A 127756-nucleotide genomic window follows, 5' to 3' on the forward strand; every position below is an offset into this window, starting at 1 on the left:
ACTGGCGCCACCAGAGGAAGAGCCTCTCTTTCCGTGCCTGAAATAAAGATCTCTCCCAGACTCTTCCGGCCTTGTTCCATTTTAATCCCTCGACTCTTTCGCCACTTCCCTCTCAGCCCTGAACTGTTACCTCTGATGTGTCGTTTGAAGTTTCGACACGGAGACGAGACTGGTGTCAACTGAGGATCAGGACGTTTACTCAAACACTGAACATCAGACCGAAGCTGTGGACGAAACCTGAACTCCAGCTTCGTGTGTTTATCAGCAGCTGTATCGAATCTTGACTTCAGATCCAGACTCATTGTGACATGTGTTACATAAACTTTGCTTTTATCAGATGAAAAAAATCAACTTTTTCAACCAAACATCAACTTTTCATGACCTGCAGTGATACACAGCTTTAATTCAGCCGGTTGAAACTGAATTTCAGAGCATTTTAGTCACGAATCTGGACGATTGGGATTCGATAACTGCAAACGTCATCTGATTCAGATCATGTGATGTGATCAAGCTCCAGAATCTGCTAAATGGACCTGAGATTATTTAAATAGTTTTAATTTCTTTTACCTGTGTTGGAACATTAGAAAACAAATCTTCTATAATCTATATGTCGTTTATGTTTTGTATTTCAGTCTAGATGTTTGTGTGTAATTGTTTGTAATGATGCATGAAGTTATTGAACTCTGCTCGTACTTGCTTTTGAGGCTTTGCTGCATTTCACTGCCTAAACTTTCACTTTTAAGTTCTTTGATGGACTGAAGCTTAAACATAAAATGACTTCCAAAAGTACTTTTCCGATAAAAGTGTGTTTTCTAACACAGTTGTTTTCAGTTTACTTGAAACAGGCTGAAGCATTTTCCACAGGGTGGGAGTAGAGAGAGGTTTTCCTCTGGAGTCTTGAGCAGAGTTTATCTCAGGTGCAGAGTTTGAACTCAGACAATCCTTAACAAAGTATGCAGAAGCAATTTTCTGCTTCCTTGTGATCTATACTGCTGCGACGTCTGCGCAGCGAGCGGGTTAGTGAGGCCAGAGAAAGGCCCGCAGCCGCACGAGTAACGTACAGAACAGAACCCGGACGAGGGAAAAGGTCTAAATCCTGCCTATCTTTGGACATGAGACCGCAGCACTGGTGCGGGACAAGCCACCCATTCCTGTAAATTGCAGTGGGAAGTGAGCGCCGGTGCTCTGTGCACCCAGAGAGGGGCCACGCTGACCCCATTACACAAGCAGATATCTTAAATGTTTGCACATGTGGACTGTGATGCTGTTTGCAGCCGTTGAGCTGCTTAGCAGGCCCCCGAAGCCCTCAGGGACCTTCTTTTTCTTCTCTTCTCTCGCTCTTTCTCCCTCCCCCTCTCCGCTCCATCATTATCGCCCACATGCTTTTCCAGAGACATCCTGAGTGAAACAGCTCGACGTCCTCGATGGCTATCACATGTTCCTGCTGAGGAGGGAGAGACATCTTGAAGAGAATGAAACGGGCCGAACTAGGCCGAGGTTTTTTCTTTTTTCTTTTCTTTTCTTTTCTTTGTGCTTTCTTTCATTACGGACTTTACAAATAGTTTTGTGCAGCAAAGTACGGAAGTTATTAAAACATAATGAGAAACTTCAGGCCTTGACTGAGATTTTTTTCATCCTCTGCATCTCCTCACAAAGTCCTGGGTGGCATCCTCTCTGCCTGGCAGTTTCATTTCTCTCTGAAGATTCTGTATCTGGTTTTCAAAACTGTTGGTGACTTTGTGTTTGGCTCCAAACTGTTTGTTGCTCTGGTTCAAAGTTTCAATAAACCATTTAGAAACTGGAGGAGGGAAGTCGTGAGGTAGGAGAGCTGGTTTTCTCTCAATCTGTGGAGCGTAAATTAATTTGATTGTGATTCAATGAATTTGTTCATGTATTACACAGGACTCCTCTGCACTTTGTTTCTATAGATGAGCTCAAACATAATTTGATGCCATGAAACAATCATATGTGTACATCTTGGTTTACTGTGGATATTCACTAATGGTACGGATCAGGGAGCGGATCATTGTGACGGCGTTTTTCAACATTTTCACAGATTTCTCCAGAGAATAATAAATGGATCTTGATGAAAATATAAAATCTCTCATGTTTCTGAGTGTGTGAAATGTGGTGCAGCTTGATTGGATTAACGGGGACCGCTGGGCCTCGGCGGAGCTTTGAACTGTGTCGCTCTGGTTTGGACTTTTAATTAAGCAGCAGACTCGTGTGGTTTCACTGTTTTCTCTCATTTTATTGGAGGCGGAAGGTAAGACACACGTTTCACTTTAGTTTTCTCACGGACCTGGCCGACCTTCAGTATCTACAAAGTACTTCCTGTTCCTTCTCGAAAAGCAAAGAGCTACATCCATCGTACATGTTAGAAACAGTTATTTAAAAAAAAAACAAAATAGAAATAAAAATGTACAACATACACTTGATATATATAATATAATTTTTGCTCTTTTTTTTTTACAGAGGTAAAAATACTAAGCGTAAAAAAAATGGGTCTAATTCATTACAGGGAGTCGTTTCTTTTAAAGTTTTCAATTTAAATACACAAGGAGATAAAAGAGGATGCGCTCAGGCACTTGTAAATGGCTCTGACATGTGAGAACACACTCAAACATCAGACGAGACAGAGAAATAAGATTTAACGCCGACACACACACACTCACACACACACACACACACACACACACACACACACACACACACACACACACACACACACACACACACACACACACACACACTGTCCAATCTGATTGGCCCCCGTCCCTGATACATCACATCATCGTCAGGTGTTCGCGTGTGATGGCAGATTCAGCTGATCCCAGTAGTTTTGGATCAAGGAGCAGGAGAGGGGAAGTGGATGTGGCATAAACACACAGATTCAAACTGGTACACGGGACAGGATGTATGAAACAGACACAACCAGGGAAGGAAGGAGGACATCCTCCAGCATTCTGAATTTCAACTACAGTAAATAAGTGATGTTTCCTTGGTTAAACAATCAGGGATGGACGCTTGTTTCCGGGATTTCAGCTGTTTTTTGGACTCCCGCTCTTTTCCCGCGGGACCCGACTGATGTCCTGTTTGTTTTTATTTCATTTATTTCCTGTTCGGTGAAACTTATTGTGTTGCCGGTTTCATGATGAAGCCAACAACTCGAGCAGCTGCAGTTAGTAGTTAGTGTGATGTCTGAATAATTGGAAAAACCAGTTCCCTACTGAGAAAGTTTACGTGACAGGTGGAAAAGTTGGCGAGTTGAGGACGTGCACACATTTTAAATCTGCCCGTCACACTTGATCCGTTCTTCTTTACTCTTCGTTATCATGTAAATATCAGAAAGTGGTGTCACGGAGTTGTTTAAAAGCTTTCAACCCACTGCAACACATTTTGTTTTCCTCCATTGAAGCGTTTCATTCTTAATTCATCCGAAATGTTCTCAAACATCTGCCGTCGCTGTTCGTGGGCAGGATGATGAACTGAATCTGACATGGAGGGGAAACACGACTGAGGAGAACAGTGCACGGCACCGGTCACATGAAGCTGTGGTTTCAGTCTCTGGTGTTTATCTTCTATTTACAATAAAATAATTTTGGCCTTTAAGGAACTTGAGAGTTGGATAAGTAGCCAGGAGGAAACTAGCTTAGCTTAGCTTAGCGCTGGAAACTAACCTGTTAAACAAAACCTAAAAAGTAAAAGTAAACCCTTTGTCTACTTGTCTTGTTTGGATATTTCCCAGAACTCATTTCTCAGCTGTTTTCATTCACTGAACCATCAGACGTTGGTGTTCCACATGTGACGGGTGGGTTCTGCTGGAGGACCGGGCTGAACGAGGCGAGCTGATTGTACATCGCAGGCAAACTGGACTCCTTAGTTTACACACTTGTTGAGAACCGTATTAAATTCATTACAAAAATAGTTTCAACCAAGTTTTATAAGAGTGTACGTTGAGGCTAATTGCTCGGAGCCATAACAATTATGGCAGACATCTTCAGGGGGGTGACGTTCGAAGCCAGGCTCCAAATCTTAAGGCAAAACAGGCACCAGTTTAATCGCTTTCTCCGTATGAGTTTTCAGTCCTTGGTGTGACTCGGACTCTGCGGCTGAGGTTCGGCAAAGAACGAGGGAATCAGAGCCTTAAAATCTCACTCAGCTTCAAGGGGACGTTAAAGTAAAAGGGAATTCTAAGATTTGATTCTAAGAGAGTTCCTGGTTCAGGTGACGGTTGAGGCACTGTTTGAAATTTACGTGAAAGGAGCATGGAGACGGACGCTCAAGGCTCCGTCTCTTTCGGTGAGTAAATCGCGTCCCAGCACCTTCGTTGCTGGTAGATCAATTAAGTGAGAAAATAAATAGGATAAGAATGAATCTTTGGGATATTAGAAGAAGATTAAGTTGAGTACCACGTTTGTTTCAGCGAACAAAGAGGATGTCAATGGCGGAGTGCTATGTGGACTACATGAGCTTCACTATAAGCTGCAGTACAAACAACAAAAGGCCACGGCACACATCGTAAGCATGCGTATACACTATCCACACACTCACACAGACACACACACACACACACAGTCGCACACACGTAAAGAGGTGTAGTGTCTGATTTCTCTGGTAGCTGGAGTTGGGCTGAGCGGGCCTGATATTGGAATAGAATATAAACAAAATGGCCACGCGTACATTAAAGAAGAGAAAGAAATAAAGAAGAAACATTTCAAGTTCTTTGACGCCGAGTCAGTGTACAAAGTATAAAGTACCTGCATATGTGATACATGACATATAGGTCAGCTATAAAAAAAAGGCCCCCTGAAAAAGAGTGCTCTCTCACTAGAAACAGAGCATGAAATGGCCACGTGAAGAGGTGAGAGAACTGTCTGCCGTAAGGGGGAGCTTATCTTCCCAGGCCGTATAGAAAATGCACCAATAGTTTTTTTTTTTTGGCTTATTTCAGTGTCTGGAATTTGTAGAGAAACCCAGAGAAACCAAGGCAAGAGAGCGAGCAGCCATGACCACTTGTCCTCTCTGTGTATTTCCCATCCTTCCCTTTCCCTGTGCTTGCGTTGGGTTTAGATTTTCGTCGCTTCCTCCGAGAGGTTTCCAAGTGCAGCAGCTCAGCTTAGGGCCTTGTGTCGGCCTCCGCAGCACCCGCACGTGAGCCCCGCCCGGTGGCAAGCATGGAGAGGCGGATAGAGGCAGAGACAGGGCGCCACCAGAGACAAGCCAAGCAGGGCTAACCAGCGTGTACCGAATCGGCCTCCCCCTCCGCCCTCGCCTCCGTCACAGGAACAGGGGTCTGAGTAGTCCCCCTCTGGGTCGGACATGCAGTGGTAGAGCATGGTGTCTGCCAGCCACATGCAGCTGACCCGCCGGATGCACCCCCGCACGGGGTCCGGAGCATCCTGGCACCGCCCTCTTCGGTTGTCGGACATGTAAAACCCCTCACCGCAGTGCTCGCACTGTGCACGCTCCATCCCATCCTCTTTCCGACCCTTCCCGCCATTGGATGGGGACAAGCTCGGGAGGAAAGAGCGGGGCTGGGTGGAGACAACAGAGGAGAAGCCGTGGCGATATGAGCCACCATGGCCCTTATTGGTCAAGGGTCCGAGTGCGGGGTCAGAGTCTGACGGCGACAGGGCCGGTGCCAGAGGGTAGGTGTAGTCATGCTTCTGCGACTCAGTCTTGGCAAAGTGGACGTAGGACTCAGAGTCGTCCATTTGGATGAACTTGTCACGCACGGTGGCGTGGCGGTAGTCCTCATAGCCCCTAAGCCAGGGCCGGTCTGACTGGCGTCCATGGAGACGCTCTGTGGTTCGCTCCCAGCTGCGCTCCCGAGGGTTGATACGGACGATTTCATCGTCCTCCTGGAAAGTGACGTGGCGGGGAAGCCGGGACAAGGGCTGAGGAGAAAACAGAAAGAAACTTTAACGCAGCTGGGAGTTGAGCTGTCAACAACATCTCAGAATGTTAAACATGACGGTCGTCTCAGAAAAATGTTCAGTGTAAATAAAATGATGAACAAAAGTGTATTTTTCCAAGGTTTGGACTCATTTTGGAGGGAGTGCCTGGTCCTCTACTCTCTGTGCAGCTGTGTATTAGATTTATTTTGTCTCACCTGGTCCAAGAAGTAGTGGTCTGAGAGCCGGTAGGGGTCATGGAGGTCGTGGCGATGTCCCATCACGCACTTGTGTCTCTGCGGAAGGGGCGAGGACTCGAGCGGATGCAGAGAGCTCTCCAGTTTCTGGGAGGAATTGGATGAGCTGTCTGTGGTGTTCTGTGGAGGGAGACAAACAAACACAGGATGCAGGCTGAGCGCCGCTTTCTGATTGGATTCACCAAACAAACAGTTACTGCGAGACGACGCCATGATTGGACAAACAAAAACAGGAAGCATCAGCGCGGCTGTGATCGGGAAAACAGGAAGCGCGAGTTCTGTTTTTCAAGCCACTTGAGCCACATTTGGATCATTGTGTGAGTTTAACTTTTAAAAAAAACAACATCTGCCATAAAACATCAGCAACACTCACGAAACGTGGAAACCACCTGACCCTGAACTTAAATTACACGTTTTTTCAAAAAGCTGATTATCAAATAAATGAAGTATTTATTGTTTGCTGTGTTTGAAACTGTGATGGACCTCATCTGACCCTGCAGCGATATGTAGTCTCCTCGCACCGATGGGGTGGATCCAACTAATATCACAATATCAGTTAACAGACTATCTATAACGGCTTCAACATCACTGAACATTGTGACCTTCATGAAGGATTTACTGAGTGTTGTGTTCGATTGTATTAATGAAATATAAGAGACAACTGTTAATCTTCACATTAGAGGAGATGGAACAAGAGCAAATGGCAACTTCACCTATTAAATCCATTCAGTGCTGAAGGAGAAACAGACGATAACCACAGACGGATTCATGCTGATGTTTCTGTCTGTTCTCCCAGTACAACCTTTTTTTGGCCTCTCCCCTGAGTCTTCTCCCTTTATTCCCCCCAGCAACCTGTCCTCTTCCCCTCAATCTCACTTTCTACACATTCCACCTATCCTGTGTGTGTGTGTGTGTGTGTGTGTGCGTGGATGTGTGAATAGTATCCTGCCCCCCCCCCCCTTCCATTAAAGGCTGCGAGGGCTCCTCTCCAACTCAAACCGTGGCCAGACACTAGACAGTCGGGCCGCTCAGATGGACAGATTTCCGACAGGCACACTGGGGGGTGTGGCATCTGATAGGCAGGTTGGGACGTCTCCTGTCTCTTCGTGTCATCTTGGAAATGTGAGTTTGAGACACCAAAATGGTGCAGGTGTTTCATTTCACAAAGAAAAAAAAATACCACAAACAATTCCACCTGTCGGGCATAAAACAGAAAAGAAACCTAATTCCAGGTATTTGAATGTCCCCAGACAAAAGCAAGTGGCCTCGGGTGGTAGAGCAGATAAGGTTGTTAATGGTTTCCACTTTCATTTATTACAATTAAGTGTCTGACCCACATTTTGTAGCGATCCATTCAACATTCAGAGAACAGACACCTCATAGTGGGCCGACAGAAAGTGTCAGGGGTTCATTTGTGAATGATGAGATGTTTCGGTCTGGAGAAAAGTGGCAGACCAACTATCCACCAGACGGCCCGATTAACCAACTGACCAACCAACTGACCAGCCACCCAAAGAACCAACTTACTGACGGACCGACCAACCAACCAATAGACCAACAGACCCACCAGCCGACCAACCATTACCGGCATCCCTAAAAGGCCTTAGTAATTTAGGAGTAAAATAATCTGCCGAAATAAATGTGATCTAACGGAACAATCTTCATAACAAGGCTCAATAGTCCCATCAAATTCAACCAGGCTGCACCAAACTACACACATGGCTTTAGTTTTTATCATAATCCTGCTGAAGAACCAGTAAACAAACAGTCAGGGGTCAAAGCATAACTAAAAATGGTTGAGTGAGTTATATGATCATCTTCTACTAATTGCTTTGCAAAAGTTCTTCATACGATCGATCCTGATGCTTTTTCTCGTAGCGTAAACACCGGTCAACGTCAGGTGAGGCTTCGCCCCTCGAAATCTTGAGACAACGACAACATCTTCACCGCACATGCAAATATCTGACGCTCCAACAAGCCTTAACCTCATGCTATGAATTATTTGCCAGAGTTATATGACCCAGATCTGGTGTGTGTCTGTCTGTCTCCTGAAGCTATCCCTATTATATCCTACTCCCCACATGGAAACCACCATGCTGAGAATTTCCCCCAGCTTTCTTACAAAGCCCTCAGAGCAGCCGGCCAAAAATAACATAAAATGCTGCCTCGGCTCCTGGCCCCACCCCCCTGGAGAAGACATTACCGGGAGGAGGAGCCGATACGGTTTAAAACCAGTCCGACTCTGGCCTCCACGACTGCAACTAATTCAAAACACAGACCAGACTTTCTGCTGCGAGCTCAAACTGCACGAGGACTCAGGGACAGAGAGGAGTTGAGGGGGAAGAGTTTATATTTCTGGAGATCCTCTCTATAAATTTTGGCCCGAGGCTGGACAGAGGGCATTTCAAGTTATTTTCTGACACAAAACATGTCCCGACTGAAAGCTCGGGAGGATTCATCCTTCAACAGGCCCATCTCGCTCCCCTGGGATGAGCCCAGAATTGCTTCAATAGCTTTCACTCCCCCGGTAGTGAATGAGCCAAAATAGAGGCAGAGAGAGGAGACGTGCTGGAGGGAGGGACAGAGGAAGGGTTGGGTTAAGTTTAGGTTTGGCGAACGAGGAATAATTTAGGGAAGTATGTCCATCCTAGCTGTCCTCCCTCCCGCCATCCTCCCCCGATCCCCCCAAAGGCTGTAAATCTCCTGCAGCATGTCCCTCTGTCCATGGCGGCCAGCCGTGCAGACTATCGCTAACTTTAGGAAAGGTCTTTGAAACACAAGCAGAACTGAATGCATCCATGTAACAAAGTGATTAACCTGTGTTTCATCAAAGTGGTGCAGCTCAAGATATTTTGTCAAGATCTCAATTTCTTCTTTGTTTTCCCCAAAATCAAGAACCACATGACAGATTGTCACCATCAGATGGAACAAGACAGCAGAACTGCCAACACAAAGACAAAATGGACGTATTCCACCAAAAATCCATATTCAGTCAATAACTATAAATGCCTATATTCAGGAAATGAACCCAAAACGGTTCTTAACCCGTGACTGTATTTTATTCAATACAAGTTCACTGTTAGCTTTAGAGGCTAATGCAACACATTTGCTATAAATCGTTCTTCCCACTGGGCTTTGTCAAACATATAATGTTATAAAGATGGACGACATGGGAGCTCCTTAAAAGTGAAACCAAAATATCTTCATTGCCACCTGGTGGCTGGCTGCAGTAGAGGTCATAAACCATGACTCCTCCATGTTAGTGGATTGGACAGGAACCAAAAAAACCCAGCTGAGATTAACGAATGGTCAAATGTGTGCAACAGTGTCACCTCCTAAAATATGTAAATTTCAAACCTTTTTTTTTTTATCATGAGCTTCTGTAGATATTTATCCGGGAAGGAGAATAGCAGTTGAGTCTGATCCGGGGTGAATGTGGCAGCTTTGTGAGCAACACACATTTCCTGGGATTTGTTGAACTGAAAGTTTCAACTTTCCTGAAAACCTGATGCTCCATTTCAGTGATTGCCCCCCCCCCCTCCCTCCACCGACGGGGCCTGAAGCCCCTCTCTCCTCCGCCCCTCCTCATGTGTTTTTATGCGTCTCTGTGGTGGCTGTACACTCCCAGCAGAGCACCTATTAGTCTTGGCCCTTACAGACAGCTCAAGTCAAAGATGAACCATGAGGCACTTCCTCTCATAAATCACCGGCCCTGCACTAAGCTGGGAAACAGCTGCTAGTTTGGTGGCTGCTCTCTTTCTCAACTAGGAGAGTGGAGAGGGTGAGTGAGTGTGTGTGTGTGTGTGTGTGTGTGTGTGTGTGTGTGTGTGTGTGTGTGTGTGTGTGTGTGTGTGTGTGTGTGTGTGTGTGGTGAGGGTCACCAGGAGAGAGGGAGGTGGTGGAATACAGGAAGTGACCTTGTGACCCTGCCTGCTGTTCCTGGTGTCACGTTACAGAGTGGGGGGAGGGGAGCGTCCATGCTAACTTAAGGTAGGGAGGCCCCGACACACAAACAACACACACTTCACGCGCTGTGGCAGGTATATGTGACAGGAAGTGGGTCCCGAGCTGAAATACTTTCTGCTAAGTGGATGAAATGAGGTCAGTTTTGAGATGTGCTGGACGTAGAGGACTCTGGGGACTTTGACTGATTAGTTGTTCAGTGTGAAGTGGAACCACAGCTCACTCCCGGGGCCTGGAACCTCCATTTTACTGATGCAGATTGGACGTGTCGAACAAGTACTCGTATAAACTGGGCCTCGGTCTAACCACACAAGAGGCGACTGCAGCAGTCAGCGTTCATCAGCGTTGGTCGGTTAAGGTAGATGAAATCTGATCCGGGACGTCCAGCTGCAGTAATGTATTTATGTGTTTAAAGGATTATCAGACACCAGAACTGCACAACAGCGTGTGAGACTCACTCACAGGATTTTACAACTTATCATAGCTGCGACTGCATCAACATTGTCTCAACAGTAAACTGTGGAGATACTCTGTGCATGCTGCAGAGGAGCGGACCGGGAATGTGCACCTGGATGATATGAGTGGCCGACACAGCAGCTTAGCAGATGACGTCACATCGCACCGCTGCAGAAATTAAGCACGGTTTATTTTTTACTTTTGTCTGTCTTGGCGTTGGTATATCACAGGGCTTAGACAATTTTTTCAATTCTGCTGTGCACAGATTTTTAGAGAAGAAGTCGTGGTTGGGGGAGAATTTGCTTACGGTGAAGACGTCGTCATCACCCAGCTCGCCCTCGTTCTGGAGTGCTGTAGAGGAAGTGGTGGAGCCTGTGGAGGAGAACGGGAGAAACACTTTAGTCTATGTTTTCAAGCTCGTCCACTGACAGAGAAGAGCAGCACCAGTCCCAGAGGTTATACAGTGATCCAGGAATATCTGGGTGTTCGTACCATCATATCTCAAGTGGAATAAACGTCTGTTAATATTAAAACTTTAATTACACCTGTAACTTTTATAAAACCTCTAACGTCTCTGTCCTGATCTTATTTATTAATTATTTAGGTGTTCTCTTCATGCACAACATGCTGCACCTCTTCATGTGAAACTTCTTTAACATGAGTGGAACACTGTGAAGGACGTGGACAATGTTCTAGTCACAGCTCAGACATCCTGACACTGTCTTATATGTCCCATATGTCTCTCGTCTGCTCCGCTAAGACTTTGCCATCCCTGACAGATCTGTGACATCATGTTCATCTTTTTCTACAGACAGTTGGACTTCAGGCCAGCGCACCTTCTGCCAGGTCCTCGATGGCTTTCCGCACCCCCCTGTCGAAAGCCCTGGCGTCGGCTGGACCCTGGAAGGACAGGCCGCACTTCCTGTCCTCCACCTTCCAATGATGAAATGTGGGCGTTGCTATGGTGTACACCAGATCCTTCCTCAGCGGACAGTCCAGGATAACCTGTTTGTTCGACACATATCGTCTTAACACAAGACACATCTTCCACCTCTAAAATGAGCTGTGTTTGTTGTGTGTTTTACCTGTTTGTCCCGTAGCCGCTCACCACGGATGAGGAACTGGGAGCTGCTGGAGGCCGGCACGGGGGCCAACTCCTGCGGCAGGAGGCGGCACACCCCCACCCTGCTCAGAGCTCCCCCGTCCTGGGCCAGCCAGCCGCCACTCGAGTCGTCCCGCGTCATCACCACCGCTTTCACACGCACGATGTAGCTGTCACTGGATAAAGACAGAGAGAATATATTAGAATACCTGAATATTTAAAAAAAAATATGTAATTCATTTCTACGCTTGTTTAAAAGAGAAAATGTGATCTCACAGTTTGTATTTTGAAGCTGTGGTCAAAGAGGAAACTCAGTCACATGACTAGTGAAACCAAAATGTATCTGAAGAGCCACAAGCAGAATTTCCCTTACATTATTTGCAACAAATCAAGTTGGATATCATTTCCACGAAACTCAACTTGAGAATTCTTAGAATCAACCATCTTCTATCACTTATGAAACCACTGACAAAAGACACAGGGGACATCAATCATCATTCAAGAGCAGAACAATCTTGTATGGTTGCAGAAAATTGCCATTTTGCACCACCAGCTTTGACTGCATGCAAACAGTCACATCAAATCTGTAGTTAAACTTACAGAAGAACTGAAGTGATATTAAAAACACATCCAGGATCTAAGGTCTTTACCAGATTCTTCTTTCTTTTTTTTACAGTTCGACTTGTATTAGGTAAGATACAGAGAGGCAACCACTTCCTTCCACAGTTTAACAGAACAAACAAACAGAAATAACTGAGTGAGATAATGTCGCTCTGTGGTGTCAATTCTCGATGTTGATACCGACATTTTGTAAGAACAAATGTGGTTTGACGAATGTGTGAAAAGCAAACGAGTATTAAAGGATAAGCTACCGTTTCATTCTGCCTTCAACTTCCAGTGAACTCAAACTTTAGCTTTAATTTCTCCGACAGAAGTCTGAGGGTTGTGTTAATGCCACAGCAGTTTATTATAGAGCTGGATTCACACACGGGCAGAATGTTTGAGGGCGTCTCAAGTCACGACTCTGCCCGCTGCTCGCTGTGCCGAGGTGGGAGGTGTCGCACCGGGACGAGTCAGCACGAACACACCAGTTTTTTTAATGTAAATGAAGCTTTGTGTTGTTTTCTCTTCTCCGGTTGTTAAAAAACCTCCGTGAGGGAAGAATTTCAACATGAGATGATGCTTTGGTTAATCAATAGCTTGACCAGAAGGAGATTAATCAATGACTAATTCTGATAACTGATTCAGGGTTTCCTGTTGTGTTTTATAGCACAGGCGGCCGGGCCACCTCACTGACATAGAAACATGAAAATGATTTTGAAAAACATGAGGCATTAACCAGAATAGAATTTCTATTTAAAATAGTAAATTACATGTATTTAATAAACGTGGCTGCTGTTTAAACCATCGTCTACTAAATTAGACGAGATGACTCACTCCCTACATGTGTGACCACCTCAGCCTTCCCTGAGGTAACCCTGTGATTATGCAGAAAGTAGGGCGTTGGGTGACCTGCTGGTTACATGTAATCACAACATCCCTGTTTGATTCCTGTCAGAGATGCAGTTACCTCAGCTGAGGAGGTGACGTTTCCTCTGTGTTTGTTTGTCAGTCTGTCTGAAAAAACTACAGGCCGGACTTAATGAAGGGATGTGGTATGTGTCAGGAAAGTACCCAGTACATTTTGTTTTTGCGGATCCGGATCCATCTTTTGTTCTTCTGTTGCATGTGCCTCCAGATTTTATAAATCCTCACTCGTTCAGGGTAGTTAACTCTCTTTCGCTCATTCACGCCTGGCAGCTGCCCGGTGGAACCGCACTCCAACTTGTTGATCTGTTGCAATATGTCACGCAGTTTGGACCTTTGATTGTACAAAACGAAGAATTTAAAGTTGTACTTTACTATCTGAGAAATGATAATGGTCAGTCCTTTCTAATTATAAGAGCCTGATCAATAATCATCTATATTAACTTGGTGCAGATATACTGGTGTCAATATTTATGTTTATTAACAAGAATCACGGTTCGAACCAATGTCACCACTCTACTGTTTGTCCACCAGAGAGTGGGTATTTAATCTGTCAGTGTGTTCAATGTACTATTACCAAGCTTTATTTACTCATAGAAAATATATCAGTCAGTATCAGCCTAAACAAACCCACTCTCATTTGGTCTATTCTTACATTTTAATCACTTTAACACGAAAATGTAATGAACAGATGGAATGACAAAGGAAATTCTGATGATTTGCAGGACTACTGTAAGAAACAGTGGATCACAGCTGCGACATCTTATACATACTATCAGAGAACAGTTCAGTCTATATAACATAACAAAACAATACATGACAAAAACTCCCTCTGCAGTCAACTGAGTCTTCAGTGTCTTTAAGATGAGACGGAACAATGGAGGCAGGACACGAGACTTTCTCAGGCATTAGCATGACAGCAGCCGTCCCCACAGGGACACAGTGACTGACCTGACAACAACAGGATGTAACTGTGTGTGTGTGTGTGTGTGTGTGTGTGTGTGTGTGTGTGTGTGTGTGTGTGTGTGTGTGTGTGTGTGTGTGTGATGAAAAGAGAAAGAGGAACATAGAAAGAGAGAGGAGGGAGGCAGGCAGAGTGGGAGTGAATGGGAGAGGTGTTGTTATATAATTAGCTTACAGACAGTCCAAAGGATTTCATGTACGCACACACACGCTCACACACACACACACACACACACTGAGGTGGCAGAACCGGTTCCCCAGCTCCTGCCCACACACATTCATAAAACTGACTGAATGACAGACTGACTGGGTGACGGCAGACAAACAGTCCGTACAGAAAAGAACCACAGGTTAACCCACAAGATTTGTGCTGTTCGCTTAAACACACACACACACACACACACACTGACATGTACACACACACACACACACACACACACACACACACACAATCATTCTTTTCCATTCAGATTTTAAAGGCTCTCTGTGTTTAAAGACACGAGCCTGCGTTTCTGAACATATATGATAAAATGCAGACGTATAAAAGACCTAAAAAAAATAACTGGATGAGTAAAAATGTTGTCAGACTGGAGTTCACAGGAAGACGATGGTTTTCTTAGTTGTGCCAAACCACAATAAAAGGAGGTAAAGAGTCTCCTCAGTCACGTGGAAAACCTGAATGGCAGAGTTTGAATGTACAGCTACTGGTGAGAGGAAAGATGAGCTCCCTCACTGTAAGATGTTACTGGTACATTTACTGGAGTTAAAGAAATTAAAAGAGATATAAAGAGGAGACTTGACCTAGTTATGTGCTAACTAATTCATCTGAATGACTAATGTGCTAGGTATGCAAATACATTTTCCTCAAACTGAAAGCAAAGATTATCTTTTGCAGAGTTTTGCTGAATCTTAAGCAGAGCAATAAAAAAATGTCATAGGTTGCGTGCAGGTGAATATAATCTATTTTGAGCTGCATTTCTTGTAGGAAAGATTCTTTACGAAGAAAGTTATTTTGTTTTTAATCTACCATGAGGTTATTTCTGAAACACAACTAGTTTCAAAATCTCCAGTGAAGGTTTTACATCAAAGCACCACAGCGGTTCAACATGACTCAAAACATGCATTGGAAACATTCACGTTCAAAACCACGCATCCAGGCTGCCCACACAGAAATAACACCAAATTCCGAACTACACACACACGTGCTTTAAGATACACAACACCGGCTATCAGCTCTCTGAGATGAACTTGTCACATTTCAGGCTGTCTTGTGACCCATGTTTAGAAGCTCGTCTGCCGACAGGCCCTGTAATCTGTGGCTGGAACACACAGACGGCCACAACCAGCAGCAACAAGCTACTTTAATACACTTGGGAGTGACCGCACATTCTGGCATAAATACACACAGACACACACACACACATACAGTACGTTTGGGAACTGCGAATCTAATTCTGTCTAAACGAATGTTGCATGAGGTACTGATGCTAAAAAGGGGACTGGGACGCCTATTTTGAGAAAAGGCGGTTTATGCTCTATTTATAATTCACTTGCACAATCTTTAATTTTATACACAAACATTACGGTTGACTAATATTTTTTCAAAAAAAGGGATTTCAAATGATCAGGTGCTCAAACTCGTAGCGTGGTTCAGACTGAAAGCCATGTTTCAAAGTTTCTTCTTTGGTTGGACGAGGGTGTAAAGCTGCTTCTGAAGCGAAATGATGACTCAGTTTCAAAGAAAGATTGGGAAACTCAACACCTCACTGATAAGGAAATTCATGTATCACATCCTCTTCTAATTTAATATGACCTGTTTATAACCAGCAGGTGAAGGACCAGGGTGTGTCTGGCCCCTGCTCGTCAAGAGAGGCAATAAACTGTGGTTACCGGCCAACAATTTACTATTACCTGTTTTACATCTTTAATCCACGTGTCTGATTCAAACGCTTCCTCCCACTGAGACCTGGGAGCTTATAAATTTGTGTTCAACAGACTGGTATGAGAACGTACCCTCAGATCCTTTGAGCTTACTGCAGCCTCTATTTTCATTTCACTCTAGATTATAAAACTGTATCTGCATCATCATGGGGGCAGCGGAAACAAGCTATTATCATAACACTGATGCATAACAACCTTGTTAAGGCCAGTGTGTCAGCAAATTTATCTCGTTACACATCCGACAGCCATGAGAGCAGACTTAGCCTTCGTTATGACTCATACTCACTTTCCTTGTCGCTCTGCTTTGTTCTCCGCCACTTCCTGAGCTCAAAGACTTTTGATAAAAGTGATAAATAACTGTGGCTTCATCTTTTGTGATAACGTACTTCAAAAACAGAGTTTTGTTTTGTGAAACTGACATTTTGATATAAAGTTGCTTTAACAGAAGATTATAGATTATAGGAGAAGGGAAATTTACGTTTTTCTCAGGTATTTATTTACCTTGAATGTCACTACAAGGAAAAAGCTACTGTACATTGGAACATGTCACATTAGCTAAAATGTCTATATCTATAATGGTTAAACAGCGAAATTTTAATTACATTAATTACAAGGAATCATTACACAAAAAATGTATATTGGCCAATTTTTTTTGTATCTAATCTATTTTTTTTTTACGCCCTAATATCTGCCCACATAAATCTGTATAGGTCGGACTGTGCTTTTTATTTCTATGCCTCACCACACTCAATGCAAACAAGTCTGTGTCATGATCAGGAAATGAGGTGTGGGTGGAGCACACACACCTGTAGAGTCGCTGCCAAGCCACATTAGTGCTCCATCAATGAACTCTTAAGTTCCATCTGTTCGTTTAGTTTGCCTGTGAGCCATGTCAACATTGATTTTCTGTCTACAAAAAAAAAAAAATAGAAAAAACACCACAGAACTGTAGCTGAAACAAATAGTTTGAACAGTATGAACAGATTAACTGGATCCTGCAAACACCTGATGTGGTGAGTGTGTGTGTGTGTGTGTGTGTGTAACAATATTGCAATAAAACAGTAATGGGGGCTGGGAAGCGTCTGGATATCAGGTCTGGAATCCAGCTCAAGGGTCAGTGAGGGCAGCCCAGCCATGTGTGATAAGGGCGGCTATACTTCCTCTGATAAGGAATGAGTGGCCACACCTCTGCCTGATCAACAAAACCACACAAACACACACACACTCTCACACACACACACTGCACACCGCCTCTCCCTGGAACTCCACACACACACACAGCACATGTCCTGTCAATAGAGATCAGGAAGTGACTTGAGGTGCCTTACACAATTTCAGCCTTGGTTAGTTTGTTGGTTTCTCTTCTGACACATCTCATACTGGGAAAATACACAAAATGTAAATTCATATATATTATCAAACAACCACTTAAGTGCAAACACCAGCTGCTCAAAAACATTCTGGATTATCTCCTAACTTTTAATCTAATATCTCTGTGTAAATATGTGTAAATCTCCACAGCCCATGTGTCCGCACCCTCACAATGGTGTGGCTGCAACGTCATCGGCAGTGCTGATCCCAGGATGCATCTGCATTGCCCTGGTGGATAGTGTTTAGGGGAAGTTTTCTCGGTCGGACATTTGCACGTACTGTAGATTTGCAGATCTCTACGGTGGCAGAAGTGTAGCAAACCTGTTGTTAGTCTGCATTTTGTGCTCTGCAGTAAAAACTTGACCTTGAACTCGAGACCCATCGAGTTACGTACTTCCATCATTTTATTGATATTTTAAGTATTGATTATTTTGGCAACATACAGTTTATTATAATTTTTATACCGATATACCATTGCTATCTTGGCTACGTGGAAAGGAAGGGACAACCTGTGAATTTTCACATTTGCAGAGATGGTTGCATAATTCCCTCAATCAACATCACGTTAAACTGTTGAAACACAAACATTTCAGTCAAATGAGTAAAGAAACCGAGAGATATTTTGTTAGGCAACAGTGGCTTTGTCTCATGTTGCAGCCGTATTTGATTTAAGACAACACCTTGTCCCAATACATGCACTACCCCGGTGAGTATATTGTGTACACATTGTACTACAAGTAAGTTTACCAACTGGAGCACTTCATTGGGGACACATCGTAAGACTTTTCAGTCATCAGTATTACATAATGGATTTGTGTATTTACACATTCTACATGAAAATGTTTTTTACACCAAGGTTTCATGGTAAAAGAAGTCCCATGAAACCTGTCAAATCAAAACAGTGTCACTGCAGTAAATGAATTGTGGAGCAGAGACTTTTCCCTTAAATCTCAAGTAATTAAAAAGTTACAGTAAAGTGAATCAAGTCTAATTAATCATGGATCTAAAATGACTGTGATATGTTAGTTAGTACAAAAATGTTCAGATCCTAATTGTGTTGCATCCCCAACGTGATATCCATCGTGTTTAAGGTGACTCTGCCGCCCCTGCATCTCTGCTGAGGTGGAAACCAAACAGAAAATAAGCTGATTGGTTCTAAACCTCTTACAGTTGAGTGAAAAGCCAAACAAGTCCCACTGTAATGCCTTGTATCCTCTTACACTGTGTAAGACTTAGTGCGCCGGGTCAAATGTAAGCGATGAGGGGCTTTCCAATACTCTCTGTGATCAATGTCCACCACAGCGTCAACCACGCGTGTTTGATCAGGTATCCCTCGATTTATATGAACTGTTGGATGTCAATGGTTCCTGTTGTAATTGCGCAGCCTGTAGTGCGGCTCCAGGGCACCAAACCAACTTAACTGAACATGGTTTGCATAATGAACACTGGGAAGCCTGTTCTTTCAGGGCTTCCCTTGTTTAAACATACTGATGCACAGTATTTACCACTACACATGATGGGCTGCAACGCTTCCTGATGCTGTTTGATAGCCTGTAGCCATGTTGTGATGATTTAAAACATGGAGCAATGGTAGTGGGGAAACGTTTTCCCAAGTATTAACCTCTTTTTGTAACAAACACAAACCAGGACAAGAGAGGACCAGGACATGTAACATGCAGGGATAATATCAGATATTCAGATACTGTGAGCAAAGACAAAACTGAACAAGATGAACTTTCAAATGTGTGCTACATAATTTTAATTTAATATGATGAGGAAAAATTGGCTCTGGTGTAAGAGATGAGCTAAATCATGTAGAAAGTGATAATCAGCTAAATCAACCGAGTACATAATGTACAGTACAGAAGTATTTGTATACATAACAGTCATACAAAGCGTACAATATACGTAGACTTACTATACGATAACCTCAAACTGAGTACAAAACCGAACGTATTACTACTGACGAAGTACAAGTTCACAGAGTTCATTTACTGAAGAGCTGGAGGAGAAAAAAACATCCCAGTGGATTGGTGTGACAAGGGAAAAACACACTGAGTGAAGTGAATGAAAACTCAGGCTATTATAATCTTGGTCATCCAGTCAGCTGATGAGCAGAGATTAGTAAAAAAAACAGGCAAACAATCCGGCTCCATTGTTTGGTCTGCAGATATAAACAGCCCAGGCCATTATATAAAGGCTCCGGATAGCAACCAGTGATGAGCTGCTCTGTAAAACACAGGAAACACTGTGAACAAGGATCTGTTCCACATGATGCGTGTGTGTGTGTGTGTGTGTGTGTGTGTGTGTGTGTGTGTAGGGGGAGTACAGAAGGAGAAAAAAATGCCAAGGGTCTGAAAGGGAAGTTCATCTGTGGACATGGAGTGTGTGTTTATATTATTATTGTGTGTGTGCATGATTACATGTTTGTGTGTGACATGTTGCTAACAGCGTATGTCACCCTAATTATCTGTGGTTCCATATATATCATCATATAGATGTATATATATACTTGCATGTATTTATCCAGATGTATACAACACTGTAACTCTGAAAACATTGAAGAAGCCTCAGCCTATTTTGTAGTTTGCTTGTTATATACGTGTTTTTATATATATTTTTTTAAACTTTGTGCCGTTTTCTCTTTTTTCTTCGGTGTTAGAATTTTGTTATGTGATCATCTGGCCTAAAACAAACTATTTAATGGGTTATTCACAGAGTAAGCCTCCATGAATCTCCTTTCCCATATTATCAAATGGATTATCCAAATTATAGTAGAAATATTACAATACCATTTTTCCCTCCGGATACTGCTTCAAATACTTTGACACATCGGCCATTACATATACAAAAGAAAAAACTTACATTAAAGATGTAGTTTCATAACAACGTCAGAGGAATTCAATGGATTATTACTGTTTTAAGAAACTAGATGCAACCCTAAGAGAGAAAAATGTTTCCTGACCCAAAGAGATGATGTATTGATAACAGAGAAACCTCTTCCGCAGTGTCTCAAATATTTTCTGTTTATTTTGCATCATTTTGACAATGAGCTTTTCCACTGTCCTGCAGGTCCACACCTGTCAGGTTGATTATAGTCTCACTATCAAATGCTCCCAACACAGAAGAATATATGTGCGAGGAACAGAACGCTCCTGCTGGGGGAACATGCAGACCTGCTAACTCCTCACTGCTGTGTGTGCCGGCTGATGAGTGCTCTTTGTTCAGGGATGGATTATGTTTCGTTGCTACGTTGACCTTAGCTGAATGTCACCGGGCATCTCCTGTCCGATACTGACTGTGCACATGCTGACCCTGCAGCACCACTCACCAGATCGATACATCCTCTGCTCGTGTTTGGACTCTGCAGTCAATGTGTGTGTGCGAGAGAGATCCTGTACTTCTATAAAAGGCAATAAATGTCCTCAGAAGGACAAAGAAGCACATCCTTCAGACTGTGGCTGCGTTATATAGCTTTATTTAGGATGTATACTTTAAAAAAAAAGGCCTCACAAACAGAATGGATGTGTGTTTGTCAGTAATTGTGTTGCCTGCTGAGAGCAAACTGACAAATGAAATGTGATTGACCCATTCAGCAGATGAGGCCTTCAAACTGGTGCATGTGCCTCAACCTCCAGAGCATCATACGAGAGGACATAAATGAAAGTCTCTAACCTGTGACACGGTCCACACTAACACATATTCTTCTAAATGTTTTATTTAAAAACTAAAAGGATCTCTGTTCAGACGAGCTCTGCATCAGCAGTAACCTCCGTCCATTCAAACACACCTGAAGATAAACATCACGCAACCATTCACATACACTGCACACGTGTGCGTCTGTGTAAACAGGAAGCAGGTTGTCTTCTCTACAGTTGGTTGCTTAATTACAGACAATACTACCAACACAGAACAACGATGGTGGAAAGTAAGAGCATAAAAATATCTTCTTGCACCGTCGACGAGGTGGAACTGTCGCCGACAGTAACTGTTAGCAGCATTTTGTATTCACCGCTGGTCGTCGAGTCATGACAGATAAAACCCAGTTACCAGTAACAGGTGAGCCGCAAAGTTCTCAAACCAAAACGGAGCCCGCAGCTTTCTCAAACTTATTAAGAGCTTGAAAACGCATGAACGTAGCAAAAGAGTGGATATAGTCACAGGCAACACTGGCATGGCACCGATGACCCATGCAAAGGTCTATGGTTGACCCTTAAGTGGGATTACTTACTCACTTATATCCCAGACTACACAATTTATGTGTACTTTCATATAAATATGTTGAAAACACCCCCCCCCCCATTTGTTCCTGTGAAAACGGTGTGGTTGAAACGCTCGGCCAACCAGATGTGCGAAACACACATCTGCTGAAAACTGAGTTGAAACACAATGAGAGAATGAAAGGAGCAGAATGGAAATAGCTGAATTTATGACCAAAAATAAAATGTGGATAAGGTAAAAAGAAAAATGTGAGGAGCTGTGGCGTGTTGGTTAAATCTAAAGGTGGGTGGTGGTAGTTACACTGCTGCACCTTCTACACGACACAAAGGGTTTTAAGGAGTGTCTCTCATTTCCTGACCCTGTCTTACTTCTATCGTCAGGCTTTTAGTACAAATAAGAAAAACCACAGCACACAAGCTAGCAGATAACACAATGATGACTTCATTCCAGTGATGTATTTAAAACTTAAATAGAAGTGAATACACCGATTTTGCTCATAGCTGTTGGAAGTTTAAGTCTGGGTACTAATGTTTATTAGCCTCTGTGTATTAGCATCAGCTCTCATTAACATTGATTATAAACTGAATATGTGTCAAGAAATCAGTGAAAATCTTCATGTTTTCTTCCAAAGCAGCTGAAATGTGCATTTCCATGTGCTAGCAAAACATCGGCTGGAGGCCTTTAATAGCATGTTTTGCCTTGGACGCGTGAGCTAGCTAAATGAGCTAGCTAAAAAAAAAACATGTCAAGAATGCGAAGGTGTTTGCAACGTGTTTCTGCATCTGCTTGTGTTTCCAATTATCTGGTGCTTTATATAATTTCCCCTTCATGTTCTGTCAAGTAGGTGAAGAGGGTTTCTCCACATACACATTTTAAATAATGTAGAAACACATAGTTAAAGATTTAAATGGGTTTTAAACCTGTAATTTAGCCTCTTAATGAGCTTTATTGTGCACCCCCCCCCCCAGCTTCTTTTTCGGGTATGTCGTGGGCGTGGCCAAAATAGATAGAAAACACACGTTATCACCATGGAAACGCTTCAGAATTCGGGTTTGACGCAGCAGCAGCTTCGGGAACACGTGACTCGGAGGAAAAGAGCAGACAGAAGCGGCGGTGAAAACAGGAAGTGTCTGAAACAAAAGGACCCAGGTCGGTTAGAACATCCAGGCTCCTCCGTGGCGGCAGCTACGGGGCACGAACCCGGGTCTGCGTCGGTCTCAGTCGGCGGGGACTCGGGCCAGACACACGGTCCTCCCCTCCCCCCGAGCTCCGGCCTCTCAGCGGCCGGTGACTCGGGCATGAATGGGGACGCGCTGAAGGTTAGAGGGCTTTTATGAATGAGCCGGCGTCACGCCACCCAGGCACAATCACCTCCCCCCCCCCCCCCCCCTCTCCGGTGCCCTTCGCCCTTCCACCCCCGCCGACAGAGAGCACAGCCCCGTGAAGCCTGACGCTGTTTTTAAACCGCTCCACCATGTCTGCTCTCACGTCTGCACGGGTTTTATTCGCAGCGGCCCAAGGCTCCGCTGCACACTGAAGAACTCGTATAATCTCTCTGTATTTAAAGCTCGGGAACCTGCACGACACGCAACTCGCATGAATCCGCAGCTCCTTGTCCGTAAAGCTAATTTTAAGCCCAGGCCCGTCGGTACCACATGAGCGGGTCTGTGTGGGCCTTGCACGGCTCCGAAACGACCACATTTCACCCAGACGCACCAGCTCGATCCTCTCCCGGATCAGACGCGACCGAACGCGGGTCGTGTCAAAAAGAGAAACACGCGTAAATGTCTTTTCCAGGTCTTCGTCTGTATTTTTTTTTTTATGAATGGAGCTCGGCAGCCTATGCAAATGAGGGCGATTGAGAAAGAGATGGCGGATGAGGCATATCGGATATCTCATATCCTGTGAGACTTCCCCCTTCGGTTGGAAGCAAACACACAGATGTGGCCAAACAACCAGGCCAAGTTGCCTCAGTTAAGTAAACGCCGTCGGCTTGTTGTTTCTGTATTTTCGGGAGCGAACAAGGCACAAACACGAGGTGTGAGAGGCCTCTCCATGTGTGTGTTTAGAAAAGGTGTAACTCCGGGACGGTGCGGAGCAACAGGCCCTGCGCCCTTTGCCGCTGCCTCAGATCCTTTCAGAAAATGTTTCCGATCCACCCACGCTTATTTCCCTCCTCCTCCTCCCACTCCTCTTCATTCTCTCTCTCCTTCTGGAGGTGGGGGCCATACGAGGAAAAAAAAAACCTCTCTTCTAACGCAGCACTGTCAACGCATTGATCCCACAGCAGCGTTAAAACAACCACACACAACAAACACACACCATCGAATGAATCACATTAAAATAAAATATACAAATGCGCAAATTACGCACGAGGAGAAGCAGCAGCTCTGTGAGGGGAGTTTTTTTTTTTTTGGCTGCACATTCCGCCAAGTTGCCACAATCATCTGCAACTTGTAGAAGCGAGGGAGAGAGAAAAGCAGCAGGGAAATCTTTTGTACTTACTCGTTTGGGTGTGTTTCTTCTATCATTTTCTCGTTTCACCTCAGGTAGGGGACCACGGCGGTTGCATACTTTTCGCTCGTCATTCTTTCGCCGCGGCTCCTCCGATTCTGTCTCCAATTCCGCATAAATCCCCCCTGCGCCTTTGTGCGAGTGTCGGCTCTTTGGCTTCGCCTTCGACCGTCTTCTTTCCCACCGTCCTCCTTTTATTTCTTTCTTTCTTCCCCCCTCCGGTGCCACCGAGTCCGGGCCCGGATCGCAAAATGCCCCCTATATTTCTCCCCTTATAACTTTAATAAGCCATCGCCTTCAGAGCCGCCGATACAGACAATTTAGTCGCAGAATCCAGCTCTTCTCCTCGCGCCCCCCCCCCCCTCCCTCCCCAAACACACGGACACACAAGTGTCACGCACAAACACACTCTCCGATTTTAAGTCCTAGGGCGCATGTTTTCGCCGACGACTCCGGTGCCAGTTGTGCGTAAAATAGCGCGTTGTCGCTGCTGCTGCTGTTACCGAGGGGTGGCCCCGCTAGAGCCCCATCTCTCTCTACTCCATGTTGGATTGCAGGCAGGCAGAGTAGCTCCAACGACGCCGGGGGAGGGACGGAGGGAGGGAGGAGGGAGGGAGGGTGAGGAGGAGGAGGAGGAGGGTGGCAGGGCGGAAGCAGTGACGTAGGTCTACATTTTGGCTAAAGGGCCCACAATAGCTGCAAGCCGTAGGGGCCCTAGCTTGATACATGACAGCCCCCACCCCCCATCTCTTTTTTATTTTCCTCCTCCGGATATGTCACCTCTGTTCTCTTATAAAAATCTGACATGTTCCTGTTGGAATAGCTTTTTAAAAAGAGATTCCAGAATGAAGTGCTCACTGTTAACACAACACCCACAAGGTTACTACACACATTATGAATGATGTTACCGGGCTATAGGACAACACTGCACCACAGGCCTGCTGTAATAAAATGATTATGATCATTGTCCCTCTGTGTTTTATTCAAAAGTAAGTATAGAGAGAACAATCACATGCGTTTAAAGTGGTCAACACATAACAAGCTTTTGTTTATTTTGTTCATTTCAGTGTAGTCAAGAAAATAAGACACAGAAATACACTGATACACATTCCAAAGAAGCAGGAAGAAAATCTTATATATTGCACATGTATGATATCGGTAAACAGTAAAACAGTATTGCACGTGTATTGTTATTGATTGATATTGATGGTCACCCCTTTTTTAATTTCCTTTTCTTCCACAAATTACATAACAAATCAATTATTAATGATCAATAACCGATTATAGTTTTAAGGCGACTGCATTTTTAATTTTCAACACATTGAAACAGTCTGTTGTTATGTTCGCCTACATTGATCTTGTTTCAAAGTCATATTGCTCTTTCTGCATTACATACAGATTTACATGTTTCCATCATGTGTGGTGAGTGAAAACAGGATTAAAGATTGTTTGTGGATAATCTTTTTAACTTTTTTAGTCATTCAGGTAATCCACAGCAGCTCTTCTCTTATCGCCTTTCAGAAGTGACTTCAGCTCTTTAACGCCTATTGATCTCCTCAAGAGTGTGGGAGTGAGTGATTTAGATGATTAGCCACTTTTGTTTTGGTTGAGTGTTGCCAGATTTGTGCTCCTGCTCTAACAGTTGCCAGCGTTGTTTTTTAGGTTCATGCTAGGGCGAAAAGAAATCCAACATGTCTGGAATGAAACCCTGGTCATGCAGCGCCATCAGCTGGTGGATACTACATCCTACACAAGTAGAGTTAAGGTTATGACCTTAAGAGTAAAGTACAATAATACTGTAACTGTTCTTTTTCTTCAGTAATCATTATAACCCACTGCAACAAGTGAACCAGTAAATATATCTGTGTTATGGCCATAGCCTACTTATTGATTACATTATAATAAACAGCCCACTATAAGTAAATAAGGAGGTGTTGTAAGTGTTCTCTTATAAACGTTGTGACATTAATACACAGGAGTGATATAGATATGTATATATAATATGAGGTATTAAAGCGACCAGCAGCATCGCATCTTGATCAGAGGAGCATCTGAGTGGATCAGGCTCAGAAAACAACAACTGTTTCCTCACAGCTGGAGTTTGACCTGACATCATTCACAGTGAGCATCATCGATTCATCGCTTATTCAAACCAACGTCTTCACAACTGGTTTTAATGTGTGATTATGATTTGTATTTTATAATTTAATGTGTGAATGTGTGTACTTAACTTTTTTTAGTCATATGCTTTTATTAGTTTTATCTGTTTTTAACCTTTGTAAAGTGTCTTTAAGGAATTATTATTATTATTATTATTAGAAGGTTTTCTCACTAATATTGGATCAGATCCCAAAATCCAAACCGGTCTTCTAAGTCCCAGGGTGTTTGAATATTTTAAATTTTAAGTTTAGTTTTTTAAATAATTGAAGCATCTTTTCAACATAAAACACAAGTGGCTCAACATTCCCACTCATAGCTGCTTTTTCTCTTTATTTTGTTGAATTCTCAGCGAGGAACTTTTCCTAGAATTTGACCATCAACCTACCAATGTGAATTCCTCTGTGTTTTTTTTACAATCTAATATTTAGCAGAAAACAAAATACTTGCACGTGCACACTGTTGGTGCAATGTGCACTTTAGTGAAGTTATATAATGGGGGATTTCGGGGGGTATTTATTGTAGCTGTGTTTTTAGGAGAGGATAAATCGGTGAGTATTTGAGACCCAAACAAACATTTTTGTGTCCAACACTATTTCACATTTTACAGTTGATGGCTTAAACTAATTTATTATTGTCGTCAGAGACATTTGAAGAATCTCCCGCTCTGTCTGAAGATCTGGATGTTGGAGCACAAGGATCTGTATATCAGAGTAATCATTAAACTTGAATACAGATGATTAGCTCCAAAGTCGTTTTTCAAGCCTTCAATCATAACATTGCACATTTTTTAAACAGGGTAGGTGAGTTTATTAACACTGAATTCTTTTTATTAGAGACCAGAAGTTGTACAAATGTGTTATAGAGATATGAAGTACATCGTCAACCCTGGAATATCGACATGTTATTGATATTTTTACCTTTATGGCATCCAAAAAGCACATTGACGAGTGCATTGGTGGTTATATGTGAATGCAGTCATGTGAAAGACTGCCACCATGTGGTCCAGATCTGAAACATTACAGTTAACACTTTATACACTTCCCAAAGAACAGATATACTTGTACACAACAGTTATTTCTCTTCATACGGATATAAATCAGGATTTTTTTATAATTAAAGCTGAAATTAAAACATCAAGATTATATTATCAAGTTAGAGAATTATCCCCGTTTCAACATTAGGTACATATTACCTGGTATATTTGCCAATTTTCTAATTGTGTAAATATAAAAAAAATCGTGACCATAACAAAAATCATATTAATATGAATAAAAACTTTTAGTTATTTATTTCAAGGTGGGAAAAATAAGGAGAATGCGGGTAGAGAATAAAGCAAAGAAAGAACATATATGTAGAGGTCGTTTCTGAGGATAAATAAAAGTAGAGATGAAACTTCTTTGTAAACTTTCTTCATTTAATTCCAAGTTTTATTTCTACTCTATCTCTAAGTTCCACCGCAGGTTCAGTTATGGACAGGAAGTAAATAATAAATGTAGAATTCAGTGGAACCGTCTCCAACTTTCAGCTCAGTTTAATAAAGACGCAGAAAAAAAAAAGTTCCAGGTGAAGTCAGGTGACCTGGTGTTTTTAAGCTCGTGGTGGGAAGACGCTCGTCTTCGGACGCGTTCACGGTCAAATCGCGCGTCGTAGCTTCTCGTGTTCTCTCGCGTGTGAATGGATGAAAGTCACATGTAAGTTTTATCTTTCACGAAGTGTCTCGTTGATAGAAGTTTAACCAGACGGATGCTGATGAACTCTCCTCCATTAGTTAATCTCAAATATATCCCTGCTAAGAGTTAGCTAACAGCTAACTGACCGTTGAAACTCCCGAGGCCGGATCACGCTAAGCTAACAGCCGGCTAGCTTGAGGTGGAAATGAAGGCTAAATGAGCTAATGACCTGCTAGCTTCAGTCTACACCGTCCTCATTGGGTAAGATAGTTCCTACACACACACACACACACATTAGTTGCCAATAATGGCTTCACTAGCTTATTACCCTGACTTTAATCATTATAACTAAGTTATTAGCTCTTAACTTGAACCTAACCCTAGTCTAACCCTCTCCAGGTGGGTTTAGATGTGGGTTCGTAGAGGTGAAGGTTTTTTCTATGGTAACTAACAGGACACTAACATGCAGCTGATGTAATGTGGAGTGGTCTGAGCTGTAATACTTGTTTGGATGTAAGGGGACTGTTGGGCCTCTCCTTGTTGTTAAGGGTTTAATCTACATGCATGATACAGTCTTTGTCAATGGGTGCTGCAGTGCTGGTGGTGAAAAGGATGTGGTGCAACAATTAAACAAAGGACATATATACAATAGGAATGTTGATGTGTTTGAATAACAGATCTTTGGTTTGAAGCTTGACTCTTAAATCCATGTTTGAATACACGTCTCACAACATTTGCTCTGCTCATGTCAGGGGCAGCTCCAGTCACAACAGTAAATACACAGACGCTCTGTGTATTTCCTTTTTTTCTCAGGAGGCGAGTTCGTCTCTAATTCAAACCACACCACGCAGCGCTCCCCTCTCGTGGCGACCCCTCCTGAGTATCACAAAACATTCATCAGTCGTGACTCCGTGACCTCCCTGCATCCCCGGCCCCCCGGCCAATCAGAATCAAACCAGACAGCGTCTCTCTGTCTGTAACTTTTGTACACGTACATAAAAGCCTCCTTTGCCTTCAAGAGTGCTCGCACCCCCCAAAGCCACACACCTCCTTTAAAAAACCAACATGGGCACTGCCCTGTTCACTAATGACCCCTCTCTGCTAACCCCCCTCTTCCACCCCACATCCCCCTGTTGCAACACTCCACATCCAGGTGATAAATGAGGCTGCCCCAGTGTGTGGTATCAGGTCAAAGGTCCACCTAACAGTTCTTGTTGGGATTTGAGGGCAAATGGAAGTCACTGGGACGTGGGTTACAAGTCTGGTTAAACTGCTGCCTCACTATGATACCTCTGTGCCAGTGTCTTCCAGGAGAGGGAGACAGAGACTCATTTACTGCTCGCTCCTTCCTAAACAATGGAGGTGGTTTTTAGACAGTAAACAAAATACTATGATGTACTTATATATAAGTATATATGCTTTTATATTTTAATATTCTCAGTATCATTCATGTTTGCTCTGGTTTGACTTCATGTAGTCAACACATAGTATATTTAATAATAACTTATTTCGCTGAATTGTCTTTTCTTTTTATTATTGTGTTCATTCTATTTTTTACTCCAGGGTCTCCAAAGTCCTTTATCCTCATTCCTCTTCAGGGAGCTAGTGTGTGTGTGTGAGTGAGTTTTTATGTTGGTGTGTGCTGGACACACACAAAATGTTTTGAAGTAACACTTGATTTGTTGATTGAGGGAAAATAAAAGAGTGACTATTTTGATTATTATTTAATTGATGATGTATTTTATAAAAAGCAGAAATGCCCAAAATTCATTGGTTGGAGCTTTTACTGTAAGTTGTTTTTCTCAATGGGGTAAATAATGAAAGATTAATTGATGGTGAAATTAACCGTTAGTAAATGCCCCAAATGTTTCTGGTGCTATACTAGTAAACACAAAATAGTTGCTTCAACCTAGTTGGTCGGAAATGCTTGTATGTGTCTTTTTGGTGTGTGTGTGTGTGTGTGTGTGTGTGTGTGTGTGTGTGTGTGTGTGTGTGTGTGTGTGTGTGTGTGTGTGTGTGAGGTCATAACTGGGGTCATCAGTGTTTAGTCTGTGGGTTTCACCAGGGTGGCGACTCCAGTTTCCTGTCCACATTACCAAGATTTATAGGAAAACCTATTCAGCTTGGATCTTCTTAGTAAACATACGTATACAGTACATACACTCACATTTTCAGATTAATTATAACATACACACAAGCACACCATGAAAATAAATGATGCTGTGTGCGGCATTATAAACAAAGATGTATGCAAAATACATTTTAGCACCTTAGTGTAACTAACTGTCAAGAATTAGATTATTTTGGAAAACTATGTAGAAAAGAACCTGAGGAACTTGTGTAAACCTGATCCAGAGACCAAACCCAAAAGACGCAGAACAATAATATCACAGTCTGTGAAAAGTAAGATTTTAATTTGGTAGATTAAAAACAGTCCCTGCTCTTACTTGTCATGCAACAATAACTTTTATTGAAACAAAAGAGTCAAATTTAATAACGTTTAATAGTTTTTTCAAGAACGCTGTGGATAGAGGTTCCTGCACACACGCACAATCTCATGTCCAGCTTAGCCCCTAACATCACGCAGTACTATCAAAATACACACTTCCACACACAGCTTGGCCTCCATGGCTCCAGCAGGCATAGTAATGGTTCTGGGAGCCAGACTCCGTCTCCTTCGCCAGGGCCCGGCTCCAGCCCCTGCATGTGCGACAGCAATTTCCTAAAGAATCCACAGCAAGCGCAACACTTCTCCTTTTATTTTTACAAAAACACCACTGACCCCCTCTCCCACCACACACACACACACACACACACACACACACACACACACACACACACACATACATACACAAACACTACCACTTCTGAGAAACACAGAGCAGTCACTTGCAATTACAACTCATCCAAGAGTATGATATACAGTCCTGTCAAATAGCCAGCGGGCCCACAAGGGAAGCACAGGGTTCGTTTTTTTTTCCCTCGTTTGACCATACACAGTCCGTCTGTATCTTTGTCTGCAGCAATACTCAGATTGTTTATGAAATTCAAGAGAACAATGAATTGATTTTACCTGAAACATTGATTTTATTGTTACAATCTCATCTGCTGTTGTTCACCATGTTTGGCTCAATATATGCTTTTGTTCACAACTTGCACTAAATCAAATTGCAAAGTTCAGTGGCTTGTGATAACTTCAGTAATGCTTCATTCACTTTGCAGACTCAAAGACGTAAAACTATCCATAATTTTCAAGGGAAAAAAAGCAATAAGAAAAGAGTCTGGAAATTATGGGTTGTGAATAAAGATGGACGATGCGTCTCGACATCCTTCTACTATCCAGAAATGAAGTCAAAATATCCCAGAAGCCAACGCTGTCATCTTGCCCTGGTGTGATCTGCTGCGGTATTGAAGTCTGATATACTCACTCGACCAATCGTGAGTCAGAACCAGCAGTCACTCCTGACGTTTCACTATTTTTTAAAGCTTCAAATTACTAATTGAAACCACACTTCTCAAAAGACTTCAATGAACACCAGTGTGATTAAAAATGACAGAAACCATCTTTGAGAAAAACGTATTTATTGTTTATTGTGAATTCAGTTTGTCCAATGTCCCATCCACTAACACGGAGAAGCCAACCAGTGACCTATACTGCATCCAGCCGCCAGTAGGCTAATTAATTTTTTTTATTTACAAAACAGTTGCAATAGAATATTTAAAATATATGTGTACTTATACAGTATAACCACTACTCTAGTTATAGAGTCTGATATTGAAAAGAAATGTGTTAATGATGCATGTACTCTCTATTTAAAGGGGCACAATGGTGTTAATGGTAATTTTTAAGTCTGATATAGTTTTGTTTATGAGTAAATAGCTCAGTCACGGGGAGGCATCATGTTGCAGACCTCAGAAGGCCCCAAACATTCGCAATTATTCATGACAGTTCTGACATAAACAGCTTATCATGTCTGTCTAAAGCCTGATGTAAACAAATCCACTGGTGATCAACCAACCGCACTTAATCTCCCACTTAGGTTTCCAAACAAAACCCTGTGTGACACACACACACACACACACACACACACACACACACACACACACACACACACACACACACACACACTTGTCCTTAGATCTTAGTGAGGACACACACTGATCTAATGCATTCCCTGGCCCCTTAGCCTAACTATCAAAACTAAATGCATCTGGAATAAAAGAGCAAACTGGGATACAAGTCATTGTTATTTATTTTTTATTTCCTAAGAAATGTATACAGTTTATTTACATATATGATACAGGTCTGGGGAGGGGGAGAAGGGAGGGGAGAGAAGGGGCTATGGGGTAAGGGAGTGGGGGGAGTCAGGATGAGTGGATGGTTGAGGGAGAGGAAGGGTGAGAGAGGTGATTAGGACGAGCTCCGACATTTAAAGAGAAAATTTAAACAATAATAAACTAGAGAATATTATTTCTTTATACAAATTTCCACACACACACACAGTTTACACAGCTATAGACGGTGCATCACTTCCATTATTTGTCGACAGCTTAAACCAAACACAAACTTTAACAGAAGAATGTCAGATGTGATGTTTTGGTTCTGATTAGAACTACTGGTCCCAACAAAATCTGTGTTTATACTGAAAAAAGTCCCAAGGAAGTTCCAATAACATGCACAAAAACACACACAAACGCTTCACAGATCTTAAGTCTGAGTCCGTCAGCAGAGAACAAGCAGAAGTTTATGAGATTAGACGTTTGGCATCAGCTATCAAAGCGAGCAACAGAAATAGTGTTCTTTTAAAACAGATCTGCCTGTGTGTGTGTGTGTGTGTGTGTGTTTGTGTGTGTGTGTGTGTGTGTGTGTGTGTGTGTGTGTGTGTGTGTGTGTGTGTGTGTGGCCCCATCTAAACAAGCCCCAACAGCCGCTTTGTTGGCAAGTTGCTCCAGGAGAGCGTGTTGATGGAACCGCATCGATGTTCGGATTAAGGCACGCCTCTGTGATCAAGTGCTCAAACACTAGATAAGAGTGACAGAAACACCCTTTAATCCTGGATAACCCTTCTGTAAATAGGATAGGATCCAGCTCGCTGGAGGGAGGGGGGGGGGGGCATTAAAGAGCAACTCAAAGTTTACCCCCAATCTGGTGTCGATACGATGATTTATTTGTGTTTAAATGATTGTCAGATATGAAAAATACAAAAGAAGAAGAAATATACTGTAATTTGGGGGAATGTTTTTATTTGCTTTCTTGCTGAGAGTCAAATGAGAGGATTGATTCAACTCTCAAGCCTGTTTCACACGAACTCCTGAGAATTTTAGTAAAACGGTCTCACACGCACACACTTGATTAAAGGTACTGGTGTTTTTTGTCTCCTTCACTGGATGAAAGAAATCACAAAAGAGAAAAAAACCCTCCATCCATTCCCACATTTAGGTCGTTCTCTTTGTCCATTTTCATTTTCACCCCTAGTTTCTCTCAACTGTGGCACAAAACTGTTGAAATTGGATGTTAAAATACCTTTGCTTTAGCAACCTGTCAGCTGCAGGCTGACGTGTGAAAAGGTAATACTAGCCAGGCTTTTACTATCACTGAGGAACCCCCCCCCCCGCCCTTCTTCACTGCATCAATATCTGCACCAAATTCACACCATCCTTTTCCCAAACCACCTGAATCTGGGGAAGACCACAACCCCATCAGAGAGAACATTTCTGCTCCTGTCTTTACCATGATTTGCTTTATTATTTCTGGTTGAATGAATTTATGTTACGAATATTAACTGATTGATTTTATTTTCCATTGCTGTCATGTCTGTTTAAAGGAATTTAAGGATGGCATCTCCATCACTGAGGTTTATGTGACACAAATCACTGACAACAAGCCAATACATTAAAAGTACATATGAAGCAACTGCTATTGGGATACGATGTAATGCAGCGTGATTCAAGACAGTTTGACTCAACACAATGAGGTTTAATGAGAGAGGATGTGATGCAAAAGAATAAGATGCTTTGAAATTCAATTTGGTCCAGACAGATTTTATTTCTTTCATTCTTCTAAAGCAGTTAACTAATTATAAATGAACTAAAATGTGCTGTTTTTACTCCATATATCGGTCTGTTCTTAAACTTAGCATCTTCAGTTCATCTAGTGTACATCTGGAGGGGCTGTATGTGATAATGCAAATGTCCGAGTCCGTCCCCTGGTAAAATGTCTGAGTCAGTCCATTTGAGAAATCAGCTGAAAAATGATCTGAAAAATTCCCAGTGAGCACGCGGACGTGTTGATGACGTTCGTGACACGTGACGGCCTCAGAAGTGGAAGAAGATGAAAAAGATCCATACACGTAGAAGACGCAGGCGAAGATGCCAACTTCCAAAGATGAGTGTTTTGACGATAAGCACAGATGTCGGCGTTGATGTGCTCTGAACCAAAACACGTGTTTTCCACCGTGCAATTTATACGTCATGTTCTGCCTCCTGCGTGCCCTACCCAGGCTCCACCTGAATGTTTGACATGTTTGTGTTGTTCTGACCCAGAGAATCTTCTGCTGCGATCTTCATATGTGAATAACAAACTCCGGTAAATAGCTTAAGCATTTTGAATGTTCACTCGAAACACTCTCGATTGTTTTCAGATACAACTTGTCCTTTCTAAACTTATAGACCTGCGGTACTCGATTAGGATGACATGAGCTGTTGACATTACGAGTCATTACATCTCAAACATGACAACCCCAGAGCGCCCTCACAAACGAGGATTGTTAATTTCTGTGTCTAGATTAAAAACACCTGTTGGTAAACAAGACAATTATTCTGTTGAGTCCGATGGGGAACGATGCGTTAATCATACATGCATCCTCCCGTGTTAAAAAGGCAACCTGATATTCCCCCACAGAATTCTCACTGATTAACTCGATACTCCTGACTGTTTAAAATTCATCCCACCAATGAACGAGAAACTGATCTCCTCTGTGTGTTTGTGTGTGTGTGTGAGTGTGTGTCTGTGTGTGTGTGAGTGTGTGTGAGTGTGCGTGAGAGCATGTGCACACAATTGTGTTCCTTCCACAAGATCCAGGAAAGTGTATGCATAAAATATCCCAGTCCCTGGTGTCAGCACAATTAGCCGTTAAATAAAATGCCTACTCCACAACGCTTTTGCAACATTTTAATTAGACAAACCAGCTGAAGTGAGGGCCCGTTTTAGTAAAATAAACAGCCCTGTTTGCCAAGAAAAAGCTCCCCAGAGGGAAAGGCTCTAAGTGAGGTTGCTCGGGGCAGGAAATGGAGAGAAAGCAGCAGTTTACCCGAGGAGATAAAAGATGTTTTTGTCTTTTGAAAAAGGAGAAAATGTCTAAACATTTCCTGAAGCTGTCAAAATATCTGTTCCATCTTGTGTACTTCAGGATTACTGTGTGGAACTGTGTCAGGTCTGTCAGGGGAGATTCCTGTAAATTCATCATATATCAGGGAAAAGAAGAGAAACTCGTGTTCATGACTGAAGGTCCCCGAGCTGCATTATATTACATCACAAGGCACAGTGCTTAGGAATAGTGAAGTCTCTCATAGTTAAGATGAAATATATCTAATCTGTCACAAAATATCTAGGAATTATTTCAGAAAACTATGTTTTGTGATGTCGAAAGTTATTTTGTCTTTGGCCACAGACACATTTACGCACAACACATACTTCTCAGACCATATCCCAATGTGGTCTGAGAAGTATGTGTTCCATCGAGGATGCATGTAGATGTGTTTACACGTGTACTTAACGTTGTCCACTTGTGACTGAATCACTCAGAGTCTGAATACTTTTTGGTTTTTATGTTTTCACCCCGTTCATTTGTTTCTTCACAAAAACTACTGAACAGATTTCCACTGAACTTGGTGGAAGGATGGGACATGAGCCAAGAAAGAACCAATAACATTTGGTCTGTATCCAGACAAGGGGACGAATCCCGGAATCTTTAAAAAAAAAAAAAAAAAATTTCTTCAATTTCTCAGGAAATAAATCACTGATCTGGCACCAGTGGATAAGTCCAGGTCAATCCATCACACATAGATATTAATGAAATGTGACGAGCTGATTCAGTCATATAAGGAAGCCATTGCACCAACATTGCTTGTGTCTCAGTTGGCAATGAAGCAAGATTTGACCTAATGAAGTTTGTGCTCATTTGGAGGGACTCTGTGATTTGAATTGTCACTGTGAAGTGGTTCTCATATTTTTGTTAAGCTTTTTCCCGGCTCCATATTTGACCTTAACCTTGGCTTTATTCTCATGGTCCCTCCTAATGAAATTTCCCCTCCTTTTTCTTGTCCTCTTCCTCCTTTCTTTCTTTTCCATCCCATAGTCTGACGTACTAGAACACCCCCACTCTCCCTCTTCCTTTAAACTTGTATTTTAGCCAGTTAATGATTCCATTCATACCATTCTTGTTCCTCTTCTCATCTTTTGAACTTCTATTTAAAACACATCAGATCACTGTTCTGCATCTCCTGTCAACGTTTCTCATTCCTCTCCTCCATTGTGTTCCCATCTCTCTCTCTTTTCTCTCCTTTAAGTGACAAGTGGCTCACTGTCATATCTGCAATCATGTTGTCAGGGCCCTTTTCAAACATTGTCAGTTGTTTTGTTCCGCAGAGGCTCCAAGGTGGGAAATATGCTACAGCTGAGTATTCTCAACAGGAGTATAGACGAATGAAAAAAAAAGTATAAACAAATGTATTAAAGTATCTTGGGCATTTTTTACTGAGGTGTGTTTATGTGTATTTGCTATTGGGCTGCTGAAAAACAGTGCAATGCATTAGACACCAGAGATTAGATACTAAATCTACTCGCCCTCGGTGGGTTTGTTTAAACATTTAAATAAATCGAATAGTTGGTTCCTGCATTTTCACTTGGATCGTTAGATCACTTTGAACACAACATTCATTGGCTTTTTTAATGCTTAAGTGCCTTTAAACAAAAACCCTGAACCTGCCCCAGGAGATAGAGGAGCCCCCTGTCCACACGACTTGTAAAATGAGACTGGACACACTCTTATCTACCGACCATGATGCTGATCATCGTCCACTCTGCATGGTAGAGAATTGTGTTGACATTGTGTCCACTGGGGGGCAGTATAGTCCCAGTAGAAAGCCACTGGAGAACCCACAAGGACTCCCCCTGGATGTCCTTAAGTTTAGTGTTTGCCCTCTGAGGGATGAAGAGGAGAATAAAGTCACCCACACCAAGTACTCCAACTTTTATGTTTGTGAAATGAAAATAAAAACTGTCCTCAAATTTTAATTTAAATGAAAATGACATTTTAAATATGTCATCAAACCGTCTGGAAGTTATATGAACTCTTGCATAAGAAAACAAATCGTCATAGGATGAGATGGACAGAACGGACACAAGAAACAGAATCGGATTTTTTAAGCTGTAAAGATGAAAAACTATTTATTTTGTTTATTTCTGTGTCTTTTGAGAAATGCTCAGTCTGGAGTTAAGCTGCAGGAGTAGCCAGTAAAAAAATGTCTTTTTTATTTTCTGCTCTCACTTCTTCACTCTCCACTCTTACTTCCTTAGTGCTCGGTGAGTGTGTCATGTTTCTTTTCTGCAGCTATTTACAGCCACATAATACGAGCTAGATAAACTCTTTTGATGTGCCGCAATCTCAGATCTCTCAGTCTTTGATGGGAATAGGTTTAGACATGGCAATCAAGACGTATTCACGTGAAGGGCATTGATTGATTCGTAGATTATCTTTCAATGCAAAGTTTAGATTTCTCTGCATTTAAAAAAAAAAGGGGGGGGGGGGGGGGGGTTAATTTGAACACGGTCACAATCAGCTGTGTTTTCAATCCAAAAATAGTTTCCACGATGGGAATTAGCCACACAGAGTAAAGTCAGAGGAAAGTGAATCAAATTGTGGAGGTCAGGGCTGCCCCAGAGAAGGTTTGTGTCCCTCTGAGAAATGATTCTTGGCTGGTAGGGACTCTTAAGTGCATTATGATATTCTGTTTTGTTGCTTTTTTAATCTATTATAAGCATTTTTTTGAGAGATTTAGTTTTTTTGGGAGCACTTGAAAGATTACAAGGCAGTTTTGATACTGTACATTTTTACCTCTGCCTAGGAGGTTATGTTTTCATCTGTGTTTGTTTGTCTGTTTGCTGGATTGTGCAAAAACTACTGAGTGATAATCATGTCACTTAGAGGAAGGAGGCAGTATGGGTCAGGGAAGAACTCGGAAAATTTGAGCGTGGATGCGGATCAGGGGATGGAGTTAGGCTTTTTTTAAACTTTAGCATTACTCGGAGAATTATGTGTGAATCTCTGTCATATTTCTGCTAGGATTTAAATGTGTTTTTTAGTGGTGTAAGCATTTTTTCAGCTGCTGTGTGGTAACAAATGGGACTAAAACCTGCAACTACCACCAATTTGTAGCTGAGAATTTGGCCTTTGCTATAATGACTGTTTGTTTGAATTTAACAGGACTTTTGCGCCTTGGCAGAGATATGTGCTCTACTTAGTGGAGCTCTAGTTGTGAAATAGGTTTGGGAACTGATCAAGAACAATTCCTGCGGTGAAAGTTTGTCTTTGGTGGCAGCGATGCAGACATGGAGCACATACTACACTCATTCACACTATATCGATTGTTCATATAGAGACAACAGGATGGTACACCGACGCCAGGAGGGAAGACATATATAACAGACAATGCAGTAGACATATCACGCTGCAAATGTAGGTTCAGCATCCAGTGACAGATATTGTTTTTCAATACCGTGTTCCTGAGAGAGGGTGAGAGAGAGATAGGGGTGTGTGTGATAGTTCGTCAGTCCAAACAGAGTCATAAAGCACTGCATGGTTAAGCCTGATGAATTAATAACAGGGAGGCAGATGGGTCCCAGGGGCACTGTGGGAGAAGAGCAGCATGGAGAGCAGAGAGAACGCACGTCGCACACAGAGACACACACATGCATACAGAACACAGACAGACGCACAAACACGCACTCACTATACCGCCATAATCACTCAAGGTTAAAGTGAAACATTTAATTCTATCCTTTTGGAAATGTCCCACTTTACTTTGTTTACTTGACTTTTGCGTTAATTACAACGACAGCTATTCTTACACGACGAGTGTTGATCATTGCGCGTTGAGCATTATCTGCTGATGCTCCGGCAGATGTAACAAAGGGCCAGCGGAGGTCAAAACATTGACGGGCAAACCCATCAAAAAGCATTGACGCAATGTGAAAGGGGATTTTTCATTTTCATCGTTTTGCCTTTTGCATCAAGTTCCTGCTCAGCGTTTCAGTTTTGTAAACATGCAGATGTAAACGCTTTGTCTTTGTACCTGTTCTGGTTCTTTATGTGTAAGAATGAGTGAGTGTAGGTGGTGCTCAGGTCCAATGATCAGCATGTGAATCATTTTAATTACCAAGTTCAATTAAAGCTGCTTGGGGTTACAATTTATTATTAGGATGCACCAGTCTTAATAAGCTAAATCATAAAATGGGACTAAAACGACGCTCTTATTTTCTCTTTATCTCCTCCTGTCCCGACCTGGAAGCATGCTTGTTTGCCGTGGATCTTATATTCCTGTTGTCTTTAGTTTATGTAGATCATGTAATATGATTTCTGTTGGATTAAGTTTAAATTTTATACATACATCATTTGTGGCCATGTTGTCCTCCTGCTTACATGTGCAGAATCGCCCCCAAGCAGGTTTAACATTACAGAATCCCCAGTTCTCACTTCTGCAGCTGCAAAGACAACAGGAGCTCACTTACAATACAAAACATGGTGTAATACATACAGTGGACACACCAAAGCACTGATGTAGTGTAATGGCGGTTGTGGGCGCAAGCTGATGACACACCAGAATGAGGTGCCAGCGGAGGCTGTGCTGTAATTTATGATGGGCAGACAGGTCAAGGTTGCCATGTAATTTTCTGTCTAATGGAGAGCAGGAAGTGTGTGTGTGTGTGGTAAGAGTAGAAGTAGAAGTACGAATGTGTGTGAATTAGTAAAATAAATTAATATGTTGGACACTAGTGTGAGTTTTAATTTTAAAATTAAAATCTAATATAATTTACTGCTTTTTCCTGGATAGAATTCCCTGCTGCTTTAGGCTGTGTGATCTCTGTCGCTCACTTCTTCTTAAAACATAGTATCAGGACATAAAGTACAATACATAAACTACAGGGATTACTGGGAATGTTGGACAACTCAGTGTTGGCAGGGAAATGCAAAAATGCAGGTCAGGTTTAATTCTAATCAAATGTCCTAATATTTAATTTCATAAGCATTTTGTCAACTTACGAGGAGATGTTTTGGTCAAATCCCTTTCTTCTCAGGCCATGGCAGCATATTTACACTGACTGACCACACTTGATTGAGAGTTTATTAAAAGCTGTAATGAAAACGGACTCATGTATGTTTAAAGACTCATTCTGTCCCACTGAAAACCATTTATTTAGACGTGTTTTATTGGAGTAAGAGAATTATGTAAATGCCATTTGTGCCAGTGTGATTTCTGGCACAATGAAATAAACAAAAGAGCATAACACAAGAGATTTTTTTTCCATAGGCACACGATATATGTATTATTACATTGCACTGCCTGCTTAGTCCAAAACTTTGGTGTTAAAAAGGTCAAACGTAATAATCACTTAGTCAACGTCAGTCTTAAAAACCTCCTAACACTCAAACCCAAGTTTACAGTGTGTGTTTCTGTGTGTTCATTGTCTTCCTTCTATGTTTCTGCTGACTCTGTCCGTCACTCACCAGCTCTCACACAACCTCCATGTTCTCACTTTCCTCTCGCCATTTTACAGGATCAGATCTCAGCCTTCGCCATAGCAACAACTTGGTAATGACAAATTAATCTGCTTGGAAACAAAACAAAATATCTATATTTCATCAGGCGGTAGTGGGGGTTGTTTAGAGTTGTCACAACAAGTTGCACGTTAAAAGGCCCTTGCTCCATCTTTGGCTGCTCAATCCACCAAGTTGAATAATTGAAAATATTTTCACTGACTGTCAGGCCAGGAGATGTGGAGTCTCGCAGCTTTTTGTCTCTTGTTTTCTTAAGCTCTGACATGGCGTTACCGCATGCCTCGACGTTGGCGTGTGGGTGATTTCTCAGTTGGCTTATACATGGCATGAGTGTGGGAATTTACTGAGGCTGCCTAGCTTTGGCTTCGTCAGCCAAATGTCTCCAAACAGCCTTGGATAAATATGGATGGGCAAATAAAATGCATACAAATGAAATACAGTATGATGAAGGCAAAGCAGGCACACGTTCAGTTGGGTTTAAAGAACACCGCCGGCACATGCACACACACACAATCACACAGAGAGAGAGAGAGAGCGCCACAAAGCCTGCATGTTTGTGAGTGTGTGTTTGGGCTGTCAGGGCGATGGCAGTCATGCATGTATGCATTTGTGTGTATTGTTTACGTGCCTGTGCCAGTTTCCGTGTGTGTATGCATTTGCATCTGTGTGTGTTGGCTGCCAAACGTGGAGAGCAGGAAGAGGAAGAGGCTAGATGGTTGGAGGGGGTGTTTATTTATTCATTACCCAGCGGCCTCCGCGGTTTCAGAGGGACATGGCAACACTTGTCCTGGGCCCTTTAGCACTGGTCTGTTCATGGCCTGTTCTGGCCCTGCCAAAGCCTTCAGCTCTCACCTCCTCTGCTCTCCGCTCTACTCTATTCCTTCTGTTCTTTTTTCACTTTGCACTGGATCCAGCTCGGGCTCACTTTTGTTTCTCTTCTTTCTTCATGTGTGAAAAGCAGTGTTTTTACATTTTGGTTTTTGAGCTGATTAAATAAAATGTAACTGAAAGCTTCAGATGTACTGGGAGGTAGATTTTGTTCCTTTTGTACAGATCCTTCTAGCCATTTCCAGTCTTCAAGCTAAGCTAACATGCTGCTGGATGTAGCATATTATCTGGTGGCATTAAGCAGCTAGGTTTGCTGATTCCAATCTTTAAGTTAAGCTAACTGGCTACTGGATGTAGCCTAACATTTACTGGTAACTAACATTTACAAATAGGGTAACTATATTTAAGCAAAGCTAAGGTAACTGTTGCACACATCTGCACTTGCACCCATTATCCAGAACTGATGCCAAAATATCTCTCAACGTGGTTTCCCAGCAAACTGTATTTTTAAGTTTCGTGTATGAACTTGTAGTTGAGATAGATGGCACAGAGACTTGTATTTGTCCTCAGGGAAAATGTGGGCTTGTGTGTGTGGCCCTGCTTATACAATTTCCAGGAAAACCAATAAGCAACTGTACACACATAAGTAATATTTGGAAGGACAAACGCAGATGAGAATGACATATTGGAGACAGACATGTATACAAACATAATAACGCAAGCTCACGCTGCGCTACTCACATGACCTGATGGGCTAATCTCCCCCATGGTGAGAAAACATCGATTCCCATAACAAAAGAACTGAGCCAGGCACACATCTTACTCCTGACCCTTCCCTCCACACTCGGCCCGAGCGCACGTTCAAACCCCAGCCCGATCAATGGCCATAACAGGGGATCAATTTCTCAGGCTTTGGGGTGTCAGATGTGATATGACATCACTTTGGCTGTATGGTGTAAAGAAGCACGGCCCAACCGAGGCTTCAAAGCTTTTGGTTCTCCTCATCAGCAGAACCAGTGAAATCAAGATTCAGATCGGTGCGATGGTGATAAGAGGGATAGAGATGAGAGGCTTGATCCACCTGCCTGCCTTTTTTATTTTGAGAAGCTTTGATTGATTGATTTCTGCTCACAGAGTTTGTTGTCGAGGTGATGATTGTTGAAATATGTTGGTGATTCATGTGCTCTTTATCTTTGTTGTTAAGAGGGCATGTGTCTCAGTTGTACTGTGAATCTGCGATTTTGTCATTCCTGGATTCTCTATTGATATTTGTATGTGTGTGTCTTTACGTAATCATTCATGGTGGTGAGCAGTGCTTATAACAACTGCTCCAAAGAAGCCACTCTTTCTGCTGCACTTCCTGTGTGCAAAGAGTAAACTGTAAGCACTGTTTTTACTATAGTGAGTGTGGGGTACCACTCAGCATCACGTTCATGATATAGTGCTGTGGTCAATGAAACAAGACTAAAGCTACTTTCAGACATGCACTGAAGTTCGGACTTTGGTTTGGAGGGGCAGTGTGAGTAAGTTGCTCTGCACATTTTCTGGAGCCTCTCCTACATTTTCTGGATTTTATGTTTGAAAACTGCTTAATATCCCACTGCCAAGTTAGACCCACCGTGAGTGCTTTGTGCAAAATGCTAATATAGTAACATGCTTTCAATGGCAATGCTAACAATGTTTAGCAAGTATAATCATCTTTGTTGGCATGCTAGCATTTGCACATTAGCACTAAACGCAAAGTCCTGCAGGTATTTAATCATTAAAGTATTTTTTTTACTTTAATTTATTGTTATATTTGATGATGACACCAAACAAAGATTTGAGAAGGGTTGCACAGTAATAAGTGAAGTTAAAGTACATTGGGAAATTTAGAAAACTGTAGTTACTTTGCATCTGTGACGTAACAACCACAAAACCAGAATAACGCTCCAAACTTACTTTGGATTGTTCACTAGTGTTTTAGCTGAAATGTTTTGACATTTTTTCATAATCAAATTCACTCAATGGTGAATGTGGATAAATGATCTTTTCATTCTCTGGTAGATGAACCAAGCTTCCAGTTTGAGACCAAAGCAGAGTTAGCTACCAGCATTTCTTCAAGACAAAGACGGAACAGAAATGGAAACCAGCACACAAGGAAATCAAACGAGAAAAATAGCAACCCTTAAAAGGAGAAAGGGGGGGAGAAACACAAAAGTATAAAAATTTAATTGAAAAATAAAAACGATGTTATCCCATAAAAACATTCTAAATGGGCTTGGTAGGGCTGTGTATGGCGGGAAGCCACATGATGTACCTAAGGCACTGCAAAGTGTTAACATGAAAAACACATCAGAGCAGAGGAAGGAGGGAGGGGCTGGCGGCCTGTGGGGGTGTGCACACAGAAATTCAGGCATGTGGCCGATACATCCCACTTTGCAATTAGCGTGCTTGATATGACGACATGTACAAATGATGTAGGTCACAGTTTTCTACTTCAGGTATTGTGATATTTTTTGATTTAGCAAGAAGAGTTCAGAGAGTTGTTTAAATTATACTTTTGGTAACAAAATGAATGAATGTATTAAGAACTAAACTTAAATCAATGATATAAGTTTATTCCATATGCACATTATATAAAGGATCCTTCTCACTTCAGTCTGTTGTGGTGGTGGGTGATGAATGGGAGATGGGGAACTCGGGTTTCATTCTCTAACAGGAATTTTTTTAATTTATGAATGAAGCCACCTGCATTAGTCACAAACTGCAATTGATCAGACTATTACAGTAAGACAAAATAGATTTATCTTTTTAGCTCAAGTGTAAATAGTTAGAGGAATATCAATTTTATTATCCAGACGAGGGAACAAACCATACATAGATTATAGCCTATTAGACTTAACCTATTTGTTTTAGTTGGAAAACAGCAGTCAGGTAAAATTTTTAATTTCCTGTCTAGTGGTGCAAACAAAGTTTCGACAAGTTTAATTGGGGAGAAGAAATGCCTTGAGCAAAATTTAAACTTAAAAGTGTGTTTGTTTATTAGATGGGGATCTGTCTATGTGCGCGCGCACACACACACACACACACACACACACACACACACACACACACACACACACACACACACACACACACAAATGCACACATTTTTTTGATGATGAGGAAAGAGGGTGTGTTTGTTTTGCGTATCCTAGATTCTTCCGCCACAGAGGATTGATTGAGGCAAAGTGACGAGAGAGATGAGCAAAGAGAAAGAAAAACTGGTGGAGGAATTAGTCAGTTAAATATCTCTGGGAGTTTCCAGAGCTTTGTCTCCTCTGAGTGTTTACATCAAACCTGTCTTCGTATTAAAGTTTGCAGGAAGCCACAAAGGACCCACAGTCATACAGGAACACCGACAGGAATGCCCTACAACTGTTAGTTCTTCTCTCACACTGCCACACTTGCACATAGAGTTTGTGCTCTTTATCTCTCTCTCGCTCTCTCTCTCATAGATTTATACAGAATAATAGCACATAGATAAACACAGGCAGATGTGTGCCCAGATGCATACACTGTAAGTACAAACACATACGAAACCTTTTAAAACTACAGAATGTAGAGTGCAATCCTCCGCCGTTAACAAACAATCCTCACACATGATTGTCTAGTTCTAATTGTAGAAATATAAAAGAATAAAGGAAGAGGCCTGATAAGCTTAATGATTTATTTGTTTAATATGTAGTCCTTAGTGGAAAATTATGATCTGTGCATTATTTTTCCTGAAAGTTGAAAAAATGACCCATGTTGCGATATCAAAGAAAGTTAATGAAAGATTCTTGATTCTGCCTCTAAATCCACATCCTCACCAAAATTGAATGGGTTCTTTCCAAACCCAGGCGTCATCTATCTGCCAAGTTTGGTGGAAATAGAATCAGTAGTTTTTTCATTATAATAACAAATAATAAACCTTGGGAGAAAGCATGACCGTAACAACATTTCCTCCAACATATGTCCTGCTCTCTGTTCCTTAACTAGTGGCCTGTTCCACATTCACTACAGTCAATACATCCATTTTAAGTAAAATATGTCAAACCAATATGAACTCCTGCGACCTCTCGTTAAAAGCTCTGACCGCGGCGGCTCTTTAGTCAACACTGAGGTCAGATGAACCCTCAACCCCCGCATCCAAGCTCAGATTACACCACCTCTTGTTCAACCCATCACTGTTACAAGATCAAATAATATCTGAGGATCTGATCCACAATCTGTAGCTAATAGCCACCTCAGCCCGCTCATAATGGAATGAACAGTGCTGCGGACTTGCTGCTGTTTCGGCCCGAGGCTGTAATCAATTTCCCCCCCTGTGAGGGGCCAGGCCGCAGAGTTCACTGTTTGCAGGGTCTGATAAGAGGAAGCTGAGCAGGGACCTTTAGTTTGGCCTAATGTCAGGTTCACCATCAGATAAACACGCTGATTTGATCTCAGTGCTGCAGGGAGATGGCTGCTGTTGCACTCAGTGGAATTCTTACTATGTGTGTGTGGCATGAACAGTTTGTGCACAAATGTTTCTGTGTATGATAAACTGCATGAGTGGGCATGCATGTGTGCAAAGATGTGTGTAATTCAAAGTAAAAGTACTCTGTATTGTACTATATAGTGATTTTTTGGATGATTCTGTATCTCAGCCTTGGCAAATGCTGTCGTCAACGCTGTCAAATCATTAGACTGTGTTTCCTTAAAACTATCGCTGGAACATTCAACAATTATCCATCAACATTACTTTGACAACGGTTTATCATTTATCAAGCATCATGGCCCAAAAATAAGCGTTTTAAATAGTAGTATTGGCTTTTTTCTGGTTTTAAATCATTGCATTATAAATTTCATATCTTTGAGGTTTTGGCTGTGGATTGAACAATTGCCCACAATTAGAAACACTGCTAATAAGGTTTAGAAATTAATTTGAGTGCTGCTGGTTTTGTGAGTTTTAAAGCAACATGAGACAACAAAGCTCCAAAGAAGCATCTGTACCCAAAGGGGAGCTGTATGGGTAAAATTGTGTCAAGTTAAGGATAGCAGTAAAATCATGTTGAATCAACAAGGACAAAGAGCAACAGTTGCTGTCTTGCCTTCTCCTAAAATTGCCTGAGAGATTCTGACATGACACATTCAGCTTGTAAAATTAAAGGTAGCACCTACTTCTGCATTTCATTTCATCATTAGGAGAAAAGTAAAAACCTTTGACTGATAGTTTATGTTTGTTTATGGTGGCAATTCATCCAAAACACCTTAAAAACACTTACATCTCATATTGAAAATTTCTGATTTAAACAAATAATTGTCCTTTTAGCAAGCACCTCTCTTTATTTTCTAACCTGAAAGCAATGCCTTAGGTTCTTTGATTGCATAGTAAATCTGTTTTTCTGGCTCATTATTACATCTTCTTATTATGAAACCTTTACTGCAGTGCCATGAATGTCTTCAGCTATAAAGAATGGTCCATGTAAACTGTCTGTGTTTTGTCTAATGCTCTCATCCATCTAACCCCACCATCACTTTCCCCTTTTAATGGTCTAAAAACACTTTAACCACTAAACCCTCAACCTGTTCACATTAGATGAGCTCTGTTTGTGCTTTGATAACCTCTCTCTGGCGGCTTCTCAACAGGAAGGCTGATGAGAGGGTATATTAAGGCTGTTAAACAGTTGAGGAGGGCTATGGGCTTCTGGGAGCCCAAAGAGACAAGAACCTTTATTGGAAATGTAATTTTTGTTTGTCTGCAATTACCTCCCCGCTCATTTGTTTTACAGACACTGTTGTTATAGTGAGCAGAGAGTATGGTGGATTCTCCCTAGGATTGCTCTTCTGAGAGGCTGCAGTTTATTACAAATGGGAAAGCTTTCATTGCTGATTGCCCTCAGCGCAAGTGACCCATCTCAGGTGCACAGGGGCTGCCTCTAGCCTCTACAGAGCTGAATTTACTCACAAAGTGCACAAGAGGTCGATAGTGTGTGTGTGTTTGTGTGTGTATTTGTGAGGAAATGTGCAGATTTACACATGAATTCTACATATGAGCATTGTGTTTATAAATTAATAAATAAACTGAGCTGGGTAGTGAATGCTGCTTAGCTGGCATGAGAGTAATGTAAGAAAAGTTTGTTTGTGCAGTTACAATACACCATAGAGTATGAGTATATGGTTATTTATCTATATGGGACAACAGTGTACTTTTTAATGCAGTGGGCTGGTTTATAGTCAGCGTGCTTGAATTTACATTGAACATATCTAAGGCTCTTTTATTTTCAAACAACAAAATTAAAACCACTGTTAAATCTCATAGAGTTAGCCTCCCAGTGAACATAACCATTCCGCAGTTATTGCTCTCAGGGGTCGGTGGCTACCAAAACAGAGCGAAGAGGAGACTTAGTATTAGGCTACTAATCCCTATGGTCAGAAACACAGCAGGACACGAACAACAACGGATCGCGTGCTCGTTTACTAAACCCACTACTTTTTGGCTAATTAAGTAAATAATTCATTAGTAAAGTTGTATGCATTTACTTTATACTGGCACACTGTTATTCCCATAGACATAAGTCGCTACTGTTGAGTAGAATTATGTTCAAATTTAAAAACAACAGACGTAAAAAAATGTTCTAGACATAAAAAACACAGTTAAGGATTAAAGAAACATATCTAGCTTGTAACAGCTAATCACTTTATGATCAACAAACATTTCTTAAATAAGGCCACTGCCCTCTGACCTTTGCCCTTATAAAAGAACAAGCCAGTTGTAACGAAGGCACCATTAGCGCTGGTGACGCTGATGGTGGGTTAGGCTGGAGACGCTGGGGAGGGGTCTGGGGAGTAAGTAATTTGATTGGAGCAAAATTAGGGACTCCTCTGCTCAGGCATTGTGGGAGAGTTTCTAGTGGGTCATTTTAGCTCCACTTCCTCCATATTTTTCAGCTTGATTAAAAATTGATCGGCAGCGGCAGTGTGAATATATTATTGGGGCCATTATTCACCCCTGACAGATAATTGGATAGTACACACAACTCTATTTCTTTGGGGGCAATGCCATCGCTTGTGTGACTCTGGTGTGTGTGTGTGTGTGTGTGTGTGTGTGTGTGTGTGTGTGTGTGTGTGTGTGTGTGTGTGTGTTGTCTGTACATCTGTATGTGAATGAGTGTCTGTGTTAGAGAGAGAAAAAGAGGATTGAAGTAAAGAGAGTGAGTGAGTAGTGGGTGGATAGATGGTTTAACCAAAGCCTTTTTTATTACCAGCTTCGACAGAATGGCGTGTGTGTGTTTGTCATCATGGTAAAAACATGTAGCAGCAACTACCCAAGTGGTAGTTTTGAGTACTTTCCCATGTGTTTTTATATCTTGTACATCGAACCTCTGCAGGAAAGAGTCAGAAAACTTTACAGGTGTGCAGCTGAGGAGCTCTCTAGTCGATAAATCCCTCCCTCCTCTTGTCTTTTAAACCATCCCTCCATCCCAATCCAACCCAACTGTCAGCATTTCTTGCCGTATATGATGAATGTGTTATTGAAACATCATGCAGAGCATATAATCATTTTTCTGGTACTCATTCATAACTCATTCTCATAAAAGTTTGGAATATGGCCATGAAATACATTGTTAGATAAAACCAACATGGATTTGGATTTGCTTTTTTTCATTTGTGCTGATGCTCCCTCTCAAATTCACTTATTACCAAAGATTGAATTTTGCTCTAAAAAGCAGTGGAGCTGTGGAGAATGTCTGTGAATAAGCCGGTCTGATAGCAGTCAGCTAGCATAGCCGCAGGCACAGATGGATATTGGAATGAGCAAAATGCAATGTCTGCTCGGTGGCTAATGCTATTTGCTATTCGCCCAAGGCTTAGCTCGCTGCCATTTTCATGCCTTCTTAATGTCTTAAGCTGCATGAAGAAAGAGACGCTTGCACAACATGGTATGGACCCGTGCACAGTTGTCTGTTGGCCTGCAAATAATGGAGGGTATGTTGTCAGCAGCGTGTTGCCTTCAAGGACTGCGTTTTGCATTGTTGTTTTCTTTGCACATCAAATTCATTTATGAGAGGAAACGTTTACACATATTGTCCCTGAGCTTTTAAAATGTTACAGTTTTGTTGTAATGATGATGATGATCAGTATCAGAATCTTTAGCTACTCCAGGTAAACGCTTATGAGAATAAAGATGCTTTTCAGATATAATATTTAACATTTCTACAGGATGTTTTGTTTTGGTTGACTCCCATGATCCCCTGCTTCTTCAAAACGTCATCAGACTAGATCTATTGTTTTGATTGAGAGAACCCTAATTGCCAAAGTCACATTTTGTACGTTTAGCGAGGATTGAACAATAAAGACCAACAAAGCTTTATTAGCGCACATCTGGATGAATTTGTTTTTGTAGCTGGGCAGAAAGAGCGCGGCTTGTTTGCAGATTATGTTCTAGAGCGAGATAGAAATTCTAAGTTTTGATTGTTCTTCATGTCTAACACCACAACAGTCCTGACTGGCAGCTCCAGCCATTTACCCTAAGTAAATCTTTTTCTACAGAGGCAGTTATACCTCCCCCTTCCCATGAACAAATCAAATTAGTAGCTATGATCTCACTGATGGAAAGGCCTCTCAGGAAATGACATGCATCCGTGCTTGCTCCCACTTTATCCATTCAGTGCTGTTCACTTAACTTCCCATTGTCTCTTTTCCTCTCCCATTATTTCTATTTTACTCGTCCTTACTTCCCCACTCTCTTCCTTTTTATTGTTCTTTCTTTTTCTGGATAGTTCATTCATTTCACCTCTCTCCACACACAACTTCTGTGTAATGGCACTTTTTCAGCAACACTCCCTAATTCTCCTTCTCCTTCCATCTTTCCCACCCTCTTTCGTTCCTTGTGGGGGCAAAAACACTGCTTTCCCCGCACAAAGATGCTTCTCCTGAGTGGAAATTACCGGCGGAGATTAATAACGACATTAGGCAGTAATGATGCTGCACTGAATGAAATATTTATTAAAGATCCCTCTGCTAGCAATTAGCATGGCATGTAATCGTTCAGCATAAGAAATCAAGATGATTGTGCCGCAGTCCCCCAGCCCCATATCGCCCTCCTCTCAGACCCCCTCCTCCGCACACAGTTGAAAACAACCCCCTGCACAGCCGCTACAGCTCACAACACAACCCTCTCCACCCCAGCCCCGTCCCCTACCACCCTAACTACAAACATTTGCAGCCTCTTCCCCTGATGTCTTTTCTGCATGACAACAGTAGCTTTGGGAGGTGGTGTTGTTGTTGGGTTGGTGGTGGTGGTGGTGGTCCTGGGCATCCAGTCTTAATTACAGGCACTCTGCCTTAAGCTGGGGGAGAATACACCACCAGCCAATTACATTGTCAGAGATGCAGACTTCTGGAATCACAGTTGATAGGCTCAGGAGGACGTGGAAGTCAGACCGCAGGCACGTCAAAGTGTGCCGCCGTTTCGTCTTGGTTCCAAATTCCTGCCAAGTTGTCCAGGGCAGGAGCGAAGTGAGAGAAATCCTTATTATTGAATGCCTATCTTGGAGTCCACTTATTTCCACTGCCTAAAGGGACAGACCATCAGAAGTTGTGCATAAGTTTTCCACCCCAGAGCTTCTACTTTTTAAAAAACTTTTTGAAGATGTACAGTGTATATCAAATCTATGCAGCAAGGATATACCAGTTATCTTAACTTAATTCTTATTTTAATATTTTGAAGAGAACATGTCATATAAAAGTATAATTCCATCTGTGTCGTTTGCTTCTCAGAGGTGGTCAAATCCTGCACCAAATAATTTCAAGGATGAACTGTCCTTGAAGACACGTGTCCTTGTTTATGTCCACACAAGCATGACCTCATTTTCAAGCCATCACCTGAGAAGGACAATGGAGCGAAGGAGGCATAAGGGGGGCGATGAGCAGGAAGAGGGGGATGGCGGGAGGGTGGGGTGATGGGTTGTTGTACAAACAAGGTCAGAGGTCAGATAATCAAAAGTGTCCGTTTATTGGCTACATCATCAAACCTCAAGGAGTTCATCAATGCAGTCAGTCAGGCGCACCGCTCTGCTAATCAGCTCTCAAGCCAGTGTTTAGCCATGCCGATGCCATCCAGTATGACAAGAAAGAGACAGAATGAGTGAAAGAAAGACTCGGGGGAGGAAAGAAGAGGGGTGGTGTGGGTGCACGACTCCGGCAGAGGGATAATGTAATAGTAGTTCACTTCACAAACCCTGACAAAAGGTGGCAGGGAGAGACGGATCAATTTGCAATATTCTGGGCCGCGGCCCTGGCAACAAAGGCAGGACATGAAAGCAAGCACATTAAGTGATGCTCTTGTATGAACTCTGCCAATCAATAAACATCAGGGGCGGGTGGAGGGGGATGCAGAGTGTGTGAGAGGGAAGCAAAGGAAGAAGAGAAAGGAAGGAACAACGAATGAAAGAAAGAGGGATGAGAGGGAACAATAGACGGGGACAGAAGACGAGTGATGGTTGCAGATAACGCAGAGTTCTTTGTTTGACAAACTTTGCTGTTCTTCACTCATATTGTTAATTAGATAGTTATCTTTAGCCCTTGGATGGATTAGATAAGCTGTTAATTAATCTTTGAATCTAATTAACTGTCATGCTATTAATAGGTTTGGCCATATTATTGTACCTTTGACTGTCAAAGCACTGAAATGAGAATTCACATCCACAGTTCAAGCGTGAGTGAACCGTTTAAATTCGAACTTAGATGTTGCTGCAAAAAACTTAGGCAACGTTTTTTAAGTAATTTAAGTTTTGTGAGTTTCTTCATATTTGAGTTAGGAAAACTCAATCGTGTAAAGTAACAGTGACACTGGATATTGAAAAATCTATTTTATGTAAGTCAGATTAGGAATTACAGAGGATTTGATTACACTGAGTAACATTATGAGAATTAAAAAAGTTAGCTATATCAACTAAAATACTAGTTTTTGCATTTTAGACTGATTATGTTATCACTTGCATTTGATCCCTGATTGGTTATCAGTCACAACTCAACTGAATTCAAAGTGTTATTAACACTTACTGTCTGTCACAGTTTCAACTCGTCCAGAAAAGAAATCCCTGCTCTTACTTTTCACCATTTCTGTTCCTCATTTGTAGTATGTAACCAAATTCAAATGGACAGAGTGCTTCCTACTTCCTTAAAAACCTTAAAATCACATTATTACCCTATATTGTATTTTAATATCAGTAACACTAACATGTCTTAGGAAGAGTTTAATTCTTGGGCCACTTCATGTGAAACAAGGAAACAACACTGCCAGCAAATCAAGTATCATTGTTTGTGAAAGGTTAATGTAGAAATGTTTGATGCAAGAGCTTTTATCAAGTTTTGTAAACTCTTTATGTTCTAGTCTGAGACAAATAAATGAATAAAAGTAAAATGTATTTATAACTACTGGAGTAATTGGTTGATATTGTGCACTGTTTACATTTTCTATCATTTCTGATGAAATGCTCCTTTATTGCAAGTCGACCTGGTTTTCTGGTGTTTATATTTTTTCTTCCTCTACATGTAATATACACTATAATGATACACTCACAGTAATTACACATTAGTGAATTAATTTAATATGTTAGTAACACGGTTGCATTTAACCACAAAAACATGAGACTTCCTCCCAGCGTAATTTATCACAATGTTTTCACCAAGTGCACATCCCCGTCTGGAAAATTCCATTGTGTATTCTCCCTTTTCCTTTGTTCGGTATTACCCAAAACATATATTTCTGGTTACCATGTGGAGAGGTATATGACTTACAGCATCGCTGCAAAAGTAATTTCCCTTTGGGACAATAAAATCTCCCTCAACCTTGATCTTAAGAATGTGGTTGATACAGGGGGGCTGGAATGGAAGAGGACAAGAAGGAGTTAGATGACAAAGAAAATGTTTTTTACTCTACAGTCCTTATTCAGAGGCGTCCTGCTAAGATGAAGGGTCAGACTAACGAGGGAACATTTTTAATGTGACATTTATTTACAGAGATGCTTGTCTATCATATTTTGTCTTTAAAACCCTTTGTTTCACAAGAGATGACTGCAGCTATGTGTCTTACAGTTTAATTTAATAAATCATTGGCTTCTGAATGGTCTGAATATGCGCAGCAATGTTTATGATTTAACTAATGACTAGTAACGTAATTGATGTCGGTTTTTAAGGAAACTTTGTAGGCTCATGAATGAATCTTTAACTGACACAAATTTGTTTTATAAATGTTCAGCTGTACTGTAATAATTCACACTGTATCATTTGCATGTTTATATGTAATGTTATGAAATTATTATATAAAAGTGAAGCTAATTTGAATACATCATAAAATACATTAAGATTATATGAAAATAATGTGTGCACATTTAGAAAACAAGCAAAAAAGACCTAATTACAAATACAATTTTGATTTCAGACCTTCCTCAAGATAAAGAGGGAGTCCGAAAAAAGGAGGTGGACCTGAACTGAAACATGGAAATGATTAAGACTGACAACAATGAGTAAGTTCATTTGTATTTTTTGATTTTACTGTTATGCAACTTAAACAAGCTCATTTCAAAAGTCATTCACTACCAATACAGAAGCAGGGAGAGAGAAACATACAGGGTCACTATCAGTCCTCACTTCACCTGCATGGCGTCATATCTCAGTCTGCTCCAATGGACCTTTCTGTGTGTATGTGCATGTGTATGACCTGGTCCTGAGTAACATTGTGTTACTGTGACTGAAGCCTTTGCCCATTCTTTGATGCTCCCTCAAGAGCTTTCCAGAATCCTCTGTCGAGGGCCTATTCCACATCACACACACACATACACACACACACACACACACACACACACACACACACACACACACACACACACACACACACACACACACACACACACACACACACAGTATCCCCCTGCTGGGACCAGGGAACTTCATTTGCATTATGATGGCAGGCAGATTAAGTACATTCCACTGCACACTAAAGGGACTTGGAACAACACACACACACACACACACACACACACTTGTCTTTTGGCCAGTAAGACAGGCTTCGAACAAAACTGGTGCCCAGTACAGGGTACCAATCCCATTACTTGCCCCGTCCTCTGTTGTCCCCTCCCTCTCGAGAGAACAAAGGACGGAGACATCGAAAGGATCTAAACCTCACCGAATCGGAGCGGGAGGAGGAAGAGAAGAGCTGCGAGATGGGAGGAGAGAGGAAGAAGATGAGAATAAAGGAGGGTGTCAGGGTGGGGCTGGTGTCGGAGTGGGAGAAATAACTCTGACAGACAGCTAGAGGGACTAAGCTCATTTAGATAAATCGACATCCCCAGCTGAGATAAAACCAATGATGATTTGTACTGTATCTGCGGGGGATAAAAGCCATGCTATTGGATTTCATATGGCTGCGGCATCCTGGGATTTCACAGGCCCCGGCGCAGAGAGCTGGTGTGGTTGTCAGCGTGAAGGGACAGGCCACTGGAGTAGGGAGGAAGGGTGACTCTAGCTGGAAAAGGGGGGAGAAAAATTCCCATCATTACTGGTAAATGTCAAACGCAACACATGCAAAGGTGGAGGAGGGACTGTGAGAGATGATGCCAGGGTTTCTCCGTCTCCTTTTTCTTTCTGCCAGTTCTCTCTCCCAGGAGACATAGTAGTCACTCAGTGTGTAATCTGTTGTAGACGTTGTTTCAGTCCCAGGTAGGAATAAGAGCTTAAAACATTTGTGGAGGCAGTTTTTCTTTGCCTCAGCTCTTTAGGGTTTTTGTACAAGTTGAAACCTTTGCAATAACTGAGCGAGTACCAGCACATGTATGCTGTCATGATAGTGGGTAAGAGGCAAAACACTACTAATGAGAGCTAGTTTCTGGCTAAAAACATAGTCTTTGTTTGCAGGTTGAAGATACAAGTACACAGCTAATATGAGCACAGAATTAAAATAAATAAAAATGTTAACTTAGTTAGATGCATTAAAAACTCAACTCATGATAGAGTCTCTTCTGTGGATGGTTCCTCTGGGTCTATTTGGTTTTGATGGCAGCGTTGCTTTACACATTAATAATTAAGACAGCTTGATAGTTCTCTACATTAAAAACTTCTACATTTAGATTTAGATCCTCCCTCCCAGCCACTCGTAGCCTCAGGTAAAGAGCCCGGGGCCTGAAAAATTTAAGGGTCCGTAAGACCTTCCCTACAAATTAAAAAGTAATCAATGTCTCTACCTTGAATGTACAGTAAAAACCTCACTCTATCCCTGCTGAAAATATGGGTGCTCTGTAAAGTGGTTCTTTCACAACCTTGCATTTAAAGTTTGGAAACTAGCAGCCTCCACCTCACGAGAAAAAAAATCAACTCTATTGCATTAAAGCAATTAGACCATCTTGGCCTAAATAATAAACTTAAAACCCCAGAGTCTGTGTTCAATATTTCATCTTTTATTCAGGTAATGGGAGTGCTTCTATAGTGAATACACTTTCTCCACAGCTTGGCTCTGTAATGCAGGTATTTTTCTTTGGAGGCTTTTAAGGGTAGTTAGGTAAAAGCCATTGGAAAAGCCCGTCCTTGCCCATTCCTGGGGCTGAATAATGAATCTTTTACCTGCGTCCTGCACCAACGTTTCTTAAGCATATGGCTGGTGAAATGGGAAGCAGAGTTAATATTAAAGGTCAGTTTCTCTAAGCAGCAGACTGAAAACTGTGCTGTGAGCACACTAGAGCCTGCTTCACAATGGACAATGTCTTCAGTGGAAAAGGATATTAGAATTCTTTCTTGGGTTAAACAAGCCTACATTTCTTTTTCCACTCCATATCGACAGCGGTGGAAACATGACACCTGAAATCACACATTCAATTTGCCCCTTTTGCAGTGTGATGCTTCATGGAGGCAATGAAGGCTCTTTTGTAACTTCTGCAACTCTTTGTTATCTCAGACACTAATTAGTTTCTTTCCATTCAAGAAGCACTCGAACATCATTCAGTCACAGTTGAGTTGATGCTTTTTATGATGCTGAATGAGATTTTCAGAGGGATGAAAAGGAAACTAAACTTGTCTACTGGTAATCTGAGCCTATTCACTCATACGTTCCCGCCTATGGTCAATTTAGAGCGTGCAATTAACCTCAGATGTTGCTGGAGGACCCAGAGAAAACCTACAGACATGCAAACTTCAGGCCGAACATTAATTCAAACCAAGAACCTTCTTGCTGCGAGGCATATATCAAACTTAATACAAAATTTAAATAAATTTTTTTATCCCGTCTTAGAAATTCTCTCTAATAGTTAGTCCAGATAAAGGATTTGTGCTAGGTATTTAAAAACAATAGAAATGAACAGGAGAGTTGTTAAAACGGAAACTAGCACACCCAGCACAAAACTAACGAGAAGGTCAAGAGGTGAAGAAACGTTGATCTAGTTTAGAAATCTTTTCACAGGAATGGTGACTAAAATAACATGGAGCAGTGAGCGGGGGTTAGTAGTAATTAGCACTGGTGGGTGCCACATTAAATTGAATTTAACGACAACACAGCAGTCTTACTGAGTGAACTAATCCTGGACTCTGGAGCATTATGGTTAATGGGCCCGAAAGAAAATGATGGCCTTTCAAAAGCAAAACCAATTAACACAGAGTAGAGATGTCGAGTGCTGAGCTTTCCAAATCTCATAAGAACTTCTGCCCTCGTATTATATAACTGGATTTCTGTTCATTTTGAATAATGAAGGAGGAACAGAAGCATGACACAATATAGCTATCATAACTCTGAGTCCAGACGAAGAAAAGTGGTATATGTTTCACTGAACAGCAGCAGTGGAGGGCTGACAAAAAAATCTTTCTACTCCTGCAGATGTGCTGCTGCAGCTTCATGTGTGCTTTAGTATTTATTCAGTAAATGATTTTGGAAAAATCAGAAACCCCTTAGAGATTTCATGTCACTTGAAACTATTTTTGACAAATTATCTAAAACATGTTACATTCTAGTTGGTGGAAACCAGACAGAGGCAACAAAGTACGTTTCACTTAAAGAAAAACTGTGTAATTACCTCAGCCAAGGATGTGTGGATATGTTTTGGACCCTGTCTGTTGGTTTGTTTTTTTTTCAGCAAGGTTACACAAGAACTACTGAACACATGTCTGACAAACGTATGCTGGTTTCACAAATGCACTGAACTCCATTTTTCCAAACTTTTCCAGAGGGGCTTTATATGAGATTGCAAATGTTACTGACAGTTGTTCTGGACATTTTCTGGAAGTTTTCCTGACAGCATCCATAGTGAAATGTCAGTTAGTCCATCGGAGAATACAGCAGAAAAAAATAATAATACAAATATCTCAGGATTAAAAAGAGGCGTCAAAAATATAGAACATACAAATAAAGATGTCGACTTGGAAAAAACGAGATTTAATTTGTTTTGACAATAAAGACGTTTGTCTGTATACGTTATGTCCCGCCTCCTGCCTGCTCTCCTCACACGCCATCCCTCGCCTCAACATTTTCCTGTTGTTGTGAACGCGTCTGACCCGGATAATGTCCTTCTGTATTCCTCACATGTGAAAGGAAAACTTCTGTGAGAGTTCATATCAGAGAACGGCTTCAGTGGAAGAATGAGACATGGGCCAAGAAAGAACACATTCAATTTTGACATGGATCCAGAATTTTTTTAAACACTTTCTATTAAGTTTACTTTACAGAAACTATTAACTCACTATGAACTCTTACGGATTTCAACTTGTGTGTTGCTCCAAGTGGACAAGATATTATTTCCTGCCACTATTTGACACCAATGTCCTCTGTTTTGCTAATTCTGAAACCCCCTCGAGGGCCTTTTGGATGTCCTCGAACCCTCAGTTGGATAAAACATAAACTGAAGTAAACTCATGAATAGTAATGAAACAACAACAGTACCTTTTTTCAACTCTGTTCTCACCCAGTCAAATTGCTTTTCCGATTTCACCGAGACTTGGCCTCGATTCCCGATCCGTCCCGAGATTCTCTTTCCCACCTGCTGTGCGGAGAAGCATGCTGGGACTGAAAACTCCATCCACACTTTCAGTGGAGGGATTTAGTGTCTAATGATGGTCTTATTGCTGTTTCAAAGACGCTTTCACTGAAAGAAGAGTCTGGTGCAAATTTGAAATACACTTGAGCTTTTGGTTATGAAACTGTCAAATCTACAAAAAAATGTGATGGAATTTTTAATTTAGTATTGGCACAGTATGAAAGAGCTGGTATTGCCTTGTGATTCTGAGACTTACCTGCTCTCAGGAAATACACTCGTGTGTGTGATAGAGTGTAGGAGACTCAGGTCCAGTAAGACTTGGTGAATTTCCGTGGCATCGAGGCCCATCCCAACCATATATCAACGTAATTAAAGGCTGGTGTAATGACGCAGGGCCTCGGCAGCATGATTTCTGTCTGATCGCCACGCTGCTTCATTAAGACCACTCAAGCTAACGAGCTGTGGCTGTAATAAAGTCCTCCCCCCGGTCTGCCGCAGTGATGAAGGAGCTACCCAGAGTGAGCTGAGCCAAGGCCCTAGATAGAATTAGTGCTGCAAAGGCTTGAGCTGAACTTACTTTGTGACTTCTGGTGGCCTGGTGATGGGGTCAAGGTGCTTCTCATGTAAGACTCTACTGTTACAGTTTTTAAGCTGCTGCAGAAGTGAACTGAGCCAGATACCTGAACTCTTTCATTTTCTCTCAGATATTGTTGAAGTGTACTGGTGTCTGCAGTTTCATTTGTTGATCATGTTACCGTCTTAAATAAGATGCAGATACCGAAGATACCAAAAACAGTGGAGTTGATAATTGAAACAATTTATTAAAGCTTTATTTTGTCAGTTATTGACAGTGAATGTAGCTGTGTCTCATTAGTACGCAACTACAACATACTCTGCAAATTAGCTTGAGTGTAAATCGCAACATTTTGAAAACAACATTTTGAAACACTCTATTATCATATTGAGTCAGTTCAGCATCAGTCCAATGATGACACCATAGTTTGTCCTTTGTGTCCGTACATACTACCAAAAATCAAGTTTGAACGAATTTGACATTACATACGGTTCCTTCGAATACATTTGAAAAACCCTCTAATGCACGCAGTTGTATAAGATTGTTCACTTGCCCCACTCGTCACTCCTCCGCTGCCTCACTTAGGTGGAAAGCTAACATGTGATTCCACAGATTTGTTGTCGTTTAATAGCAGCTGCAGGTGCCTCACCTTTGTTTTTCTTTGTCAGCTGCGGTGTAGAACCCAAAGTACTTCCACACACTGCTTCTTAAATACTTTGGTGTCGTGATTTTCTGCTCAGGACGGCTTTGCTTGCTAGCCTCCTCCATTGTTCACCTGGTCCACACACACTTGCCCAAACCCCTATTCTGCCCAGCCACGTCCAGCTGCTCCTCAGGGTTTCCTGAGGCGTCCCCCATGCTGGCTGAAATAAATCAACCCCCTTCAGCATGTTCTCTATCTGCCCAGAGGTGCATCTACTGTAGTTTGATTTGTTCTGTGTAGGCTGCTGTAGTTGTTCCACTGTGCATTGTATCATTATCAGGCCTAGAAGACAGAGTTTGGTCCTGAAACATCAAAGATATTATAAAGTAGTAGTTTAACCTCCTGTAGTGTATGATTAGTTATAGCTTCAAGTAGTAACGTGGATTCACCACAAGCCTGCATACTTTTTGTGTATTGAATGCATGTTGGAATACACAGCACTTTCCAGCCACATTATGGTAGCTTTGTAATCATTCATTGGAGAGTGTGTGTGTTGTTGGGGGCTTATTTTTCTCGTGTCATCTTCCCCCTGTGGCCACTAGAACAGAGGTAGCTTCCTGTGACTATAAGGTTTTAGATGCACAGTTAAGATCCTCTGCGAACCTCGAAACACATTCTTTTCCACTCGGCACAAAGTATTCTCACGCAGCATCTCCACTTTGTCGCAGCGTCTCATTTCCCCGATTTCCTACTGGTTCATTGAACGGTTTTCTGTGATTAGTCACACAATACGACATTAACCTGTAAATTAAAATTCCTCTTTGCAATTTGATGGGTGAGTTAATTCCAGCGTCGTGCCACCCCTCCCTGCCTCCCAGCCACCCGCCCTCCCTCTGCCCATTTCTGCCTGTCCTCATCCTCCAGACATCTACCCCCACACTCTCTTGTCTCTCTCTCTTTCTCCATTCGCCGTGGGCTAATCCCATTATGAATTCTTTATATAGCCTTTTCCCTTAATGATCAGTGGGGCCTGCTCCAATCCTGATTACTATTGTACACTTAGCACTACATAAAGCAGGGGATTAATATGCCCCGCAAGGATCGTTGCTATGGATCCACTCGTTGCCTTCCAAGAGATGTTGCTGCTGCTTCAATTGGCCATAAATTGCTCTCCCCAGTGGCTTCCCACGTACCAGACGGGGCACGGAAGAATAGAGGGTGAATCTCCATCTCTCGTGTACTCGCTCACTCTCTCTCTCTCCCTGGACCTAGACGAAAGTGATCTGCTCTATAATTCATGACCCAGCGTTTTCTCTTTCTTCTCCTCTCAAATTTTTGCTCTCTTTAACTAAGATGCTGTAGTAACCCTCCTCCTCCGTAGCCTTTGCCCCGTGATTAGGTGCTGTAAGAGCTCGTGGGCGTCATACATGAACACAGACTGTGAGAGAGGGGTTTTGAAGAGATGTAATGTATTCGTAAGAGTTGTGTGATGTCAAACATGGACGATGGAAGCATGGAGGGTGTTCATGAGCTCAGCTGTCTTTCCTGGTTTCAGTGAGGAATTCTAACAAGCTGTTAAGAAGCAATAGCAGGATAAATGTAGAATAAAATTCTTTCTCCTTGAGTTTGTAATTCAGAAATGTCAAAATACCATTAAGGTATGAAGGTGTACAACGGTGTTAATTTCACTTAAAACTATTCATGGCTGTTTTGTCTTGAGACAATGAGATTAAAAATGACCCAAAAAGTGAACTGAAAAATGAGGCCCATGATTAAATGTACCAAATTACTCAAAGAAATGTAATTGAGGCTTGATATTTTCCAGTTTAACCATAAACTGTGTTAAACACTTCTGACTCAGTATTACAACATGAAGGTAGTTTGATCTGAAAAATGTGTTCTGTAGATAAAGGTTGCGAACATGAACTCATGCACCTCAGAGTTGCACTTTCATGTTGGCAGTTACAGTATTTTGTAAAACTATTTTTACCTCTCTGCTGGAGAATGAGTCATTTCGGAGTGAAACTCTTTGCGGGGGAGAAAATGGGAAGAAGTCAAAACACAAATGGGGGAAAACTGAGAAGACTCCCTGAGCCTCCATGGCGTCCTGTTGGCTCCTGTTGCAGTTGAAGATTTCTCTTTTTTATTTGGCGCTAACGTATGCCTCCTCTTTCTTCTCTGGATTGAAGTTAACACTGAAACAAGTGTAGTTTGAGGCAAAGCTCAGCGAGCTCGGGAGACACCTGCCAAGAAACAACCAGAAACACCTCTTTTAGTTTCTTGTTTCTTTGTCTACCTCGTGAGTGTCTTCATCACAGACTGACTGTATCCTGCTGTTCTCGCCTTTCCAGTGAACCCGAGTGGGAACAATTTGCAGACACTGCCCAGCATCGAGCTCTTTTATTGTTCTGTGAAAAAGGATTGTAATTGCATAATATCTTTCTATCGTGGTCCCACCCTCATTATACACTTGCATGACTTTATAACATAGTGAGCGTACAAAGGTATATTATAAAGGTGTAATTTCAGTTAGAGTCATAAAATTCACAAGCTTTGTTTTCGTAAAACTGAACCTGGAAGACAAAACAGTAAGCTGCTCAAGTTTCCAACATATCTGAGCTTCACACATTAAACCAACAAGGTCTGCAGAACTGTGTCAAGTACTTTTCCATGTGCAGATAATAAACTGTAAAAACTTGGTTTATGTGTGATGCAAGAAGGGCCTGGGACTTGGGCTGATTTATAGTTAGCTTAGCACAGATGTACTCACAGACTTGGAGTTTGACTCAGCCTTTGAGTAGAAGAGCGCTAAATAAATACAGACCATTTACCATTTGAGAGATTGTGAGACAAATACCATGCAAATTATTATATTTATCAAGCAGCCCGAGCGGACTAATCACAGTTCTTTATTCCAAAATTGTATTTGTCACAATTTACTGTTGCATTTTCCATGTCTGCAACTTTCTGTTCAATTCGCAGCAGTTTGTGAAACTTTTTTATGCTTCGTGCAAACTTTGGTTTCTTTTTGTTTCTTGCTTCCTTGTGTCCTTGTTTTCCTTCCTCCAGTGGTGAGCAGAGGATTCCCAAAAGGTACATTAGCTTTTGTGTGATGGCCAGAGCAAGCAGCTGTGTGTGACTGTCTGGCTGCCTCACTGTCACCCACTGACACTCCAGGTCACATGTTCCAACAAGATGGAGAATTCCAAAGTGTAACTGCTTTAAATATCATGTGTGTAGTTACACAGGTAAAAATATCAAGAATTACACTTTTGTGCTCAGTGCATATTGGTGAAAAAGTGTAGACAACATGATGAAAGACATGACAGCTCTCAGAAAGAAAGCTAATCTAAATCATGTTGATTACCCCCTGGTGGTTGGCTGCAGTATAGGTGATAAACTACACCTCATCCATGTTAGTGGATTGGACAATGACCAAATCATAAACTGTATCAAAGGTGCAAGATGGTGGCACCCATATTCTGCATATTTTCCATTTTGTAGTGGAGACAAGTCGTTCATCTTTATTTACAATCTATAGGAAAAAGTGTATCATGCTGAATTTCAGAGATTATCAATAGAAAAATACGGTTGGTTAATTTTAACCAGATATTAATTCTCAACATAAAAGTTCAACATGCTCTTCACTTAATAGCTCCTTCCCTCAAAGCTTCCCTGCCTCCATCCATCCATCCCTCGATCCTTGAGCATCGTCTTCATACCTCTCAACCTGATGGTGTCAAGTCTCATTGCCCTCCATGGGTGTGACTTATTGTGGTGACTCCAGAGTTAGACTGTGAGACCCTACAGCTGTGGTTATACAGAATGTGTAATTCCCCATAACACACACACAGGCACAGCCGCACACACACTGTCACGCACAGTCACACATCCTGGCCACGTCCACCACCTGCCCTGGCCTGTGCTGCCTTTCCCTCAGCCAAGGAAGCTCATGCCTGGGCACCCTGGGCAGCCGCCCAGCCTTTCACATCCAGGTCCAGGGCCAAGAGACAGGGGCCAACAGCTGGCGGTGTGCAGAAGGAGCCTGGAGGCTTCCACAGCAGATGAATCACCACGGATTAATATTTAACTCCAGACTCCTGCTTCCCTCCAGCATCTCTCCTTCCTCCCCCTCGCTTCATACCACCTTCATTCCCCCTCTATCCATCACTCCATCCCCCAGACCTGCAGGTAAGTTGGCATATGTTCAACAGACCTATACTGTAAATATGAGCTGGGGCTGCTCAATTTCTGTCCTCATTTTGGATATTATACTGTCGAATAAAATCATCTCAAGCTAGGTTTTATAGCACTTTTAAAAATCTGATGTTTGAAATTATATCAGATCCTAAAATTGTTCATGTTTTGTCACATTAGCCATTTAGAGACATTTAGAAATTGTGGTATACACAACATTGAAACAAGCGTAGGGAATTTACAGACATGATTAGTTTTAATCTTTCAGCTCAGCCTAGGATTGTTGTCTTGATCAGCAGGAATATAAGTTTGAAACTGTCTCATGGCTGTGAGGTGCTAATAATGCTGGATCATGCCTTTAAAACTAACTTAAATGTCCATGTTCTGAAAAATCACTTTCAGTGTTTAAAAGGCAGTTTATCACCGTTGTATAGTTGCAGCACAGGAATCGATGAATGCCCTGATATTAAGCAGGCACAGTTTTCAGCAGGTACTAAAAGCAGGTCATGGCTTAAATGGAAAGCTTCAGTGCATGTGCTGTAAACCCGGTAGCGTTAGCCACAACCAGAGGCAGGCCTGTAATAGTATTCTCAGATGGGATCGGTTATGATGACTGCATGGCTGCCTCGCTCCTTCAGCTCTGATTTTGCGATTAAAGCACCAGACTGCTTTTTCCCCCCTAGTTTTTAACTCCAGACCGTCTCTCTCCTTCTGTCTCTTCCTCTCTCCATCAGAACCTTCTTTCAACCCTCCTCTTTTTCATTCTCTGCATCTTTTTGCTCACTTCCTTGTCTCTCTTTATCCCTGTATTTATATATTTCCCTTTTTCTCTTCCTCACTCTCTCTCCATGTGCATATGTGTTTGTAAAGATATATCGGTCCCCTGTGGTTCCCTCTCATTCGCATGCATGTTCTGTGAGCCTCAGCCATTCGAATGTACATAAAACCCGCTCTTTATGGCTAGACATAAAAGAGAAAGGAGGGAAAGAGAAAAGACATAGATTTTCTTCTGTTCCTTAAAGAAGGGACGCTCTGATCTCGCTTGTAACGGATTAACCTTTGAAGCACCCTCTCTTCGTTTGGCTTTTTGTTTCTCTTTAGCTCATGTAACTTTGGGCACAAAGGCAATTTTGTCCCAACTAAAAAAGGGCAATCTACTGTTATCTGGGTCATGTTGTGACGGTGAATGAAATATGATTTTTTCCCATCTCTCTCCGTCTCGCTCATCACCCCCCTCTCGTCCCTTTATGACTGCGTTCAAGGGGAGCACGGTGGCGCATAGTTGAATATGTAACCAACCAACGGGCCAGTGGAATTGTGGGAATTCATGGGAATCGCTGTGGGGACGGGGGTTCTTGCAGGACCACTTCCTGTCTGTCTGATTCAAGGACACTCAGGGGTGCTTGAGCTTCCCTCCACGCCATCCCTGACGAGGCCTCAGCGGAAAATTTGTGTCTTTGTATGGGACTGGGCTGAATGCGCTCAGAGGGGCCAGCAAACTTCGGAGTCCCCATTGTTTTTCTCACCGACCAGGGTCCAGATATGAATATGCATATTCATAAGGAAGAGTTCAGTTTTCATGGCCCCCACTTCTCCTCACTACCCATCTTTATCCATCTTTTTATAATATGCTTCCACCTCATTTTCAATTCCAAATGAGCCGTTTGGCATATGAAAGTTTATGGTGTCACACCCCTCAAGGTTTTACAGTGGTAGGAAACAGAAAAAAATATAATTACATCCTTTGCCTGTGTGATTCGGTGATTAGTATCAGATGATTATTTCTGGAGATTGAACACGTGTGGGTTGATACTATGAGGTGAGTCTCACTGGGCTTTGGAGAGACAAAAGTACTTAACTGCTCAGTTTTCCATGAGGTCAACATTATATTATTTCCTCTGAACTCCTCTCTGTAGTTAAATTGTGAGAGACCAAATCCCACGCTGTCTGGCACAGGGAGCCCTCACTTTCTTGTCAGCACTCGTACTCGCTGCAATCACAAATGCTCTAATAAGTTCCTGATCCCTCTCACTGAATGTGAAATGTGCCCTTTAAGAAAAAAAACAATCTCTGACATGTATTTAGTTGAGCGTGGAGGATTGGAGCAAGTGTTCGCTACTCGGTGCAAATCAATGGCGCTATTACTAATCATAGTTAGCGTCTTCCCCGCTGAGTGATGAGAAGCTGCTGGGTAGGCCCTCATCGCTCGAAGGTATACGGTTACACATGGAGACAAGGCACGTCAAACTTACACAGCGCAGGGAGTCGTTAGATCTTTTTAACCACGCTGAGCTTGTACTGTCGGTGGATACAAAAGGACAAGGGAACATCCTGTTGAATTTCATTAGAACACTCAAAGTCACTTCAGAACATTTCCTTAAAGATGATTTTAAGAGGTTTCTGCTCCATCGAATCGGGCAGAATGACGAGGACCTTGGTTGGGAGAAGGGGAGGAGACAGTTTATATTCTGGATGGAAAACAACATGGGAAAGTATCTATGTAACTTAGACGGTTGGTATATGAGCTCTAGATACTTTCTGTCCTTGTGTTTCATGTGCGTCTTGGAGCTGTACTGAGTCCATTCATGGATGACTGAACAGGGAACAATTGAATTTCTATACTGAATTGATGGCGGAGACAAAAATCATGGAACCCCCAGAGAATATGTAATGACAAAGACAGGAAGATAAAATGCATAAAAAGTTTAATCTCTGGCACATTTAATCACTTCCTGTCGTTGATCCAACACAACAGTTGCTCTGGGAAATTAACAGTATACGTCTCACAGGAGACTTAATATGTGCCCTTTGCATAAGTGTCTTTAACTGGAAAATAACTCCTGTCTTAGAAAAACTTCAATTAAATAAAATGTGAGATTCACTCACATGTATATGTATATATATAAAATACTTGCAAAGTAAACTGACAAATGTGTTATCTCTGGGAAGTGTAGTTCATAAACTATGTAACTAAGTACTAAATGCTGAAAGGGCAAAGTTTGGGTTCCTCTGCAGTCATCTGCACTTTTTTACTCAAAATGTTTAAATTGAAATCACTAGTCATTCAGCATCCTAACCAACCATTCCCACCCTTTTTTGTTTTCATGCCAAATATTACAATATGTCCCTGACAGAGTGGAAGACCTCTTCGAACAACACGTTGAAATTTAAAAATCTCCTCTAAAAGTCATTGGTCTGTATCTTTGTTCTATGCTCCATCTTTCCATGAAGTCCATCTGGAATCCACCTCGTAGTTGTTGTGGAATCCTGCTGACAAACAATCAAACGGAAGGGGGTGAAAACATAACCTCCTTGGTGGAGGTTATAAAATGACATTAGTGTTGAGAAACTATAAGACGACAAAAACCACATCTGTCATTAGTGAGTTACAAATATCTCCTCGGGATGCTTCACTCATCCTGGATCCTCTTATAAGACGAGAGCCTTCACCTCAGAGTGAAGTCTTTTAGTGACAATGAGAGAAGTTGAATCTGCGTTCGTATTTACACTAACTGATGAGGGAGGAGCCTCCTTGTGTCCGATCCACACACAGTGACAACAACCTGCTCATGTGGGCGGGGCCTGACATCAGTGTGTGACACTGGAAATCTGGACATGATCATTACCGAGGCCTGGAGTCAAGGCCATTAGCTCCACTCCCCCTCCAGTGAATTATGGGTCGTCTGTCACGGGGGGCCCAGTGTCCGAGACCTGTCACGGTGAAAGATGAAGGGGTCCTTGCACTCTCCAATGAGCCGTCCATGGAGATGCCCGCAACAAACGACCCATGAGCGGAGACACACCTTTCATCAGTGAGAGTGATGGGAGCAATGGGAGGACCTTGTGTGCATGTGTGTGTGTGTGTACAGACAGTGTGTGTATTTGACCTGACCCTTTAAATACCCTTCCCCCCTTCTCCTGCAATCCATATTTTTCCTTCTTCTTCAAGGCCTTGGGGTTGCTCGGGACATTTTCGTGCTCCCTGCTGACAAAGAGGTAATCAGACACCTCTGTCTAGTTTAAGAGCACAACATCAGTGATTCATTTAAAGCACGAGTCCTCATTATATCGCCTCTGTACTGTAGGAGCAGAAGACGGATGAAGATAATGAACTGCACTTTTGTCAGATTGTATGCACACAGAAAGCTGAATGTAAACATACACAGGATGGACAGAGTAACAGAGACATATACAAAATATATAAACTCTCAGCCTGAAAAGTCAATACTTGACAATTCTGCATCAGGGAGCTTTAGTTGCGTCTCAGAAGTGCAGTTAATATTGTTATGTTATTAACACAATCACAATCTTTCCGCCCAGTGAACTTCACAACCTGCTCACGCTGCACAGCAAACTTTCTGTTTCTTTGTTCCTTGGCCTGGAAAAGATGCACAGGGGATGAAATGTTACACATTTTGGGATTTTCTGATTTAATTACTTCTGTCTTATCTAACAAAAGAAGGAAAAGAGAAGGATAGGTACGGCATCTAAATATGTCATAAGTCACAATTAAAACTTTTATGATGCCGACACTGTTCAACAGCATGAAGGTTTACTTAACTCGGTCTGGTGCTGTAGAAATAGCAGCTTAGTTTTACAACTTTTTAAATCTTCAGTAATTAGTTTCTTTGCTTAATTAATTTTACAACAGTTTAATTAATACAAATTTCCTTTCACCCTGTAAGTGTGTGAATGCCGTCTCTGCCTGTTATTCCTTGATCTAGGCTCTTGTATTACCGTCTTAATAATGATAATAACTCATGACAAATCCCTGTTCATTTACCATATAAAACATCTTTTTTTCATTCTGGGTAATAACATGCTACTTGTCGTGGCAGCTAATTTGGATTCAGGAAACAAACGACCACAGATGCATAAGAACATGATTCATGAAATTATTTTACACAGTAATTACACCCTGAGTCAAAGCAAACAACAACGAGGGCACATGTACCCCCTGGAGGGCTGCTCCACACATGAATCACCAGAGGGCCTGAATATGTGAACTATCAGTATATTTGCAAACACAGTATATCCTGCATGCACATAAATAAATATGACCTTTTTTTTTATGATTTTTCCGTCTAAATACATGTTCTGTGGTAATAAGTAATAGGCACGTATGGTTCACTGTGGCCACGTGCGATGTAATCATTTGTTTACATATTCCAGGTGTCATTTTTCATCCTGTCAATGGCAGCGGAGTAAAAATATTCCCCGGTGTGGTTTGGGGCTTTTCAGAAAATGCGGCAGGAACTCCCGGCAAGAGGAAGCGGCACCAGCTAATGCGCTTATTTGGAAAAGAGCAGCCAGCATTCCCCCCCCCCTTGTTTGGCAGGAGACTCTGCTGTTGCACTGGTTTCTATTAGGTTTCACTGACGCTCTCCAAACCCTGGTTCTCTGTGTCTCTCATTCTGTCTATCTTTCATTTTCCCCCTCTTTCTGTCACACAGTTTGATTCACATGCCTCTTTTTTATTTTCTGGTACTTTCTGTCATTATCTCATCCTTCTTAATTGCCGCCCCCTTCACAGGGAAAGAAAAAACGGAGGCCGAAACTACCAATCTTCCTTCTCTGGTCATCCTTTTCCTTTCCATCAGTCTTTCCAGTTTCCAACCACTCTCTCCATCTTCCCTCACCCTGCTACCCTCTTCCCAACTTCTCCTCCATCTCCTGTCATTCTTCATCCACCCCTTCTGCTCCTCCTTTCCCTCCTCAGTAGCAGTAGTGTTTAGACGGTGCTGCAGTACACTCCGGGCAGAAAAGTAGGCCAGGATTACTCTTGCTGGCTTGTCCCCAGTGAAGCGTGTGTTCCATGTGTGTGTGTGTGTCTGCCTATGTGTTTGTGTGTGTGTAGGTGTGTGTGTGTGTGTGTGTTCAGGCCTCGGAGAGAGCGGGCTCACAGTCTGGCCAGCCAGCAGTCAGCCAGCAGACTACAGAGCTGGGCATATGGAGCCTCAGTATTGGGCCAGCAGGTATTTTTCAGCGTCTGCTCTCTTCTCCTTTGTTTAATATTTCCCTGATTCTTGGCGTCCTGGCTGCAGAATTGTGTTTGTGCTGCCAGCAGACCTACAGTATAGCAGCTCAGATGGCATATCACTTTTGAGATCATGTTTCAGATGCATGCTCAGAATGTTTAAAAAAAACTCGGCCTACCTTTTCAGCATCAGTTTACAATTGGTTTGGATTGTTTGACAGGAACTGACATTCAGGGAAGTTTCTTAAAGTAGAAATAACCATACAAACTTTAAGTTTAAGAAACCTTTGCCATCTTCCCGACAGCAAAGTAGAGAAGTACTGGAAACTCCCTGTGATGATTTTTCTTTTTAATATTTGCTAACTTTTTAAAATCGTCTTAATATTTGCTAATTTATCATAATAATTAAAAGTATAAGCTTTGTAGTAAATGGATGGAGTAGTTAAAATTAATGAAGTCAAAACTTGTGATATTGAAGTAGGTCTACACTATCTTAAGGAGTAAAAGAATAATAAAAGCAAACAAAATTTAAATCAAACAGTTGAAACAGAAGTACATAAATGATAAATGATGGTGTGTGAACGGTGCCAAACCGATGAGATAAATTAAAAACCAGAAATGTTTTAAGCCTTGATTCAAATGAAGAGAGTTGCAGCAGACTTCCGCTCGAGGGTAATGGGGCAACTGTCAGACAATGTGGCAACAAGCATAAATCTTTTTTTCAGATACTGTATGGTCTCGATGATCACACACACACACACACACACACACACACACACACACACACACACACACACGGAGCAGCCCTCATTTCCAATCTCCATCGCCTCAGACTTAATTGTTCTTTTAATTAGGTTACAGAGCAGTGCTTATGGCTGCAGGGAAGATGTGTATGTACAGCAAGTGTGTGAGTGTGTGTATGTATATCTGTGTGTGTGTGTGTGTGTGTGTGTGTGCGTCTGCATACAAGGATGTGTGTATATGTCTGTATACATGTATTTCTACCACCTCAGTGTATTTCATGGTGTGCCTGGAGGAAGCGCAGCTCTGATCTGTGAGTACCAGCAGCTCCACAGAGAGAGACTCTTGCCAAAACCTAAATTCCCCTGGACGGTCTCATTCTCAGCACCTTCCCCCTCCTCTCTGCTGTAGATAACATCACTCTCTTCTGCCTTGCTCTCAAACTTAAGTTGTGTTCTGTCCACTGTAAAACAATGCTTTTCACTTTCAATACTACAGTGTGACCTTTTGTCTCAACGTGAGAGAAAACGTTTCACTTTTTGCACCCTGAGCCATGCTGCATGCAAGAAAGTTCATATTTGAATACTCTAAAACATGACATGTGACATCCTCAGTCAATCTCTATCTATCAAGTCCATCCTTTGAGCTTTGATAATTTGGGGGTTTTACATTTTGCTTCAGGCTTGGAGGGCCTGTGGCCCCTAGGGTCATGTGGTGGAGTGAGTTTTCAACGATTCACATGGTTGATGGTTCAATCCTCAGGTCCTCTGGTCCATGTGTGTTCACTGAACCTCAAGTTGCTCATGATTGTAGGCAAGCACCTTTCATGGCAGCTCTACTATATAAACCTAAAGTAAAAAGATACAGTCAGTTTACATTGGAAGTTGTGGCCATGGTGAAGGTAACTCAGCAGCAGTGGCAGAAAATGGTTAAATAACATCAGAACTAAATGTGGTAGAAATTAAATATTTTTATTTTTTTCCCCACTTTGCCGATTTTTACCACCGCCCTCTGAGAGCCACCTTACCTCTCCATGAGTCCTTCCCTTACTGGGGTTGACAGGTTTGCATGCCCGTGTGATGCTTGGGGCCGTGTTGCTCGAGGCATCAGCTGTCTCCCGAGGCAAATTCGGTTCCAGGTGAGGAGGCCACACTAAGAGCTTTTCAAAAGGCCTCTATGGGACGATGTATGTGAGAAAGAACTTCACTGAGGGATGAGTCAGGCCTGGGAAGGAAAGTCACAAGACAGCGTCAGGGCCTTTACTGATGATGTCTGATCAGGTGTGGGCCTGCTACTACACAGGCTCTCCCACTTGTAGCGGTCTGGTGCGTTGCAAGTCGGGCGACAGACACACACTTTTCCTCAAGAAAGAGGAATGAAGGAACCTTGGGAACCCGGACGGAGGCCAGGGAGGTGGTCAGCAAGTCTGACTGCAGCAATGTGATGAGCTGAGAGAATCGACCTTGTGTCTCATATTACATTCAACACTGTGCTGTTGATAACACTATAAAACACCTATGAGTGTTTAATGAAGCATAAGAATCAGTCCTCGTGTGTATCCCCCCAATGACTGTGGCATGGATAGTCATTGTCCACAGCAGCCGAATCCCCATAATTACGACGTCCTTTTTTCAGGTCATTATTGTCCCTCGGCATAATTTCTGCCATAACTTCACATGTATGCTGCTTCAGCTGCGGATGTTCATAGTTCCCAGAGGATGAGTCCTAATATTTTTGCTGCCCCACCTGAACTTTTCCTCTGCAGCCGCCATTATTAGGCCACATTTTTCCTCTTCCACTTTCTAAAATCTGACATGGAAATTGCAATCAAACGCACAAAGCACATTTATGGTCCTCGGGGCATAAACCTACTTAATTTTAATGAACCCTTTTGCCATGTAAGACAGAATTGTTGCCACAGAGCAGTTAGAACGGATTATTGGACCAATAGCTTAGTCTGTTGCTCTTTCAGAATTGCCTCTCATCGTCGCCGTCTTCCATATCACTATCGTAAGTCTCTCACAAAGTCACTCCTGCACAATAATTCAGCTCCCTGGTGGAAATATGATTAAACCTGAAATCGGGGCTCCCTCCAGGTGAAAGTGTTTAACGCGGGGTAGCATAGCTGCGCAGGTGAAAGTGTTTAGTGCTGGGTAATGCAACCTCTCATGGCCCCCCCCCCGCCTTTGCAGCTGCGCATAATTATAGTTTTTCTCTCTCCCCCCTCTCTCATTTGATTGCTTCCCCATGTATGTACAGATTATCCAGGAACAGGACATGTTATACAGAATAAAGTACAGTGCACTCGATTAATCCCTTCACTCAAATAACCTCACCACATCCAGCACTGTCTTTTAGCTAATAGCAAATCAAAAATAGTTTATATCATAAGTTATTAATATTAATAATAATTCTCCTTAATGATGGTTGTTATTTATAAGTGCTGGATTGTTCAGTTCTAAATATTATACTACATTATTCTCCACCTATGTTATTTAATTCTCTAGTGTTTAGATGAGTTCTGCTTCCACACTGGTCTCCGTGGATACACAGATCTGTGTGTACAACTGAGGCTGGGATGTTGGGGAGGGGGTGGTTCCATCGACCTCCAGCCTGTAGCTTTCTGCTGGCTAATTAACCATCATTTTACCCAGGGCCTGAGCTGCACTGATGGGGGATTAGCTAGCCTTTGACGGGGTAAGGCAAGCGTGGCAGTTCCTAATCAGGGGGCCTGCAAGTGGGGCGGAAAACACCTGTTCTGGGTACAGGTGTACGCGCCGGCACATGGTTGCACTCTTCTGCCCCAGCTCTCCCTCCCCTCCCCCCGACTCCCTCTCACTCTTCTTCTCCTTTTCAACATTTGCTGACACACATTCCTTCACTCTGTTTGAACCAGTTTTCTTCGCACTCTTCTGCATGTTTAAAATAATATATTTGTTGGTGAATATTAAGGGATAGTTAAATCATTTCGATTTTTTAAATTACGTTTTATAGCGTGAAGATTTAAAAAAAGAGAAATAAGCTGTTTATTAGGTTTTAAAATCAGTAGTACACTAACGGATACTAATTACTGCGCTCTGCGGATTTAACCATATTTCAGTGCAGTCAACAAGGTCACAGCTGCAGTCATTGACATTGCCAAATATTCACAAATGAGCAGGTGCGGCTGTTGCATCTCTCTGCTCCCACTGATTCCAGCGCCTTTGATTGAAAGCAAGGAGTTCATGCCCCTTCGCTCGGGACTGTTGAAAGGTCTGCAGGGAGATGTAGAAATTAACAGACGGGGGTAAAGATAGAAATGATAGGTCAAAGAAATAATTCATTCATTATTGCTTTTTTTTGGGCATTTACCCGTCATGTTATGTCATAATGTCATTATGTCAGTATGTCAGTGAAGACCAAAACACCTTTAGGATTTAGGGAAATCATTCTTAATATTGCAGTGTCAACATGTTGTCATTATTCTGACCCATCATTTGAATTTAACATTTACATTAATTTTGATGACATATCATGATTTAAAGCTTAAAATTTGTATTTAATTTTGTAATGACCAAGTTTATTGATTAGGAACTTCTGCTTAAAGCAAAATATACAATGTTCTTATCCAGCAGGTTACACTGAGTGAAACTGTAAAATATGTGCATCACAATTATCTTAAAGGCAATGAACAGAATGATAAACTTTAAAGAACTGATCTAAAAGTGGAGATTTAAATAAATGTTTTGCTTGAAGACATAAAAATACGTTTGACAACATAAATTCAAGTGAAGAATGCAAATCTAGAGAAAATGGATCACAGCAAATCAGACTTTTGTTGCTGTGATTTTTATCAAACTGTTTCCTGACTAAATTAATGAATCTGCAAAATTATATTTTTGTTTTCGTGATTAAAAGGATCCCAGCTGAGAACCAGAGCCAATGAGGTAAAGAGTTTATATCTCACGTCCTTCCTGTATAATAGTGTTCTTCTTTAGATCGAGTAAGTAATGTAAGAAGTGATCTAACTGATGGTTCCTGGGCCTTGATGACAAGGGATTGGTATTTTTCAGAGAAGGTGTACACATGCACGTCAACATTGTCTCTTCCATCCTGAGTTTCCTTCCTCCGCTCTTTTGTCTTCATTGGAAACAGCCTGCATCTTGCTTTTCACTGAAGGAAGCAGTGCATGGATAATATGGTTACACCGTTACTGATGCATAAAGCTGCGTGTCTGGTTCTTGTCAAGACCTTGCCACCAAAGTCAATTTGCCCGTGCCCTGGCAGAATGTAATATTTCTTTAATCAGATCAACACGGAAATTACGTCGGTGGACGAGAGGAAATAATTAAACTCGGGGCTCCAGGAATAATTTCACCCTCTGAGAATTACTGTAAACCCCATATAAAGAAAAAAACAAAAAAAACAAAGCCACGCTCTCGTCTTCTGCTGCATGAGATAAGGAGGAAGCCAGGAACGTAGATAGGCGGATGAGATTTCATTCAGTCTGCCTCTGTTTTCCCTCCAGCCGTTCAGCAGGTTCCTCTCACCCAGTCGTCCATTCCTACATCACCATCATCCAGCATGATGTCCGGAGCTGTTGTGAGTTTCAGTGGCAGGTGGTAAATGTTGAGGTCGCGCTAACACACACACGAAACGTGTCTTTAAATTTGATGATGCCTCTCAGTGCCAGAGGAAACAGGAATGAGCCTGTTGCTGTGAGCTCCTTGTGCCTCCCTGTGTAAGATTGTTAAATGCGACGCCCAAATGAACCGGACCAGCCCTCTCTAATGGTTATTGGATCTTACTGGGAGAGAAAGATTGGATCCCACTGGGGGTTACTGCCACCACCACATCCCTTTACCCATCATGCCTCCCTCCTTAGATAATACAAGCAGAGAATGACAGCGAGACACAAACCCTCTTCATCCCTCAACAAGGTCATCCATAAACAAAACTGCGTACATGGTTTTTAATTGTTTAATGAAATAATCTGTAGAAACAATGCAACTTCATATCCTTCAATTTGTACAGAAAAGGTAAATACATGAATTTTTCTGTAGAAATGAAAATAGAAGAGTAGAAGCTGATTGTCTTTAATGAGTTTATTTTAAGTTAAATACAATGTCAAGCCACCGACAATATTAACCTTTAAAGTAAACTGTGTTTGGGCGAGTGACAGTTCTCTCTGTCTGTCAGACATCAACAATAGATCTTTGTACAGCTGAACAGATTAATAATAAATTAATACAATGGAACTCAGTAGAGTGCATATCTCCACCAAGGCCGAAGAAATATTATGCAATGTGAAGGGAAGAAAGAAAAGATCTATGGATTCTCTCCATGTCCCATTGTTCCAGGATGCTTCAATAAAACAATACAAAAAACCCCACAAATATAGTAAATTTAAATTCACACAGAGATGAATAATAAGAAAGCAGTTAAGAACAGTAACAGATGTATATAAAGTGTAAACTCCTCTCAGAGTTTTTAGGTCCCTGAGAACCATGAGAAAATCACGAATGGCTGATCTAAGATGTTGCTCTTGCAGGCTCGTCGGAGTCAGTAGGTTGTTGATGTACGTAGAGGCCTGGTTGTGTTAAATGTTAAAAGTCATCAGTAAAATCTTAAAATCACTTGCTGCGCTTTGATTGAGATTTTCAGTCAAGGAAAATCCAGCATCTGTTCAGGGAAATGTTATCACAGTCCACGTTATCAACCAAAATCAGTTTTTAAAAACATTTGATGTGAGAGTTTGTAGAGTGCTTCATGTTATAATGTCCCTAAAATGCCTGAATGTGTAAGTCATGTAATCTAAATCTTTTTACTGATTGGTTGGTGCCTATCAGATTTGGCTCATGAGGTTGTTTCCAGACTGAACTGTCGTCATGAGCTTGTGAGAATGAGTCTGGCTGCGCAAGGCTCCTGCAAATCAACACAACTACAACTTAACACCTCCTGACGTCTTGTTTTCCCTCGGCTCCAGTGTTTTAATGTCCGACCTTGCTGCTGTGATGTGCCTCAAAACTCTGTAGTTGCTTTCAGACCTTTCCGGAGGTGCTGTATGCGAGAACGCAAATGTCCAAGTCAGTTGCTTAGGAATTTTTCCAGATCTTTTCCTGCCATCCTCTGAGCCCACGTGAGAGAAGAGCAGGAAGAGGAGCAATACTAGTAGAGGACGGCAACGAAGAGGTCAACTTGGATAGATATTCAAGAGCTTTTGATGATGAAGCCAAAGAAAAACACGTGGGCGTGGAGTTTTTTTCTATATAGGGCACTCATTGTTTCCCACAATGCATCATGAAAAGTATTGTACAACTAACCAAGCAATATGTACCATCATGCAAAGCGCTTGAGGCAGAGAGAAAGCCCGACCGGTCGTACAAATGTACATACGAGCGGAGCATCACAACACAAAATAAAAGTTTCAATCAAAGAGGCAGAGAAACAACTTTTCTACTTGAGTAAAGTTTCTCTTTCAGGGAAACGGTCTAGTACCCAACACATTGCTTACACACACACAATCACACTAACAGTATTATAGTGTTTTATACTCGGCCTTGCTCACGGGGCTCTTGATGGCCTTTTTTAACATGGAAGAAATCATTACTCATTCCTTCTCCCCACGGCACCTAATCAGTTTGGTTGTGACCTGTTTGCGTTTTGTCAAGGTGACTGCAGCCGCGTCGGCGCTCAGCTGCACTTGATACGTCTTGTTAGTAAATGAAGATTAAGTGTTAGCAGGGATTCAACACAATACACCTTGATCAGGCTCTCAAACGGGAGATTAATTTACAGTTCTCTTGAATGAGTAATCCTCGAGGTCCGTAATTATTTAAGTTCCATTTTGGGTTAATTATGGTCATTAGCGATCGGTGTTCTAAGTAAGGGGCTAATTTTGAAAGAGGTGGCTTGAGATTTAATGGAAGAAAAATCCCACATGCGCCTCTGAAATGAGCAGATCATTTGGTTTTGAGGGGCAGACAATGATACAAAACAGCAGGGAAACAGCTGAGGAGGGAACAATTATTCTAATGATGTGACAAATGCAGATGCTGCAAATTAGATTTAGTTCAGGTGCTCCCCTACTGGTTACTGTTGGGAGGCTGAAATTGCTGGTGGTGTGGGGTTTGCATGTTTGTGTGTTCTGTATCTTAGTATAGTGCTCATTCTAAACAGGCATGTTTGGCCTGTTGGTTTGAGAGATGCATCTTTCCTGACCTGCAGTTATTGAGCCGTGGCACATGACTGATGAATTTGCAGTAACTGTGCAGCTTGCATTAACTGCATCGGGCTCCAGTTCGGTGCTTACACAGAAAAACAAACTGCTCTTTGGGTTTGGTTTTCTCTTTGTCTCGGATATTCATAACAAATATAGTAACTAAGACAGGAGTAAGACACATAAGTTCTGAAGAGGCACATTTGAGGCTGTGATCTTTCCCCCCAAAAGCTGTTATATGACAAAACACACATTGACTGTATAGAAAAACCTTTGGGCCTGATATGAAAAAGTTTGTGAATCCTTGTGCAAACAGCAGATGAAATAGAGCATGTGCTGTGCAGCGAGAGGAAAGTTGCAAGGGACAGGATGATGAAGGCTTGTTTGGCTCTCGTCGTTTCTCTTCAGTCGAGCAGCCCAGCGTGAGGAAAAGCTTGTTAAAACCCTAATAGTAGCTATCAAAGGCTATTGATTATCTTTCCCGCCCTGTTTGGGTGACAAAGTGAGCATTAGCTGGAGCCATAGAGAGCTTCTTAAGACACGTTTCCTCAGGGGCCGCCCAGTCCCCTGGGCTGTCCGCTGCTGAGAACACATGCACGCTCATGTGCGCGCATGCACACAGACACACATACGCACTCGCTTGTGTGTCCTTTTTTTTTTTAAAGCCAACACACTACTATCCTTTCACCCTCCTGCCACCAGATAATCCATTTTACAGCCAGGGATCAAACACTGAGCCCTCTGGCTATGTGCTGCAGCGACTACTGTAACACACAAGTACACACACACACACACAGGCACACACACATTAAATGAACCCTGCACACACAGTACTAAGTTCTCATAAAGCTTGGTTAGGGAAGTTTCTTGCCCCTTGCAGCTCATGGGCGGCGTTTTATTAGGTTATCTTTTTTCCTTTTGGGCCGTGATGCATAAACAATGTTGTCCTTGGAGAACCCTAAATGAACGTCGCACTAATACAGGGAACAAGGAGCACTCTCTCTCTCTCTCACTCGCAGGTCCCGGCCAATAGAGCAAGCTGCATAGCCAATGAACTCCTCCTCCCATTCTTCTTGTTTAAGTGCATTTCTCCTCTGCTGGTTTCAGAATACTCAAAGAAATACAGTAAAGCTTGGAAGAAACAGGAGAATGGGTTATTTGAGGCAGGTTATACATAAGGCATTATAACAACCAAATTAATGGATGTCTGTTAAAATATTCACGGGATTAACCCCCAGATTTAGGGCGGGCTACATGGAAATTCAGAAACCCCAAAATGGTGTGTTTGTGTCTTTTCCGCTCGAACGAGCCGCGTCTAGTTTGCAGACCTGAGGATGTCAGGCTGCTTCGAACATATTTTCGGTGCTCGTCTTTGCATATGAAGCAATTTCTGAACTGTGGAGTAAATCTAAAGCCACGCATTTTGGCACAAGTTGCCATCTTTCCTGCAGAACAGGAGAAAAACTTCGGGTGTCAAATACTTGCTCCAGTGACTCTGATTCTATCTCTGATAACAATGTGAGGGGAGCATTTACTTGGAGAGCTGAAGATGGGTTGTGCTAAATTGACCCATCGCATGAATTTAGAAATCAGAGTTAAAAGAAGAATCTAAATCATTAGAAGAAAATTTGACATTTCTATAAATTGTAGATCAGGAAAGCAAGGTTCTTCATGAGATTGAAATCAGACAAATACAAAGAGCAAGTGGTATTTATTTTTTATCATATTATTGTGACTGTAACTGGATTTTAGATTTTATTAGATCTCAGACTTGACTCCCTGTGTCCTCACTGTACACGCATGATGCTTACTTTAAAAAAACATCTCATCCATGAAGCCTGTGCGTCCCGATAACATCACACAGTCTAAATGTCTATATTCTTATTGGATGTATTGGTAGGAAGCACCAATATTTACAGAACAGGCATCACCTAACCCACTGTAGCGTGACACTGCAGATGTAGTTAGTAGCTTAGGAAGAGGATATTCAATTTATTCATGATGCAGACCACAGGGTTTGTGTGCGTGTATGTGTGTGAGTGTGTGATTGTGTGAGTGTGTGTGTGTGTGTGTGTGTGTGTGTGTGTGTGTGTGTGTGTGTGTGTGTGTGTGTGCAAGCGCATGGTGAGTGTGGACTGAACCATGAAATGAAAACACCCTATAACCATTTCACTGCATCTCTCAATTAGGACATCATCTAAGCAGAGGGAGCATTCATGAGTGGCTTCTTCTTTATTTACAATTACACACCGCAGTGCAGACAAATGTGGAAAAGCTTGTGTGATCCGCCCTGCAAAAGATCCAGGGAATAACAAAACAGGCGTACGGTATAGCTCGCTGCAATATCCACTGCAACTTGTGGTCTCGAGACTCGTCATGCTTAATAGTTAATATCAACTGCCAGGAAGTCTGGACCTGCTGTATATGTTGCACAAATCCCCCACGTATAAAGACGGGCGCTGTGAAACTTCAGCTCAGCTGAGTCGATGCAGCATCACTATGGGGCTCATGCCTTATTGAACACTATTGTTTTCTTGAGTCCACCATCCATTTTGAGTCTCATGTCCATATAGTTTAAATGTTACTCCTCTGCAAATGGGCAGGGTGATGATGTCATTACGTTTCATTTAATGTTAACGCAGAGGTGCCAGAGACATAGTTCAAATAATATGTTATTCATGTTTAGAATTATTTATCTGTTTGTTTTAATGTGGTTATTTATTTAACATGGGATTTAAAAATATGCCCAACATTTTTATTTAAAATGTTTGTATTGATTTATACCAAAATTTCAATCATTTGAATGGATCATTGAATCCTGCAACCTTTTAACTTGGGCTACACAGAGTTTCATAATATGATGCACTTGGTGAAACTACCAAGACAATGGAGCATTTCTATTGCAGAGTTCAGAGGGTTCATCCACCTTCCACTCACTTAACCAGCAGTAGATGCCAGGAACAATAATGCTAGGAGCTACAAACTTAATGCAACAAACTCAACATGTCTGTGGGTTCGGTGAATATTAAAGACTAATGCACAGTGTCCTGTTTTAGAACATAATTAGCTATGTAATAAAATAAAATTGCTCATACAACGACTACTTGCAGCCCAATTTTGTCCGCAGAGCATCTGATTGAAAAACCTTGTGTACAGAGTAGCAGATCCCAAAAGACAGTTTTAAACTCCTAACTGTCCAGGGATCAACAAAAGAAGCGCTCCATACCGGCTCTTCATCATCCATTAAGCTTTGTGGGAGTGGCGCTGTAAACATCACCAAGTCCAGGTGTTGACGTGCTCCATAAATCCCAACTAAGAATGCAGAGGTCCATTCAGGCCTCTTTAGAAATGCAGGGCCACTCTATTCCTCTGATATTTTATACATGAAGCGAGCCATTTACAGTCTGATGAGCAAGTCTGGCTTATTAATGATATGGCCGTGCTCTTAGGGTGTCGGGCGCCAAGCAAATACTCATGTAAAATTGAACACGATTTGTTTACATTGCCGTGCAAATCAGACCACTCTGGGGCTTTGTTGCAAAGCCCGATCAGGGCTGCGGGCACCGATTTCAATTAGTCGCGAGACACTTTCTGGAGCTCGCACACAGTTTGAGGAAACGGCCGTTTGAAACTCCACTTTTTAAAGAAACATTTCAAACGCTCCGGAAATGTGATACCTGCTTGAGTTAGAGTATTTTTTGGCTCACACATCTGCTAAAGGGTATTCGGCACGAATGATGTCATAAGTCTAGCAAAGTCCTGACAAGACTGGAAGGCTGAATTATTTAATGATGGCTCCACTTTTGTGGAATTATTTTAAGTATTATAATTGCAGCTGGGTTCGCCTTGGCCTGCTGGAGGAGAAAGTGGGGCCCTGTGGGGAGCGATCAGCATCAGTCAGTGGTGTCAGGTGACCGTGAGCACACCAAAATACTCCCCTAATGATGGCCAAATTGAAGGGAAAGCATCGACCTGAGCTGAGACCGAGCGTAAGACAATATTTCTTTACTCGGCGAGGCCTGTGTCGATGGTCCCTCCTGTGGCCTTGTGAGCTGCAGACAGAAAACACAAAGCCAGACACCTTTGTCACTAACATAATATTTCAGTTTTCTTCCTAATGGTGCATTTACTCACTCGTAACTTCACAGATATTATAACATATTTTTTTTAAAAGACAATCATATGTCTCATATTTGCACTGTATTAACTGATTTATTGATTTTTAGAATTCATAAAAAGTGTAATTTGCTGACTGAATTGATAAAAGTGTGAGTGTGTGCGATGTGTGCTTTTTTTGATTCGCTGATGCTTCTTTATATAACTGATGCTGCTCCAGCAAAGTGTCAGAGCATGACGAGCCGCTGCGTGACGTTTCCGACGGGGACTAAAGCTGACAAGAGATTATTTTGTCATCAGGTGCAATAAAGAGCTCCAGGTCGGTGCGAGATTAAGAGTCCAACAGCTGGGCCATTCCCATCTCATGCTGCTACTTGTGAATTAGAGAAAAAAAAAAAAAAAACACCCTGGAGATGCCAACAAAACATCTTGCATGTCACCACAGTCGCGGCTCCATTAACCCAAACCTGGCTGGGAATCAAGACGAAAACATTGAGTTGAAAGTGTTGATGAAACCGAGGCTGAAACCGCCATGTTTACTCTGCACAAGTCATTAAGTTTCCCTTCCTCTGCCCTGATGAGAAGGAATTATTTTTTTCCACCAGTCAAACGTCATTAGAGGAATGAAGACCTGATTGTGTTTTTGATTCCCTGGAGACAAAAGATCAAAAGTGCAGATGTAAAGGAAACAAGTGAGTCCGTGTGTTGAAGGTTGCCAGTTTGATTCTGATTCGTGGAAGTCAGTCAGGGAATCTTGATGAATGCTTTAAAGAGCAATTTGCAGGTTATATTTTTTTATGAAATTAGATTTTTGTCACGTCACACAGTCTTCTCTCCTGCACTTTGCACAGCAGGAGTTGGTATTGAGTCTGAGCGGTTGTGTGTTTGTCAGTTCCTATATTTCTGTAGTTTTGCATTAAATTTCCATATTTATCACCAGGTCGAATTATTGTTTGTCCAGCTTTCATATCATCATGTCGGCAATTCTCCAGACAGAAAAAGAAATGTTGCAAGTTTTCTTGCCTGAGTGCAGGTGAAGAGACCGTGTGCAGTGGTCAGGGGCGTTACACCAGGGTGGGCAAAGCAAGCACTTGCCTGAGGCACCGAGCTGAGATGGGGGGTGCCCCTGAGAATCGCTGATTGTGTTAGTCCACAGCAACGATCAGTTTGATTGGCTGTGAACTGCAACAACACCATGGTTAGAAAAACCCCAACGTGGCCCCTAACTGCAAAGAGCTTTGAAAATGTAGAGGTTTAGTTGAAGACTAGAACGTCTACACGATGAGTCTGGGATGTTTGCACTTTACTTCTTTACTATTATTCATGTGTTTGCACATTAAGCACTTTGTGTGTGTGCCTGGGGGGGGGGGGGGCAAAGTCCCTTGAAACGCTTGTGGTATAGTGCCCCTGTTGGAGAGGAGCATTACAGTGTAAGGTCCTGGTGATATGATGGAGTTAATGACGGGATGTCTGGCCACTGTTCTGTAAAGACAACTGTGCTTTGGTCAAACTCTGAAGTCTTGACTGGACCTCGGTGCATCTCCTCCTCCTCCTGCAGCATTTGCAAATAAGACGTGATTCCAAATGTTTAAAGATTCCTCTGAATTCAGAAACAGCCTACTTGGATAAAGTGAATGTTTCTAAAACTTCTGTGACGAGTTTGTCATCCTACTCAAAGATAATTATGCAGTCTGGGGAAATTATGCCTACATTGTGCTCTTGAGGAGATAATTGCGGCGCTGAAGCCGATGTATCACATGAGGATCGAGCCTCATTCCACAAATTAAATGCATGAACGTCACCAACAGCCTATGTATATTTCCAGGACTCCTTGTGTTACACTGTGTAAGTTCCCGTGTTGTGGAATATTTCCCTTGATGATAACAAACGAAAAAACAAAATTATTGTGTTAATTGAGCTGTTGTCAGGAGATGAATAATCACGCGTGTCAAATTCCTCACGGGGAAACAACAGTCAAAATTAACTTTAAGACAGAATCTAATTTCCATAATTTTCATTTTTTTCAATTTAACTTTTTTTTCTTAATTGTTCTGCACTTTTCATTAAACGTAAGGACTATTGGACCAGAATAGACTCGTCAAACAGATAAATAACCTGCTCAATGGTAATGAATTCCTCAACTATGAAATCACACTCCCATCACAGGTGTGGAAGCAGGTTGTGATTTAGTTTGATGGACGACTAATCAGGAAATCAATTAGGCCTTGACCCAGAAACTGAGACAGAAGAGAATTATTTTCTTCTTTTCTTTCCTTCGGCTCTTTCTTCTCTTGACTTGGACGCTCTGGTGTCTCTGATTGGACGAGACAAATCCTCTGGGCTTTCAGGGGTTTCTCTCAACATCAGTGCACAAGTGCGGAAGTAGTTTCTTTATAACCGCACATTGATCTATATATCAATACTGCTGGAATAATGCAATCACATCTAACTGTGATGGATGAGTTTTTTCCGTTCAGATTGCAGTTTGATTAGAATTTATACATAAGTTATATTTATTTGGTATTTTCTGTAGTTACAAAATAAATAGATTTTTAATCCAATATGGAAATTAAAAACTCTCTTCACAGGACTTTAAGTTGCTCCTCATTCATCTTTGTTTTTCTATAATTAACTTCTGCAAATAGCTCACAGTGTATTCATCGTATTATTTATGAGTTTTTTAATCATATTAACAAGCAGTTTATAAACAAATTAGGAGATTTTCCTGTGTTCACTGTGTCTTAGGCTGTGGATAAATGGCCGGGTGGGGTGCAGTGATGGAGACGCACCTTATACACACACACACACACACACACACACACACACACACACACACACACACACACACACACACACACACACGTGCTATCTCGTATCAGTCTGACCTCTGGGGGTCAGACCTAAAGGCTCGCCCTTTCAGCAGCATCCACTTAGAGCAGAGGAGGAAGACAGACATATATTATCCTTGTAGCTTGTCCATCATATTCACTTTGTATTGACTGTGTCAACCAGAACAACTGTGTCTTTATGTGAGCTGAGGTAAAAGTCCCACTGACGATTGATAAAAGAGACGAGCGGGAGGGGAGTTCAGTTGTTTCAGATGGTCTGATCGAAGTTCAAACAATCAGACTCAACACACGCGATTTCATAATTATTGTCTTTTTGATTTTGAGGCAGATACAACTTCTACATTCTAAGTTTAAAAATAAACTAATGACAAACACAAGAAGTCGGACATTTTATGCTTGAACAATACAGATTTGCAGCATCAGTAACAAAACTAATCAAATAAACCATCCTGCCGCTTAGAAACAAATGTAACCATCTTATATCCATTATAATTAAACAGTCATTCAATTCTGTCATCATCAGTGCACCAGAATATCAAAGTCCTAACTCATCAGAGCAGAAAAACTTCTTCCTTCCTTCATTATATCTGTGGTTTGTTGGTCAGTTGATTTACAGTGTATTTTTTGGTCTGTTCGGTCATTTCGCATCTGTCTGCTTGAACCTCAGAGCTGGCACTTCTGTCACAAAAGGGAATATTTAAGCCCCTGACGTTGTTCGGGAACCAGATGCTAACAACTGTCTTTTAAAATCAGACACCTGCTCCGCTCCACGCTGAGAAGATGACAACTTGCAGCGTGTACATGTGTCAGTCGGTTACGCTCGCTTTAGAGGTGTCGGCTTGTGTGTTTTCCAAACTTTGCCCGAGGGAATTGGCAGTGGGAGTGTGTCCACTGCTGGATGTCTGTGTCGTCAGCTGCAGACACGTGTGGTGTGCCCACTGAGCTGTTCTGTGTCAGACAGGTTTTTTTTTTGATTTTGTAGACACCTCATGTCACCGGCGTTTTAATACACACTGTGTGGACGTCATTCTTTTTTATTTTATTTTACTCTTTTGTTCTTTTCTCTACTTTGAAACATAAAACCTTAAAACTTTGCTGTGAATGGAGTTCTCATCTTTGAAAAGTCCTCACCAGGTTTCATTCTGTGTAAACTGCTCATTAGGTTTAAAGCTCTCTATGTTCAGCTGCACAGTAACGTCTGGATAAGAATCACCCTCTGTCACATTTGTGTTTGTGTTTATCGACACAAACATTCAATTGACAGCTGGTGAGTTTGACACATTTTCTGCTTGTTGAAAACAGACTGAGTGAATTCTGCCTGTCACCGTCACCGTCCAGGGAAAAACTTGCTAAATTGCTCAATTCCCTCAGCTTTTGCCTGAACAAAAAAAAAAAGTGCGTCACATTAGACATGTTACACCGTCCAGGTTGATTTCAGCTTCCACACACATTCATCCCACATTGAATTTTGTCACAGACACTTCAGATATATTATCACTTCCAAACGAGAATTCCCTCTGCCCCTGGAAGTAAACCTTCCAAATCCCCAGCTCTCATCCCTATTTCCCTCTCAAAAACCAGCATTAGAAGGATTGCCCTGCTATTGTTGCTCCCCTTGGGAGCAAATCTATTTCTGCAGAGATGGAAATTGTCGGTCCCAACAAAGCTGCTGACACACTCTCAATGGAGGTGTCAGTTCTCGAGGCCTCGCCATTGTGTAGTGGATAATTTAATTGGAGAGGCACGACGGTGTGTCCCCGGTCGGGGCATTCAAATGCTGTATCATCGCCTGTCCCAGTTCTGGCTCCTCTCCTGCTGTGGAGATTCAAGATTCGACTCCCCCCCTCCTCCTCCTCAGATCCCTCCCTCTCCTGACCATGCAGGTGGGGGGGACACAATGCAGGCCCGGGCCTGTGAGAGGACCCTTTGTTGGAGGGGAGACGCAGCTTTGTGGCCTCAAAGTCTCCAAGTGGCTCTTCTGGAGAGGTGCAGGGGAGGAGGGCGAACCTGGACCGCCATTACCTGGGAGTCGTCTCGGGGGAAGGCACAAAATTAGTCAGCAGATAATGAAGCTGTCTTTGATTGCAGGAGAGAGCGAAGGTCGGAGGGGGTTGGAAGGGGGGGAGACGGAGTCTCCTGTACAGGGGGCCTCCACAGGGCATGAGAAGCATGTCTTTGGAGGAGCGCCTGCTGTCAACGGATGCTCTGTTTCTCTGAGATCCTGGCATAGTTTAGGGTTGAAAGATGCACAAGGGTTGGAGAGGAGCACAGCCGGACACATTCCTTTGTACGGCTGCTCCAGGTGAACAGGGTTCAGAGACAAGTGCTTAGACAGACAGAGGTAGACAAGAGCACACAAAGAAGCACGTCAGCGCACACATGGTCCTTTAAGCTTTATTTCTGCTGGAACTCTGATAGAAGAAAAATGTAGTTTCGGCCCTCAGTAATATCAGAGCTCAAACTTTGACTTCTTTAATGAACACTTTCTAAAATATGGCAGCTCGTGCTCCACCTTAATTCACCAAACAGTTCACATTTAGTTTGTTGTGTCACAACATGAACTGTGCTGACTGTCTTTACCAATTTTCGTCCTTATCTGTGTGTTTGTGTGTGCGTGCTCGTGTGCTTCTCGCTCCACAGTTGTCCCGACAACCTGCGCGCCCGGCTCATGGATGCCCTCCAAGTGCAGACAAAGCTGTTGTTGAATGAACCAGGCGTGTGTCCACTGGACCTGAGGGGTGCCGCCACCGCGAACAAAACACACAAAGACGCTCGGCCCTCGCACTGGCCCTCACCCCATCTACCCGCCATCCTGCCCCTCCCACACAAAGCTGCCTTCTGCTTTGTGCCTGCTCCAAGATGAGGAAGTTCCTCTCATCTCTTTTTCAAGGTAGCCCTGCCACCCATGCCCCTATTTCACACAGGACGACACACACACACACACACACACACACACACACACACACACACACACACACACACACACACACACACACACACACACACACACACACACACACACACACACAATTTACGTTTACGAAATTACGTTCAAACACTTGACACTATTCAAGGTAACACAGTTCATGTTATTTCTGTGTCTTTGCTTCATTTATTTTAATTTTAAAAACACTAATGAAAATGTTTAAACAGCCACAAACATCTTTAATCATCCGAACATGTTTCACTGCGAGGTCAGCACAGGTCATAAATCCTTACTCATCCATGTTACTGGATGGGACATGGCCCCAAAAAAGTACACTTCAAACTAATTTCTGTCAGAGCTTTAGGTTCAATTTAATTCAATTTTATTGGTATAGCCAAATCATTATATACATTATTGCAAGGATGTGTCATCCACTTTTATTTACAGTCACACCAGAACCAATACCCCTGTTAAGTAAGTAATTATTTCACTCACAGATCCATGTTGTCTTTGACCTTATAAATATTTAGTCTTACACTCACTTCAAGCCGGAGGGCTCACAAGAAATCGTTCAAAAACCACAGGTCAGCTCTAAAAAACACTAAATCCTATGTTTTCCGTCACAGCATCTTTCTGTCAGATCCTTCCTGCCTGCAAAGACATTTACAAGTTTCTCTTTTTGTTAAGTTTTGTCTTAAGAAAAGTGCGGATTCCTTCCTCACATCGACAGGAAAGTGAGGAAACTGTTCCACATCCAAGGACACATTAGATCCTGTCAGGTCCACTGCATTTAAAATGTAAAGAGTGTGGACAGGCTGTGTCAGGTGGCGAGTGTATGTTCTTTGGGATGTCAGTCACTCCAGAGTATGAGATGTGACACTGAGCTCACGCGTTTGTCACAACAGAGCCGCGTCAACTCATAAGCATACCTGTATATAACTCAGAGTGACAGATCATTCAGGACCCTGTGTTGTGAACTGCTGTTGTGACCACTCAGGCAAAACCAAAGAAAATGTGTTAGATTTCAAGTGAGATTTTCATTCCCTGCTCTTTGCTCCTGCTCCTGAGGCTGTTTCTCTTCTTCTTGCACCTTTTATTCACCATTTTATAATAATGAAATTAATTCAATCCATAACTACAAATGCACTCAGACAGATGCTACGTTCACGCTGCATTCTTTTCCATAGTTACCTCAGACAAGGAGGTCAGGTTTTCATCAAGATTACACAAAAACAACAGATTTCCATGAAACTCGGTGGAAGGATGTGGTACGCGTCTGAAAGAACTCATTACATTTTCTGGATCAGGGGTCTGGAGGGTCAGAGGGTGGATCCAGGAATTTATTCTTACTTTTTTTAATTGTGAGAATGGATGTTATTTGTCCTTTTCATTCTAGTCTGTTTGTTTGTCTGTCAGCAGGATTGTGTTTAAACTATTGCACAGATTTCCATGAAACTTGACGGAAGGATGTGACATGAGCCAAGAAAGAATCCATTACATTTTGGCGAGGACCCAAACAAAAGGGAATGCAGGATTTCTTTTCACTTTCTTTAACATCTTACTATATCAAATGGAAGAAAATGTACCTCTGCCAGGTCCCCTTACATCCAAGCAATTGCAAAGTCTCCTATCAGATACCAGTCCCCTAAATGTGCCCGATTCTTTTACATCCACACCTTTGTCTGGATCAGCACCAGAAGTTCTTCTTGGCCCATTCTTCCATGAAATTTTCAGGAATGCATTTCAGTATTTTTTGTGTAATGCTTCTGACAAACAAATACATAAATCAATAGACATGGGTGAGAACAAAGGTAAAAAAAAAACATCTGGGAAGTGTGTTCACCTCGTTCTGAAGCAGCAGTAAAAGTTTCTACAGTTTCAGCAGCATGAGACCAGACATCATCTGAAACCAGGATCTCTGTAATGAAGGTTATCCAGTAATTATCTCACCAGTGATGTCATGAAGGTGGATGGAAGCGAGCATAATACAGTTTGGACTCCAACCTCTTAATGAATATGACCTCTAAGTCCTTCCCACAATTCCCTGGGCTCTCGTCTCCCTCCTCTCCAAAAAAAACCTACAGTGTTTAATGATTCCAAGGACTCTGGGGTGAGCTCCAACTCTAATCAATGAACCCCATCTTGGGGAAACCAGTATCCCCGGTGACGCTGTTGCCAAGACAGTTGTGCTTGGCAACCAAGGTTCACCATGGTGATGAGAACGCCCCTCAATGTGGAGCGTCTGGCTAAACTGGCAAGACAGCATCGTTATGTGAAGTTTTTCACCCCCTCCTCCACGTCTGCTCTTTTACCAGCAAAAACAACAGAGTTCAAATAAGTAATAAAAACATGTTTATTTGGAGATTTCACTTCACGAACGTAGAATAAGTTTTGAAAAAGTCTCATCTCACCTGCTGAAGCGCTATTGGGTAGTTTTGGAACTATGGCTGAAAATGTTCTGTGCTCTCTGTTACTTTGCTTTTAAAAGACCATTTCATAAACTTGCATCTTTGCCTCTTGCGGGGACACTCCCCTCTGCTCTGTTGTTTTTTAAAAGACTGGAAAAAGCGTTTAAAAAATGGATTTTACTCTGCTCCTCTCATTGATGAAATGTTTCCTCTTCCTCTTCAATTATTCAGGCCGTTTTCATTGGAGAACTCCCAGTGGCACCCAGTGAGATTTGCATCCTGATTTATTTGTCATATATCCTTTATATCTCTAAATTCTTTATACCTCTCCAGTGGCCCCATGCATCTTTCATGGGCTCCTCGGCAGTGTTTGCAGGCCAGATCCAAACACATTTTACACGTCACGCAGCAGCTTGCAGCTCGCCTATTCCACCTTAGGTGTGTGGAGTGAATGAAAAATTTATTGTCTAGTGTCGTTAATTTTTTTCCCCCTCCTCACACCACCAAGTTTTTCGGTGTCGAGAGTCGCCACCTCACATTCTGCTCTCTTCACCACCTCCCTCCTCTTCTTTCCCTCTTCTGGTTTATCGTTGAACTTTGAAAATTGCAAGAGAAGCATCTGTCTGACCTGGAAAGGCTGTTTTGTTGAGGATGAGTGACTGACACAATTAGGTGAATATGGAAATGATGTGTTGATGGTACCCAGAGGGCAAGTCAAGTCAAATTTATTTATGACGCGCTTTTAACAAAACAAGTTCCTCACAAGGCGGCTGTGGAGTTTTTTTGCAAAAGTGAAAAAACTTCATTCACAAAACAAACGTGAAAATAGAATTTAATCTCATTGGCTTATCGTGACTTTTTTAAGAAGGTCATTGTTAAAGAAACGGTATCAGACGACAACTCACATTTCCTTTTTTTTTTTTTTTTTTTTGAGCCATTAACAGACAATAGTGAAAGAAAAAAAAAAAAAACCCTGAGGGAGATAAGTTTGTCACATGGTGAAATGTGACAATGCTTTGAACTGGCGTCACACAGACTTTACCCCCACACCACAGAGCATAGGGATAAAGATAAACATGTTTGTAATGGTGTAAATTTAAGTCTCCTCTTGGCCTCATGTGTCGCAGTTACTCTCAACCCACGCAGGACGGCACAGGGGGAAAAGCGTTCCCAACTGATTAATTCCCCAACAATTATTCCCCTATCTCCCTCTGTCCGTCTCTGTTGACATGCTGCCACTCCGAGCCGTTCTGCTGATTTTCCTTCCCCCCCAACACGGACGCCGGCTGAAGGACCACATATGTGGAGAACAATGTAGTGAAATACTTCGGCCTTTTCCCCCGGATCGGAGCGCAGCACGCGGAGACAGATTGTGCTGCTGGAATGTGCCACCGAGCCTTACAATCTCCATCTGTTTGGGCAAGCCGCGGATGAACGCGGGAATGACGGAGGGATGGAGAGACAGAGAGAGAGAGAGAGAGGAAAGGAGGTAGAATGATGGAGTGGCTATTAAATATACAGCAGGCAGCGACGAGCATGCTGGGTGTTGTTGGGAGGCTCCTGCATTATGGTGCTCTACCTCCTCATTTCTCTTTTCCCCTCGATTTCAGCAGTACAGCTTCTCAGCCCAGTCTTTCATGTCTTTTCTTGACATTCTTTCATTTTTCTTGCAGACTCTTCCCTCCTTCATCTTACTTTTTCTTGCCCCTCCTTTCCGTCCTGTCGTCCCTTACCTGTCGTCCTTCTTTTTTTATTTTCCTTCGTCTCTCATCGCTCGCTCCCCCATTTATCTGTATTATCATTCATCCTTTTCATTCTTCAGATGTTATTCTTATTCCTTTATATCCTTTTACCATTTCTTCCCTTCTTGTCAACTTTTCCTTTTCTCCTTTCTCCATGTCCTTTCCTCTGGCTCACTTCCTTTCTTTCTTTCGCTCATTGGGATGTAAGGCCGCCTATGTAACATAAATCAGAGGTGAATCCCGCCACAGAGTTTAAATGGAGATGTTTTATTAGAATCAGTCCTGGAGTCCTTGGCAACGGGAGCCGTGTTGATGTGAATCGAGTTGAGGCTAACCTTAATGTTAATTCAGCCTTTTATGGAACGACTCTGGTGGTGCCGGGTGCAGGCGCCGTCTCGGGCTTTGTGACAGCTCGCTAACGCAGCTCCGCCGAGGTGTCTCTGCCACATTTTCCTCCCGTTTGCCATTTAATTCACACGTCCCCGAAGTACACTCCAAAAAAAAAAAAAAAAAATTGGATAGTAAAACATTGTGAAAACATCCTTAGATGACAGTCGTACCATGGCGGGGGATGGATGGGGCGAGAGAGAGGGTATGTGGGTCATGTATCTGTGTCCAGATCAGTTGGCAGATTCTCTCTCTCTCTCTGTCTCTCTCTCTCTCTCTTTCTTTCTTTTTTCATTCCAGAAGATTTCTTCATCAGGTTGGATGGAGGGCGGCCTTCTGTCACGAAACACTGTGTGCGCAGTATGGTGCGGGGGGGTGGAGATAAGTTGTGGCTGGCAGGAGGTGGAGTGGGTTCGCGGTGAAGGGAGAGGGGGGGTGCAGCGAAGCAGCCTGACTGGAAAAGCGTGTTCGGCTATTTTTAATTCATGGGATACCACCTGGCTAATGGTGTTTTTGGATCCGCCGGCTCCCCCGCAAGCCCAGAACAGAACTTCTTTCAAATAATCAGGCCTCCACCAAATGCACTGAAATTATTCATGCAGCCTGCATTACGAGCCATTGATCATAATATTGGAATATTAAAACAGTTCAGAAATGTCAGGTGACATTAGGATGCGTTGACGGCAAACCAAACAGCTCATGCCTCTTGAGATGGGAACGTTAGACTGAGGAAGTTTTTTTATTTGTCCTCTTTAAGGATTTTGTGAAAATAACATAGATCACTACGCAGATATCAAGGTTTCTCACATAGCTGAGGAATGAAAACATTTTACATTTTACATTAATTCATCACGCATCTCATGTACACAGAATATTTTAGACAATGTTTTGGTCAAACACCTTCCTCAGGTATTAATTAACATGTTAAATTATTATGTTTATGCAGCAGGCAGGTCTAACACTAAGAAATCATCTTAACTCTTTCATGAATGGCGATAGGCTTCTCTTTGTGGCTCTGAGTGAGCTCCTCCCAATCGTTCGTCACAGTCTTTATTTTTACTGTCATGTGATTCATTTCTTATTTCTATCTTAAGCATTAAGATCATTCAGTGCACTCACTGCTTCTCCAGTCCCTTGGACCCATGATTGTTTTTCCACTTCACATGTGTGAATAAAACATATTACAATCACAATTATTATCTCAGTTTGGATTCAAGTACAAACGAGTTTGATTTTAAATCTCTTGCAATAGATGACAATTCGGACGATTATAGAAACTCCAAAGGAACGACGGTTGGAGGAAAATAGAAAAAGGCAGTTGGTATGAAGGCTGTTTTAAATAATCCTCAGTTCATGATGTTACAAAGATTGATCCATCTGTATTGGATCAGACAGGAGGTTAAAAATAGTCTCTGAAAGTAGAGAGAAAAGGAACAAAGAGCAAACTCAGGGACTCAAAATGCTTCATAAGATCAAACTGAGCGATGGTTCATCATTAAGACTCTGAAGGGAGTTTGTTATGTTTGGATGCAGTAGGCTTCACATCGTTTAATCAGAGAATCGGGATCAGGACCTTTTCCTTACCAATAAATAAAGTGAAATATAGTTAAAGTCATTAAGATGAAATAATCCTGATTACATCTGTGATCAATCACTTTTAGCTTCTCTGATCCTCTGCTCAAGTTTTGCCTACATATGCCAAGTTACACATTTAGATGCTCATCTCTTAATTATATACTTTTTTCCTCCTGTATGACGACAGTATCTTTTACAATAATAGAATAAAAAAATCCTGCAGCTTTTTGATATAAATATAAAAACAACACAGAACTTTTCTTTTGTCAAACAATAAGAGGCTCTGTACTCACGTGGGCACCATTAAAAACATATTGCTGGGTCTGAAATTCACCCTCAGTGGGTCATAACAACATCGTGATGTCAACATTACAGGAAACGTTAACATAGTCATGCTGAACTTACAGTAACCAGCAGGCTACTGATCTTATCCTGCCCATTGATTTCCTCTGCGACCATAAGTACTGACGGCTTCAGCTTAAGATAGCACAAGACCATAAAAGGCAGATTGACCAAACGCAACATCATATGATTATATGAAATATTGATAAGAGTGGTCTGCTCTCCCATCAGGCCTTCTTATGGACAAATGGACAACTGACCAGCCCTGGCCGGACAGCAGCTCGTGTAATGAGCTGAGGAGCATAAGAGCTGAACAAAGTGGCCAATGCAGCAGACTTGATGCTGAAAGTTTGTCTGCTGAAAGTTTTTCTCATATATTTTATTATTTAGTTTAGGTAATAAAATATTTTATTTAAGTGCTCTGCATGGCAACATGGGCAATTTGCCATATTACTTTTTATTCCCTCACTCAGCAGTTTCTGGTTTCTCTACTTTTACAGTTTGTTATTTGCTTCTGAAATTAACAGAACCAGAAATCTAAAATCTCCCTTTTATGAAAAATCCTTTAAAGTCAAGTGGTGGATTTGCTTTCCAGGATCATTTGCATTTCTTTCTTAATGGCCTTGTTCGGGTTAAATATTTTGCTGAATTATAAATAGACAGGAAAATATATAATATTAACATTAACATTTATACTTGTAATCAGCTGAGTTTTCTGTTCTGCTGCACTCTTTAAAACAAAGTGTTTACATTCATATATCAGACCCTGTGGACCCTGTTGGTGTTTTGTCCCAAGCTTCTTTTTAACATTTTCTTCAATTAGGAGACACAGATAAACAGGGCTCGACAAAGACGTCTTATTAGAGATTTTTATCTTGATTTATGTAGAGAGTGTAAAATCTGAGTAATGAAAGATACAGTTATCTGTCTGAGCAATGTTACGTCTATCAGAGCGATTATCACAGCTGTTATCTACAGTTTCTCCAAAGCTGCAGCAGTTTTGCAAGAAGTGCAGCAGAGTTTTTTTGGGGTTGAGTGTCACGTGTCTGCAAAATGTCAGCGTTTCAGCCCGACCAACTAAAACAACAACTGTGTCGTCTTCGCCCGACATCGACAACAAAGTCTAGTGCGACTTCCCAAAGAACGAGATTCATTAGCTGCACACACATGCTGCATTCCAACTGACAGATGGGGGGAAAAGCAGTTTTTAACAAGCCTTTAGTTGTTGAGGGGAATAAGTGTAAGCAGTCTTCCATCAGCTGCACACAGTCCTCTGATGAGACAACAGCGGCTAAGACGTTTATGCAAAGTTGCAACCTCACGCTTTCAACTTTCCCAGTCACATGGACGACAACTTTGATGCCATATTAGATGTGAGGCAACAAACTTGATACGGGTATTTACCAACAAAGCCTTATTCTCACTTGTGGGTGCATGGTGCAGAGTAAGAGGATTAGTTTTCTTTTTATTTTATTTTGCTGTCAGGGTTTAGGGAAACGACAACCTTTGAATTTAATTGTCAGGAAAGTCGGGAATCTGACTTCATGCAACACGGCCTGAATAGAATAACTGATGGTGTGATATAAATATATTTTTAAATAAATTTGGGATTTATGGTATAACACTCATGGGTCACTATGGTTTTTGGCTACAACAGCATTTATATCTAGGACATATTCACTCTGGAGAATCTCCTGCTGCTTTGTTCTTCTTTGAGTCAACCTCTGGAGAAAGTTTGGACCCGACTATGTGGGCATCCTCCAGAGTTCATGTCTGAAAACAACTACACAGGCCCAACAGGGAAGCAGTTGCTGAAAGGGATATAAAACATTTTACACCTTTATGAAATCCATGGAGAGAGGACACTCTCAGACAAATATATAAATCATTAAGTTTATTACATTTCACAGGTATTTTTTAAGCCCTGCATTTGATTTATGATCCTTAAAAACATATTTATTTAAATACAATCCCACAATATGAATGTTTAAATATTAAATGTTTATTTAAATGTGTAATTTAACCGCATTTTGAATTGATTCCAAAAAGTATCATCAGGTTTTTTTTTTGTCTTCGCTCTAACTTTTGAACACCCATTAACAAAACGTGGATGAAGACAAACAGCAGGGAGGAGGAAAAGAAAAGGATGGTTGGGGGTGGAGGAGGAGGAGGGAAGAGGAAGGGGAGGGGGGTCGTGGCAGATTTTTACCTCAAGGCAAAAACAGGCGGAGGAACCCTTAGGTTCAGCAGGGAACAGTCGAGCCCGCCCCAGTTCCAGGAAGGCCCTCTCCGCTGTGATCCATTATTCAGCAATGAGCACAATTAGCCTCTGTCAAGTTATTTTTACATGCTCCGATAAGATAGATTCAATGTACAAAAGAATGTGCAACGCCCCCCCCCACTCCCGCACATCACCACTTATTTATTTATTTGGCACGTTAATGCGTTGGAATGGTATTGATGTAGCTTTTATCCCTTCACTTATTCATCAGGGCTTTGAGAGAGTTTGTTTAGAGCTGTTTGGCGAGGCGTCGTCGCCAAGGCCAGAGGGATGAGATACGTTAAGTTGACTCATCTGTCTCGATGTTATGACATGTGGGCAATAGTTCTGTGTTTGAACGCACGTGGTTGGCATTCGAAAATGAATTGATCTCAAGGACCTTAACGAGCACTTAGCATCGGAGGCAGAACGTTAATACTCAGCCACCCTAAGTGCAGGTGCCCATTTACAGAAGAGGCCGAGTTAAGTTGGGCTTGTTTGTCAAATCGTTTTTCTGGATGCTGCAGTGGCGTCTTAAGCGAGTCTCTCTCTCTCCAAAGTGCTTCGCAGATGTGGTGCCTTTCAGATTATCTCACTCTGGCTAATTAAAGTTTAGGATTTAAAACGTTACCCACCACCTGTCCACAACTGCTTGTAAGGGAAATATATGACATGTTGAAATGAAACATGCTTATTTGTGTTTTACCTCCACTGAGTAGATTATGATTTCAGCACTGTCCGTCAGTTTGTGGGTTCGTTTGTTTGAGTGTCTGTCAGCAGGATTACACAAGAAACTGCTGAATGGATGCAGACGAATATATTCTGATACAGAAACCACGTTTTTGTTTACAGCATGTCGACACCAGCCTCAGCTCTCATCACTAAAAGCTTCTGAATCTTGTCGTCTTTCCAAGTTGACATTTTGTCAGCATCCTCTACACGCGGCTCCTCTTTTTCGTTCTTAGTCAAATAAGTTTCGGTCATTTGCAGGTTAGAAATGTCATCAACATGCCCGCTCGCTGGTGGTGAACTCTCCGGACGTTTTCCTATCGTCACATGGGCTCAGACATGAGGGTGTGAGTTGCTCTGCACTCTCTCCTTAGTTCCTCCTGTCAGCATCCATGTGAAAACTCCGGAAAATAGCTACTGTCTCAGATATTTGCGTTCTCACGTACAGCCCCTCTGGATAATTTCAGGAGATTATCCAGGAGTCAGTGCACGTCTGAAAGCAGCTTTAGAGTGTGTGCAATGTGTTGTGGCCTGATTGAATTTAAGGGAGGGTTGGACCTGGTTGGAGGTAAGCACTCCACTGCCATTCAAGATTCATATCTGTCTTTTGATTATTACCTCACCACCAACAGATAGTTAGCTTAGCTTAGCATAAATACTGGAAATGGGGGTAAACAGTTAATCTGGTTCTATCCCACATTTATAAATTCTGCCCATCAGCACTTTTGAAGCTCCCTCACATTAACATGCATGATTGAATCTGTCATGTGGCAGCCTCTCTCACACTGGGAAGCAAATAAGAATAGTTCCAAAAATGAAATATGCTTATACTCAGTATTTCTTTGAAGTGTGCCCAGCAACAAAGTAAAATATGTTCAGGAAATAAAGCATTTCTTCAGACGAAGCAATTCCTAGTTAGAGCGAAGATAATCTCTCTCATAAGCATAACTTTAGTGGTTAGTGTAGATCGCTGCGCTGTGTCATTATTCATGAGACTGTATTGTAATAGAGAATAAATGAATGATAAGAGCAGAAAGAGCCTGAGCTCTCTCCACATCTTAGAGCTTTATGTTCATATGTTCCAACATAATTCAGGCTCAACTGGCTCACCTGCCATGTTTTAGGGAAAGAGAAATATTTTGGCTGCATTAGAAGACACTGGCTCCTTGTCTTCTTCTTCTTCCCCAAATTTACTTCATCACTTCCTCCCAAAAACTTTGTCTTTGGTCATGGCTCTGGGCCTCGGGCAGTTTTTCATTTCTCTCTTGAAGTGAGATGAGAATTTTCTTTGCTCTTGTCACACACTCACTTTTTTTTATTTTTTATTATCAGAGCATCATTTTATCTTAATAAACGTTAATTTGATGAGATAGCAGGATGGGAGCTCCTCTATCTTTGATCTGTTTTGATATCTTGGACGTCTCGGAATAGATTTCCTGCACGTGTACAGTACGTTTACTGTGTAAATAAGGATTTCCTGGATAGACAGGGTTGGTTTGAGTTAAATGACACAGGTAAGGAACTAAATCAGTCTTACTTTCTAGGGAAATGAAGTTTGAGTCGCTCAAGCCATTGAATTATCAGCGCTCCCAGTTTTTCCTGCGAGTCAGTAAAATTCAGCTCTTTCTTCTTGTACCCACATTTCACATTTGCCAGTGCAAACGAATCTTATACCAGCTTGCATGTCAAATAGTGATTATTACTGCAATGCACGACTGCATGTGATATACATTCAGTCGTTTATACCCGCAGCCCGACCTGTGAAGCCAGCGTTCAGTGCAGCGCTACTTTCAAGATGAAAAGATTACGAGTGATCTTTTAAGATCACATGCCGTCCTATTAGCATGAAACTAAATATGGAACATGATTAGCTCTCATTAACATGAGGTATCCCTTAACAAGGTTGTTAGCACGTCCCAAACGCATGCTCTGACCCCTCTTGCAGGTGCTGTCATTGCAGCATATCAGGCAGGTAATTAGGCTACATAAGTGTGTGTGTGTGTTGAAGTTGTATTAGTGGGGTTCAATAGCCCACCCTCTCTCTTATCCACCCCTTTACCCAACCCCAGTTGATCCTTACGGACCTCCCTCCCCTTTCATGCTTTACCTCCTCTCTCTTATCTCCAGCAGTGTTACCCCTGACCTCCCTCAGCACTCCCATTGCCCCCCCAGAGGTGGGGTAGTTGGGGTTGTGTGTGGAGGTGGACGGGTTCATCCTCATGGGGGCAGCTGATCAAAGTCTCGGGGATCCCTAGGGAGGACATTTTCAGGGGCAGGAGGGAATTTAAACAGCGGTCTAAGCCGGGAAACCAGAACTGAGGTGAGAGACGAGGGGGGTTATTGTGGCTGTTTCTAACCTGGGAGAGGGGGCCGTCCCGTCTTTAATCCCCCTAATGAGGGAGGGGATCTCGCCAAGGCCGCATTCACCTGTAAAGGCTCCTGATGCGGTTTGCATGGTGATAACCTTTGAAAGCAATTTGTTTTTTTTTTAAAGGGGCATAAGAAGTGTGAGATGTGAGAAATCTCTGGATTTGTAAGAGCAGCGTGAAGTGTATTCAGGAAGACAGAAGCTTCAGAAACAACAAAGTGGTCTCTTGAGTCTGACAATATCCTGTGTGTGTGTGTGTGTGTGTGTGTGCGTGTGTGTGTGTGTGTGCAGCAGTGTGTGTTGATGCATGTGAGCCTGTCTTCTGAACTGAGCCTCTTTTTCAGAGTGTTTGTGCATGTTGCAGGCCATGGTGCAGCTGTACGTGTGTGTGTGTGTGCGTGCCTGCACAGTGTACTATATGTGTGTGTGTGTGTGTGTGTGTGTGTGTGTGTGTGTTTTTGGCCTGTTGTGCGTCTGTGTGAGTGTGTGTTCCGTCACGTCAGAGACATGACAGGCGCGAACGCTGATTCAGTCTGGCGGTGGTAGTGTCTGAAAGCGCCAGGGAACCTACCGGGAGCAAATGATATTCATTGGTCTTAAACGCTCGGGTTGGCCGGCCGGCCTTGTTGCAACCACCGGTGTCATGTTACATTATGACCTGAAGATGACGGGGGACGACACTGCTCCAAAGAGAGGAGAGGGGAGAGGAAGAGGGAGAGAAATAGAAGAGGAGGAGGAGGGATGAGGAGAAGTGGCTGCTTCAGCTGAGGTCATTTAAAGCCATAATCCTCAGTTTGGTGCCACATGAATTTGAAGTGATATGACTGATTCTTAAATGTTTCAGTATAACATTAAAAATGTTGTTTTCATTCATATATTTTATTTAGTTTGCAGTTGTGTAGATGGATTCTATTGATTCTAATACCTGTGTTACAGCAACAAGGTATCAGGCACACGACAAACTAAACAAGATGTAAAATATATGTAAACAATATAATGAATGAATTGTTGTTATTAATCAGTTTTATTCATGTTTAGTTTCCACTTCCATTATAATGTCTACATATTTTTTTTTTTCTTTGTTGTATCCAGTTTATTAGCTGTGGGAGCTCTCATCTATAAACGTCTTGTGAAAGTGTGTTTAATAGCAGGAACATGAGAAGGTAAATTATTCTATTGTGGACAATTATGGGCAATCTACCATATGTAAGGCCAGTGTGGAGAGGAAGTTCGTCAACAGGGGGCGCTGCACTGCAGTCCAGCAAACAGCAGCTTCAGCCTCTGAGAATATTTTAACAAGTATTTTACTACTTATTTAACATATGGAAGTATTTTATGTTTAATCTATTTTTAAATTGTGTATCTGTTGTGTGTGGCTTCTTTTCACTCGTGTGTGTGTGTGTGTGTGTGTGTGTGTGTGTGTGTGTGTGTGTGTGTGTGTGTGTGTGTGTGTGTGTGTGTGTGTGTGTGTGTGTGTGTGTGTGTGTTAGTGCAGAGCCAAAACATGGGTTTGAGGTCAGTTTGAAGTGTTTGTTATCTTCTGCATCTTTTTCAGAGTCTAACCTCGGTTTTTATACCAGAAGATGAAACAGATTAGATTTTAAGATTACCCATTTATTAAGCTGCTGACAGCAGGATGTGCACAGTGTCAACAAAGACGCTGCCAACATCTGTTTGAAAGGACTCAATCGCTGCATTCCTGTTATTTCTGTGTCGTGAATGTGAGCATCTCTTTCCTACAACCACTTAAAAGAGCAGACATGGTTGTAATGGTGTTGGGCATCATTTCTGCAGCTGCTTCACCGAGACTGATCTTTTCGACCCTGAGGTTTTGATGCCGTTAATAAGATGATTTAATATCAGCCATGAAGTAAAATAATTGTTCTTTCAGTTTGAAGTTTTTAGGTTTGAAGCACTTTTTTTTAAATTCTGCACACAGAGTGGATTTGTGTAGATCAGGGTGACGGCACAAAGAATAGAAAATTAAAATCAAATATGGGCGACTGTCATTGTTCAGACAAAAAGAGGAGAACTGCGTGTTGTGGCTGGAAAGAAAACAAAAAAGTGTCTATGCCAAAGAAGAGAAATCTTCATGAAGACAAAACAATGGTGTCAAGCTAAAACAAAGGCAGTGTTTATGTGTTAGTGGCACTGAAAGGCAGAGGTTTGATTGTGCGCGGAGGGAAGGGGGAACAGCTGCGTTGCTTTATAAAGACGAGATACTGAGATCCTCCATTGTCAGTCCATACCTTGGGCATGGATCTGTTTTGACAAAGCGCTATTATTCCCCATCACCTTGCTTGTGTGGTCAGATAATGAGGATGTTTTCACAGAGAAACAGACTGAGAGAGTCGTCAAATGAAACAACGACATTGTGGAGCCAGTGTTTCAGAGTTGCTGCTGCAGAAAAGAAGAATGACTGGATTTGTCTCCACGTTTTGTTTGGTGATACAGTTTCTTTCTGTTTGTGCCTCTGCCAATGTTGACAAGCTCAGTTTCATTCCCGGCCTTGGCTCGACTTTCTGCCAGTGCTTCTGCTGGAGTCTATTAAAGCGCTGCACTGCAGGACCCATCTCCTGCGACCATTAGCTGCACGGATCCAGACGCCTCTGAACTTAGTGGTGTATTAAAAGACGAAGTGGGATTTCTGGGACAATGGCTGAAGTACTGCATGTGTTAGTTCAAGAAAAAAAAGTTTTAATCTCAGTGGAGGAAGAAAAACAGTGACTCCAGCCTTAAATTGTTTTGTGAGGATAGAATGGGGGGGGGAGATATGACAGTTTCTATAGTTGCACTGGACAAGTTTGCATGTGTGCAGCCCCAGACGCCAACCAGAGAGAGTACGTCACCAACACTCACTACACAGGGTTACATGGACGCCATTGATCTGATTAAGACAATAGTCTGAACTAGAATGACTTTCACACACTCATAGATGTCAGTTTCATCAATTTGCCTGGATTTTCTCATCGAGATCCATGAATTCCTGTCTGGGAAATTGGGGGAAATGCTGAAAAAAAAAAGCTGTGTTTGAGTGTTGGAGAAATCACGAGGGGTTTAAATTCTCACAAAATTAGAAAGAAAACACTCAAAATGGTAAATGGTTGCATCGAGCAGGGGTTTTACATTTCTGGTGGCTCGGACGTATAATGTTGATGTGAGTCATTCAGACTGTGCTCTGTAACCTGTTCTCAGGAATATTAATTCAATATTCAATTATTAAATAATTGCAGTAATGTCTTATTCAGAATAAGGTCAATAGTCACATTATAGGTGTCCTTGTAAACATAGTCACTGAGTAAAACAGGTGTGAAGTGATTTCATTCGTGTGTGATTTGTTGATTCCTTTTGGACGTGTAAACACCATATGATACATAGAATCAAATTATCAGAGTTCTAATTTAACTTTTCCAACTTTCCGTGCACTTGGTTTCTCTTATCTTCTGTTATCTTCTTTATTTTACCACTCTTTTACTTTTCCCCATACTTTTCCATACTTCTTCCCCTCGCTCTGGCAGCTTTGACCCCTCCACCGACCTCCAAATCAGTCAGGTGGATGAGCTACCTCTACAGCGAGCACCCCAGTATCCCCCTCACACAGTCTGTGCACGTCGAGTGCTAGCCGTTAACCCGAGCATCTCCTCGGCACTGCAGCTGCACCAACATCTGTGCTCTGTGTCTTCCTCGTCCGCCCCATTCCCTCCAATAACCTGCCATCCCTCTGATGGGTATGAATAAAGGAGGGAACAATCTGGAGACTCTGTTGCACAACGTGCCGCTGGGACTCAACACATATCAATTATACATTTACCGGGATTCACCTTGTTGTGCTTTCTTTTGCATAAACATGTATAGTGAAATCCTGCATTGGTCCAAATTCAAGTATTCAAGTTAAAATTAGTGTAAATTAGGTTTAACAAAAGTGGAGGTACGTTTTTAAGATGAAAGAATAAAGGTGTTGCATGATCTCATAAACTTTTGCATAGTTTGTCTATTACATATTAAAAACACAGCAGGAGATTGTCTAGGTCAGACGGACATTTTGCGTTCTCGCATACATCCTGAAAATTTCATTGTCTTCAATCATGGATTATTTGTAGCTGTTGTGTTGCTAAGCAAAGTATTTTCAATTCTGTTTGTTTCATTCGCCCAATTTTACCTCGTTTGTGTTTTGCTGTCACGGAGGGAAAACTCTCGTGATGAGTTAAGAAGACTTTTTTTAGTGCTGATGTCTTTACTGCAGAAATGAAACAAGGGAGAAAATCAGCCAAACGTTACGGCCGTCACAGATGATGAGCTCAAAAAGACAGTTTGAAAAGTGTTAACTGTCAAAAAAACTGATTGTGATCAATTCAAGTGTCAGACAGTAGAGTGTGAGAATGTGACTGTGGTGTTTGAGTGTGATTTCACATCTCACTTGTACAAGAGAAAAGGTTTCAGTGACGAGGACGATCTTCTCCGTGGATTAATGGTTTAACAGGATGAGGGTAAAATCTATCACATCCTCAAATCATTATTTCTCTTTAGAAAATAGATTTTAAGCATTTTATAATCCAGATCCAGTCATTTTTGAGCCAGAATGTGATACATACATTTTTTTGTGAACCCTTTTTGAGCTGCATGTGCAAAGTTTGATAATTGCCTCAAGTGAAGGTTGTAAAGATTGGTTCTACTTGACCTCAACTCGGTTTGAGGAGCCAGCAAACGTTTTTTAAACTGTCCAATCGTGAGTTTGACAATGTTGTAGAAGTGCAATGTTTGTAATCATTATAGTTTAATCCTTAATGGAAATAAAATATTTGTTTGTATGGGGCCAAGTAAAAATCTCCGTCTCAGACTGGATGATACTGCGCTCGCTGAAAAATCCCTTCCAGTTGCATCTTGGCTCTGCACAAATTGGCATATAGGCGGTACCATGTTAATATGGTGTGAGCCTGCTAATGGCTTTATGATTGGATAATTAGGGGAAGGTGGGTAATTAGGAGAGTAGTCTGTGCTTGGCTTCCCTGTTGGAGTGAGTAGGAACAGGAAGACTCCCTGCTGCCTGTGGAGGGGTGTTTATGTGTGTGAGCGGGTAAGTGTGTGTTTTTGGATGTCATTGCTACCGGCTAATCGTATAAATCCTCTCTGTGCCAGTTCAAGATTCCAGACTCTTAAACAGAGAAGGAGCGAGTTGGAGAAAACTAGAACCTGTGGCTCAGCCTGGATTTGTACTAAATATTATGTGATGCAAAAAGCCTTGAAGGAGATATTGTACAACCATAATGTTCACGCTGCATGTGTATTTGTTCATATATAATGGATTATGTTTTATTTCAATTTAGTAGATACATGTGTTTTATTGCTCCATTCTTTAATGCGTATTTATATAATTATTTTCTGACGTCCCAGCTTTTCTCTGAGAAGATGAGTATTGTTGTAAATTGTTGATTGCCAATAGTCTCCTTAAATTCAATCAAGAGTCACCAAATTACACACACACACACTCACACACACTTAAATATCAGTTCCCCAAATAGGTCTGATTCTTTTCATCATGAATTATTCCCTGGGTAATTTTGTGAAAATGTCAATCTTGTCAAAAACAAGACATTTATAACACAAACCCATGATTCAAACTGATCCTCTGACTCGAAACAAACCTGTTCGCTGATGCAACTTTTTGCCCTATGTTTTGTTAAATAATAAAACAAACTCAAGATGACATCACCCGAATCAAGAACCACTTATAAAATATAACAAGAGAATGATCAGGTATTATAATTAAATAAATATAAAGACATCCTCCACATCTTTTACATGATTTACATTTTCACTCCTTTTGGTCGCCCTCAGTTCTCTGGTCCACCCCGCTGCTTTAAGAGCGCGTTTTTTTTTTTTTTAATCCTTGAGAAAATGACTGCGACGCTAACAACTTCTCCCTCCACCCATCCACTATCTCCAGACATCATTAAAGCTAGGCTATAGCCTGGGGCTGCACATGAACCCCTTCTTCAAACTGTACACTTTATCCATAATTCAGCCATCTTCTCTGAATTATTCAAGCAAATAGTGGGGGAAATAATGGAGTTCGCTGAATCTTACTTACACGTAAAACTATTTTAATGTTGATTTGAATTTTTGAGGCTTTCCGAGGCGCTGTGGGAAGCGGCTTAAGTAGTACATGTGCCCTCCTTTGCCTGATCAGTCCCTGGGTTCAGGGGCATGGGAGGAGGGGTTGGCTCATAAACACATTAGCACGGTTGTGGGTGGTAAATAAATTCATTTTCGGATTATAGAGACATATGAGCATGAGTTGTTTCCCTAGGAAATAGAAAAGAAAACATAATTTATGTGCATAACATTGCCTCCTACACCAGCTGATAAAGCGATCTATCTAAATATGTCTAAATATTTACTGCATGTGATGACATGTGGCGTGACACGCCGGGGCTCCATCTCCCTCTGCCCCGGATAGCCTCTCCACTGGTTTATAGGGGACATGAGGGTAAATGTAGCGATGCCCCCTACTTGATACCCTATCAGAAAAAGGCTGAATTAACATTAGTTGCTTACTTACCATAGCGTAAGCCTCGGTGTTAAATCATTTACTCCCTTTGGAGTGGGTAGGGCCATGCAACTTTTATCGCGGGAAAAGAATCAGACTTTCCCCGGATAGGAGAAGGGTGGCTCATGCATAAGTAAAGCATACAGTACATGTTAGCACTATAACCTTGCTCAGGGGTTTCGCTGGAAGCACAGAGCGAATTACTGAGAGGCTTTATACGGTAACATATAGAGGCTGCGAGCCCGTGCTTTATAACAGGGCCTTGGGTGGAGCAGGGGCTGAAGTGGAGGGGAACACATCTGAGGAAAACTCTAGAAGTTGGGAGGACACACAGTGTATGTCCTTGGGTCATACACACCAACACACTTCTCCATATTCCCACTTGTGTTTACACTCGCTCACCGTGTTGACTTTCTCTTTTTCTGCCTCTCAGAACACGCATGTAATGTACACACACACACACACACACACACACACATTTGTACTTCTATCTTACTGAGGACACTCATTGACATATTACATTCCCCAGCCCCTCACCCTAACATCAACCTATTTCTAATTCTAACCTGAACTTAATTCTTAACCCTCTAACAAGACTTTGAAAAAGTGAGGACTGGCCAAAATGTCCTCACTTTTCCAAAGATGTCCTCATTCCTTACGGTCTATGCTCAAAATGGTCCTCACTCATATATAAGCACCAGTAAACACACACACACGCCTCTTTAGCTTTAGCGCTGCGTACAGCTCACAGTAGAATTAGCCCTTTCTAAAATAATGCCTATGTTTCCAGCTAATGAGCCACGATCACTGAGCAGGAGGCTCAGGCTGTGTAATGTTCCTATACAACTCATTTCCAGATATATTCAGAATGAGGCTGTAATGCCTGGATCATGTTTTTGATTAGCATTAGGGTGAAATGTTTGTGTTGAACGTGTTTTCACGCTGTTCACTGCCAACTCCTAATGTTTTCATTTGGAGTGACTCTAGAGAATCATCACTGTCAACCGTTTTCCTCCACCATTTATTGACTCGGCTTAAGTGTAATTCACAATGTATGGTCATGTTGAGGCAGCTCAAACCACTCGGTGAAGGTTGGGCTTCAATAATCAGCTTCCTTGAAAGTTTGTGGATACGAGACAAACGGATACGAGACCGTGCATCTGCTGTGTTTGACCCACTGCCTGTAAACAACATCCAACGACAGCTTATCTCTGGTGTCAGCTACACTGCTGCTGATTCTGCTTCTCTCTGTGGCAGCACATTCACCACTGTTAGTATCATAGACACTTAAACATGGAAAACTAAACATGATAAACGTGAGAATCAAACAATAAGGAGATGCCCTTTGTCTGGATTTTTACCATTTCACCAAATCTCCCTCCCTCTCTCTCTCTCCCCACCCACTGTGTATCTATATGTATAGGAGCAGCGAGGGACAGGGTCACGTGAGGAATGGAGTGAACGTGGGAGTAGTGCGGGATAGGATGACTGGGGTGTAAAGAGCAGCGCAGAGAGGGGAGCAAAAGATCACAGGAAGGTGGAGAGGAACGAGGCCCAGACGTGAGAACTAATTTGACACATTTGCCCAGGATTCCAGCGCCGTCTGCCACTATCAACACATTTACCCTCTTTGTCTTGTTATCGAGGGAGATGAGGCCTCTGAGGTCTAGCTGTGGTCCGGCTGATCATAGAAGGTGGTTTCATCCAAACGTTCAATCTCCCTGTTTCTCTCCTCGTATCAAGGAGAAAGAAAAGTGAGACTGGATCATTTTCAGTGTGAGTGCGTTGTATTTCATCATATAGGAGAGAGGTGAGGTTTCGCTTGAGTTCTGCCTGCAGTCTGTCTTTGTCAGTCATTTTTCATCCCTTTCTGAAAGCCAGTATGTTTTCAAGTAACATAATTTACACAAGTAGCTTCCTCTCATTCTACTTTAAACACTGTCACCTGCAGCTTCAGTTTTATAGCAAAGTGATGTAATTATGGCTTCTGTCCTGCCTGAGAGGAATTCACACGTTGGGTTTGTTTTTGACTGAGATCTGTCACATTCACGTCCCCCTCACAAAGTAAAGTTACTGCCACAACATTTCTAATACACTGTGAAGACGTGTTTGAAGTTGAACAGAGGATGCTGCTTTGTTAATCAAAATCATAATGACAGAAACACACATCAATGGATGTGCACAAGGTTATTGACAGACACAAATGTGTTCTCTTGAGTGGACGTTACACTGGTACACTATCAAGGATCTCACAACACTGTGCCGTACCACCCAGTCCAAAAATATCCGAGCGGCTGGTGAATGCCATGACTGATTACATCCATGCAGACTAAAACGGGAGCGGCTTTATCGCTTCATCTACGTGTTCTCACTATAGCGGAGCCTCTATTAGCAACCTTTGTCTCTCTTAATGAGATATTCACAGTGAAACGTTAATTACTAAACACAGGACCGAGTGGCTTCCAGTACTGACCCCATTCTGATTGATCTTAATAACAATCACTGTAGTTCTGCGTAAAAGTGGGTTAGGAGAAAATGAGGTTGTACAGAGACGAGCAACTAAACTCTGAAACAAAGGAAAAAAAAAAAAAACATTGTACAAGTTTAATGAATTAATGACGATCAAGGTTTTTTTTTTTTTTCCAATTCTGCGTGAATATCCACAGATACATGAACAGACAAATAGTGCTGTCAGTGAGGTACACTCTTTTGTGACGGTTGTTGATACAAGCTTGACAAGGTTTTGTTGTTGTGTCTGCCTGAGCTGCACCAACATATTTTCTTGTGACAGACAGAGAATGTGTGTCTGTCTACAGTGTGTGTCGGTCTGAGTGTGTGTGTGTGTGTGTGTGTGTGTGTGTGTGTGTGTGTGTGTGTGTGTGTGTGTGTGTGTGTGTGTGTGTGTGTGTGTGTGTGTGTGTGTGTGTGTGTGTGTGTTTACTAGAAGTGTGAGATTGACAGCTATTTGCTCCTGTTTGTTCGGCCCTAAATCCACACGTTTGTGCATGAATCCCGCTCTGTGTGCTTCTTAATGGCAAAGACCTCCTCTGTTGGCTCAGCTATGAATAACAGTAATTGTTCAGCCCACTCCCCGTCTATTCCCTTTGTGCCCCTGCCAGCTGGCATCTGGTGCCCACCAACAATAATGTTCACCCTCCACCCGATGTCCCCTTCATCCACTCACACATGTAAGACACACACACACACACACACACGTACACACACATACACATGCATCACCTTAAAATTAAATGATTTACATGGACTTGCTTGTGTCCCCATAAGGAAGACAAGTCCCAATAATGAGTAAACAATGTCACGTCCCCACGTCATGCACACACACACACGACCCTCCAGCAGTCGTAGATGATGCTCCATTTTGGCACATCCACATACAAACAAATATATTTACACACATGAAAAATATATAAATTGTGCTCACTCATGCATGTATACACACACACACACACACACACACACACACATACACAATAAACATCACTGGGGTTGTGTATCACATAACTGTACTTGACCTGTAAAGACAGACACACACAACTTTTTCCCAGGTCACTCATACATGCCGCCCCACACACACACACACACACACACACACACACACACACACACACACACACACACACACACACACACACACACACACACACACACACACACACAAAGCTCCCCTCCTGTCCTCACAACCCCCCAGCTCAACGTTTTCTAAATGACCTCATCAGATTAGCCCCAGATTGCTACCTATTACAGCCCTGCTACTTATTTAGCAATTTAGCTAGGGGTAAAATTGCCCCCGCCTGATGGCTAATTTTCAGAGGTGACATTTTGCCACAGCGCTGAGGGGCCTGTAGTTAGATAGACAGGGGGTCCGGTTGTAGAAGGGCCATTAGGACTAAATGATCCCCTCTGACTGGATTTAGTGACAGGCGTCTTCACATTGTATCACGTGTGGACAGAGAAGTCGGGAAGGTGTGTGAGCTGAATGGCGGTGCTGTTAGTCTCCGAGACCAAAAAGCGTTTTCAGGCTCTGCAGTTTCAGGATTAATGTGTCTCACTCGCGTCGCTTACTGCCAACATTTTACTTTCTTAAATCACAGCTGTTGTATGGGTGCATTAAGTGAAATTGTTTATTGTTCAGCTTTTTCAATTTGAGAAACAAGATACATTTATGACTCTGTTGGCAGCGTTTATAAAACACCCCCTCTTATCCCGACAGGCATTCTGAATGTGAAGCTAATTCATCTTGTCTTGCCTCCTCCATGTTAGTGGATGGTCCAAAACATTTTATAATGATGGTTTCTGTCATTTTAGGTTTAAGCTAGTTCTTATCACAGCATTTTATAATTTTTCCAGCAAGTTTAGTTTTAAAATAATTTGATGCCATTAAAATGGAGATGGGGCGAAACGTCATGATTGTTCGAGCACATGTAAAACAGGAAGTCAATACCGCAGCTTCACTCCACAATCACAACTGTGCAGACTCTGACGTGCAAAGTGCAAGATGGCAGCAGCGGTAACCAGAATATTTCAGCTTCAGACAGGGCGAAGTGGAGAAACGTCGTCCATATCTATTTCCAGTCTGTGTTTGACAGTGGTCGAAGTCGTAGCACCAACAGCTTAGTTTCAGTTGCTTGATTGTGTTTTCAGGGCTCCACACTGAGAATATATTTACCCCTGATACCGTGAGGTGCATGGACTAATGACATCTGCTCCACCAAATGGGATATGTTATGCTGATGTGAAAGTGCATCAATAATCCCTGGTGAGTTATGAACTGACCATGATTATAGCCCCGTGACTGCAGGAAATCTGTTTGAAGCTGTAAAATATAAAACCATGACATTATAAATATGCGGGCCATTAAAAACAGCCAGCTGACATTGCCAAAAATATCCCTGACACACTGGCTGAGGCAGAAATATGGATTATCGCCTCATTCAATACAATTCTCTTTTATATCTTTCATGATGTGGAAAACTCCCTCTGCTCTCATTTACAATGAATGGAGAAACCTAACGCACGGCCCAGCCTGTGCGTCCCTGATGATGGTCACACTGGGTAGTTTAATTGCTACATGTTTGTTTATCCCAGTTGCCTTTGAGATTATTTGTCAATTGAGATTATATTTATATTTTATACAATAAAGATTAGATTAGCCTGAACAAATATTATTGTCATATAGTAATGCAGACATTCATAGAAATGAATAATTCTTACATCAGAGGAAAAATCCTGTGGAAAATAATGTTTTGTCCTCATCCATAAAAAATGTAGGCAGCAGTGAAACCTTTAAATGATCCTTTAAAGTGAGTTTTAACACCTGTCAAGTCATATTATCAAGATATGTACATGTTTGCAGTGGTCGTTCCAAACCTGCCTGTTTGGAATAAGCTCATTGTTTGGAAAATACTGGACTGAGAATCACACAATGCAGGTTGCAGTTTTCCTTCTGCAAAAGTAAGCTGCAGGACTCCACAGTCCACCTGTTATTTGAAAGCTTGTCCTTTGTGAATCAAACTAAACACTGTGAAAGACAGAAAAACCGAGATAGCAGCATCCTTTTTGCACATGATTAGCTGCACCGAGGCATTAGTAGAAGCAGAATAGCAGCATTATGACCCTAATGATCTCCAATTTGAAGACCCCTGAGGACCCCAGCTGTGTCCAGGGCCAGACGTATTGGCCTGTGATGAGCTAAACCAAGCCTATTTACCCATGCTCTGTCTCCCCAGCCTGTAACAGCCAGCTCCACACAAACACATGCATAATGGAGAAATAATGGAATCTTCTAATAATTTGTTTGGGCCAGGGAGGAAAGCAGAGGGACGGAGAGTCGGAGGCTGGCCCTCTAAATGACATGCCCCAGTGGCCTAACACGATTAGAATTTAAACTATGAGACTGTCGAGCTCTTCTTCGGGGGTCGAGATGAAATATTGAGATTGCCGCCGTGGCTTTTGCTCTCTTCCCAGCTTCCCGCGACATTCCCTCACTCTGACACTTGTCTGCCAATCAAAGTGATGGACAGCTAACATGGGCAGAACAAAGACGGGGTCCGCCGAGCCAGTTTGTTTTAGTCGCTGTGGTGGTGAAGGAGGTTGAGTGACACCTCGATGCTCGGAGACTGTTGGACTGAAGGGATGTCCCGCAGTTTATTAAGTGGTTAAAACATGTGGTGGAAACATTGTCAGACTCTGAGAGTCCATGAGACGGAGCTGCTGACAACAACATTTACGACCAGAGAGCGACAAGATATATGTTCTGATCTTTTCTCTCCTGTCCTATTCTCTCCTGTCCTCTCCTGTCCTGTCCTCTCCTGTCCTGTCCTCTTATACTACATTCAGTCCTGTGCTATTCTACAAACTTCTTCTCAACACATCCCATTTTAAACATCATACCATTTAAGATGTACCTGGTCAAACTGATGTGTGATGTGGGGGAGGATGAAGGGGGCTGATGATTTAGATCTCTCTCTCTCGTGTTGGAATATGAACCACAGAAACGTGTCGGGTGCAGAAGCAGAAGCTCATGATTATTTGAATATTTTCTCCCTCATGAATAATAAAAAATTATTACTTGCTGGACGGGGCTCAGTGCGTTTGAGTGTGTGTGAGAGTGTGTGTTTGTTTGTAACCACATTGAGTGTTTGTGTGGAGATACCTGTGCTTATGCATGAACTAGAGAGCAGGAGTGTGTGTTTGGACATGCACATTGATCTGTGCATCATTTCCCACGTGTGTTTACTCACATGTATACGTTTTATTGTGTGTGTGTGTGAGGAGGTTAAAAGGTTGCCAGGCTCCGTCCTCCAGGGTTTCAGGCTTCCAGCGAACATATGTTTGTTTCTGTGATCTCTCAGCCCACCGGCCACGCAGGCTCTCAGTGTGTGTCCCCTCAGACTGAGCCTCTGCCAGGACAGCAAACATGTTGATGTGGATTCTGAGTGAAGACGAGGAGCCACATCCAAAGAGGAGCTGGAGCAGCTACTTAAAGCATAGACGTTTGAGGTTAAAGCCCCAATCCGCCTTTGCTGTACAACACCCCTTCCACCTAGAAATGATGGGTCGCCTTAAAATTGTGGTCCATGTAGTTGAGTGTGTCTGATCTAGATTAGATTATGGATCATGTGGGGTGTAGTGCGTGGAATACTGCAATTGGAAAATAGACCATGTGGAATCTGAAGGTTAGGCAGAGGAGACAGAAAAGCTGGTTTGCACCATTTGTGGGTCTGAAACCTGGTTCAACATAGTTTCCTCTAGTTTTTTTTTTTCCAAACGTATTTGTCTTTAATGCTTGTGATGGGTGGTGGCACAGGGAGGTTGTCATGCAGCAGGGACTCAAACCTGGTATATAAGCCTATAGATGGTATATGTATATTTTAAACAGAGACTATTCCATGTGTATTGAAACAAAAAAGATCCCTACACCTGTTCAAAAAGAGAAAATAATCCCCCAGAGAGAAACTGAACTTAAGCTCAAATGATTACTTTCTCTTCAGTGTGACTGAGTTTGTGTTTCAGTTGTTTCATCAGTGTAGTTATTGTGCCTGAGTTTACTGGTCTCACAGGAACTCTGCTGTGCGTCAGATCAAAAGTTTTCCTCTCAACAGAGCTCCAAACTGGAACTTCAGAGAGCTGCTCTGATAAAGACATCCAGTCCGCTTTCAGTGGAAGTCAAGTCACATTTGTGCTAACGTGGCCTCAATACGATCAGAGAGGAAGAGCCAGAGAAAATGGAGGGCTGCAGGAAGAGAGAGGAAGGGAGGAGAAAGAATGAGGAATGGCCAGAAGACAAGTAAAGGAAGGAGCTGTTTCTTATTCATCTGATTCTAATTTGGATGGAAATTGCAGGCTGATGTCACAGCGGAGCAGCGTGTTGCTGGGTAATCACAGAGGAATCCAGGACAATGAAGCCAGGAGGAAACACTGTTGGACAGGTGCACAACAGAGCCGCTCGGTAGAGCCGTCGTTTTATCTGCTCTATCTATCTCGCACACGACGGAACATGGATGGCGGTGCATACGGCGGCGGTCATACATGCCGTCGTACGGCACAAGCCTCAAGTTCAATGTGGAGCTCAGGCATTGAGGCCGGAGCAGCTGTTACTGCCAAGAGCTTCCTCTTTCCTTTCTTCTTCTTCTCCTTTCCCTTTTTTTTCTTGCACACTTTCCGATTCAAATTCATCCCCACACTCATTCATTCATTCTACTCTTTCACTTGTTTCTTCTTCTCTCTGCTCTGTTTCTTTTTCCCGCCGCCCCTCCGCCCGCCCCGGCCCACTTCTGGGCGGCGTGCCACCGCCCCGGCCGTCACATCTGCTGATGATAAGTTTAATTTCACTCAATTGCCGTTCATTAACAAATAATGTTCCGCAGCCCGTTTATTTGCAGTACCAAGGCAAAAAATTTGACAGCTAATTGTTTACCTCTTGTAAATCAGCGCGTGTTGCATTCCCGCCGACACAAGTACACACACAAGTACACACACAAGTACACACACAAGTACACATACAAGTACACACATACACACACTCACACTCACATTTCTCCCTCACTGTGTCCCCATCTGATGATGTCAGAGGTGGATTGTGGGTTTTGGGGTTGGGGGCGGCGTATGGCTAAGTGACTGCAAGAGCCCACAGTAATCCCTCTGTTCAGGATGGGGCCCGCTGGGGCCCAATGAAAGATGTAATAGGATCCCTCTGTAGGACTGCTTCCCCTGCAGGGTTAGAGATTAACACTAGTGTCATATTCAGCTTTGTCTGCCAGAGCTGGACCTCTCTGTCACACTCCCTAACAAGCCTGAACCCTTCACAGATTCCAGACCAAATATCCACTTATGTTACTACTGTTTACTCTGCATTACTTTATTTTTTTTTATAAAAGTTTCTATGACCAAGACTTTTTTTTAATTACAGAGGAATGTTTTATATTTGCTGCATATGTTGTTGATTTAAAAACATAGATTCTGCTCTTTTTTTTTTACCTTTATTTCATCTATTGATACAAGCGAGCAGCCAAGATAGCAGTCGTCACATCCAAGGCCCTCCCTCTTGTGTCTTACTTATTTTTCCAGGTCTCTGCCAGAGAGCAAAGGCCCTACAGCGTCATTTCCTTTATGCTGATGACGTCTGTGGAAAAACAGAAAAACAGGCAAAGTGAAGGCGCTGGTTGACGGCAGCCGATGCTGTGTCAAAGAAGAAACAGCGACTATCCCCAACGTCACGAATGCACAGGATGGATTAGTGTAATGTTTTAAGTGTCAGTCAGCCAGCGTGTGAGTCAGGGCTCACAGCTCAATATTTCAGATGCCACTTGTTTGAGTGAGAAAGACACACACAGACATGAAGAGAGGGCAGGCTTGGAGAGAAATAAAAAATAAGGAGATGCAAGACTGCCAGCACTTGCTGCCAGCAGCTCTGGAGCCACTAAAACAGCAGCTTTGACCAGCTTCAGTGGCAGCGTTTACAGAGAGAGGCCGAGCTGTGGCTTCTGAGTAGAAACCCACTCTGCTGCAGTTTGGCAAACCCCCTGGACCTTTACAGTGTGAGTGCGTGGACTCTCCAGTGCTGGAGAGGCTTCAGAGGAAAGAAAAAGTGTGTGTGTGTCAGCGTGATGTGTGTGTGTCTCGGTGCATTGCCACAGTAGTCTGGCAAACCAAACTTGCATACGTGCACATACAGACTTAGCGGTGGGAAAAGTCTTCTAACACGTGTGCATGCACGCACACACACATGCACGCAGACGTGCACACCCTGTCAGGAGTCAGCTGTCTACCCCTGCTTCTCAGCTCATTAAACCAAATCCCAGGGACTGGACTGAAGAATTTAAATGAGAACACCGACCCCCCTCACGACACCACCACCACCACTTTCTTTGATGTTTTGCCCCTTTCACTTCACCGTATAGCCGTTGCTGCTCTTCTGGCCTCCAACAGGTAAAACACGCCCCTTAATGCACTTCTGCGTGTACCTTTGGGTGTTGCACCGGCAGCTCAAGCCGGCTCTGGCCACGCTGACAAGCCCTTTTAGCTCGGGCTCTGACCTTGGGGAGGGGGAACTTAGTTTTAAACCCTGAAATTGTATACGTGTAAATCCGACAAAAATCCCCCGCCCAACACTCCCACCCAGCCCGCGATTCTCTGTGCCTTGTAGCTCCGGGTCCCCACGGAAACTGGATAACAGCAGTGTTTAGAGGAGCTGGGGATTCATTTGGGACAACAGGGGGAGCCTGATGGGCCGAGGGACCGTCCATGGTCTCCTGCAACAGTAACCGGGGGGAGAGAGAGAGGGGAGAAAGAGCAGATTAAAGACTCTGAATGGAAGAACTTGAGGTAACTGTTTTTCAAAGGAGGCTGATCCTCTTATTTACCTCAGTTCCACTCTGGGGTAAAAACACACAGCTGCATCGCTTGATTTTTTTTGTGTGGAGTGAATTCCATGATCCTTTGGGAACAGAAACCTGTTCACAGCCCTTTGTTCGAGTTCAGTCTATAGAAAATTCAGTATCCTAAACTTTACTCTGAGACACAATTAGCTTTTATTTTACTTAAGTGATACTGCAGTGTGGCTTCTGGTAAAGAGGGGATGAGGAAATACTTAAAAAGTGTTTATCTGAGGGTTTTTAACCTCTTTAAAGTTTTTTAATGTGCCTACTCGTGGTTTTGACAGCTGCAGAAGTCATTGAAGAAGACATGAGTGAGCAGTTGTCGTTCTTCAGAAAAGTCAAACTCTCTCCAGTGAGAAGCTGCTGAGAGACACTGAACTCTGGGCACTTTCTGGAACTTTCCCCTGGTAAAATGTCCCAAAATATCATCGGGAGCCCATGTGAGAAGATGATCAGAATCTGAATGAAAAAAGATGATGATGAAGGTTGAAGGTTTTAACAACGAGAATCAAGGCTGATGCTGAAATGATCAAATAAGATACAAGGACGGTGAGAGACAAACAAGAACACTCCTTCCCTCTGCGGATCTTACTCGGCATGTCTTAATTCCTGAATGTTCCAGACATTTTCCTGTCGTGAACACGTCCGATCCTCAAAATCTTGAGCTGCGTTCCTCATATGTGGAAGGCAAACTCTGGAAAATGCCCAGACCCAATTTTTATAGCCATTTTCAGGAGTTCATGTCTGAAAACTCTGACTTTGGATTTATTCATCTCACCTTGACGGTTGTGGTGACCAATTTCTTTCAGTTCTCTCAGAATTACTTTCATTGTTCCTTGATTTAAAACCTTTATGGATAAGGTCCTACAGAAACCCACAGAAGCAGCTGTGTACATCAGGCATCTCTATTTCGTTTTTTTTTTTTTTTTCTTTGCCGTGAACTTCATAAGACATCCGTCCCCCTCCCTCACACGTGACCTCCGAAACAACCTTGATTCTTCCTTTTTCCCCGTTTGCCAAACATTTTTTGGAAGAGGCCATCCCTGGCTGTGTCTCTATGGAAGCATTCCTACTCCCCCAGCCCCCCCCCTCAGCCAGGCATCATCCAGCAGCCTTCGCTCTCTGTATCAGCTTTTTGTCAGGGATTTGCCTCCTCAATCCCACAAATCAACAGAGGATAGATGCCTATTGTGCCTAATCAAAGCACTTCCTCCTGGGGTAATCCCTCAATTTGAACAGGAAGAAAAGCCCAATGAAGGGGGGAATGTTCTGGATCAATCCTATGAAGAGCCCATATTATACACTCTCATTTAGATTTCACCAAAGACACACAGCCAGCCAGCGTTCTTAACCCCCCACTACCCTCCCCTCCTACCACCTCCGACTGCTCTCCTTTCTGTTTGTGTTTATCTTTATTTTACTTCCCTTTCTCTCTCTCTATTTATCTGTTTGGCTTTGGTGTTATTGTCAGCGAGTGTCCTCGTGCGGCGGCTGGTTTGCACGTGTCGGTTCTTTCTGCGCTGCTTGTTTACCAGAGGCAGGTTGAGGATGATTGACTTGTCGCCGTCGAAAGCTCGTTGGTACAGTGGATGTGCGATGACAGGAGCATCGACCTAGATGTTTCCGGCTGCGTGTACACAAAGACCAAGCTCTCGTCGGGGAGGTGGAGATGTAAATACGCGGGTCAGGTTAGCTTTAGCGAGAACTCTGCGTATGTCATTCTGGTCATTCATGCTCAGATAAGTCGGAGATCTTTTTGAATTGCTGTTCATTTGTAGCGCATGTTTACTGCCTCTCTCAAGATTGGAGATCATATGAAGAATTTGTTTTCCATTTGTTATAAACCTAATGTTCGGCTAAATATTGTGACCTGAAATCCTTCAATCAAAACCTCGGATGATTCCTCTCTAATCGGACACTATTTTATGAGCAGCTATCTCAAGATGACTGGATTGTTGATGGAGGATTTGCAGTTGAACAGATCCGTCCGTCAGGTCTCCAGTAGAAAGCTCTCCGTTATAACTGCTTCACACAAACACCAGTTGAAAATGTGGATTTATAGATGATGTGTTTGTTCTTGTGTTACACAGTTTATTGTGATGAAAGGTGGGTTTATGATTCAAACAATTTAATTCGAATGATGTGTCGTCTGATTATTTTGACAGAAGTGAGGTGTCGCACTGTGAAAAGCCATAAGAGGAATGTAAAGGATATAAAAAGATATTGAGTTTAAATGCAGCTTACTTTTACTTGACTCATGCTCCATCCACCAACATGGAGGAGGATTAACGACATATACTGCAGCTCACCACCAGGCAGCATTTCATCTATCTATATATATGTCTATGTTTGAACTATACTGAAACCTTAAGATGGGAGAATCTTCTTCCTCTTTCATAGGCACTTGCGTCAGACGTGTGAGTAATGATGGAGATTATTTCTGATAAAGAGCTGAAATGAGATGTTGTTTTCATTTGAAATACTGCTTTAAAATGAAAAGGTGTTTTTGTGTCCATAGCCTCGATGGACCTCATTTAACTGGTGTTGTTTACCTGTACAAACAGTTTTATTATTTTTATTTACACACACATAAAACATCATAAAATCCAGATTCTGAAAAAACTAAATAATAAGAAATGTGCATGTAGAGGTCAGGAAGCAACAAGATTACACAATGGAAAACAAACAAGTAATAGAAAATTATATTAAAACAGACAGTTTTGGCAATAAACACGAAAATATACTCATAAAATGAATTTGTTTTTATACTGTAATGAAGCTTTTTATACTGTACCAACACCTCGATGATAAAGCACATAAATATACTGCTACTTTCATTCTCTGAGTAAATTTCTCCACCTCCTCCCGTTCTCAGGTTTCTTTAATAAGTTGCTTTGTCTAGACGCTGCAGAAGTTTCTGTTGAGTCTGTTTCTTCTCTTTAAGTAGTTGTGGTGGTTTGTCTTAAGGACAGCTGCTGTTGGTTTCTCTTGAGAAATCATCCCTTCTCTTAGATGGATTAATAACAGACATAAAGGTACAAAAATATAATCACACCAAATCATTATTTGGTGTATTAATGCCTCTCGTAGTTGTATAATGATATAGTATATATTTATATACATTTGACAGCTTATTACCTTGGAATATCTCTTTTCTCTACGGATTCACTGATGCCATGTAACCCAAACTCAGGGTTTTATTCATGGGAGTTGCATCAGTAGATGTCACTGAACAAAGCTGACAGAACATGACCTTTACCGGAGCTCTGAGGTTACTCTTCTCAAGCGGAGGAAGTCAAAATAGATGAGTGGATTAAGTGAGAGCCGGCGTCCCCGGAGACTCATTAGAATAGGAGAGGAATAAGGAGAGGGAGTGAGAAAAAGGGACCGATCCCAGCTGGACCGACTTCCCTTCACATCTGACCTCATCGCCAGGAAAGACTTCACGGACGTCCATCTGGTCAGATACTCAGAGCAGACCGCAGAGGCAAAGTCCTAAGTGTTCATTTGAATGTGAAAGCAACACAGTGACAGGTGTTTACAAGTTAACGTGAAAGTTAATGTGATGCTTGGTCTGGTTTTGGAAGGAAAAGTCACGGGATGGATAAAGTTCTCAGATCCGTCTGGGGCAAAGTATTCGGCCTTCAAATTTGAGTCCAGTTGTTATTTTGATTATCTGTTTTGTTAATTTTGACCGATGCTATCTGCGGAGAAGTTTCCACATCGTCCTCGCTTTCTGGAGTCTACGTCCATTTTCATATACAGCTCACATACAGAGCAATGTAAACTCTGATTTTGCTTCTACTGAAGTTAGCATGCTACCTGCTTTCCGGTCCAGCCACCCTCATCACATGAGTCACTGTAGCATCCAGTCTGCCCTGAAGAAGAAGTAGTGCTGCTCAGGGTGTTGTCACTGTTTGTCTGTGTGACCCTGGCTGCAGCTTTGCTCAAGGGCATCTCGACTGTGACTCAGGAAGGAAAAGAGAATTCTGTTTTATAATTGTGTTGAAAGAGGCAACGATGCAATTTGATCTCTATCTGATGCAGCTCTAGCTTTAAATTATATACTACTGAAAAATGATATCTTTGATTACATGGTCCGCGTACAAGAACAAAACTCACAGAGTTCACGCATGTGTCTGAAGTCTTAGTCCATCTTCAGCGGGCTGCCATGTGCGACAGCAGCCATGTGTGGCCCAGATTGTGATGATGTGATGGATGATGTGAGTAATTCTCATTTACTGGGAAATGGCACATTAACATTTATTACTTTTGAAAGAGGTCTGAGTACCTGCGTGTGTGTTGTTGAACACAGCCTTGTGTGAAAGCAATTTAATTCCTGGATTACGCTATCCTCATATATATATATATATATTTATATATATATATGCCTTATGAAAGAGAACACTTGCCTGCTTTATTTTCCTGCTGGCTTGCACTTTCAGTAAATGCTGTAAATTTTTAGTCCAACTCCTCGTCTCAACTTCTTTCATTGAGAGGAGATTTTTGTTCTACTTTACCGGCAACAGGATTAGACCTTTACCTGCGTCTACATTCCCTCTGTCGGCCTCTAAACACGGACCTCTCTTCTGGTGAGTGTGGCTCTCTGTGCTCTCTGGGGCCCACAAGTGTCCCAATCCCTTCCTCTGGCCTCGGTCTCTAACCTAGATCAAATGTTAGGCTTTAAAAAGCTAAAGTTTGATGTGGATGAGCAACTGCCTATGAAACACTTTAATCCGCAATGCTGTAATGTATTTAATTTCACACCCTGTGATGGTGTTGCCCCTTCTTAGGATTACCCAAGGGAAGCAGGGGGTGGGGGTGGGGGCACGAGGGCAGAGAGAGTAGCGGGGCAGTCACTGAAGCCGCTCGCAGGAGAGAACAAGACTTAAGAAAGACAGAGGGAGGGAGAGGCGAGCTGAGGGAAGGTGGGTAATGAGAGTATAGAACAGAGAGAGATGCAAGGAGACAAAATAAAGCAGCACGGCAGCCGAGAGGAGTGAGGGAGAAAAGAGTGAAAAGTGAGGGGGAGAAAAAAAAAGCATTTCTAAAACCGAGGAGAAATCTCGCCATGGAGCCGGCTTCACGGAAAAAAAGAATGCCACTTTACAATTTGGAATGCTTGTATTCAAATAGGAGGTCGGAGCTTTGGAGCCCGAGGGATGCAGCTATATCTGCATTGTCACATCCCCCCCTGCTTGGATAAGGGGAAAAGACACCCTGGCAAATCCCATTGTCGAGCTTGGGAGCTTCATAAAAGTTAAGGAGCGATGGATATAGTGTTGGCCCCCTTATGAGATGAGGATCTATCTGGCCTGGCTTCGGAAGCCCGAGACGCATACGCAGGGATATTGGAGGCAATAATTCCCCGGGACGGGAGCACACACAGGCTCCTTTATATCGCCCCCTAATATCCAATTTACGGGCTCAGGCCCTCCGCCAGAGCAGCCCCCGAGAACTTAGAATGCACAAACGCCAGCGTGAGATGGAATTAGGGCCAAGTTCTCTTTTCTTCTGTTTGCCAAAAGTTTGAGGCTTACAGAAATATGAAACTGTTTTTCTCTCTCGCCCCTCCTCCTCCCCCCCTTCCTCCTTTTCCCTCCCTCCTCCTCATCCTCCGTCCCAAATCATCCATTAAATAGACAAGGAACTGAAAGCAATAGATAATTTGGTGCTTGGATGGAAAAATAAATATGAAAAGCTCAATGTGTGTTCTACGAAATGTTGTAAACAAGCTTCGCTGGTTGGAAATAATATGCAGTTGTCAAATTTAGGGTGAATTTGGGTAATCTTGGACATTTTGTGCCATTTTGACTTTTGCGACTTATTCTGAAATCTGTTTTTACATCAGCTCAACATATTTCATCTTTCTTTAGTCCTCAAGTTTTTTCAAACCACAGCGGGAAAGAAAGCTGACTAAGAAAATGTATATTATTCAAAGAAATGTCATTGATTATATCCGCACGATAAAGTCTATTAAAGGTGTTTCACATTTAAAAAAACAATTAGAACTCAATCAACAGCAAACAACAATAACAGATTATTCATCCATTCATCTGATTTATGACAGATTTATATCCTTGACATTAATCTTGTCAGAATCTTGTCATTCAGTTCCTAGGGGGAACTTTTGATTGACTTTTTCACCGCCCCTTTCTGTGACATCACCCCCATGAATGTGATTTCAGTCACATGATGTCCGGGCTAATTCATAGTAAAAGTCCTGTTGACTCGATTTTGTTAAAACATGAAATAAACAGACTGGAGCTTAGGTGTCCCAGATTCCCCCTGCGGTAGTTGACGTTGGTCAGGACAGGGGACATTGTGGCCACGCCAAAGTCTGTAAATGAGAGAGGTTTGATTCTTCAAATAAGAAATGCAGTGGGGTGAGGGAGGGGGGGGGGTCCATCATGCTCAGATGAGAGGGGGATTTATTTAGGTTTTGGGTGAAAAAGTAAAAGTTAGAAAGTGTATACATGCTTAAGAGGCGTGATACTCCCCCTCCACTGATCTCCTTATCCTCTCCTTAGCCTCCCTAAGCGGTATGTGGTACACACACACACACACACACACACACACACACACACACACACACACACACACACACACACACACACACACACACACACACACACACACACACACACACACACACAGTGACTTTCCCTCGGCTCTTGCTGGATGAATCTCCCCTGAACCTTGCCAGCCTTCCTTGCCTGTGGATGTATTTACTCATAACAAGGGCTTAGGCCAATAAGAATATATGGTGATTTATACTGTGACCAGCAGGGGATTGTGTTGCCCTGATGCATCTGATGTATTTTACACTTTGCTAAACTCTGACACCTCCATGGATAAAATCCTCCCCACAGTTTGTCCCATGCAGCCCTGCGTCTCCGCCTCCTCGCAACTCTGCACAAAGCAACAGTAAAACAAAGTGTGACAGAAGTTTGACGCATCAAGGACGCGAGGGACGGTTCACAAACTGCTTACATCGCCTCTGAGTCATGATACACAAGAAATAATGATGCATCAGCCCCATTATATCCCAAGATACTAAACAACAAAACTACACAGTATGACTGAAAACTGTTTGAAAAACGAGCGCAGCCAGCGCCTCAAAACAATATATAAGCCCCCAAAATGCCATTATACTCTTTTATCTGCTATAGAGGAAGTGAGGTGCTTATATTTGAAACTAACAATAACAAGGTCAGCGTGAAGAGACGGTTTTAAAAAAAGATCAGATTCTGATGTGAGAAACAATATTTGCTCGCTATCACAAACCTTAAAAACAAATGGTTTTTACAGTCGTAAGTTTACAGTGATGGAGTTCCCCTCAGCTCAATCTAATACTCCTAGTACTTCTAATACTATAATACCACCTTTTCATTTTCACCAAGAAGTTTCCTTAGCGTCATTTTGGACTTTGTGAAACTATTTTGTTGATTTGAAAAATTATTTATCAATTAATCTGCAGATTTGCCAATGATGGAATTAATCATAATATGTATGATTTTATGACTCTTACATCTTTTCTCCTAGAAGCTACTATATCGCGTTTCATTAATAATTTAACTGAATGGAGGGAGACACACATTTTTTTAAGTGTGATCTGAAATTAATCATCGAACACCTTTTAATATGATTTTAAGCCAACATTTTTTAATTGTTTGAAACCCAGCTGTAACCTCAGACAACCTCTCACACTGGCAATTCATCTCGAAATCTGTCTCCGTCCTAATTTACCAGGTCATTCTGGCCAAAGTCTCCAAATGGCACCGCATTTGAGGAGCCGCTGCTGATATTATCCATCTACCTTCCTCTGAAAGGTCAGGCAGAGTGTGCCCAAGTCATAAAAATCCCCCATCTCATTATTTGAGCATCTCTCCAGCCGGTGGCAGGGGTGCAGTGCGGTGGAAATGGAATGATGTATCGGAGCTGGTCAATAGTCAATCTATAATGACTGTGTTGTTGAGCTTTCATTTTAGAATAATTTATATCCTCGCTGATCAATAACTAATCTTGGGCCATAGTCAGCGCTGAAATAAAGAGGAGAATGATGACGGCAGGGGGAGAGGCTCTGCTGGAATGTGTGGGAAACCGATGCCCCCCCACCTCCTGTCTCGCACACACACACACACACACACACACACACACACACACACACACACCAGCATGCACACAGTTTTTTGAAACACTCAGGCATAAAGTAGATCATCAACACCTAAAAAGTTTGAGGAGGAATTGCACTTTTTGGAGAGACATGATTGATTTTGTTTGATTCTGTAATAGTTCATATTTGATTATTTCAGTAAAAATTTGTGTGTATTTATCTGTGTGTGTGTGTGTGTGTGTGTGTGTGTGTGTGTGTGCATGTTTAAACATCCTTGTGTGCACTTGTGTGCACTTGTGCAATTGCACGAGTCTGTAAATCTCACAGTGTATGTTTCTGTGTCACTTTATGTTTACCTGTGAATGTGTGCGCATGTGCATGTGTGCTTGTGTGTGTGTGAGTGTGCATGTGTATGTGTGTGTGAGTGTTGGCCTGTGGAGCTGAGGGGGCTGAACCCTCTGCCCTCAGATTAGCCCCTGGTTGATAGGATTAGGCTCTAATGACTGGGACTTGGAAGACAAAGGGAGTTTCTGCAAAGAGGCTTAGATATGGAAGAATTAGCAGCAACCTTCCATTGCTCTTTCTTTCTCTCTTTCTTGTCTTTTTCTCCTGCCTGGTTCACTCCTTCTCTCTCCGTCTTTATGACCTTTCCTCTCATTGTCTCTTGCATACACATTGTCGCTGGAGCTCTTGTAACACTTTCTTCCAGCTGTCTCCCATACGGCAGAATGTGAGCACCCGTCATAGTGTTAGAAATGATGCCCTCAACTTTTCTTTATTCGTAAACAAGTTTGATTTTAACAAAAAAACATAATCATGTATCTGCTAAGTTCAGTTTTTTTGCTAAAATTTGACGTTATGAATTTGAATGCATTTTTCTCCTCATACATTTTTTATCACTGTCCAAGTTTCTCACATGACGGCTCAGGTCCTGTCCTTATTTAGCATTTATTTCCGAAGCTGGTTCTACAGCTGGCTTTTGAAAAAAAGAAATTCTTTTGCGTCCATCAAATTCCTTTTTTTTTTCGTGTTCAAGAAAAAAGGAACAGATTAAGGCGTTTTAAAATTCTCCAGGGGTCTGAATTCTTCACATTTCAGGAGTCAGAATTCCTCACGCTCCAGACAAACTTTCCAAATTCACGAGGGAGAATCAAACATCTTGAAGCTCTTTGATACGATTCAGTGCCGTCAAATCACTGTCAATACCGAGCAGCGCTGCGGTGCCACTAGGAGCGGGGGTTTTGGATAGTCAGCCTTATTAGCCTCTATGCTAAATGGTCTGATGCGCCAAAGGCCCTGCTCAGGTTCTAATTGCCCCGGTCTCAGATGCTCCGTGCGAGGGGCACACCAGCCGAGACGCAACACAACAACAGCAAAAGAGAGGGATTTAGGAGATTTTCTGCCAGCTTACGTAAGAAGAGAGGAGAGCGGCTCCTTTCGGTTGGAGACGAGAAGCTGCGTGTGTGTTTGCGTGTGCAAAGATAAAACCATTGGTGGATGAAACCATTAGAGGAGTATTGCTAAATAAGCCTTGGTATTTTAATTTGGAGCAGAGTGTGTGTTGTGTTTGGAGAGCCTGTGTGTGAGTTGCGATGCGAGGCCATGTTAGCCAAGCTCGCGGAGAGAGGAAAACAGCGAGGGGAGAGCGGTGAAGGAGCCCCGGAGGATGGAGGGCGGGGTGGACGCTGAGATTTGTTTGGGAAGTCATGTATGGTGGTGTGAGTCTGAGGACCGAGTGTTGGTTTACTGATCCCCAGCTGGGCTCTAATCCAGCTGACTTTCATAAACCTGACTGGGCAGAGGAGGCAAAAGCACTGGCATTAGCACGAAGGAGGCACTGTGAGTTTGTCCACAAGCCAATCTCCTGTCAGTCTTAATCCAGTTACTGAACTGTGCATTTAGTTTATTTAGTTTCTTGCCAAATCATCACCTGAAGTTCATCATTAAGGAGAACAGAGAGTCCTTGTGTCAGCCGAGGATGTAAGTGACCCACTCTCCTTCTAAAAACAACTGGAGGATGTTTAATTTTGCATTTTTAATTACTCTCTAGTTTTCTTATCTCTTTTTACAGTAAAATTGTCCCAAATATTCCTGGAAAAGTAATAAAACGTGCTCGATAGGTGACTAATTATCGGACTAATTTGGCTTGATGTGTTAATACTTCACTCTGGTTCTCAGTGAGCAGTTCAAAGCCGGGATACGGAGGTGGGATCTGTGAAGCAGCCTCGGCGCACATGTCAGAGGTCGCCACATGCAGAAATCCTCAAAGCCAAATCAACTGCGTTTACAGTGTAATAACAGTGACATCATGCAGTTTTCCTAACTATTCCCTGAGTTATGTTGAGTCCAATTTGCCCTAAAATGCTCACACACACACACACACACTTCTCCCCTGCGTTGTACACCCGCAGCCTGTTGGCTTTTATCTTGTGCTGGGCAGTAGATGAGGACCATATGCAGCCTCGGTGCAATTATAGTGTGGTGAATTGGAAGAACAACGAGAGGGCGTTTTAACGGAGCAGTAAATGCAGGTAAGGACCTTTATTAAGCCGGATCAGGTTGCACTGATGTTGTCAGCTGGAGACTGGCTCTCAGACAGGCACAGAGTGTGTTCGTGTGTGTGTGTTTGTGTGTGTGTGTGTGTGTGGGTCTGTGTGTGTGTGTTTGTGTGATCGATAATTTAGCCGTCTGTGTATAAGAGGAGACGTTCACCTGTGTTTCTTTGAGGAGTGTTTGGTTATGTCTGTGGAACTTTCTGTAACCGCATGTGTCACGCATGCTCACAATTTACCTGTCTGAACGTCTGAGGGAAAATTGCATGTGATCCGTAATGGTTGTGGACAAGCGACCCCACCAGACTCTTTTCTAGTGCCCGGTGGGTGAAAGGTCAATCTCTAAAATGTTTATGTGCCGCCCTGTGATGTTGACTCTCTCAGATTAACCCGTGCAGCCCCT

At 42.3% G+C, this 127756-nt stretch overlaps 1 protein-coding gene and 1 long non-coding RNA gene across 2 annotated transcripts; one reads left to right on the plus strand and one right to left on the minus strand.

Annotated features, from left to right (window-relative positions):
- Positions 1 to 4743: 4743 nt before the first annotated feature.
- On the minus strand, positions 4744 to 24568 carry LOC109631415 (sprouty-related, EVH1 domain-containing protein 2). The gene is made up of 6 exons (XM_069538927.1): positions 24204 to 24568; positions 11659 to 11851; positions 11410 to 11578; positions 10881 to 10945; positions 6116 to 6274; positions 4744 to 5900 (listed from the first exon to the last, which is right to left on the minus strand). The coding sequence occupies exons 1-6, from the start codon at positions 24227 to 24229 to the stop codon at positions 5115 to 5117; spliced, it is 1398 nt and encodes a 465-aa protein (XP_069395028.1). The 5' UTR covers positions 24230 to 24568; the 3' UTR covers positions 4744 to 5114.
- A 3168-nt stretch (positions 24569 to 27736) lies between these two features.
- LOC138413621 (uncharacterized) lies at positions 27737 to 95935 on the plus strand. Its single transcript, XR_011246022.1, has 4 exons — positions 27737 to 28303; positions 54140 to 54224; positions 87645 to 87894; positions 94616 to 95935. It is a non-coding gene; the product is annotated as an uncharacterized lncRNA (long non-coding RNA).
- Positions 95936 to 127756: the final 31821 nt, after the last annotated feature.

The sequence above is a fragment of the Paralichthys olivaceus genome, chromosome 14 (assembly GCF_024713975.1).
Source record: "Paralichthys olivaceus isolate ysfri-2021 chromosome 14, ASM2471397v2, whole genome shotgun sequence".
Taxonomy (NCBI): domain Eukaryota; kingdom Metazoa; phylum Chordata; class Actinopteri; order Pleuronectiformes; family Paralichthyidae; genus Paralichthys; species Paralichthys olivaceus.

Excerpts from the sequence above, each read along its gene's own strand:
- LOC109631415 (XM_069538927.1), bottom strand. The coding sequence starts at position 24,229 with ATGATAGAAGAAACACACCCAAACGA. Across the intron at positions 11,852-24,203 it reads GAAGAAACACACCCAAACGA|TGACAGCTACATCGTGCGTG; the intron begins GTAAGTACAAAA and ends GTCTTTATCCAG. Across the intron at positions 6,275-10,880 it reads GTGATGACGACGTCTTCACC|AACACCACAGACAGCTCATC; the intron begins GTAAGCAAATTC and ends CTCCCTCCACAG.